Source organism: Canis aureus, chromosome 23 (assembly GCF_053574225.1).
Source record: "Canis aureus isolate CA01 chromosome 23, VMU_Caureus_v.1.0, whole genome shotgun sequence".
In the NCBI taxonomy this organism is placed as follows: Eukaryota; Metazoa; Chordata; class Mammalia; order Carnivora; family Canidae; genus Canis; species Canis aureus.
In genome coordinates this window covers 41657040-41775021 of record NC_135633.1, presented here as the reverse complement: position 1 = coordinate 41775021, position 117982 = coordinate 41657040, and the positions used below count along the sequence as shown (strand labels likewise).

The 117982-nt window shown below is 35.6% G+C and overlaps 1 long non-coding RNA gene and 3 pseudogenes across 5 annotated transcripts; 1 reads left to right on the top strand and 3 right to left on the bottom strand.

Annotated features, from left to right (window-relative positions):
* The first annotated feature begins 2884 nt into the window (after nucleotides 1-2884).
* LOC144295049 (uncharacterized) lies at nucleotides 2885-83018 on the top strand. Of its 5 annotated transcripts, XR_013362406.1 has the most exons (7): nucleotides 57001-60859; nucleotides 61705-61779; nucleotides 77900-77952; nucleotides 78619-78718; nucleotides 81041-81989; nucleotides 82115-82221; nucleotides 82878-83018. It is a non-coding gene; the product is annotated as an uncharacterized LOC144295049 (long non-coding RNA). The 5 variants fall into 5 exon arrangements; XR_013362407.1 differs by lacking the exon at nucleotides 78619-78718 and having other exon boundaries at nucleotides 57001-60793; nucleotides 61708-61779; XR_013362404.1 differs by lacking the exon at nucleotides 78619-78718 and having other exon boundaries at nucleotides 61708-61779.
* LOC144295547 (hsc70-interacting protein pseudogene) lies at nucleotides 13274-32466 on the bottom strand (annotated as a pseudogene).
* LOC144295499 (aldo-keto reductase family 1 member B1 pseudogene) lies at nucleotides 73647-74937 on the bottom strand (annotated as a pseudogene).
* LOC144295498 (E2F-associated phosphoprotein-like) lies at nucleotides 80173-80770 on the bottom strand (annotated as a pseudogene).
* Nucleotides 83019-117982: the final 34964 nt, after the last annotated feature.

The window sequence follows — 117982 nt, the reverse complement described above, 5'->3', positions numbered from 1 at the left end:
ACCTTAATCCACTGTCCTCATTTACATTGGCTTCTTATACATTTCTCCTGTTTAGGAGTAGAGTTGAATACCTGAAGAGGTCAGTCACTGAGATTAGGTACTACTAAAAAACAATGGCATTGTATAAACCCTTGCAAAATGCATCACCAGAGCTGAGGTAACATAATCATTGGTAGATATTCTTTTCTCCTCTGTTTTTCTCTCTGTACAAGAAAGAATCAATCAGATTACCCCATGGAATAAAACTGAGACAAATTTAGTTGGAGCTAGGCAGGCAGTGCACAAAAATGTAGATGTATACTTACACTTCCTTCTCTTCTAGATGTGTGTGGTTTCTCTTACTTCATTGAAAGCACAGGCCCAGCTCATATGATACCAAATTATAGGGCAGTAGACTTCCCTTTTCACCACAGCTTTTCATAACAATTTCCAATTAGTAATTCACTCGGTGTACCAGTGTTACATAATTTTTCTCTCATTGTATTATTTTTTGTTTGACAGTGAGGGGAAGTATTGGAGAGGGATTCAGAATGTATGTGTGGATGAGAATATTTTTCCATGGTTCTAAATTTCATGTTAAATGAGTTTAAGAACTTGGTAACCTCATTATGAATATATAAGTAATCTGTAGATGTTACTGGCACAGAAAATGAATAATTTTTTCACTTAAAGGAGAGAAGTTGAACTTTTTGGAATACTTCCATTATCTTAAGAATGTGCATTTCAAGAAGCCCTCAGGTCCCATAGATTACACCTAGACAATAAGGCTTCCCCACCCCTGAGGTGACACCAATACTGTTTCTGCTAAGTACAAAAGAGAAAATTGACTGTATCTTTTCCAAGGCAATTGGCAATAGGGCTGTAGTTATCTTTTTTTTTTTTTTTTCATTTTTAAAATAGCCAAAACCAAAGGAACAGCCTGACCAGTTAACCTGCCTACACAACTGCAGGGCAATGAGGATCACATGTCTTTGGGGCTGGCTCTGCCTCCCCCAACCTGTATTCAGCAAAGGTACCATCTTCTAAGCGAAATGACACTTTGACAACTGCAGTCATTATAAGACAAATGCAGTTCTCGGGAATTGGAAACACTCTACTGTCAGCTTCCTGGCTCAGGATGTTCCCAGGCTAATGATTATCTCACAGCTGCAAACCTTGGAGGATGCTGCTCTTTCGTTAAGGCTCAATGAAGATTTCTTCTCTGGGGTACCCAGACTGGATGCTGGGTGGATTTCTTCTCCACTGCCACATCAGTCTGACCAAATGAAAGAAGAAAAAAAAAGAAATGTCTGTGACTTAGACTATTTCCTCTTCTCAGGTTTTGGAAAGGTCTTCCCCTAGGTAGCCTTGGTATCTTGAATGATTTAACCCCACACCTAAAAGACCTGTGAGACAGGGTTCAGCCTTTCATGTGGACATTTGTGACAAAATGGGAGTCTCTATCCTTGCTTTTTTATTGTGATTGTAAACCACAGTACACCTGAAATCAGGAGACTTGGGTTGTACTTCCAACTCCATCACAAATTATTTACCTTCTCTGGATTTCATTTTCTCTATTTCTAAAATGAGCTCTTTAGGTTAGATGGTTTTAAGGTTTTCTCAATGTCAAATATCTTTAATCTTTACAGACTTTTTAATTTGCTTCAAGCTAACGATAGCTTGAGATGCAAACTATCACCACATTAGCTGGCATCATATTGTAAACTATCCTCCCCCCATACAGACACAGTCTATTTAAGGACAATGAGAATCAATGCTATTGAAAATCTGCAAAAACGTCAAGCACTATTATTTTTTATTTCAATCCTCATGCAAGTTTTAGAATTTTTTTTTAAAGATTTTATTTATTTATCCATGAGAGAAACAGAGAGAGAGAGAGAGGTAGAGACACAGGCAGAGGGAGAAGCAGGCTCCATGCAGAGAGCCCGATGTGGGACTTGATCCCAGGATTTCAGGATCACATCCTGGGCAGAAGGCAGAAGGTAAACTGCTGAGCCACCCAGGGATCCCCAAGTTTTAGAATTTATATCATTATATAAATTTTTTCAAGTAAAGAAACCAATAACTTGATAGATTAAAAAGCTTGAGGAATTACTTTGCTTGCAAATAGCAGTTTGAGGATTGTAAAGCTATGTTTATTGCACATTTTTATGGTGCCTTCTACTATATATCTATTTACATTATTCACTGATAAAAAGTCTTCTATTTTTTTAAAGATTATTTGTCAATAATTTATAGAATAATTTATAGAATGTGCCAGGCTATTTTCTAAATACTGAGAATATACATCCTGCCATCACAGAACTTATGTTCTAGTGGGGAGGAAAGATAATATACAATAAAAATAATGGGTAAATATCTGGCTATCATGCATTACTAGACAGTGATAAAAAACGAACAGAAGAATAAATGCTGGCAAAGGGATTGAGGTTATTGAAGTGTTAATGAAGGTGAGGATAGTGTGCCTATTTGAATGGGGTAGAATAAAAATTTTCATTATGGAGGTGATATCTGAGGAAAGGACCCACAGAGGTGAGGGAATAAGCCATGCAGATAACTTGAAGATCTAAGGTACAAGCAGAGGGAACAGTAAATATAAAGCTCCTGAAGAATTAGTGTCCTGTAATGTACAAGGAGCAATCAGTGAGGACCCAGTGAATGGAAGGTGGGAAAGACACATCAGAGAGATAATGAGGTCATGGGTGATGGTAGGAAATGGACTCTACAAGGTCTTACAGGCCATTAGAAATTCTTTGCCCTTAATTTCAAGTGAGGCATAAGCCATTGGAGGCTTCTGAGGGGAGGAATAACCTATTTAACTTACATTGTGAAAGATATTTCTGGTTGCTAGGTAAATAGAATATATAGGAATAATGGAGGAAGTGGAGAGAACAGTTAGGGTCTATTGGTCATGATGATCTAGATGAGATATGATATTGGCTTAGACTAGGCCTACAGTGGTGGCATAGAAATAGTTAGAAGTGGTAAGAGTCTGGGTATTTGAAGATAGAACCCACAGAACTTCCTGAATTGAATGAGAGGTAAGAATAAAGAGGAGAACTAAGAAGGGGCCTATAGTTTTTGATCTCAGGAACTGTAAGTTTGTAGTTATCACGTGAGATACAGAAGACTTATGGAGAAGCAAATGTGGGGGGGTACATTAGGAGTTTTGGATGCTGAATATTTGGATGTTTAAAATTAGATTTTAAGATTGGCTTATGTATTAAATACCCATGGAGACATTAGGGAGTTCATTATATGAGATCAGAGTTCAGAGGTCTGAAGTAGAGATACAAAATTTTAAATAATCAGCCTATATATGGTACTTCAGTCCTTTGAGAATGTATGATCTTTCTATGGAATCAGAGTAAATACAAACAAACAAACCCAAGAATTCCAAGAACTAACCCTGATGTATTCCAGTATTTATGGAATGAGGACTAAGGAAAAACCATCAAAAGATTATGAAAAGTATCAGCGAAAAGGTAGGTAGAAAACCAGGATCTGTAGTTTCCTAGAAGCCAAGCAGGGAAGAAAACCTTTCAAGGATGAGGAAATGATTCTGCCACACATCAGTGATAGGTACAATAATATGCCATCTGGAAATTTACTGATTGATATAGCAAAGTAAAAATCTTGGTAACGAAGATCTTGGTAGAGACCAACTCCCCCATCCCCTCAACCCAAAATTGACTGAATTGCATTTAAGAGAATATGCAAGGAAAGAAATTGAGGCTGTAAGACAAGACAACTCTTAGAATTCTTAGGAATTTTGCTCTAAAGGGAGAAAAATGTGGTAGTAATTGACATGAAGCCATTATAAGGATAATAAAGATGGTTGCTAACAGACAGCATCTGAAAATTCTTTACTTTTTTAATATAGCAAAGAAACAACAGGATCAAGGTTGATAAGCATTACAATTCAGACGATCAGTAAATACTTACCGAATGCCTTCTCTGTGTCAGGTGCTTCTCTAAGGCACTGGATACACAGCAGTGAACCTGCAGAGAAGTCTGTTTACAAAGGAAAAAGTTCTGTGCAGAGAATTGAAACAGAGTTTGCATAAAAGGAAGAGTGACCAATGGCTATTAGAGATTGCATGTTCAAAAATGCAGTTCAAGAGATCTCCAAGACTGCCTTTAAGTTAAATAATTCTCTAGAAGGACCCACCAAATTCAGAAAAGCCCTGATACGTGGGGCTGCAGTTCATTAAAGTAAAAGGATGTGAGCTAAAATCAGCCAAGGAATGATTCACATAGGGCAGAGTCAGGAGATAAGAGATGTTAAACCTACGTCATTGTCCCTCTCAGTGGAGTCATGCAGACAGCAGTTACATCTACCAGCAACAATGTGTAGCAATATTTATGGAATATTCCCAATTAGAGAAGATCACTGAAACCTTGGTGCCCAGCATTTTATTGCAAGTCAGTCACAGAAGCATGACTACTCATGGTACTCAGCCTTACTAAATTGTGACCCTACTTAACTCAGTCTCTGGCCCCTTCAGTGGGCAAGCTGAGAGCAGTGGCCTAAGGCCCCATCAAAACTAATGTTGTTAAAATAAACTGTTTGTTGTGGCCCAAGAATCCAGGAAAAGGAACTCTTACAAGCCAGAACATTCCAAGACGTTAGAGGTTGCTTTGCAGGAACAGTCCAAGGGCCAAAATTTTCCTTGGAAGGTGTTCTCTCATACTGTAGTGTAGAATTTTAATGTTTTCATGTAACTATCCATATCTTTAAATAATCTTTAAAAGGTTCTGGTATTGTCTTACTTAAACAACTCTCAGCTTCCAGAAGCTCAGCTAGAATTTCTGAATATTTTAGCAGTTTAATCTGATTTTTCCTTCTATTCTTTTGGCTAAAAACTGTTTGGTAGTTTGAAATTTATTTGATTTCAAGAAAGCTCTGGGCTGAATCAACTGTGTCCAAGTTGGTAAACAAATTATTTTTAATTACTGAGCAGCTTGAAATAATTTAACCATTTTCATTCAGAAGATGAAAAAGATGGAATACATTTTGTGACAGCTGAAAACTAGTATCATATTAGACAATCTGAGAACAAAAATAATCTTTAACAGACCTGGGAATATAGAATTTCAAACCCATTGTTTCTCATGACAGAAATAAATATTTCAAGTTGTAAAAAATAAAAGATTAAAAAAATAGACATCTACTTACAGTCCAAAAAGAGATAACTAAAATGCACAAAGTAAATAACCTTCAAGATATAAACTATAACTATTGTCACAGTGTTTTAGAGAACCCCTAAATACCTTATCACAGCAATCCACATATCCCCTCCTGCATATATTCTGAAGTTTTTGAATTTGCCATATTACTATCATCAATAACCAAGAAACAAAATGTGGTAGTTTCTCTGACACAGAACAGCTTGCAAGCACATGCTCAGAAATCAAAGGGGAGAAGGAAAGAATAATAACTGATTATTTACTCTGAAAAAAACTTTGTGTTCAAAGAGGAAATATTAGTTTATTAGTTTTATCAGTTTTGAAGTCTCTATCAGTTTGGGAGAAGAAAGGAATTGGAGGACAGAGATTGAGTTTGAGGTGCTTGATGTGGTACTTGCAACTGCTCTATATTTTCTTCTTTTTTAAAGATTTATTTATTTATTTAATTGTGATAGACATAGAGAGAGGAGAGAGAGAGAGAGAGAGAGAGAGGCAGAGACACAGGAGGAGGGAGAAGCAGGCTCCATGCCAGGAACCCAATGCGGGACTCGATCCCGGGACTCCAGGATCGCGCCCTGGGCCAAAGGCAGGTGCTAAACTGCTGAGCCACCCAGGGATCCCCTGCTGTATATTTTCAAGGGTTCTCCTTCAGAGCAGCTCATGCTTGATTTCTAAGGGCTATCCTTCATCACATCTCTAGATCACTAAAAGAAGGATAAGCATTAGTTTATCGTTTACCATCTTTTAAGTAATCCTATCCTAACTACATATTTTAGTATTATCTAATTGTTTTTTTTAATCCTATAATGATGATGTTATTATGCCCATTTTATAGAGAAAAAAAATGAGGACTGGAGACACTGGATAACTTGCCTAAAGATAGAAGGCTAGTAAGGAGCAGGAGTGAAACCTGAACCTCGTTCTATCCCTGAATTTGAAACTGTGGAGGTGTTTTATAGAGATCCAAAGGATCAGATTCATGAAGGTCATTGGTCATGAATGAGTCTGCAGAATAAACACTTAAGGTAATTTTTCATTAAAAAATAATGGAGCCAGAAAAGAAATGCTTATTGAGCATTAGAACTCCTCGGCGGTGCTGGCCTACAGAAAAGAAAATAAACCTCAAAGGACACACAGTCTAGTCAGGAAGAAAAGATTCTCCAATCCATAATTATAGTCCACTTTGATTGGTGGTGTAAACGAGTGGGTTGTGGGACATAGGAGCGAGTACTCTGTTCTATTCCGAGTTTAACAAGGATCATATGAGAGTTGTACTCAAAGCATGAATTCTTCAAGGAGGTGAACTGTGGAAGGAAATTCCAGGTGAAAATGTATAAAGTATAAAGAAAGGCACAGAAGCATGAAAGATTGCAGACTGGTTAATGAAGGAGGAATTTAATGATTTGACCATAGCATGCCATGTTCGAAGGGATTTAAGAGGCGATAAGACTGAGAACAGTTTAGGATCAGATTACCTATTTTAGGAAATCTGGAGTCTATTGCATAGTCAAAGAATAATCATTGAGAGGGGAATGTATGAATAGATATCTGTGTATTGGAGTTTTTTAAATGCTTGCTTTTTTATGCCTTAAGGATTGGAACAGTTTCTCCCTGGAGTTAGATGGCTTTTATTTAGAAAAAATATCTTGATGAGTTACTTTGAATGTGAAAGATATAACATGTTCTCTTTTTCTCCTGCCTTCCTTCACTGGGACATAGTTTGAAAAGAGACAGTAAGACAAAATGATATGTAAGCTGGACTGCATAATAATTTATAGTATAGAAAAAGAAGTGAGAGAAGAGAAAAAGCTGAGCTGCATCACAAGTGGGCAGAGAGAAAGAAACCACTGTTATGATTTTGAGCATTGAGAATGCCTGAAATATTCCTCTTTTTTTTAATTTTTATTTATTTATGATAGTCACAGAGAGAGAGAGAGAGGGAAAGAGAGAGAGAGGCAGAGACACAGGCAGAGGGAGAAGCAGGCTCCATGCACTGGGAGCCCGACGTGGGATTCGATCCCGGGTCTCCAGGATCGCGCCCTGGGTCAAAGGCAGGTGCCAAACTGCTGCGCCACCCAGGGATCCCTATTCCTCTTTTTTTTAAGATTGTATTTATTTATTCATGAGAGACAAAGAGAGAGGCAGAGACCCAGGCAGAGGGAGAAGCAGGCTCCCTGCAGGGACACCCTATATGGGACTGAGGCCCAGAACCCTGGGATCACACCCTGAGTCAAAGGCAGACACTCAACCACTGAGCCACCCAGGTGCCCCCCGAAATATTCCTAGTAACAGCAGAATCTAACATTCAGTCTTATGGGTCTCCATTGTAATTTTTACCTCAGACTTTGGTAAAAATTTATATATAAGCTTTGTGCAGATGTACTCGAGAAAAAGTATTGAAAAGGGACTATATCCCACATCACAGTGGCACATGTCAAAGAAGAAAGCAGCTGAGAGGAAAAAAATTTGATTTCTAAATGGATTTTAGAGTCCATTAGGCATATAAGGTAAAGGACAGAAGAAACTGTGAGAATAAATTTCCACACAGATTTGCAGATACCATGAGAAAATATATTGACTTCCCAATCACCCAAGGTAGGGGTTTTTAAGAAAATTTCATTTAAATACCATAGGACATTGATAAATAAGAAATAAATATGACAATTAAGTGATTCCTGCAGTATCCTGTGTAAGTGATGTGTAAGTGATGACAGTGATTTGAATTAAAGTGTTTGTGGTAGAAATGGAGAATATTAGATGGGAACAGGGTTTCACTCTTGAAAGTAAAATCAGAAGTATGTGGCAATTATTTCGAAAATTTTTAAGGTATTTCCTCCCTTCCCCCAAACAGTGGGATAGACACTAATGCCATTTACTGAGACCAGAGAAGGGTAGAGGGAAATAAGTAGGATTAAAACAAGAGATCCGTTTTGCTGCGTTGGACTTGAAATGCATTTTAGATAACTTAATGGAGTTATTGCTACCTCTCTGTTGATAATCACCTAAGAAAATAGTATATCTGAGGCACTTGGGTGGCTTAGTCGGTTAAGCGTCTGACTCTTGATTTCAGCTCAGATTATGATCTCAGGGTTGTTAGATCAAGCCTCACATCGGGCTCTGTGTTCAGTGAAGTCTGGTTGTCCCCTCCCCCTGTTTTTCCCCCTTTTCCCTCCCTCTCTCTCTCTCAAATAAATGATTAAATCCTAAGGCAGAGGCAGGGAGAATATAGTATATACGAAGAGCGTTAGTGAACATTGAATGGAGCCCTCATGTACTGCAACATTCAGAGGCCTAACAGAAAAGGAGAAGCAAGGACAAGAGACTAAAATGGAATAGCCAGTGAGAAGACTAAGTTAACCAGGATGTGATGAAAACAAAACAAGAGTATTTCAAGAATGTAGGAGTCTGCAAATATACAGATGCACTGAAACGCCAGAACACCTGCACCCCGATGTTTCTAGCAGCAATGGCCACAGTAGCCAAACCGTGGAAGGAGCCTCGGTGCCCATTGACAGATGAATGGATAAAGAAGATGTGGTCTACGTATACAATGGAATATTCCTCAGCCATTAGAAACTACAAATACCCACCATTTGCTTCGAGGTGGATGGAACTGGAGGGTATTATGCTGAGTGAAATAAGTCAATCTGAAAAGGACAAACATTATATGGTCTCATTTATTTGGGGAATATAAAAAATAGTGAAAGGGGATAAAAGGGAAAGGAGAGAAAATGAGTGAAAATATCAGTGGAGGTGACAAAACATGAGACACACCTAACTCTGGGAAACGAACAAAGGGTCATGGAAAGGGACGTGGGGGGGGACTGGGTGACAGGCACTGAGGGGTCACTGGACGGGATGAGCACAGGGTGATACGCTATATGTTAGTGAAGTTGGAGTTGAACTCCAATAAAAAATATATTTAAAAAAAGAATGTAGGAGTCTGTTTGTCCCAAATGCTGTTGACAATTTGGCTAGGAGGAGAACAGGTAAGAATTCTTTGAATCAGATGTTTAGAAGTCAATAGTAACATTGACAATAGTATTTTTAGTATAATCTGAGTAGAGTATGTGCGAGAATTTGCTGTAGAATTACAGAAAAAAAAATCAGGACTTTCAGAAGGAAATGAAATACATTGTTTAATATGAGACATACTAGAAAATGTTTGTATGTTCCTAGAACTATTCTAGAATGAAGAGATAAATTACAGAGAGTATGTAATAACAGGAACTGTGCTTTAAAAAAATGTATAGTATCCTCCAATTGTCTTGCAAAGATCTACTTACCATTGAGGCATCTGCTCTTCCCCAGACATTGAGGTTCCTGGGTACTAAAGGTTTGTAGTTGGCTCAATAATACCTTGGTTGACATTTCTTGGAAAATAAGTCAGTTCTTTTATTTCTCCTATCATTTTCTTTTTTAAATTTTTTTATTTCAGAATAGTTTTAAATTTTCAGAAAACTTGAAAAGATAGTGTTTCTCATACTTCTCCTTTGTTTCCCCTTTTATTAACATCCACTATAGTATAGTACATTTTTCCCAGTTAAGGAACAAATATTGATATATTAGCTAAAGTCTGTGCTTTATCCAGATTTACTTGGTTTTTACCTAATGTCACTTTTCTGTTCCAGAAACATCACATCTCTTTAGGCTACCCTTGGCTGTTTCAGTATCTCAGAATAACCTTGTTTTTGATAACCTTATAGATTTGAGGAATACTGGTCAGATATTTTGGAGACTGTCCCTCAATTGGGACTTTTCTGATGCTTTTCCCATTATTAGACTGGGGTTATGCATTTTTTGAATGACCACAGAGGTAAAGTGCCAATCATATTACATCATATCAAGAAAATATTCCATTACTATTGATGTTATTATTATTTTTTAATGAGAGACAGCAGGGGGTGAGGAGGAGGAGCAGAGGAAGGGGACAAGCCCACTCCATGCTGAGCATAGAGCCCAACGCAGGGCTCCATCTCGCAACCTTGAGATCATAACCTGAGTGGAAACCAAGAGTCAGATGCTTAACTGACTGAGCCACCCAGGCACCCCTGTTGTTAATCTTAATCACATGACTGAGGTGGGGTTTGGCAAGATTCTCCATTATAATGGTCCTCTTTTTCCACTTTTGTATACTGTAATCTTTGGAAAGTTTTTATGCACAGCACACACTTAACTGTTATACCTCCTCAAATCAGAGTATCTACACAAATTACTTGGAATTCTTCTGCAAGAGATTAGTCCCCTCCCCTTTATTTCTTTACTTACTTCTTTATTCAATCATTTGTTTACCTCAATATAGGTTTACTGGTATTTGTATTGTACATGGAATTATAATTCAGTACAAAACCATTTACATTGTTGCTCAAGTTGCTCCAGCTTTTAGCCATGGGGAACTCTTTCAGTTGTCCCCTGTGTCTCTTGGACAGATCCCTATTATGGGGTGTTTGTTTATGAGTACTTTCTTATTTTTGGCACTAGAAAATGCTCTAGGCACATCTTGTAAATTTCCTCTGCCAGTCCTACAATCAGCCGGAGGTTTGCAGCCCGGGTTCTCTTATATTTGACAATGGTATAATAAACCAAGATCTGGGCAGTGGTATGCTCACTGGTACTGGGATGTTCTTCTTTTAGATTCTGTCAGCTGTCAGAACAGAGAAATATATGTGTATATACTAAACCATGTATATTTAAATATATATATTTAAATTTCAAATCCCAATTATTCACTCTGGGTATATAGTGAAGTCATGATGCTTATATATTATGTCTGTTTCCTGTGACTATCCTAATATAGGATTTTGTTGTCGTTGCTGTAGATTCTTTGAGATTGTCTACATAGACAGTCAAGTCATCCATGAATACAATTTTGCATGTAATTTCTTTCTAATGTGTATACCATCTATTTCCTTATCTTGTTATATTGCACTAGCTAGAACTTTCAATGTGATGTTGAATAGAACATCACAATCCTTCTCTCGGTTCACCTAACCAGAAATTTATCAGTTTTATTGACCTTTTTAAAGAAGCAGCTTTGGTTTTTATTTTCTCTGTTTTTCTGGTTTCAATTTCATCAATTTCTACTCCATTTTTTAAATTATTTCTACTGCTTTCTTCTATAAATATAAATTGCTCTTTTATTTTACTCTGGTTTCTTAGATGAGCAAGCTGGAGTTAATAATTTTATATATTTCTTTGTTCCGAAATCAAAACAGTATAACTTAATGGTTGGCTTTTCCCCATTCCTTTATTTTTTGAAAAAAATTTATTGTTTGAGAGAGATAAAGAGAGAGAGAGAGAGCATGTGCTTGTGCACAAGTCAGGAGAGGGTCAGTGGGAGAGAGGGAAGCAGACTCCCCACTGATTGCAGGGCCTGAAACGGGGCTGGACTTGGGGCTCAATATGGGGCTCAATCCCAGTACCCTGAGACCATGACCTGAGTGGAATTCAGATACCTAACTGACTGAGACACCCACATGTCCCATCTTTATTTTTAATTTACTTTTATAGTCTTACTTTAAAAGAAGAACTTTTGTATACTACATATAGTTGGGTTTTGTACTTTGATCCATCTAACAATTTCTGTCATTTAATTGATGTGTTTAGACCACATTTACTTTGAAATAGATATTGATATAATTGGTTCAATATCAACTATGTTAGCAACTGTTTTCTATTTGTTGACAGAGGTTTGTTTCTCTGAGCATTTTATGTAATTTTACATATCTCCAAAGTGGCTGCACTAGTTTGCATTCCCATCAACAGTGCATGAGGTTTCCCCTTTCTCCATATCTTCGCCAACATCTGCTGTTTCTTGTGTTGTTAATTTTAGCCATTCTGACTCGTGTTAGGTGGTATCTCATTGTGGCTTTGATTTGTACTTCCCTGATCATGTATGATGTTGAGTATCCTTCATGTGTCTGTTAGCCATCTGGAAGTCTCCTTTAGAGAGATGTTTGTTCATGTCTTCTGCCCATTTCTCTTTTTTTTTTTTTAAGATTTTATTTATTTATTCCTGAGAGACAGAGAGAGAGAGAGAGAGAGAGAGAGAGACAGGCAGAGGGAGAAGCAGGCTCCATGGGGGGAGCCCGATGGGGACTCGATCCCATGCCTCTGGGATCACTCCCTGAGCCAAAGGCAGACACTCAACTGCTGTGCCACCCAGATGTCCCCTGTCCATTTTTTAATTGGGTTGTTTATTCTTTGCATGTTGAGTTTGATAAGTTCTTTATAGATTTTGGATACTAGCCCTTTATCAGATACTTCATATTTGCATATATCTTCTCCCATTCTGTAGACTACTTTTTAGTTTTGTTGATTGTTTCCCTTACTGTGCAGAAGCTTTTTATCTTGATGAAGTCCCAGTGGTTCATTTTTGCTTTTGTTTCTATTGCCTCTGAAGATATGTCTTATAAGAAGTTGCTGTGGCCAAGGTTAAAAAGGTAGCTGCCTGCGTTCTCCTCTAGGATATTGATGGTGTTCTGTCTCACACTTAGATCTTTCATACACTTTGAATTTGCTTTTATGTATGTTGTAAGAAAGCTGTCCAATTTCATTCTTTTTTGCATGTAGCTTCCCAGTTTTTCCAACACCACTAGACCACTAGTTGAAGACACTGTCTTTTTTTCATTGGATATTCTTTCCTGCTTTGACAAAGTTGGCCATATAGTTGTGGGTCCATTTCTGGGCTTTCTGTTCTGTTCCATTGAACTGTGTGTCTCTTTTTGTGCCAGTACCATACTTTCTTGATTACTACAGTTTTGTAATATAGCTTCAAGTCTGAAATTGTTTTTTGGGGGGAATAACACACCCTTTTAATGTTTCTAAATATTTTTAAGGTTTAAAAAGTGTTTAAAGTTTGTAATTCTTAGTAGGAAAACATTATCTGAATAAATACCCTAATGGCAAACCACTGTAGAATGTTTCAGTTGCATGTGGGGCAGAGGGGTAGGGATTCTCTTTCACAGCACCCCAGCTTTCTTCTTGAGAAGGTCAGAGGTACACTGGTTTGTATTATTGCAACATCCATTAAGTGATCGAAGTTGCTTTTCCTTCAGCAGGGGCTTTATTTGTCAGAAGGGCATTATGCTTGACCTCCAAATTTGGCTGACAATTTACTGAGGAGATTCATAACCTTTGGGTTGCTCTGATATTTTGACATATTTGCTGGGTTCTGGGCTACATCCTGAAAGGCCACCATAACTTCTGGATCCTGCATGGCTGCAAGAACCTCTGGGTCACTAAGAATTTCATTGAGCCCAGGCATTCCTGCCATTCCAGGCATCCCCCCTGCCATTCCAGGCATCCCTCCAGGAAAATTACTAGGCATTCTCCCCAGAAAGCCACCTGGGAAAGAGCCATACTGAGCTCCTGATTGTCATCTGGCTTTTTCCTCCCTCTGGGCTCTTTCATGTTTTTCCTGAGCTTTCTTAACCCTTCCTATTCTTTCTTTGATCTCTCACTCTTCACATTTTTGTTCATACTTCCTCTGATGTTCAGCAATTTTTGTGGGCCCTCGGTTGAACTTCTTTCAGCATTGCACTAGCATCTTCATCATAATCCAGTTTACAAGCAAGGGCAAGATCATGTGCTGCTTCTTTCCAATGACCCAGAAGTCTGTGTGCTTTCCCTTGCCACTTGTAAGGCTGAGCTGAATCAGGATGCAGCTATTGAAATGCTGAGCTATTTCAATAGTTCTTGTCACAGTCTCGAATGGCAGCATTTGGCTTCTGTAATTTGATGAAGACACTGGCTCTCTTGGCATACAAAATGGCTAAGCGAGGATTCAGTTTGATGGCATCTGTGAACAAGTCAATGGCTTTCTGTAGTTCACCATCATTTAGGGCATCAATGGCAGCCACTTTTTTTTGTCATTTGCCTGATCCATCATTTCCTCGGTTATCTCTACATGTTCATCTCCCATTTGTTGAGGAGCATCAGTATCTGGTTCAGTTAGACTTTCATTGTCAATTTCTAGATTACTTTCCTCACTTGATGGTTCCTCTCTTTATGTTTTCCTCCGCCTTCTTACTGTTTTTTCTTCGTTGATATGGTCTTCTGATTTAATTTTATGAGTAGCAGGTGGTATTTTACCCCCCATGCTCTCCACCCACTCCCGCAGGAAGCCATTTCCTCGGTGTGCAGAACTCTCGGATCCTGCTTACACATTTTCATGAAGGCCCAAAGCTCGCTCACTTTGCGGGGTCCGTGATCCAGAGGCGCTGGCAGGGGGCAGGGGGCAGGTGGCAGGTGGCAGGGGCAGGGGCAGGTGGCAGGCGGCGGGCGGCAGGCGCAGCTGAGCTTGCAGCCGATTCCAGGCGCGGGGACTAGCTCAGCGTGACCGTGTGGAAGGGGGCTCGAGTCTGGAATTGTGATGCCTCCAGCTTTGCTTAGCCACATTTTTAAATTTCTACTACAATGTTTTTTTATTTCTAGTATTTCCTTTTGATTCTTAGGTTTTCCACCTGCCTACTTATATTACTCAGCTTATTCATACATGTTGTTTACTTGTTCTGTTGAAGCTCTTAATATATTACTCATACTTATGTAATTCTTTTATTTCATTCCAAGCCTGTGTCATGTCTTGAGTCTGGTTCTGATGCTGGCTCTCTCTCTTCAGGCTGTTTTTCTTTTAACTTTTTGCATGTCTGTAATTTTGTTGTTGAAAGCTACTGGGGTAACTAGGCCTCTAGTGTGAGGATTTATGGTAAACTGGCTAGTAGTGGGACTTTGTTTAATGTTTGTCAAAGCCACAAGTGCCAGAGGCTTTGAATCCTTGTCTCCATGTTTGTGTCTCCCCTCTTGACTTTGGGGTTCTCTGTGAACTCCTCCTCAAAGAGTATCTTGTAGAGCTTTCAGCAGTGATCCACTATTATTACACTGCAGCTCTCTTGGAATGGTGGTTAAGTCTCAGGGAGAGGATCATTCTATTATGTTATGATTAAATATTAGTCCTCCAGCAGGCCTGTGTCTCTGGTCTGTGAGCTTCATGAGTGTTTCTTTTTATATAGCTTTCCAAACTCTTTAGGGAGTCAGGAAGGCTAGCACAGGCTAAAGTGAGACAAATGTATTTAACCCACTGTAACAGGGTTCTGGGAGTCTTTCCCCCTGGTGAGTAGGCCTTTGTTATGGAGAAGGTTCTAAACACATTTCATAAGAATTTCTCTTTTCTTCCCTTGCCAGAGCCACAAAGGGATCTTTCTCACATCTTCACCACAAGAACCTGGTGTGGATCCTAGAAGTATAGTCCATTAAAGTGCAGGGACCCCCTTTTAACTGCTGACTCTCAGACTGGTCCACAATCAACCACAAAATTACCAATCAAGTGTTCATATCAGTTTATGGCTCTAGAAGCTTCTCCCATGGGTAATAAGATCTTGGCTGGGACTCCCTGAATTCACCTGTCTCTCAGGATTTCAGCGTGGCAGTTTGTATTGCAAATTTCATTGTCTGCTGTATCCAAGAAAAATTATTGATTCTTGGTTTGTCTAGTTCTTTCTTACTATAAGGATAAGAATAACAATTTCCAAGCTCCTTATATATCAGAGCTGAAAACAGAAGTCAGTTGCTTTGTGTTTAATTTATCAATTCATACCTGTCCTGTTTTTTCTGTCATCTAGGTCTTTTCAAATGAATAACCTGAGCTTTATCTAAGACTTCAGTGCCTGAGTGATACGGCTGTTAAGTGCTACTCTTCCGTGGAGTTATTTAAATTTTACCATGGCACAGAAGCATATGTAATATGAACAACAGATTTGGTTTTAGAAGACCTGACTCTAGCCCTTGATGGCTGTGTGACTTTGGGTGTTAGGATTATTAAATGGATCAGGTAGGGTATATGCTTAATCAATGCTTGATTTTATTAGTGTTATTTAGAAATATTTCTTAAGCTTTTAAATTATGTATTGTTAGTAATAAAATTATCATTTAAAATCTAAGTACGTGATTTATTTTTTTAATGTTTTATTTATTCATTTTTGAGAGACACAGAGAGAGAGGCAAAGACACCGGCAGAGGGAGAAGCAGGTTCCACGCAGGGAGCCCGATGTGGGACTCGATCCCAGGACCCCGGGATCACGACCTGAAAAGGCAGATGCTCAACCAATGAGCCACCCAGGCACCCCAAAGTACTTGATTTCTGTACGAGAGAATTCTAGATTCTTTAGGGCAGATCAGAGAAATATTTTCCAGCTGATAGTCATATAAAAATACTTTTAAATTTTTACCAAGTAGGTTACTCCTATTCACAACGTATTTAAGAGTAGTTAAGAGTTATCAAACATTGAAAGCTTAGGGCCTACCTGGGTCTGAATCCTTTGTTCTTTTGTTTGTTTTGTTTTTATAGGTGAAATCCTAAGAAACCAGGTCTTATTTTTCATTCATTCACTAATTTGTGTGTCCATTCACTCATTGCGTATATTTATGGAGCTTGAACATGTTCCAGTCATGTGACTGGTATTGGAGATAAAGAGTAAATGACTTAAAGCTTCTCTACTCGAGGTGTTCAAATTGTGTTTGAGAACAGCTATATGAAGCAACAATTACATTAGATTGAGGAAAATTTTGTTAACAATAGGGCTAGGAAACAAAATAAATCAAATTGTGAGAGAATGCTCTAAAGTTTAGACTTGATCATGTATACCTAGCATTAAGCCAAAGGATAATTTTTTAAAAAGGGAAGTGCATGATGAGATTTTTTATACTATATTTCTGCAACTGAGCAAAGGATTCCAAATAGAAAGATACTGCAATAATATAAGTGAGAGGTTTAAAAAGCCTGCATACGATAATGTAAATAAGATGAATTTGGGAGTTCTTCAGGAAATGGAATTGATAGAGGCACGTGGGTAGTTTAGTTGGTTAAGCATCTGGCTCTTGGTTTCGGCTCAGGTCATGATCTCAGGATAAGGATCTGTCCTCAGTGCAGAGTCCACTTGTGAGTAACCTCCGCCCCCCTTCCCTTTGCCCCTCCCCCCCAGCTCATGTGCACACTCCTGCACCTGCTCTCTCTTAAATAAATATATGAATAAAATATTTAAAAATAAAAGGAAAATGGAATTGATAAATGATTTCTGAAGATAAGTGATAGAAAGGCTTGTACCAGATTTCTCCCTCCTTTAATTCACTGAATGGTTAAAACTGAAAGCAGTAACTAGGACTCAAGCATATTCTGTGAGGGCGTCAAGTATAAAGAGGACTTTTTTGGCCACTAAACGCAGTGTAGTGGAAAAAGAGAATTGATCTGAATAAACAAAATTGTATGTATAAACGGTGGAATTGTATGTGCAAACAGAAGACCAGAAAAGGGGAGCATAGTTCAATGTAGATTTTTAAAATTATATTTTGTTCAATCCCACAATGCAATGACAAATTCAATTGATTCTAATTCTGAATGGGAATTTCTGGGTTTTGAGGGTCAGATTAAAAAGAAGAATTTTTTTTAAAGTCAAAGACATCTTATGGGAGTACAGTATTCACATGAAATGTCATTGACAAAAGAAAATCTGGAAAAATTGTAAGAGTCAAAACTGGAAAAGAGAAAGATCAATAATGATTATTATAATAGCATACACTTAAACATGAACAAGGGACTTTTCTAAGGGCTTTACAAATATTACATCATTTAATCTTTGCAACAATCCTGTTAGGTAGACAGTGTTATTTTTCCCATTTGCCAGAGAGGAATGAGACACAGAGAGCTTAAGGAACTTACCCAACTTCACATAATTGATGAGTAGTACAACTGAGTTTTAAGCTCAAGCCATTTATTCTGATTATATTATACTACCTCCCAGATTATGACACTATAAAAGTTTTTTTTTTTCTTTAGTGATCTGAATCTTTAACATTAATATAAGCTTTTGGGAAAATCAAAACCTTTGAATATTTTTTAAAGTTGACAGCTTTTGTAGTCATGATGGAGAGTCAAATGTGAAGGTATTGATGACATTTTCTATTATACATTTTTAGAATTGCACAAACATACAAATATTACTTAATTCATTTTTGTTCTAATTATGATAATTTCTGAGTGCTTACTATGGATCATAAAATATTCTAAGTGCTTAATATATTAACCCATGTCACTCTCATAACCACCCTGAAAGATAATGCCATTGTTATCCTCATTTTACAGAGGCACAGAGAGGTTGTCACCCAGGTAGTAAGGAGTTGAGATTTGAATCCAGGCTGTTTGACTTCATTTCCTGATACTTCTAAGCTATTTGGCTTTCACTATAAGTTTATAGAAATTCTGGGGTGGCTAGGTCCCTCATATGGCTAAGAATCCAACTTTTGATTTCAACTTAGGTCATGATATCAGAGTTGTGAGACCCAGCCCCACGTTGGGCTCTTGTTGAGTGTGGAGCCTGCTTGGAATTCTCTCTCCCTCTGCTCCTCCCCTACTCCCCTGCTCATGCTCTCTCTCTCTCTCTCTCTCTCTCTAAAAAAAAAAAAAAAAAATCCACCCATTTTTCTGATCTTAATTATTTTTTATTGTGAGATTTATTATAACATGAATTCACTGCAGTTTTAGATGACAGGAGTTTTCTCCATCGGTTTGAGACTTGTCAGTATTATTATAATACAACAAAGGTAAAGTTATCCCAAACATCCACTAGCATTAGCAAAATTCTGTTTATTTACCACGATGAAAATGATTTGAGTTAGTGATATTTTTCTCATTACTTCATTGTACATATATAATTTCTTCATAATGTTTTTAGCTAGTCATTATTTGTTTATTTATGGGCTTGTGATACTCTTACTCTGGGAACTAGACCTTTGAGATAGAACTGGCAAGATTATAGTTCATGACGGAATTGAATATATCATTAAGTTATAGTTCTTTAGAAAATAAATGTATTGTTCTTACCACTTAACCATGATTTGACCCTAGTTAACTCAAACATTGAAACTTTGATGATTAGTGACTAAATGCTGAAGGTTTTATTTATTTATTTATTTATTTATTTATTTATTTATTTATTTATGTAATCTCTACACCCAATCTGAGGCTCAAATTCATGACCCCAAGATCAAGAGCTGCATGCTCTTCTGACTAAACCACCAAGGTGACCCAAGGCTGAAGTATTTAGACACCATGTATAGGCTTCATATATATATATATGAAATACATAAATATATTTATATATTTATATTTTTACTCATACAGATATTCACCCATATTTGACACACTTACAAATATACAATGATGTATGCATGTGTATATATTTAATATCTAATGTGCTGTAGTGTGATATATGTATTTCAAAGCTTTGATTTCTTTCTTCAAAGTTCTATGCTATAATGGCAATGTGTACATAAATGATGTGAAAAGACAGACTCTTCCCTTTCTCTATACATACCTGGTATTTAAATATTTGGTGTATTGCTAAGTACCTTTATCTTCCTAAAACAAGAAATTCTGGGAGATTACACTGCAGTGTAATATAGGCTTAAAGAAAATGAGAAAATTTTGAATAAAAATATTTATCTTCCTGAACATTCTTTTCTGAAATCAAAAAGGTGACATAAGGTAATACAACCTCTAATTGGAAAGCCTTCAACTTATATAAGTATGGTATGTCTTATCTTCAAAATGAGAAGCCAACTTCTTTTCTGGACAAGATAGAGCAAAAGGAATAGGATTTATCTAGCCCCTGTAACAACCAAGAGGAAAAACAAACAAAATATGAAGAAATAGTTTCCAAACATTGTATGGTAGGCATCAAAGGACAGGGATCTCTCTCTGAAAGAGGGAAAACCAATGAAGTGAGCCCTATCATAATTCCAACTTACTGCCTAGAAAGTGAATTCAGACATCTGTTTAGAGAGGAGAGCCGAAACAGCATATACGTCTGCCAGAGTGAAGGAAAGAGAGCCTGGAATCCATGGATAGTAAGAGATCACAGAGTGAAGTGTTCAGGAAGGAGAGAGCTGCCAAAATAGAGCACTCTAGAGATCACAAGACCCCTACATACATACCTTAAGTTTTCGGCTCACTACTTGTATCAGTGCATGTATACAAGACCAGGAATAGAAACACCCAAAAACATCAGAGAATAAAATCCCTGGAGCTCACAAAGGGCCATAAATAGTCATATTCCTACTAGCCAATGTGAAATGCATACTAATTCATCATTACCAGGCAATTAATCACCAGGGTATTTGCCTCAAAGTGGGACAAAATTAGCCCTAAGATAAATGCTGTTTTGGTTTCACTTAACAAAACATATGATTAAAACTTTAAAGGATTAAACTGTTTCCATGTAGCTTAACTATATACCACAAAAAGGCTCAATAAATGAAATTTATAAAAAGTCTAGTATTCAACTGGTAAAATTCACAGTTTATCACATATAATAAAAATAACTAGGCATGCAAAGAGACCCAGAAGATAGTAAAAAGACCCAAATCTAACTTCTTGAGATAAAAAAAATATGTCTGACTTAAAACTATTATTCTTGATGGAAATAAAAGCAGACTAAATGTTCAAAAGAATAGTGAATTTGAAGACAGTAATAAAAACTATAATTATCCCCTAAACATCATGGCGGTTAGGGGCACCAACCTTTCACAGTGAAAAATCTCTGTATGACTTTTGACTTCCTCCAAATTTAACCACTTAAATCCTACTGTTGATCAGAATTCTTACCAATAAAAAAAAAAAAAAAAAGAATTCTTACCAATAACATAGTTGACCAACATCTGTTTTATATATTATACTCTTATAATAAAGTAAGTTAGAGAAAAGACAATGCTGTTAAGAAAATTACAAGGCAAATACATTTATAGTACTGTACTGTATTTATAAAAAATAAATACATATATGAGTGGACCTGCTCAGTTCAAGCCCATGTTGTTCAAGAGTCAACTATATTTAAAATAAATATAAGGAGGGAAAGAGTCTGAAAAATAAAATAAACAACATCAGTGAATTTTGGATCAACTTCAAGCAGTATAAAATAAGTGTAATTTGAATCCAAAAGTAGGGAGGGCAATGGATTTTGAGAAGATATTTTAGGGAATACTTCTTGAATTTTTCAAAATTTGATGAAACTATAAACCCATAGAAGTGCAATGAATCCCAATAATAAGGAAAATAATATAAAGAAAAACAAACCAAGGCAGTTCATTGAGTTGATTAAACCAGCTTAATTAAATTAAGTTGATTTAACCTAAGAAACAATCTGAGAAGAGATTACACAGGATGACAAAGATAAGAATGATAGATTTCTTTATGGAGACATAAAAGGCAGAAGAGGAGTGTCATCTTTGAACTCTGAAGGAAAAAAAATCAATCTGATATTCTATATTCATCAATCATATCTTTCAAAGATGAAAGTGGAATAAAGACTTTTAAAAAACTGTTTTTGTTATGTCTCCCCAAAACTTCTCTTTTCATTAAGGTGCCTCTGAAAAACAGCCATTTCAGTTTTTCTCCTTGATTTTTAAAAATATCTTTATTGCAATGTAATGTATATACCATAAAATCCACCCATTTAAAGTGTACAATTAAATGGTTTTAGTATATTTACAGAGTTGTACAAACATCATTACAATCTAAGTTTAGAGCTTTTTCTGACCCCCTTCCAAAACCTCATTTCCCAGTCCCCTAGCCAGCCCCCTAGGCAGTCCCTAAGTGATTTCTTTCTCTATATATTTGATCACTGTGGACACGTCATATAAAAGGAATCAAAACACATGGTCTTTTGTGACTGGCTTTTTTAACTTAGCATGATGGCTTCAAGGTTAATACATGTATTATTACTTCATTCCTTTTTATTGCAAAGTAATATATCATTATATGGGTGTAACACATAATACAATGAATAAATACATATTCAATGGACATTTGGCTTATTTCCCCTCTTTAGCTATTTTGAATAATCCTGTAGGAATATCTGTGTATGAGCTTTTGGGTGGCTATATGTTGTCATTTCAGTTAAGTATATGTCTAAGAGTGGAGTTACTAGGTGCATTTGAGGAAATGCCAAAATGTTCCCAAAATGGCTATGCCACTTTACATTCCTGTGAGCAATGTATAAGGGCTCCAATTTTTCTATATCCTTGGCAACATTTTTTGTTCTTTTATCTTTTTTATTATAGCCATTCCAGTGGGTATGAAGTGGTAGTTCACTGTGGTTTAGATTTGCATTTACCTAATTGCTAATAATGTTAAACATCTTTTTATGTGCTTTTTTGACCATTTATGTATCTTCTTTGGAGAAATATATTTACAAATTCTATGCCCATTTTATAATCGTCATATTTGTCCCTTTATTATTGAGTAGTATTCTTTATATATTCTGAAACCAGTTCTTTATCATATATATAATCTACATATATTTTCTTCTATGGGTTTTTTTTTATTTTTCTTGATTGTACCATGTTGCACAAAAGTTTCAATTTGAATATAATGTGATTTGTTTGTTTTTTTATTTGTAGTTTTGATGCCATGTTTGGGAGACCATTTCCTAATCCAAGATATGGAGATTTACTCCTATATTTCCTTCTAAAAGCTTTAGCATTTCAGCTTTTAAATTTAGGCCTGTTATCCATTTTTTAACTTCTGCATAGGGGATAAGGGAGGAAAGTATACACTTCATCTTTTCCCATTTGGATGTCTAGTTATCCTAGAACCATTTGTTGAAAAGACTATACTTTCTCCATTTAATTTTTTTGACATTCCTGTAAAAATATCAATTTACCATAAATGTAAGGGTTTGTTTATGGACTGTTGATTCTATTCCATTGACTGAGCTATACATCTGTTGTTACACTAGTACAATGTCTTGATTACTATAGCTTTGTGGTAAGTTGTGAAATCGGAAAATGTAACTCTTCTAACTTAAAAAAATTAATGGGTGCTTCCATATGAATGTTAGGATCAGTTTAATAATTTATGCAAAAGAAAGTAGCTTGGATGTTGATCCAGAATAATCTATAAGTCAATTTGGAGAATATTGCCATTTTAGCAATATTAAGTCTTTCGACTGTGAATATAGGGTATCTTTCCATTTATTTATGTATTCATTAAGTTCTTTCTTATTTTTTTTTATTAAATATCTTATTTATTTATTCATGAGAGACACAGAGACAGAGACATAGGCAGAGAGAGAAGCAGGCTCTATGCAGGGAGCCTGACGTGGGACTCGATCCTGGATCTCCAGGATCAGGCCCTCGGCTGAAGGCAGATGCTAAACAGCTGAGCCACTTGGGGATCCCAATTTCTTTCTTAAAAAAAAAAGAAAAAAGATTTTACTTATTTATTTGAGAGAGAAACAGCACAAGGGGAGAGAGGGTCAGAGGGAGAAGTGGAGAACCCCATGTGGCCTGGAGATCATGACCTGACCCAAAAGCAGATGCTTAACTGAGTGAGCCTCCCAGGGACTCCTTCATTAAGTTCTTTTTATAATGTTTTATTGTTTTGGTGTACAAATACTGCACTTCTTTTGTTAAATTTATACCCAAATATGTTTGCTCTTGGAAGATTTTGCAAATGTAGTTGTTTTCTAAATTTTGTTTTGGAATGATCATTGCTAGTGTACAATGTAGGTGCAACATAGTCATTTAACAATTATATGCATTACAAAATCAATATACAATTGACGTTTGTATATTGATCCTATATCCTGCAAACTTACTTTTTTATTAATTCTAATAATTTTTAGTGATTTCTTTATGATTTCCAAATATAAGATCAGGTAATGTGTGAATAGAGATATTTTACTTTTTCCTTTCCAATCTGGATGTCTTTTTCTTCTTGACTAATTGCCCTTACACTCTTCCACACAATGTTCAATAGAAGTGTTGGGAGGATATCCTAGTCTTGTTCTTACTCTTATGATGAAGTTATTCACCATAGAGAATATCATTAGGCTGTAGGGTTTTTACACATACTCTGTGCCACTCAGAGGAAGTTCTCTTCTATTCCTACTAGTTTGTGCAGTGGTTTTATCATGAAAGGATGTTGTATTTTGTTCCATGGTGCTTTTGGTCATATCCAAGAAATCATTGTCAAATCCATTATTGTAAAGCTGTCCCCCCATAATTGCTTTGTTTCTTTCATTTATAATGTTGAGTCATTTTTTTTTTCTTGGTTAGTCTAGCTAAAGATTTGTCAATTCAGCTTATTTTTTTCAAAAAGTCATCTTTTAGTTTTATTAGTTTTTTATGGCTTTTCTAGTCTCAATATCATTTACTTCTACTCTGATGTTTATTATTGCCTTCCTTCTGCTAATATTGGGCTTTTTTTTTTCTTTTTCTAGTTTTGAGATATAATTTTTTTGTAATCTATTTATTCATGAGATACACAGAGAGAGAGAGAGAGAGGCAGAGACATAAGCAGAGGGAGAAGCAGGCTCCCTGTGGGGGAACCTGATGTGAGACTCGAGCTCAGATCCTGGGATCACACCCTGAGCCAAAGGCAGATGTGTAACTGCTGAGCCATCCAAGCATCTCTAGTTTTGACATATAAAGTTAGGTTGTTTGAAATCTTTCATTTTTCATAATGTAGGTATTTATCACTATAAACTTCCTATAAATGCTTTAGGTGCATCCCATAAGTTTTAATATGTTGTTTTTCCATTCATTCTTATTTGTCTCAAAATAGTTTGGATTACCATTTTGATTTATTCTCTCACCTACTGGTTGTTCAAGAGACTATGTGTGTGTGTGTGTTTTTAACTGGAGTATAATTGGCATATAATATTAAATTAGTCTCAGGTTTGCAACATAGTGATTTAACAATTATATGCACTACAAAATGCTCATTATGATAACTATATTACAACATTATTGACTGTATTCTTTATACTGTACTTTCCATCCCAATGACTTATTTTATCATTAGAAGTTTGTACCTCTTAATCCCCTTCACCCATTTTGCTCATCTCCCCACCCCCTTCCCTTTGGCAACCACCAGTTTGTTCTCTATAATTATGTATGTATTTCTCTCTTTGTGGTTGTTGTTGTTGTCATTTGTTTTTTAAGATTCTACATGTAGGTGAGCTCTTATGGTATTTGTCTTTGTCTGGCTTATATCACTTAGCATAATACCCTCTAGGTCTGTCTATGTTGTCACAATGTCAAAATCTTTCTTTTCTATGACTGAATAATAGTCCATGATGTATATATGTCACATCTTCTTTATTCACTCATGCATCAATAGACACTACCCATTTCCATATCTTAGCTTTTGTAAATAATGGTGCAATAAACATAGTGAATATATCATTTTTAAATTACTATTTCGGGCAGCCCAGGTGGCTCAGTGACTTAGCGCCACCTTCAGTCCCGGGTGTGGTCCTGGAAACCTGGGATGGAGTTCCACGTCAGGCTCCCTGCATGGAATGGAGCCTGCTTCTCCCTCTGCCTGTGTCTGTCCCTCCCTCTCTCTCTTTCTCTCTCTCTCTCTCTGTGTCTCTCATGAATAAATAATTTTTTTAAAAAAATAAATTAATATTTAATTTTCTTCAGGTAAATACCCAGAGGTGGAACTACTGGATCACATAGTACTTCTATTTTTAGTTTTTTAAAGAACCTCCATACTATTTCCCTCAGTGGTTGCATCAATTTATACTTTTACAAACAGTGCGTCTGGGTCCCCTTTTCTCGACTTCTTTGTTAACACTTGTTATTTTTTTAATCTTTTTGATACTAGCTATTTTAACAGGTGTGAAGTGATATCTCATTGGCACGGTTTTGATTTTCATTTCCCTAATGATTACTTATAACCTTATAAGTTATTTACAACCTTACCAGTTTGATGTCCTTTCAGGAGTTTTGTGGTTTCATGTTTTACATGGAGGTCTTTACTCCATTTGGAGTTTATTTTTGTGTATATTAGAAAGTGATTTATTTTAATTCTTTTGCATGTAGCCGTCCAGTTTTTCCAACACAGTTTATTGAAAACTATCTCTTGTATATTTATGCTTTCTTTGTTGTAGATTAATTGAACATATGTATATGGGAGTTTTTTCTGAGCTCTCAGTTCTGTTCCATTGATCATTGTGTCTGTATTTTTGTGTGTGCTGTGTGTTGTTTAATTTCCATATATTTGTGAATTTTTCCATTTTCATCCCTTTATTGATTTGCAGTTTTATGTCACATGGTCAGAAAAGATACTTGATATAATTTTAATCTTTTTAAATTTATTAAGACTAGCCTGTGGTCCAACATATGATCAATCCTCAAGAATTTTCTGTTTATACTTGAGAAGAATATATATTCTGGTGCTGTTGGAATGAATGTCTGTGGGCAGCCCGGGTGGCTCAGCGGTTTAGCGCCACCTTCAGCCCAGGGTGTGATCCTGGAGACCCAGGATTGAGTCCCAAGTCGGGCTCCCTCCATGGAGCCTGCTTCTCCCTCTGCCTGTATCTCTGCCTCTCTCTGTGTCTCTCATGAATAAATAAATAAAATTTTATTTTTTAAAAAGGAATGAATGTATATGTTTTATATGTCCTTTTTGTGTATAGTGTTATTCAAGTTCTATGTTTCCTTATTAATTTTCTGTCTAGATGACTTATCTAATGTTGAAAGTAGAAAGTCTACTACTATTATTGTATTGCTGTCTATTTTCCCTTCCAGCTCTATTAATTTTTGTTTTAATATTTAGGTGTACCAATGTTGGGTGCATATATATTTTCAATTCTCATATCCTCTTGAGGAATTGGCTCATTCATCACTATGTGATGACCTTCTATGTCTCTTGTGACTGATTTTGACTGAAAGTCTATTTTATCTGGTATATGAATAGCTACTTCTAGTCTCTTTTGGTTACTATTTACATGAGACATCTTTTTCCCATCCCTTCATTTTCAGTCCATATATGTCCTTTAGGCTAAAGTGCCTCTCTTGTGGCCAGCATATTGCTGAATATTGTTTTTTATCCATCAACCACTCTGTCTTCAGTGGAAAATTTAATCCACTTGCATTTAAAATAACTATTAATAGATAAGAAATTACTATTTCCATTTCCTCAATTGTTTTCTGACTTTTTATAGTTCTTTTGTTTCTTGCTTCCTTATTAGCCATCTTCCTTTATGATTTATTTTTTATAGTGGCACATTTTAATTCCTCTCTCTTTATCTTTTGTGTATCTACTATAGGTTGTGTGTGTGTGTGTGTGTGTGTGTGTGTTTGTCTGTTTACCATGAGGCTTACATACAAGCTTATAATAGTCTAAGTTAATAACAACTTACCTTCAATTGCACACAAAAACTCTATACTTTTTCTACTCTTCCCCACATTTTGTCAGCAAAATAATTTACATATTTTTGTATTTTGCATCAATTAACAAATGATTGTATCTATAGTTCTATTTAATACTATTCTCTTCTAACTTTTATGCCATGGATAAAATGATTTATATACCACTGTTAGAGTATTAGAGTATTCTGATTTTGACTATATATTTACCTTTACCAGTGAGTTTTATTCTTTCATAAACAATCAAATGAGGCTTTAGCCTTGCTCACATGGATTGGCATTGTTTGCAGATCTGTAACTGGGATTCCTGGGCATGGACCTGCCTCCCCACACGGCCTTCCTTCGACTTGAACTCCATTAAGTTTCACAGTTTCCAATCTGGGTCCCAAAATTCCCACAAAGACACATTTTTTTCAATGGATGGTTGCCAAAATATTGTGGCTGGGGGTATTATGAGTGGGGGACCTTTTATTCTGTCATCTTACTGACATCATTCCTCCATAATTACTTTAAATATAGCTTTCAGAGTACCCATATAAGAAGAGAACACTAGATTTGATTTTTTTTTAGTAGAGAACTGTTCTACATCTTCCCTTCAAGAAATCCAATTTAAATGCAAAAACCTTAAATATATCAAAATTAGAAGAACAGAGAAAATAAAACAGAAAAACACCAATCAAAATAAAACTGGATTTCAGATCAAAGAATATTACCAGAGATAAAGAGGGTCAGTTCACAATGATAAAGTGGTCAATTCATTAAGTGGACATACCAATCTTAAACATTTACATATCTAATAACAAAACTCTAAATCAAAAATGACAGAATTACAAGAAGAAATAGACAAATCCAGTTATACAACAGAGCATCAAGATATATAAAGTAAAAAATTATATAAATAAAAAGAGAAATAAGAATATCTACAACTCCAATTGGAAATTTCAATAGCCTTCTTTTTTTTTTTAATTTATTTATTCAAGAAAGACACAGAGAAAGAGGCAGAGACATAGGTAGAGGGAGAAGCATGCTCCATGCAGGGATCCTGATGTGGGAGTTGATCCCAGGACCCTGGGACCATGCCCTGAGCTGAAGGCAGATGCTCAACCAGTGAGCCACCCAGGTGTCCCAATAGCCTTCTTATAGTAATGAGTAGATGTAGGATATCACTAAAGATATAGATTAGTTGAGAAACATTATCAATCAAATTAACCTACTTGATATTTATAGTTTCTTTCCCCCAACAAATGCAAAATGATTATTTTTTTTCAGGTATATCCAGAGAATTTACCATTATAAATTATATCCTGGGTCATAAAATAAGAGTCAACTAACTTAAAAGATTTAGTATTGTACAAAATATATCACAGATCAAAAAGGAAATTATCTCTTTGGCCTAAGTTAGGTAAAGGTGAGTTTCTGTCCCTTGCACCCAAAAAATTCTGGAATAATAAAGTGCCACCCATGGTGTCGCTGAGCTGTGATTGGAACATAGGCTTATTATTTCTTAGGAGCTTACATCTCACTGTGACTACAGATGTTTGATAGTATTATTTAGTTTTCTTACATTGATCTTCCCATCTCAACTTCAGTTTTTTTCTTTTTGTTTTTCAAGTTTTTTAATATTTACTGCTTTTAACAATATTTTACCCACAGTTCAATGTGGGGAGAATTAGGAGAATACCTTTCTCAGTGTTGTGGTGCTAGAAGTCATATAACTATCATTTTTAACTAATCTCATAATATTCCCTCTATCTCACATCCTGAAAGAAGAAAGCAGGTATTGCATAACCTAATTGTTCCAAATTTGTAGAATAATAAACTTCATGCTTGAATGAATTGAATTAAACCTATAGATTTTCCATAGAAATGGTCAGACATACACACACAGCAACACGTAATTTTCAGAATTTCATGGATTCCAAGTCAAGAATCTCTCTTATTAGCAGAAAGGTCTCATTCTAATTCAAAATGATTTTATCATCCATTATTGTATTTTTATATTTTATTTATTTTGACAAAATATAATACCAAAACTACTAGGAATTAAGAAATACTTTAATATTTTTATTGTAATGTTTACATAACACCTACATAAATTTTCAAAATACTAAAACTCTAAGTCCACACTGTTTTGTTTATTCACCTGTTGGTCTTACAAGGTACATACATAGATTCTCTGCTGTAACCAAGTGGCTTTACCAGACATCACTGTGGTAAAATGAGCCACTGAATCACTGGTGTATACCTCTTTCAGATTCCTCTTATGTTTCTAAAATACTGAGTTACAGAATACAGAAGCCTTTCTAACCATCATGCTTCTCATTATAAAATGAAACCTGACACCTTCGTTGGGCATCATGAAAAAGAAAAGCCAGATAGGATTAGCTGAACATTGTGAACAACTGTATATGCAAATAATGATGATCACTATGTATGCCAGGCTTCAATATAAAAGAGGAAAATTACAATAAAAATAGTCTTTTCCCATTTTCATATGTTTTCAGTAAGATTTGCTCATTTGACTCACAACAGCCCTATGAAGAATGTAGAGAGTTAATATTATTATTGTTGTTATATTTAAAAAGTAACAGTGATCCAAAAGAGACAATTAGCTCCCACTGTAGTTATGCAGCTATGATTTGCTCATATAAGCCCTAGTCATAAACCCTCACATTTGAAACAAAAAGCATTTATAAATCTAAATTTTATTTGCTAGTACATAGATGGCATAAAGAATTGTTCAAAAAAAGCCCAAACAGAATTTAGAACATAGAGATCCTTAGATTATTCTTAAAATGATAAATAAAGCAAATGCTCTTGGTAGAAAAGCATATAGACACAATTTTTTTATCAAATAAACTGTCTCCGCTAAGCTATCTGTCTTTTTACTATCACTTGCAGTGAGGGAGTCTTGGCACATCTGAGAAATCATAAAATAAATCCACAAATATAAAATTTAATGAGAAATCAAATAACATAAACCAATCTCATAAAAAACGAATGAGGAAATGAAATAAAAAAACAGTCAGGAAAAAAAATTTGACTTTAGTACTCTTGATGGTTTGCCAGTTCACAGCCTCCTATAAAAAATCACTATTATTAATGGATACAGGAACAAAATATCTGGAGAATGGAAGGAGAAATTGCCACAGTTATTATTTTTGCTGAGTTGATTATATAATTTATGACAAGAAGTATATGGAAATACCAGCATCATCACGTAAAGATTGACCAGATTTTCAATTATTTTTGTATTTTTCATTACTGAAAATAAAATGCAATGTAGTAATGATACAAATTCTGACTGAAAGGATGTTTCATGTGATATACCAGAGAAGCCTCTAGATAGCAGTCAGATAGCTTGGGTGTTTATCTCAACTTTTCAGCTGATTAGTCCTGGTGTGATCTCAGCAAGGTCATTTCACCTTTCTGGCCCTGTCTTTCCTTATCTAAATGAAGAAGCTTATACTAATAAACCAAACACACCAAGTAAAAAAATTAGAAGGCAAAATATGAAAAGTTCCTTAAAGAAGTACTTCAAAGAAATATAGTACAAGTTTTGATTGTATGTGAGAGTAATGAGGTAACAATAGTGTTGAATATTTATTCAGCGAATCTTTATTGAGAAACTACCATGCTATCTGTGTTAGGGACTAGAGAATATCATCAGATAATCTGAAAAGGGAAAGATATAAAAATACATGTATATGCAATTTACAGAATATTCATTCAGTTTACAACATGGAAATAAATATTGTTATGTCATTTTAAAGTATGGCTCTGACTACATGAGCACTAGAAATTTTGTCCTCATCACAAAAGCAGTAATTATCTCTTTCCAAACTTAAAAATATTCTTAGAAGAAGTATCTGAGATACTGAGACATAGCCCTTATTAACATATTTCCAAAAAGTTATTAATGTGATTCTATATATACCCAGACAATTAAAAGTCAAATAATATTAAAAGTCTTCCAATGAATAGCAGTCATGAGCTCCAGCTAGAACTTCCTATCACCCAAGTTTTGATCTTTTGAGACAGTCACTTTTAACACATTTAATTTGTTTCTGAAATTTATTTCCACATATCTAGATAAGATTCGTGGTATTTATTGATTTATCAGTATATTATATATTGATTTTATTTCATTTTACATCAGGATTTAAGTATTTTATACTCACCTTCCCCATCCTTCTTTTTTTCCATACATTGTTGGTTTGCTTTTCTATAGCCACAAAAAATTATAAAACTTAGTGTCTCAAAAAGCACAACTTTAACATTTCACTTTTCTGTGAGTCAAAATCTGGTAGATCAGCTAGTTTCTTTGTCTGGTTCTCAAGACATCAAATCAAGATTTGGTGAGCCCGGGCTCCCATCTGGAGCCTCTTGAGGAGAAACCATTCCTAGGCTCTTTCAGGTGGTTTATACACTCAGCTTATTCAGCTGTAATCTGAGGTCATCATTTCTTTCTTGGATGTCAGCTGGAGATGTTCTTAACTTCTAAATGCTTTTCTCCGGTCCTTTCACACCGCCCCCTACATCTCAGAACCAGAAAAACAAAGGTGTGAACATTAGGAGGTGGGAGCTATCCTGGGTTACCATGGAAGCTGTCTGCCATAGGCTACCATCCAGCCTCCAGTGATTCACCATCTTCCCACATGCAAAAGATTTACACGCTCCCAAAGTTCTTTACAGGCCCGCCCCCTTAGAACATTCCTCAAAGTCTGTGATCTTGTCATATAGATCACATCCACATTCAGATGAGGTTTCTGGGTATAACCCATTAAGTACAGCTCTTAGGAGACAATACCCCTCCACTGTGGATCTGTGAAACTAAAGAAAAAATATATCTTTCTAACACACCCAATAAATGTTAGAGAAGCAGAGGATAAAAGTTATTGTTTTTCCCCCCTCTGGTCAAAAATAGAGAAATATAAGGTCGAAAAGGAGTCACAGGTCCATAGCAGTTCTGGCATCCAGCCAGCAAACTCCAGCCGTAGTTCCTTGATTAGGTTTGGAAGTCTGGGAATAATTCTTCCCGGCTTCTAGCTCTGTTTGGGCCATCGGTAGTGCCCTCTGAGCCATACTTCCTTTTTAAATGAAAGATGGTATGTGTTTGCAAGGAATTTTATCAGCCTATTCGCTTCCAGTACAATTTGGGGGCTTCAGGATCTTTCTGCACTTTGCACCCTTTCTGTCCAAGTGGCCAGTTTTTGCTGAAGTAAAGTTCTCAGAAATTCTGTACGTCTCCCACAGATGTCATTGAAGTTTACTCCATTAGACAAAAGCGATACCTACAATTTTTCTAGGTATTGTCTCTATTTTGGACTTCTGCTGGGATGGCTGAAGAACAGTGCCCCAAAGCTTGCTCAGGGTGCTATCATTTGATTGAGAGGATCTGGGAGATACACACTCAATCTTATGAAAGAGCCCTTTATGTGACAATTCTGACCTTTTTATCTTTTTTAAGGTTTTCATAAAATGCTGTGCAGTTAACATCCTGGCCTTTCCTTTAGAGCATGCTTCCCTAACAGCAAATTTCTTTGTGTTGGCATCTTTCACCATCTGGAGAAACTGAAAATTTTCAAAACTATTGACTCCTATTTCCTTTTTTGTTTAATAGTCTTCCCTCTACTTACCCTAAGCATCGAGGAGAAACCAGGTATTTCCTTCAACAACGTCCGTGGAAATCTCCTTTGCTATATAACCAAATATATCCCGATTAAATGTCCTGATTTTCATATAACTGCAGGAGATAATGTTGCTAAGCTTTCTGCTACCATATAACAAGGATTTCCCCCATACCTTAAATTTCTAATAATCTATCCCTCACTTCCTTCTGAGCCTCCCCCCCCAACACACACACACACACACACACACACACACACACTGCATTTCCTTTAAGTCTAGATTTCTACTAGAAATCTGGTCAGAGCAATTTAGGCTTTCCAGTATGCTCTCCCAAATTCTTTGGGCCTCAGTTCATCACTTGGTTCCAAAATCATTCACATTTCTAGGGCTTTGTACCATAGCACCTCACTTCTGATACCAAAATCTGTTATTTTTTTTAATCTTGGTGCATAGCAAATTATCACAAACTTAGGGACTTTAAGCAACACGCATTTATTATTTCACAATTTCCATAGGCTTCAGGTATATCTCAGCTAGGTCATCCTCTTCAAATTTCATTAAGACCGCAATCAACATATTAGTCAAAGGTGTTTTTAGCTTTTGGGCACTGATTGCTCAGAATTTTTAAACTACAAAAATTGCTGGTGCACTAATTTGTCTATATTTGAAGTACATGAATCCATGTGGAGTCACTGTTTTATGATGCTATGCTTTTGTTATTAAACCTCTTGATCTGATGACTTGAGAGTAAAGCAAATTGGTTTTGTTTTGTTTTAAGTAGGCTCCAATTCCAGCGTGGAGCCCAGTGTGGGGCATGAACTCACAACCCTGAGATGAAGACCTGTGCTGAAATCAAGAGTTGGACACTTAATCAACTGAGATACTCAGTTGCCCCAAAGCAAATGGTTCTTTAAAATTGACCTTAGAGAGCTTGTATTTAATATTATGGTTGGTAAAGTTTATCTTTTCATGAGTCATACTTCATTCTGAAAGATGTGATTCCTGTCTCATTTTTTAAAATGGGTCAGCATAATATTCTCTGGAATAACAACAAGGTAGGATAAGAATATGATGGAAACCAGGATGATAGTTCTGGCTAAAGAAGCTAAAGCTAAATGGTTGGCTTTTCTATATGACTTCAACTTTTTTATTTTTCTTTGTGATAGGAATCAAAAAGACAAATAAATGTATATTCCAAATCAATATTAGAATACAATGTGTCAGGGACAGTATTGATTTATTTATTTATTTATTTATTTTTCAGTATTGATTTTTTCTGATGAAGTTATACCATATCTAGAACCACCGATATAATTGATATGAACAGCTGCATTAGTTTTTTTTCTGCTATTATTTTCCATATCCTTTTTTTTCCACTGACCAAACAGGCAAGTTAAATATGAATATGGTAGGAATCACCCCATTTCTTAGGTTATAGGCAATAGTCTCAGGGATGTACTATTGCTTTTAGTTTACCATCTTGGCAGGGTACGCTCATATTGAATGCTTTCATACCCTTCTCACCATAGTAACAATTTCCTGCTCTTCCCATCCTGACTATAATGCTTAATGACAAGGGCAGAGTTCTGCCAGTAACTAAGTTCATTTATTCCCCACTTTCTGGGACTGGACAGATAACCTCAGGATGCATCCATGACCCATGTAAACTTCAGTTAGACTGACTTAGGTCAATTCTTCCGTTGTCACTTGACTACACTTACTCATGGTTTGTGGCATTTGGGGTCTACGAAGTTAAGCATGAAAGCAATGTCAATAATAAGTAATTCCAAGAATACCTGGCAATTTTCTTTCACCAGTGCATAACCAGTATCCCCTTGGGAAAGTTTTGGATGAAGATTAATGGCCTAATCCTGTGGCTATATACTAGGGTCCTTCCATAAAGGAACTCTGCCTCCTTCTCTATGTAACACCAGACCAGTGAACTGTCATATGCCTAAACAAAAATAAGACTATTCCTACAGTATTAGCTACATTTGATTTCTGAACAAAAGAGCTAGCTTTATCACCTTGTATATGTTAGGTACAACCATATATAGCTGCCCATTTATTTTATCTTAAGGATGCCGATCCATTAGTAGTTGTCATAAATCTGTGTGTCAGAATAACCTAGTTCCCATGGAGTCCTTGTGGCTTATTTTATTACTTGCTTCTACCTTGTCTATGGTATTTAAGCAATCACATTAAGGTCTGGTCTGTATCATTCGGCTCTATTATTCTCTTTTTTCCCATTGAAATCATATAATTCAGTTCCAATATAGCACCATTTTTACTTTCTTCCTCACTTTATTTCTGACCTACATATGAAAACCACCGGAGACCTCCTTTAGTGTTGTTGATACTCCCTGATCAATATATTTCTGAATTCTTAAATGAAGAGCATGGCCTTGCTTATTGACAGAAAGTGTGGTTTAGGAGTAGCTGAACAGATTTCTTATAATAGGTCCATTTCAATGTGCTTATTTCTGAGAGTTCTCAGACACCTTCCTCTACAGTTATGACAAGAAACTTCTGGCATTATGGCTTCATTAACTAAAGACCACCATTCCATTCCATCCAGGCTTCAGTTATCCAACCAAGTTAACTATTAATGCTAGTCCCCAGTGCTGAAGCTGCCAATTAAATACAAATCCTTGGTGGATGCTGTCCTGTCAGTGATGGGCCTAGAGGTAATGTGAAGTACTGAGCTGGGTCTTATGGAGAAAAGCTTGCTCTCACATGCAAAGTATCCATTAAAATGCTTTTTAAATATAAAAAACATTCCTTCACAGAGAGATGTTGTCTGCAATGACCAAAGACATTCAAGGAAACACTGAGGTTCAAAGTTCTTAGCCTCATTCATGAATGTACACGTGTAACAATTCTATGTCTCAAGTTCCTGCTACTCTAGTCATACATGAGTATAAGAGACTTGGTGGGATTAAGCATTTAATTGGTATTGCAGAGTCTTTAGCATTTCAATCTTTTCTTGGACATGGTCTTCATGTGAGTGAGAACAGATTCGTTTAAAGCTGCCATTGAGGCATTCCGATTTTTGACACACACTCTTAATTACATGTTAATAGTTTTTTACTTGTATTTGTACTTCTATGTGATCTCTAGGATCAATCCAGTAAGTGATGTGATTGCATAATTTTTATAATCACTAATATTGCCACTATGTTTAATTGCTACAGCCATGTGATTTCCCAAAGCCTGCCCCTTTACTTGTACTTTGTACCTTTACTTATACTTCACGCCATGTTATAAGCAGAAATAAAGATTAGACATGCCTCATTTTTTCTAGGCAAGACAATTATTCTTCTGTTACTAGAAAGTATGGACCAGTATCATCTCCAAATACGTATTCAATTAATTATTTTTTTCTGGTCACTTGCAGGACCAATTACTTAACAATTAGGATTCCATTAAGAAACAGATGGGACACTTAAAACAAAATCATTCGCGGAGGGTTTTCTTGTACATTTATAAAAGTAGCAATGTAAGGAAACCAGAAGGGATAGTAGGCTAATCAGAAGTATAGCTGTTACCACTCTTGGGCCCAAAGAGATATGGGAAGGAAGAAGTAACTGAAATTCTGATGGAGATAGTGGTTGCATTAGTTTTCTAGGGTTGACAAAAAAGCATGAACTGGATGACATAAAACAACAGAAGTATATATTTTCTCACAGTTTGGGAGGCAAGAAGTCTAAAATCAAGATGCCAGCAGAGCCATGACGTTCTGATGGCTAAAAAAGAGGATCCATCCTTGCCTCTTTCTAGATTTTGGAGTTTACTGGCAATCCTGATGTTCCTTGGCTTAAAGATACATCTCTCTAATTTTTGTCTCCATCTTCACATGCCCATCTTCTCTGTGTATCTTTCTGTCTTTATGTCACTTTACCTCTTCTTAAAGGACACTAGTCATTAGATTTAAGGTGCACTCTACTCCAGTATGACCTCATCTTAACTGATTACATCTCAAAGACCCTACATGCAAATCAGGTCACATCTGAGGTCCTGGGGATTATGTTAATTTGGGGGGCAACTCTGTTGAGCTCAGTACAATTTATATAGACATATCTTGAGAAAGGCTTTATCTTTCAATAGAGTGAAACAACTAGCTTGAATTCACCTAGTAATGAGAGCTAAGAAAATAAATATTTTGATTCCACTGATTTCTCTCCATCTAAATCTCCTGCTAGGTTCCCCACTGGCCAACACCAACTGGAATCTAAAAGCCATGGGACAAAAATACTTGGTTGGCTTAGTGGGTAAAGTATCTGACTTGATTTTTGGCTCAGGTCATGATCTCAGGGTCGTGGGATCAAGCCTGGTATCTGGTTCACAGTGGGCATGGAACCTGCTTAAGATTCTCCCTCTTCCTCTCCCTCTGTCCCTCTACACCATTTGTTTGCATGCAATGTGTGCATGTGTGCACTCTCTCATTCTCTAGGAAATAATAAATAAATAAATAAATAAATAAATAAATAAATAAATAAATAAATAAAATGGAATATTACTCAATTGCTTATCCAGAGAGCTAGGTGGAAAGAAGTAGAAAGCAAAAGTTGTAGAGCAAAAAATATTTAGCATGCCACTTACAGGATTCACAGAAATCTAAATAAGCTTACTAGGTTTTTAAACAGAGCATTATGGAAAGTAGACCAAAAATTAAATATTTGGTGGGATAGAATGATGAAAAAAGAAGGTTATAACCTAACTTTCATAAGCAAAGCAATAAAAAGCTGATGTTGATAGAATTTTTCAATATTTACTCTGGAGTTTTATTTGTTCTTTAACTTCTCAAGAGTCAGAAACTCTTGGATACATGAGAGAAATTAAAAATGTTTGAAAGAAAACTATTAAATTCAAATATTTTGAAAATCTAATCCTATGGAAGGAAAACCAGTAAGTTTATATGCTGAGCTAGATAAAGGCAATTAATTTTCTAAAAATGCTTGGGAATAGAAAAGTACCTATTACTTCACTTTAGAAATAGTAGAGGCCAGGTACTCAAACACTGGTTATGAGAATATCTGCATGAGTTCTGATCTTCCAGTCAAATAAATATGTAAATAAATTTTTTTGAGATTTTTTTGAAAATTATGATTGATGTAACTAGGAAAAAAACAAAAACAACCTTCCATTACCCAAAGTAAATAAGCATTTTTCATCCAAAAAACTCATTAAATTCATTCTGTTTTTTAAAAAAAACGAATTCTTCTTTAAAAGGAAAAATGGTAGAGGCACCTCGGTGGCTCAGTGGTTGAGCGTCTGCCTTTGGCTCAATTTGTGGTCCTGGGGTCCTGGGATGGAGTACTGTATAAGGCTTCCCAGAGCCTGCTTTTCCCTCTGCCTATGTCTCTGCCTCTCTCTGTGTGTCTCTCATGAATAAAGAAATAAAATATTTAAAAAAAGGAAAAATGACAGTACATCTAGGTTAAGATAATGTAAACACAGCATTCTCAAATGTACCATCTCTGTATGCCATACCAGAATGTTTTAGGTATACTAAACAATAAAATGCATCAGCACTGAAAACTTAGGCTAGCAGTTATTAATTCATTAGTGTCAGTAAAGAATGTTCATTAGAGGCAAGATTTAGTGGCATCTTTTTGTATACTTCAGCTTCTGATCTTGAACACTAATCACGAAAGAGGTAAACTTTGGTTTTACTCTCCTTAACTCTCTTACTCTAGCTAAAACACACGTTTCTATATCAACTAGGTGCTCTGTATAGGAATACTCTTTTCTCAAGCAGTCATTGTCCCACATCCCACCTCATGACCTTTCTACATACAATCGTACACTACCCACCTGATGAGTGGGAGAAAAAGAAAAAGAAAACAAGATATTGAAACTTGGCATTCTCTTGGGGTATCTGGATGGCTCAGTTTGTTAAGCATCTGCCTTCAGCTCTGGTCATGATCTGGGGTCCTGGGGTCCTGGGATTGAGCCCTACATCAGGCTCCCTGCTCAGCTGAGAGTCTGCTTCTCTCTCTCCCTCTGCAACACCCTCCTTGTGTTCTCTTTCCCTTGCAATCGCTCACACACACACTCTCTCTCTCAAGTAAATAAATAAAATACTAAAAAAGAAAGGAAGAAAGAAAGAAAGAGAAAGAAAGAAGAAAGAAAGAAAGAAAGAAAGAAAGAAAGAAAGAAAGAGAAAGAAAGAAAGAAAGAAAGAAAGAAAGAAAGAAAGAAAGAAAGAAAGAAAGAAAGAAAAAGAAACTTGACATTCTTGTGTAGAATCCTCTCACCTAAAGCACTGCAGCTGAAAGAGAGACAAGAAGAAAGGTAATTCCTGTAGAAGTCTGTGTGTGTGTCTATGTTCATTTTAATGTTCTGCAAATGATCAAAGAAAAGCTATGTTATGAGGGACATTGTTTTTTTGTCTTTTTTAGAAACTATGTAATATCCCCAGTTTATAAGGAAACATATCAAACAATTACAAAGGTTAGTGAAATGCATAATTACAGGTTATTTTTAATTTCCTTGTCACAAATTTCTGGATTTTCTATATTTTCTACACCATGTCTATATAATTTTTTGTAATTAATAGGAATAAAACAAATTTTAAAAATAAAGAAAAGGTCAAGAAAGGAAAAAAGGGAAAAGCAAAAGGAAAAATAAAAAGATAAGACCTCTTGTCTGAATGATGTTATCAGTTTTTGTAGCAGTGGCTGAAAAAAAACAATGAATGAAGAACAATGTTCATTGAACAGATGATGATTCTTGAGTTTCTCAGTTTGATTCTTGAGCCTTAATTTAATTTTTTTATATTCGTATCTTAATTCTGTGATGTTTTTCTCACAACATAGTAAGTGGATGTTCCCTAATACACTGGTATAGTTTCCTAGCAACACCACATGGTTATTTTAGCTTATAGTTGGGTTTTTTTCCTCTTGAGTTTTTGTTTTTGTTTATTTGGGCCAACCTATTACGAAGTACTTACCTACAATTCAGTTGTTTCTTCCATGCCTCAAGATCTAGCTCAAATATTTTAAGAAATTTTCCTGAAATTTATACTCTGTGCTTATCTCTCTTTTCCTTTAATTACTATTAAACTGATCTGGCTTTTAAATAAATATACTCTTTTTTAGTACATTATTTTTTATGTTAAACTTTATCTTTTCAATAGGCTGTGATAAAAATTAAATTTGGCATTGTATTTGCATCCAGCTGTACCATAGCTGATATATTTTTATTTCTTCAACTCTGAGGAAGAGCCAATAAAAATTTAATCTTCCTGACAAAATTATACTAGATAGATACAGAGATATATTTAAGCTAAAAAATGACAAGGAATTAATTTGCATGCTGATTATCTTAAAAGTGATCTATTTATAATATGGTTTATGTGACAAAACTAAATTTTCCATTACACACATATTTTCTTTTAAGATAGTATTTATTTATTTCTGTGTGAGAGAGAAAGAATGCTTGCACATGGGGGGTAGGGGAAAGAAAGGATGAATAAAGGGGGAGAGAGAGGGACAGGCCGACTCCAGGCTGAGCACAGAGCCCAATGTAGGACTCCATCCCAGACCCTGAGATCATGACTTGAGCTAAAACTAAGAGTCCAGTGCTAAACCAACTGAGCCACCCAGGTGCCGTTACAAAAATATTTTTATATTCTCAGTGAAAATTTTTGACTTTTGGTCATCATTAGTATTACAGGAAAGTTTGCATCATTGGGAAATTAAACATACAAATGAACAGTTTCCCTTTTCCTCTGTCGATACATCTAACTACCTAGAACAAAATTGCTAGTAATGAACACTGAATCTATGATCATGTTCATAAAGAATAAATATGTAGATTCAAATTTAATTACAACCTTTGCCTATTTGGCTAGACATTATGTTTACTGCACATGTGTAGTCACTCAGTCATAAATATTCTCTAAATTTCTCTAATATACCTGAGGATGTATTAACCAGTACTTGAGTATTTTTATATCAATAAGCATATTCTTTCAAAGATTTTTAGTATTGTTGAAACATACATTTTAAAAACAATTTTCTTTCAAGTTTCCACAATGCTTCTAAGTATCAGGTCAACAGATATTACACCTTACTAGAAGTGCTTTCTAAATGCTTATTGATTGAACATTTTTTTCCTACTTGAACTACTTAAGAGGAATTTCTCTCAGAGATGAGATACATATGAATATAAATAAGTCAAGAGTACCCACTCTTAAGGAATTTATAATCTAGATGAAGGAGACTAGTTTATACACAATCAATACAAGGTAATGAATACTATTCTGGATATATGAACTATGATCAACAGAAACACAGATAAAGAAATGTTTAACCCTGCCTCTGAAGGGAAAAGAAAGATTTAACCAATGAAATACTATTAAATTTGAAGAATTTATCCACTCATTTATTTATATATCCACACTTTTGTTGTCGTTCTTGAGAAACTTTATGTTCCAGGCACTGGCCTAGGTAATAGTGATGTAATTTTTAGCAATATATTCAACCCCAGATATATTATAACTAATACAGGATACAGAAATGATTTAAATAATTTCCTTAATGGATATATAATTGCAAACTGAAGTGTATTATATAAAGACAAAGAATGAGGGTCTGTAAAAGCATATAAGACAGTACTCAAATTTACCCTAAGGAAATGTGGCTTAAGCTTGGTGGAATTGATTAGGCAAAGTAAAGAATGAGATCAAGAAAGATCATTGCATACACAAAGATCATCTAAAAGAAAATAGAACACATGGGAAGTGATTTTTTTTTTATTTTATTTATTTATTTTTTTATTGGTGTTCAATTTACTAACATACAGAATAACACCCAGTGCCCGTCACCCATTCACTCCCACCCCCCGCCCTCCTCCCCTTCTACCACCCCTAGTTCGTTTCCCAGAGTTAGCAGTCTTTATGTTCTGTCTCCCTTTCTGATATTTCCCACACATTTCTTCTCCCTTCCCTTATTTTCCCTTTCACTATTATTTATATTCCCCAAATGAATGAGAACATATAATGTTTGTCCTTCTCTGACTGACTTACTTCACTCAGCATAATACCCTCCAGTTCCATCCACGTTGAAGCAAATGGTGGGTATTTGTCATTTCTAATAGCTGAGTAATATTCCATTGTATACATAAACCACATCTTCTTTATCCATTCATCTTTCGTTGGACACCGAGGCTCCTTCCACAGTTTGGCTATCGTGGCCATTGCTGCTAGAAACATCGGGGTGCAGGTGTCCCAGCGTTTCATTGCATTTGTATCTTTGGGGTAAATCCCCAACAGTGCAATTGCTGGGTCGTAGGGCAGGTATATTTTTAACTGTTTGAGGAACCTCCACACAGTTTTCCACAGTGGCTGCACCAGTTCACATTCCCACCAACAGTGTAAGAGGGTTCCCTTTTCTTAGCCAGCCTTATTAAAAAGAAGAGAGAGAAGACTCAAATTAATAAAATCATGAATGAGAAAGGAGAGATCACTACCAACACCAAGGAAATACAAACGATTTTAAAAACCTATTATGAACAGCTATACGCCAATAAATTAGGCAATCTAGAAGAAATGGACGCATTCCTGGAAAGCCACAAACTACCAAAACTGGAACAGGAAGAAATAGAAAACCTGAACAGGCCAATAACCAGGGAGGAAATTGAAGCAGTCATCAAAAACCTCCCAAGACACAAGAGTCCAGGGCCAGATGGCTTCCCAGGAGAATTTTATCAAACGTTTAAAGAAGAAATCATACCTATTCTCCTAAAGCTGTTTGGAAAGATAGAAAGAGATGGAGTACTTCCAAATTCGTTCTATGAAGCCAGCATCACCTTAATTCCAAAGCCAGACAAAGACCCCGCCAAAAAGGAGAATTACAGACCAATATCCCTGATGAACATGGATGCAAAAATTCTCAACAAGATACTGGCCAATAGGATCCAACAGTACATTAAGAAAATTATTCACCATGACCAAGTAGGATTTATCCCTGGGACACAAGGCTGGTTCAACACCCGTAAAACAATCAATGTGATTCATCATATCAGCAAGAGAAAAACCAAGAACCATATGATCCTCTCATTGGATGCAGAGAAAGCATTTGACAAAATACAGCATCCATTCCTGATCAAAACTCTTCAGAGTGTAGGGATAGAGGGAACATTCCTCGACATCTTAAAAGCCATCTATGAAAAGCCCACAGCAAATATCATTCTCAATGGGGAAGCACTGGGAGCCTTTCCCCTAAGATCAGGAACAAGACAGGGATGTCCACTCTCACCACTGCTATTCAACATAGTACTGGAAGTCCTAGCCTCAGCAATCAGACAACAAAAAGACATTAAAGGCATTCACATTGGCAAAGAAGAAGTCAAACTCTCCCTCTTCGCCGATGACATGATACTCTACATAGAAAACCCAAAAGTCTCCACCCCAAGATTGCTAGAACTCATACAGCAATTCGGTAGCGTGGCAGGATACAAAATCAATGCCCAGAAGTCAGTGGCATTTCTATACACTAACAATGAGACTGAAGAAAGAGAAATTAAGGAGTCAATCCCATTTACAATTGCACCCAAAAGCATAAGATACCTAGGAATAAACCTCACCAAAGATGTAAAGGATCTATACCCTCAAAACTATAGAACACTTCTGAAAGAAATTGAGGAAGACACAAAGAGATGGAAAAATATTCCATGCTCATGGATTGGCAGAATTAATATTGTGAAAATGTCAATGTTACCCAGGGCAATATACACGTTTAATGCAATCCCTATCAAAATACCATGGACTTTCTTCAGGGAAGTGATTTTTAAAACGCACAACCACAACCACCAAAAACCTTGTAGTAAAGCAGAGTATTGAAGAAGGATAAAGTAAGATGGCATGAAACCCTAGTCAGGACCACATAGGCAAGACTCCTAGGCCATGTTTAAGACTGTATACTAATGCTTAAGAGCAGTGAAAACCAATGGAAATTTTTGAATAGAATTCTACCATTCAAAGAAAAGGATTTGGTACAATGCCAGCATTAAAATAAGAGAGCATTTGGCATACTCAGAAAATGGTAACTTGTTGAGTTTAATTAATGCAAAATGGATATAGAGAGCTCTCCATGACAGCCTTAATAGCCCCTGACCTCCTTTTTCTTAGAGTACTTTTTTTTTTTTTTTTAGTGGAGAGATTGAGTGTTTGTTTATTAAAAGATTTGGACTCCATTATAATTGGCAACTATTTTTGTTTGATTTCTATTCTTGTTTTAAAGTTTTTATTTGAATTCCTATTAGTTAACACAGTATAATATTAGTTTCAGGTGTACAATATGGTGATTCAACACTTCTGTGCAACACTTGGTGCTCATCACAAGTGCGCTCCTTTATCCCCATCAAGTATTTCACCCATACACCTCCCCTCTGGTAACCATCAGTTTGTGCTCTATAGTGAAGAGCCTGTTTCTTGGTTTGCCAGTTTCTTATTTTTCCCTCCTTTGCTCATTTTCTTTGCTTCTTAAATTCCACATATGAGTGAAATCATATGGTATCTGTCTTTCTCTGACTTACTTCACCTAGCATAATACTTTCTAGCTCCATCCATGTCACTGCAAATGGCAAGATTTCATTCCTTTTTATGGCTGAGTAATATTTCATTTTATATATATATATAAAGTAATATTTCATTTTATAATCACATCTTCTTTATCCATTCATCAGTCAGTCAATGGACACCTGAGCTGTTTCCATAATTTGACTATTGTACATAATGCCACTGTGAACATCAAGGTGCATGTATCCCTTTCAGTATTTTTATATTCTTTGGGTAAATAATCTAGTAGTGCAATTGCTTGATTGTAGGGTGGTTAGTTCTATTTTTAATTTTTTAAGGAACCTCCGTACTGCTTTCCAGAGTAGCTGTACCAGTTTGCATTACCACCAGTATAAGAGGGTTCTTTTTTCTCCACATCCAATACCTGTTGCTTCCTGTGTTGTTGATTTTGACCATTCTGACTGATGTTAGGTGATATCTTACTGTAGTTTTGATTCGCATTTCCCTGAAGATCAGTGATGTTGAGCATATTTTTATGTGTATGTTGGCCATCTGGATATCCTCTTTGGAAAAATGTCTATTCATGTGTTCTGCCCATTTCTTAATTGGATTATTCATTTTTATAAGTTTTTCGTACATTTTGGATATTAATCCTTCATCAGAAAAGTTATTTGTACCTTCTCCCATTTCACAGGTTGCTTTTTAGTTTTGTTGATTATTTCCTTACCTCTGCAGAAGTTTTTATCTTGATGAAGTTCTAATACTTTATTTTTGCTTTTGTTTCCCTTGTATCCAAAGACAAATTTAGGAAGAAGTTGCTATGGCCAATGTCTAACTACTTGTGTTCTCCTCTGGGATTTTTGTGGTTTCAGGTCTCACCTTTAGGTCCTTAGTACATTTTGAATTTATTTTTGTGTTTTGTGTAAGAAAGGGGTCCAGTTTCATTCTTTTGCATATTGCCGTCCAGTTTTCCCAACACCGTTTGTTGAAGAGATTGTCTTTTTTCCATTGGTTATTCTTTATTGCTTTGTCAAGGATGAATTGATCATACAGCTGGGGGTTTATTTCTGGTTTTCTATTCTGTTCTACTGATCTACGTGCCTATTTCTGGGCCAGTACCATACTGTTTTGATCATGACAGCTTGTAATATAATTTGAAGTCTCTAATTGTGATGCTTCTCACTTTGCTTTTGTTTTTCAAGGTTGCTTTGGCTACTCAGGATCTTTTATAGTTCCCTAAAATTTTAGGAGTGTTTTCTCCCAATCCATAAGTATGAAATGTATTTCCATTTCTCCGTGTTATCTTCTAATTTCTATCATCATTGTAGAGCATTCACTTTACAAACCTGTAATTACAAATTCTTTCTCTACTCATTTGATGTATAACTATTTTTAAAGGCTTTTTGCCAATTTTTCTTAGAGACTTAGAGATGTATCCACCAAGGACCTAGGAGCTATGTCTTTCAAATGTAATCATCAGGGAAGATAGCACCCCTATTTCCCACTCTCTGTGGGAGGGCTGATAGGAGTCTAATTTGGGCAGGTGTCTTATTTTTTTTTAAGATTTATTTATTTATTTATTCATGAGAAATACACACAGAGAGAGATAGGCAGAGACACAGGCAGAACCAGGCTCCATGCACCGGGAGCCCGACATGGGACTCGATTCCGGGTCTCCAGGATTGCGCCCTGGGCCAAAGGCAGGTGCCAAACCGCTGCACCACCCAGGGATCCCCTGGGCAGATGTCTTATTCCAACTTGTAAAAATATTTCCTGTCATGAAGATAAAAGAAACTTTACTTTTCCTTTGTGCCAATTAGTAAACATAGATGGTCAATGACTCCCCACCTAACCCCAGCTCATAAAAACCAGAGTCTTTGCTTCAGTGGAATTGAGCTAAGACTAGCCTTTCTCCCCTATTGAAATGACCTTTGGTACAATTGTTACTTCCACAAAGATCTGACCATAAAACAGGAAACAGTATGCTCAGGAGTTTGCATTCCATTATTAGGCAACGTGGAACCATCAAAGGAAATTGAGGGGAGAAAAATTAGATAATTTACAAAGATGTCTTTTGGGGTAGTGTAGATGAAAACTTGAAGATTAGGTAAGATATTTTAAAAGAGCAGCAAGGATCTGATAATAGATTATATGTGAAAGATAAATTAGAGGAATTTTCAAGTCTGAAATCAAGATCTATAATTTAGCTGAATGGATAGATATTAATCCCAATTATTAATTGTCTCAGTTCATGCTTTTCTTGCTTGAAATATTCCATTCCTAACTCTCTATATGGTAGATTGCTTTAAAAGCTTCTGTATGTGTCAACTTACTTTTGTGTTTTCCTGGTAGAGCTCCCAAGTGGCAACAAGTTATTTCTTCCTATGGATTCTAGAGTACATTTGATGTCATTCTACATTGTGGAGTCTATAACCTTGTTATTTATTTGTTTGTTTGCCACATTTTACAGAGAAGAAAAAGTCTTATTCAGGGTTGAATGTCTACCATTGTACCTGTTACATAAAAGTTAAGGCTCATAGAAATGGGGAAGTAGAAATGATGAGAAAACCCCAAGTGTATATGAGTGAAGATAAAAGGAGGTAGGTTGTCAGGGTGCGTTGTGAGAGAAAGAGCACTGTTGATCATACAAAGTGGACCTAAGGTTTCTATTTAATGTACTAATATAAAGTTTCAAATTATAGAAGTTGCAGAATTTGAGCAAAATCAAACAGAAGCAGGGAAGAGGAAAAGCTAATATAACTAAGAGTTGCACTGTAACTAAGTACAGCAACAAAGCATGCCTCCAGAGAACTTCAAAAATGAGTGGATACACAGATTCCCAGGAGTACATGGAAACAACCCAACTTTTGGAGAAGCGACTATTACAGCCTGGCTTCAGAGTTGCACTAAGAAGCAAGGATATTAAAGGACTTTTAGAGAATGTCGCCTTAGGATAGGAACATTTCTTTTGTTTGGAGTCAGAAACTGGGGTAGAAAGAAGGGCTGCATGAATGGAAGCTCCAACTCCAAAGATGTACTTGAAAAGAGGTGACTTCAACTGCCTATTAAAAAGAAGAAAACCGATTTTTGTGATGGAAGTCTAAGGTTCTTAAATAAATATATCTTAAGATTTACTTGACAATCCTTCCTTACCATACCCTGGAATCCCAAATTATCACTATGTGGGATTTACCTCACTAGAAGGTACTCAATATTGTTTGTTGATTGGAATTGAATTGGTACATAGTCTGTATGTTAGTGTTTTCTATACAGAACTTTAGTCTTGGTAGTATTGTCTAGTTTAATCAACTATCAAAGTAAAATATTTCCTATGAAATTTACTAATTAAACAATTAAAGAATCTGAATATCTATATCCATTAGGAGGCAATTAACTATCATAGTATCTGGTACTTAATAGGTACCCAAAATTTTAGTTTCATTTTCCCGTGTCTTTTCTTTCCCTATCAAAAGCACATAAGGAAACAACCAACATGCTGTAATACTTTAATAAATATTGAAATGGAGGGGTGCTGAATTAATAATTCAGGCATCTGACTCTTGGTTTTAGCTCAGGTCATGGTCTCAGAGTCATGAGATCAAGCCCCATATTGGGCTACATGCTCAGCAGGGAGTCTGCTTAAGATTCTCTTTCTCCCTCTCCCTCTGACCCTCCCCCCATACGCATACACACTCTCTCTAAAATAAATAAATCTAAATAAATAAATAAATATTGAATTGGTATATGGAACTTCTGTTGATATTGTAACTGTATCAACTATAAATGATACCTAATTCAGAGATAAATATTCCTTAAGTAGGTTGAAGTTTTATAAATCTAATTAAATATATGTGAATGTTAAATGACCTCTGAAGTAATATATTTAATAAAAAATTTCTAAATGTATATTTTAAATAATAGATTTTGCAACATTTAAATTTTGTAGACATTTGTAATTAAAAATCATTAGAAATTCTGGGTGGCTGGTACCATAATTGACCTGTCAGAAGAATTGATGCCTGCTTTTCCATGAGTTAGCAGAATCATTTACTCACTCATAAAAAATAAGATGATTTTCTTTAATGACTTGAGACCATGCCTTTATTACTTTGGTGACTTTGCTTTAGTAAAAGGAATTCCATGAAATTTGTTAAGTCATTTAAAGTTGTTTATTTGCCTCTTTGATTTCCTTTTATGAAAATAAAATAGTCATGGTACACAATAAATATCTCAAGTATTTTAGTTGAAAAGATACCATAAAATAAAAGTTCTTTTCATTACCCTATAGGTGTAGGGCAATAGATAATGAAGACTAATGATGTATTTAATGATATTGTACTTATGCTGAACATGTCCACTGTTATAAATTCAGCACAGTAGGAGATATTTCAGTATGTGTATAGTGACAATTAGGATATGAGAATTTTGAAATTGAAATGGTACCTCAAAGTGACTCAATTAAATTATTCTTGTCAAAGATCCGTGTATTGTAACCTTTAGAGATTAAGTGATAAGTGCAAATTTTCAAAGCTAGTAAGGGACATATCCACACTATACCACGGGATACCATCCTACCCAACAAGCTTATTACCATCACTGAGCTCTAATTTTCTCAACTATAAAAATAGGATAAAAATACCTTAAAGTATTCTTTAAAAGGATGAAATGAGATAATGCCGTAAGTACTCAATAGATTATTGTTGTTGCCAATGCTATTATGCCACCTGTCTCAAGTTAATATTATTGCTTCCCAACCTCAACTAGGAAATATTAACAATAATAGAGTGTAATAATCTGAATTTAAGAGCAATCTATCTTAATAATGATTAAATGAAGGTAATCAAGGCATTTCTCATAAATGTATTTTTTCTAAAAGCTGCAATAAAGGCTGAGTACAATTACCTTTTGTAATATGATAAAATTGGGACACTAAGGCTGCAATTTCTTACCTCATAACAAATTAGTATGCAAGATGAAACCAAAGTTATTATCTATGCCAGAATTTCCTGAATTTTCAACACATTAGGTAGTTCTATTTGTCTAAGGAGCAGAGTAGGTGAAAATACTAAAATATTTCTTTAATATTAAAACTGATTTTACCTTTTGCTATTTTTACTTCTTTATTTCTATGTTAAATACTTTCCAGGAAGGAAGAAGAAAAATAGATGCCAAAATCAAATTTGTTCTGCCATAATGGATTAAAACTCTGAAAACCCCACAAAGGATGAGACTCATGTTTGAAAATACTCATCTCAATTGGTCAATCATACATACAACATTTAAGTTTAATAATTCTCTTTACCATCAGAAAATTATAAAATTCAAGAAGTTAAACTTTAATAGCCCTAATCTTGAAAGAAGAAAATGATTTAAGTGAAACACCAGTTACATTCTAGCTTCTTCTTTTTGGTCAGACTGACCAAGGATCTCCTCTGTCCAGACCAAGAATCAGGTCCTCAAAAAGCTCAAAATGCTACCACAGGATTAGTGGAAATCACTAGGTCCAACAGGGTGATGTTATCAGCAAGTCTAGGAAAAGCCAATGGAAATGTTGGGGGGGGGGGTATGGGTGAAATAAGATGATTTTAAAAATGAAAGTAGAATAATTGGAAAAGAAAGAAAGGAAAGAATCAAACAGATGACCTAGTACACTGAGCAACTACTCAGTCATGCCCAGAAATTGTCTTCTCTTTAGTTCTTATTAGTGGTGCATTCTCTCCTTCCAAATGCATTTAAAAACAGAAATGGAAAAAGACTGAAAAATTGTGCCATAACTAAGACCTTATTCTAAATTTAATTTCTTTCTAATTTTTAAAATTTTAATTTGAGCTCAAAGGGTTGAAAAAGTGTATTAGTTGTATGAACAAACAAAATCACTTTGAAGAAACTTCAACTTTCCTTAATTGCTTGCTAGTTTTACTTTATAAATATTGATAAATTACTCACTGAGAGTCTGGGCAGAATGGAATTGGCACACCTAAACAAAATACTGTGTACAGGGTTTGATATGGAAACTATTTGTAAAACTATAGGTGCAATTAGAAAATTTAGTAAGGTATAGCAATAACAGGGAGCTACTACTACCAACAGACTTTAGTGGGCAAGGGTGGTAGTTACCCAACAAATGATAAAAGACACTATTTTGTGGGTTACAATGACAACAAATAAGGTATTTTGTAAGTCCACAAGGGGTGGTGCTGGCACAACCAGAGAGGATAATAAGGAAATTCTATATAGTAAGAATATAGGTGTATTTTGAAGAAAATTGATTTCTATCTTTTCGCCATCTGCTACTTGTGCAAGATGGGCTCGAACAATCTGCCTATTGGCTGTTCATTCCTCCAGGGAATGATGGGGCATTAGTATAGGCCTCTGCTGTTGGCAAGTTGAGCACTCAACACTGTTAAAAATCAGATCACCCTTAATAAGATGAATTCGATGTTGTCAGCCTACTCCCTGCTATCATAGCACTTTTTAAGTGGACTTATTGAATAAGCATTGGAGTGGCTAGAAGTATTCTGACATCCACAAGATAGGTCATTTCATCTCAGCAAATCACAATGGACATTTATATCGAATGTGAATATTTTGACACTCTGACTATTTCAAGAATCACCAACATACCTCTCATAAAATCATTGTCACCAATATTTGTGGTGGTTAATTTTATGTATCAACTTAACTGGGCTAAGTAATGCCCAGATAGCCAGTAAAACATTATTTCTGGGTATGTCTGTGAGGGTGTTTCCAGAAGAGGTTAGCACTAATTCAGTAGACTGGGTAACGATATTAGCCCTCACCAATGTGGGTGGGGATCATCTAGCCTGTTGAGGGCCTGAATGGAACAAAATGCAAAAGAAGGACAAATTCCCTCTCTCAATTCTTGAGCTGAGACATCAATATTTTCCTCTTCTAAGACATTAGAACTGCTGGGCATTCTCCAGAATTTATACAAGCAAACTGCCCTGGTTCTCATGCCTTCAGACTTGAGTTGAATTATACCACTGCTTTCCTGTTCTCCAACCTGAAGATACCAGATTGTGGAACTTCTCAGTCTCCATAAATATGTGAGCCAATTCCTATAATAAACCTTCTCTTATCCATATCTATATATCTATATCTGTCTATATTCTATTGGTTCTGTTTTTCAGGAGAACAGCAACACAATATTCTAATCCTGTTCTAAATCACTAACAGGATGGCCAATCTATCAGAAACATCTGAATTCATATAGGTTAGTACTTAAGTCATGTCTTCTTCATACAAAGTAGATATAGGCATACGATTCACATAATTGCCTTGAACCCCTAAGCAGGTACAGAGGCCATCCGCATCCAGTTGGTGCTGGCATACCAGAAGTTGTAGGGAAATACCCTTGAGGCAATACATATGTGTTGAGATAGATATAAGCTGCAAGACTATATAGCATGAAAGAATGAGCCCCCTACTTAAGCAGTTTATTTGTACTTTCTGGGCTTGCTGAGCCTAAACTTATGTATACAATTTTCTAATTTCCAAGGGAATGCTACTGCATACATCCAATTTTATTATTTAGTAGATAGGATAATGCCTCATATATGATGGATGACTCAGGTCATCTAGTTTCTTGTGTCCTCTGAACAGGCTTTTAGTTATCTGGAGGGCTCAATAGCAAGCCACAAACTGATTTTCAAATGGAATATAGTTATTGGCTAAATAAAGCATAGACTTAAATGGAAAAATTGAAAGATCTGCACTGTGATTATCCTATTCTGGCTTGCTGAATGTTCCCTATAGCATTTCTTTATGCTACAGGCACTTCCAATTTCATTAGGTATGCTGAGTCATAAAGTCCGAGTGGTTGTGCACCTCACATCACAGCTTGACCTGATTCAAGGTTCTTTCTTGCTCTCATCCTACTTAAAGCTAGCAGTCTTTAGGTGACCAGGAAAATGAAGCACAACAAAGAACCCATATGATGTATATTGCTTCCAAAAACCCAGAAAGGCATACCAAAAGAAATTTTCCTCCTCCATTATATTTTGAGGTAGCAGGTTTATCAACATGACTTATTTTAAGATAAATATGCAAATATACACCAGGCCACCAAACCCATTTAAATTATACCAACATAGCTGGCTCCTAAACTTCTGTAGGCTACATCTTAGACCTTAGACATATATTTTTCTTATTAATACAATGAGGTGGTTAATATTTTCTACTCCTCAGGTTCAATTACTGTTATCAATATAATGGATTAGTATAATCTGTGAAATATCAAGGCCATCAAGATCTCTCTGGAATCTGTTATGACAGAGAAAATGAATGTTGACATGGTCTTGAAACAACGTGTAATACCTTTGCTTTTGCTGTATAAAAGGAAACTGGCTCTGATTATCTTTGTTGATAGATGGGGGAGGGGTGGCATTTTCTAGATCAATACCTGTATCCCAGATACCAGGAGGTTTATTGATTTATTTCAGTAACAAAATCTCATTTAAGAGCACATGGCAATTAGCATCACCACATGTTTAATTTTGTGAAAAATCATTCTTCAGGTGAGTGGAATCTGAATGTTGAAGGATTCCCCAGTCTACAGCTTTCAAATCTTTGAAGGTGGCACAAAATAAAATATATCCCCTTCTCCCCACTGCCACTACAGTTGTGCCAATTCTTTACTACTTTATAGGGGAGGGAACGATTCCAGATGCTTCCACTTGGCCTCCCCTATCATTCTCACTGCATAGACCAGGAAACCAGTGTGGGGGTACTGCCAATTATCCCTATAAGAATTCTGGGAATAAGAAAATAACCAAAGAATGTATTCACAGTCCCACTGAGCCAACTGTAAGATAGACTTGGTCCAGGACTCATCACTTGAACTTTATAAGCATTTACTATGTGGCATTGGGAATTTTCATCAATTCAAAACTAATATTTACTAAGCCCTGAAAATTCTAGAAATTTTAGTTAATTCCAGAATTTTATGAGTACATCGCCACTCTGGTAAATGCAGATTCTTTTGGGGAAACGTTATGTGAAGAGTCATAGTTTACAGTGATTTTCTTCAAATGAACCTATCTTCCACATCAACTGATGCCTCCAATATGTGGAATACCTTAATTTTAAGATACGGGAAGGAGGGACACCTGGGTGGCTGAGAGGTTGAGCATCTGCCTTCAGCTCAGGGCATCATACCGCTGTCCTGTGATCGAGTACCACATCAGGCTCCCTGCATGGAGCCTGCTTCTCCCTCTGCCTGTGTCTCTGCCTCTCTGTGTGTGTGTCTTTCATGAATAAGTAAATAAAATCTTAAAAAAAAATTATAGGTAGGAGAGCGAATCCCAACTATGACAAAGTGAATTAGGATTCTTCCCATAAGACCTAAAATAGTGTGTGTGTATACATATATACAGTCAATTCTCATTATTCACAGATTCCATACCTTTGAATTCATCTACTTGCTAAAATTTATCTGTAACCTCAAAGTCCATACTCATTGGCTTTCTCAGTAATTTATAAATATGTACAGAGTGAAGAAAATATTGAAATCACCTAAAGCCTGCGTTCCCAGCTGAGTTTGGATGAGGTGATTCCCTGCCTTCGTGTTTCAGCTTACAAGTAAACAAGGGTCATTCAGAGTTATTTAATGCCACACTTTCTACATTTTTATGCTTTGTGTTGGTGATTTTACTGTTTAAAATGTCCCCCAAGCATAGACCTAAGTAATGTTCTTAAGCACGATAAAGCTTAGGGAGAAAACACATGTGTTAGGGAAGTTTCATACAAATTATGTTAGAAATTTCATAGTAATTATGGTGATGTTGGCCAGGTGTCCAATGTTAATAATGAATCAATATGTATTAAATAAAGTGTCTTTAAACAAAAACACACATAAAACAAAGTTAATATATTGATCAGTTGATGAAAATGCTGTGGACAGAGGCTTTGGGGAACGTAGCCCTGTATTTCCCTTTTGGAGTAGTGGTTCAGTGCTTCAGTTTTCCCTAATTGAGTGGTTTGGTAGCTTTGTAGAATATAAATACCACACAAATAATGAGTACAGCCAGAATTGGCTGCCTGTATACATATATATCAAGAAGCTTGTTAGTTATCTGCTTATTAATTTCATTCCTAAAGACGGTATGATCAATTCATCAATATGGCAGATCTTTCTGGGTGAAACATTCTAATTACCTGTTCAATGTAGTTATTGTGGTAACTATGCCCACCTATCCCTTTGAGTTAAGTGATACATCTGGTCTCTCCATTCCCAAATCCTATTATTGTCAATGAAATCAGGAAGCCTGATACCATTGTATCAACCCCAGTGACAGCTCCGAATTACAGAGGTCAATCTCAATAGAGGTTTTGAGGAAACTAATGTCACTGGCTGTGTGCACCAGTTTTGATTACTTCAGCCTGATCAAACCTCATATTTCATTTCCCTTGGCCTAACACCCTTACAATCCACTCGTATATATCTTCCTAGACTCGTAGTGATATAAATTGGTAAGGTCCTATAAGTCTTTCAGTGTGTAATGTATCTCTTTCTATACCAGGCCTTGGGTGTCACTACCTGAACTATGTTGGCTCTAACTCTTACATGTGGAGAGTCAGTGAGGAGTGGGGCAAGCTAGATGTCCTGAGGAGTATGAGTATGCCATTGTGAAGTAACCATCCCAGATCAAATCACTGCAAGGCTATTATGAGACTTGAAAAACTGGTTCACTCAAAAACCATCTTTGTCTTTTCTTTTCTTTTTCTTTTTTGGCAGGTTAAGGAGAGAATTGTTGCTTCCCCTACCTAGGAATATTCATTGAAATTTGTGACATAAAATTCATCAGTCTTATCTGTGCTTACCAAAATATGCATTTACCATCTCTCAGGGTCTCTCTACTCCCACATCAGTTCTTTAATCTTTACTTAAGAGGCCTGATTGGGTTGATTAATTAGTGTTTCAATGCTGTAAGGCCCTGGGCTTTATCTTCTCTCATATCTATCTTGTGACTGCAAGAAATAGGAGACACCTTCAAAGCTTCCATAACAGATTTTTAAAAAAATTTCCCACTGGTTTCTTCTGATTTGGGCAGTGGAAGTCTGCAACTTATCTTTCTCCCCTCTATGCTCTCAGATTTTCAGCATTAGCTCTGGTACAGCAGTCTTTGCAATCACTGTGGTCACCAAGGTTGGTAAATGCAATAGCCACTTGATATCCCAACACCTTGCTCTCTATCTGCACTTCACCCTCTGCTACCACTAGTGGTAGATCCGTAACTGTGACACCTTCAGGAGACACAGACTTCTACTACCCCATTCTGCTTCAGCAAAATGACATTACAGACCCATTTTAAAGGTCTGTTTCTTGGGGCAACTTCCTGTATCACTTACTGTATGAGTCAGGATCTGAAGAAGTGAGGGCACAATTAAAATGGGGTAACTTGGTATAGTGAAGAAACTGTTTACAGATGCATGAGCATTAAGCAAATGTACAGTGTCCTGAGCTAACAACAGTAGGATGGACATTTTGCCACTGAGTGTGGTGAAGCAAACAGAGGGAGTAGGAACTAGAGTCCAAAAAGATATCTGTAATGGAGTCCCAGGCAACATGAGCCATGGCCTTCAATAGCTCATCTACAGTGACACCTACAGGGAAGAAAACACAAAATAAAAACCCATACTTAGGGGCACCCTGAGTGGCTCAGTGGTTTAGCACCGCCTTCAGCCCAGGACGTGATCCTGGAGACCTGGGATCGAGTCCCATGTCGGGCTTCCTGCATGGAGCCTACTTCTCCCTCTGCCGGTGCCTCTCTCCCTGTGTGTCTCTCATGAATAAATAAATAAAATCTTTAAAAAAAATACCCACACTTACAACTGCTGCCACTATTCTTTCATTAATCAGAGGAAACAATGTTAATGTCAGAAAGCAATGGGGCAAATTGATAAAATAAAAGAAGTTCAAGTTCCTGAGACACAGAGCACAGGGAAGAGTGCTAACACAATACATTCCCTTATTCAACGTAATTAAGGAAGTAATATATATCAAAAGCAGACTCTGTTGTGATGGAGACCAAAAGAAACTACACACAGCTCTTTCCCTATATTGCAATGAGGGAAACATAGAATTGATCTGTGCATAAAAGAGAAGCATATAAAAGATGATATAAATACATTAAAGGAAAAAAATGAATTAATTTTGAGTGAAAAGTAGGAAGGTTTCATAGAGTTGACTCTTTTTTTTTTTTTTTTATAGAGTTGGCTCTTAAAGGATTTATAGGACTTCTCCATGGAAAGGATTGAAGAAAAAAGGGCATTCTACGTGGAGGATCCAGCGTGGATAAAGGTGAAGAGGTGTGATTTTTTTTTTTGTATGATGGGAATGAGGGGATGTTGGATGTAGTGGAATTCAAAACTACATAAGTGGGAATTAGTGGGAATGTGATTGAAACAGGCCTACATCTTAAAAAGAATCTTTACAAATACATTAAGGATTTTTAATTTTATAGACAATGAGGAAACAATGAAGATTTCTAAGCAGCATCTGCATTTAGGAATTTTTACTTAGACTTTCTCTCTGAAATGTTACTTTTATTAAATTATAGTGCCCTCTTTCAGAATCCCAAAACTCACAGGTGGAGGCTATAAAAAAAATTCTATAAACTACTTCCTTAAGGACAACATTCTGGCAGTGGATTTGTGGATCATAATTTAGCCCAGGTTTGTTACATTTTCTGATAAATCATCACCTGAGAGATTGATCTGTGAGAAACCAAGAATCACAAAAGTCAGTCTAGTCTATTAATGTAGTCTAGAAACATTTCATTAATGCCAAAGCAAATTCAGAATCTGTCTCTTATTTAATGCATTGAAAAGAAGCCAACTTACATAGTACCACATTGTTATTGCTCCTTGCTTCATGATAAGAAAAGAGGTATTATGTCAATATATTGGCAATGGAAAACTACATGTCATATGATTGCCTTGCAAACTGTTCTCCCTTATTTTTATTTTTTTAGAGAAATATCTTACAATAAACTGACATTAATAATAAATATGAAAGTCAAGAGGTTCTACTCACATTACATCTCTAGTAAAATAATTTTTATGCCAAATACACTTCATAATATCATGTCATGAGAAAATTCTTTCATCTTTTCTTGTGGAGTCAATAGTCATTGTTTCAATTTTATAATAAAAAGACTCAATACATAATGGCTTGCATATTTTACTTAAAATCACAAAGATGAATGAATTTAAAAAAACTGTAAACATCACATTTTTCTTAAGGAGAGGCAAACAAAAAGTTAAAACAATCACAATACGTTTCCATAATGAAAACAAAGTGATAGCAAGGAAATCCTAGAACAGAAAACAAGTTCAGTGACAGATATTAGGCAAACTGTATTTATTATACTAGTAGAAAGAAAAAAACTTACATATTAATAGAAAAAGACACTATTGCATTAAAAAACAGATCAACTACATGCAACAGATGAGACATCTGAAAATAGGGATGTAGAAATGTCAAAAATAAAGGGATGGATGGGTAGGAGTACCTGGGTGGCCAATGTTGGTTAAGCATCTGACTCTTGATCTCAACTCAGGACTTGATCTCAGGATTGTGAGTTCAAGCCCCATGTTGGAGCCTACTTAAAAAAGGCTGAAGAAAGGATGGATAAAGACATATCTGAAAAATATAGATAATAAAATTAATAGGAATAAAAACTAAGGTTTAAATATTAAAAAGAATTTGAATTTACATAATACATTATTACATGATACAAATAGACAATTTATAATAACAGTCATTACTGGGAAAGAGGACATAGCTGTGTGGTAGCATAAATGGCTTAATTGTCAAATCAGATTCACATGAATCATATATCTTTCTAATACTCAATTTTCCTAATAAATGATAAGATACAGCAAACACAAGGCACAGGCAAACATTCTTCCTTGGGAGAAGTTTGATGCTGTCAGACTCAATACCCAATTAAATTCCTTCTCATTATCCTACATTCTGATTTCAGAGTTAATCTGGAGTGTTTTTTGAGAAATGTGTGTGGAGATATTGTTTTGTTTATGGTACTTCTCAATTTTATATCTCATTCTCCAGACAGCGGTGCTCCCACAATTCTGTATGTATTTAAAATTAAGCAACAGAGGCAATCCAGGCATGTTAGTTTTCTATTGCTGCCACAACAAATTACCACACAGATGTCAGTTTCAAACAATACAAATGTATTACGTTACAGTTTCTCTGGGTCAGAAGTCAGAGGGACTTACAAGGTTAAAATCAAGGTGTCAGATAGATAGATTCCTCTCTTAAGGCTCTAAGGAAGAATCTCTCCCAGGCAGAGGAAGAAACAGGCTCCCCGCAAGGAGCCCAATGTGGGACCCAATCCAGGATCCCAGGATCATGCCCTGAGCCACAGGCAGATGCTCAACCACTAAGCCACTCAAGTGTCCCAAGGTCCCCATTTCTTTGCTGGATGTCAGGCAGGGGAGTCCCTTAGCAACTAAAGGCAACTCTCCAGTCATCACACACAGCCTCCATGTTGCAGAACTCTAGCAATGATTTTTCTCACACTTACAGAATCAGCCTAACTTTCCCTTCTGTTGCATCATTTCCACCTTCTTCTGTTGCATCTCATGCCATCTACAAAAAGCTCTGTTTTTAAGGTCTCTTATGACTAGATTGGGCCCGCCTAGCTAATCCAGGATAATTGCCTGATTTTAAGTTCCATAATCTTAATTATGCATGCAGAGTCTTTTTTCTCATGTATCAATAACCAAGACAGATTCCAGACATTGAGTCATAGACATCTTCGGAGAGCCGTTATTTGACCTACCACAACAAGTATATCCACTTAAAATTATTTCATAGATAAGAACTTTGTTATCTTTTCACTAGTATTAGCATTACTATCTGAATCAGATATGATTATTAGCATGCATACAGAAGACTGGCCTGGATCATTCTTCCTTCCTGAACATCCCTGAGAGAAGAAAGAAAGGAATTTTGGCCTGCTGTTGACCTTTCTTATTTTCCCAAACTGGCATAGTACTTCAGGTGCAAAACAATATTCAATCAAAATATATAAAGCACGACTACCAGAAATTCATAGAATTAGTACCTTTAAATATGTAATAAGGGTGAGCAATTTATGCTTATTTAAAGCATCATTAGTAAAAGACTATACTTGTCTTTGAAGAGTGTATCAAACATTTATAAACATTACCAAATGTGACACAATGAAGAAAAACTCAACAAATCCTAAAAAATAGAAGTAGTAGATTCCAGTTGAATAAAAATGAAGAAAAAGGGAAGAATTACGTAAATATGAAAGAGGAGGAAAAGAAGAGATATTTGTTAATCATTTCCTATGTGCCAGGAACAGTTTTAAGTACACTTTCATCCTCTAAAACCCAGTAAGGTAGGGACTGTTATTTTTTTGTTGACGTATGATTAACATACAGTGTTGTATCAGTTCCAGGTGTACAATATAATGATTTAATAATTCTATAGTCTTGCTCATAATAAGTGTACTCTTGGTTCCCTTTATTTCACCCTCCCCCCATACTCTCCTCTGTTATTTTGCAGTTAAGGAGACCAAATACAGGGGTATTAAGTGAAATGCTCAAGTGAAATTCACAAGCGGGAAGTGGCATCAAAGTAAAGTGACTCAGAGTTTGTCTTTATTTTTTTTTAAGATTTTATTTATTTACTCATGAGAGACATAGAGAGAGGGAGAGAGAGAAAGAGAGAGGCAGAGACACAGGCAGAGGGAGAAGGAATCTCCATGCAGGGAGCCTGATGTGAGACTCGATCCTGGGACTCCAGGATCATGCCCTGAGCCGAAGGCAGGCACTAAACCACTGAGCCACCCAGGGATCCCCTCAGAATTTGTCTTTTTAACCACCACACTATGGTTAGCCTGAAAAAAAATCTAGAAATTAATAATAATATAAATTAGAATTTAAAAAATGTTTTGGTTTGAATGTTTATGCCCCTCAAATTCATATGCCGAAGCTCTAACCCCCAATGTAGCTATATTTGGAGATGAGGCCTTTAAGGAAAAAATTAAGTTTAAATGAAGTTATAAGAGTGGGTCCTGATTTAATAGAATTAGTGTCCTCATAAGAAGAGACACCAGAGAGCTCCCTTGTTCTCTTGTTCTCTCCACATGTACCACACACACCAAAGAAAAATCATAGAAGCACAAGAGATAAGGTGGCCATCTGCCACCCAAGGTGAGAGCCTTCACCAGATACCAGTCCTGCTAGTACATTGATCTTCAGTTTCCAATCTCCAGAACAGTAAGAAAATTAATTTTCGTTGTTTTGGCCGCTCAGTCTGTGGTATTTTGTTAGTAATCTAAGCAAACTAATATATACCACTACTTGGATATTTTAAAACTCTATAAATAGTTTTTGCATTATAAGAAACCAAAACCAAAAGTACAGAACATATTGAAAGTAATAAAATTAAAATATAGCTTAATAAAAATGTGTAAGATAGAACCTTCATGAAAAGATGTTCTTTTGGCCATTGAATCTATATTTCTTCTGGCGATTGCCATCATTTTCATATTTTCAGCCAAGGACTTCTGAGGAAATTGTCCTCTACCATGACCCCAGATTTGGGCCCTACTTTATTTATTTATTTATTTATTTATTTATTTATTTAGAAATGTCAGGTTTTTTTTTTTAATTTGTTTATTGGAGTTCAATTTGCCAACATATAGCATAACACCCATGCTCATCCCATCAAATGCCCCCCTCAGTGCCCGTCACCCAGTCACCCCAACCCCCCACTCACCTCCCTTTCCACTACCCCTTGTTCATTTCCCAGAGTTAGGAGTCTCTCATGCTCTGTCACCCTCACTGATATTTTCACTGTGGTTTTGATTTGTATTTTCCTGATGGCCAGTGATGCGGAACATTTTCTCATGTGCTTATTGGCCATGTCTATGTCTTCCTCTGTGAAATTTCGGTTTGTGTCCTTTGCCTATTTCATGATTGGATTGTTTGTTTCTTTGCTGTTGAGTTTAAGAAGTTCTTTATAGATCTTGGAGACTAGCCCTTTATCTGATATGTTATTTGCAAATATCTGGCCCTAGTCAATTTAAACCCATCCATGCTTTGTGTTCTCTTGGCCACAGCAGTTGTTTCAAGGATGTATATATGACCCAGTCAAGAAACCTAAAACCAAGAAGACTTTGGCTGAAACTCATGAGGTAAAAGCACACATTATTTCCTACAGGACTTGAGTGAAGTGGATATAGAGTTGGTGTGACATCTGCCACCACTGACAGAATAAGAAAGTCCACATAAAGAAGTGAGCCAGAGAAGCAACAAAGAAAGGCTAGGTTCTCTGGGAAGATTTTGAGTTCAGTCAGAATCCTTTGATGCAACACCACCCTTGAGACTTAACAGTTACATAAGCCAAAAGACTAACTTTTTGCTTAAAACATTTGCGGTTGGATTTTCTGTCACATTAATACTAAAGAGCTCTAAATAATATAAAACTGAAGTTGTGCTCAGGGAAAATTCTATGACTTTTTGACAAACTATTATGTCATCAGACCTTTCATTCAGCCTTGGTTAAAAGTAAAGTAAAAAACAGAAGTCAGGGGTGTTAGTGAAAGGAAGAGAAATGGGGCAGTATATGTTGGAGAATGCAATTCACACAAGCAACTCCCTTTGGTAAAATGGATGAAAACCTGAGTGAAGTTGATATAGTCCCTTTGGTCTTGAAAAATAAATATATATTTTTATTCAGAAGTCTAAACGTTATGCTAATTATTATTGTTAAGTAATCATGCACAATATATACATTCTGAAGATACAACTATTATTTATGTAATTCTTCACCCACAGGCAAAAGGTAAAGGTGACCTCAAAACCATAGCTAAAATTGAATCAAATATATAAACCAAAATCAAACAAATGATTTTACATTATGAGGAAATTTTTTTTTTAAATCTGAATGAGTTCCCCAAAGCCTTGGTTTGATTGCCTTAGGGAATGTTCCATGGCAAGACATCCTAAGAGTTTTAAGAACATTAACTCAGAAATATAAAACTCTGACATAAGAAATGCTATTTCAGAGCAAGATTTTGGGTGAATATTTTAAATGTAGACTTTGTAGAAATAACAGTAAGATGAGGAAATACATTTACACTCATCATTCCCTATTTTAACTTTTGATAGGCTACAAAATAGAATAGGCCTTCACTGAGAAGTGCTAAATGTTCTTGGAATATTATCAATGTCTACAGCTCTATTCGTCAGTTATTTTGTACATTAGGCATTTGCTAATTTCAAGTGTAAAGACATATGCTTAAAATTATAACAAGATGAATAAATACTCAAAACTAGGCTCATCTGACATTATTCTTAAATTTATTTTTTAATTTGAAGACCATTTTCAAGATATCCATCTTCATGTTGTACTGTCTCTCTCTCTCTCTTTTTTTGCTTTAGGCAATCTCCATGTTAAGCAACTCTGAGCATATAAATTTAACTGAAAAAAGTTTCTTACATTCCCCAAAATTGCTGAAAATTGAAACTGCAGATTTTGATATACATTTGCAAAGAAACTCATTTTTTATTATGAGCTGAAAAAGCTTGTCTCCTGAATGCTTGAGGCCACTCAGTCAACCAGCTTGCATAATTCAAATACTTGGAAACCCACAAATAATCTAAGGCCAAACTCCCAACTGCAGAAAATAGCACAGGAAAATCCTTTTTTGCATATTTCCAATACCATATGTTGAATTGCATTTTCTCCTGGTGGAGAACATTTTAACTCTGATGAATTTGTAATTTTATCCAACTAATTAGTGTTTGTTGGGTTTTTTTTTTAACAATGCTGCCCTTTCTTTTAAGAGGAAGAAAATTTCTGCATCTTCTTGCAGTGATTATCACTTTTACTTTTATGTGTAATTGTTATGGGGGAAGGAATTTAAAGCAGGCAACTAATCAATGTTCATGAAATAGGGATTGAAAAGGGTGGTGCCAAAACTGCTTTAGCCATAGAATCAGAATCCACAAGTTGGTGAAATATTTTCTATTTGACACTTTGGTTGTGCATGGGCTCAAGTCTGTTTCAAAGTTAGTCCAACTCCGGGAGTTTGAATGTGGGGACAAATCAGGGGAGGAGTTGTTTTTCTTTTTCAACTTCTCCTCTATTCTGTCAGTCAATCTGAATTTTAATACATCCCTTGAAAACGAGTTTCTGGGGTTTCTGCTGTTGCATTTCTATTCTCTCAGCAAAGCCAGTGCAGAGTACCTGCATTGTGGAAAGGGCACAATAGACAGGGTGCATCTGCCTACTTCCTGGTTGGGTCTACTGAAAACAGCAGCTAAAACCATTGCGGTTAGTTAATGGCTCTACACCAGTTCTTCAAAATGCATTGACATCACACTGACTAGGCAACAAGCTTCCCTGAATGGTCTCCCTTTTCCTGACCTTGTCTTCTCTGGGGGGAATGATGGGCAGGGAGAAGCGGCTGCTACTCTATCCAAGGCATAATATCCTCATCCTCTGTGCCCTACCTTTCTTCATCAAAATTTGTTCTCAGGAAAAATTCATTATGAATCACTTAGGTGTATCCCTGTGTTATCTCCTTTTAAAAAAAATTTTGGAGTACAATTTGCCAACATATAGCATAACACTCACGCTCATCCGGTCAAATGTCCCCCCCCAGCCCCCAGTGCCCATCACCCAGTCAGTCCAACCCCCCACCCACCTCCCTTTCCACCACATCTTGTTCATTTCCCAGAGTTAGGAGTCTCTCATGTCCTGTCACCCTCACTGATATTTCCCACTCATTTTCTCTCCTTTCCCCTTTATTCCCTTTAACTAATTTTTATATTCCCCAAGTGAATGAGACCATATAATGTTTGTCCTTCTCCAACTGACTTACTTCACTCAGCATAATACCCTCCAGTTCCATCCACGTCGAAGCAAATGGTGGGTATTTGTCGTTTCTAATGGCTGAGGAATATTCCATTGTATACATAGACCACAGCTTCTTTATCCACTCATCTTTCGATGGACACCGAGGCTCCTTCCACAGTTTGGCTATTGTGGCCATTGGTGCTATAAACATCGGGGTGCAGGTGTCCCGGCGTTTCACTGCATCTGTATCTTTGGGGTAAATCCCCAGCAGTGCAATTGCTGGGTCATAGGGCAGGTCTATTTTTTAAGTCTTTGAGGAACCTCCACACAGTTTTCCAGAGTGGCTGCACTAGTTCACATTCCCACCAACAGTGCAGGGGGGTGCCCCATTCTCCACATCCTCTCCAACATTTGTTGTTTACTGTCTTGTTAATTTTCACCATTCTCACTGGTGTGAGGTGGTATTTCACTGTGGTTTTGATTTGTATTTCCCTGATGGCCAGTGATGCGGAGCATTTTCTCATGTGCTTGTTGGCCATGTCTATGTCTTCCTCTGTGAGATTTCAGTTTGTGTCCTTTGCCCATTTCATGATTGGAGATTGTTTGTTTATTTACTGTTGAGTTTAATAAGTTCTTTATAGATCTTGGATACCAGCCCTATATCTGATATGTCATTTGCAAATATCTTCTCCCATTCTGTAGATTGTCTTTTAGTTTTGTTGACTGTTTCTTTTGCCGTGCAAAAGCTTTTTATCTTGATGAAGTCCCAACAATTCATTTTTGCTTTTGTTTCCTTTGCCTTCATAGATGTATCTTGCAAGAAGTTGCTGTGGCCAAGTCCAAAAAGGGTGTTGCCTGTGTTCTCTAGGATTTTGATGGATTCTTGTCTTAAATTTATATCTTTCATCCATTTTGAGTTTATCTTTGTGTATGGTGTAAGAGAATGGTCTAGTTTCATTCTTCTGCATGTGGCTGTCCAATTTTCCCAGCACCATTTACTGCAGAGACTGTTCTTTTTCCAGTGGATACTCTTTCCTGATTTGTCAAATATTAATTGACCATAGAGTTGAGGGGTCATTTATGGCTTCTCTTCTGTTCCATTGGTCTATGTGTCTGTTTTTGTGCCAGTACCACACTGTTTTGATGATCACAGCTTCGTAGTACAAAACCTGAAATCTGGCATTGCAATGCCCCCAGCTATGGTTTTCTTTTTTAATATTCCTCAGGCTATTCGGGATCTTTACTGATTCCACACAAATCTTAAGATGATTTGTTCCAACTCTCTGAAGAAAGTCCAAGGTATTTTGATAGGGATTGCATTAAATGTATAAATTTCCCTGGGTAGCATTGACATTTTCACAATATTAATTCTTCCAATCCATGAGCAGGGAATATTTTTCCATCTCTTTGTGTCTTCCTCAATTTCTTTCAGAAGTGTTCTGTGGTTTATAGGGTATAGATCCTTTTCCTTTTTGGTTAGGTTTATTCCTAGGTATTTTATGCTTTTGGGTGCAATTGTAAATGGGATTGACTCCTTAATTTCTCTTTCTTCAGTCTCATTGTTAGTGTATAGAAATACCACTGACTTCTGGGCATTGATTTTGTATCCTGCCACACTGCCAAATTGCTGTATGAGTTCCAGCAATCTTGGGGTAGAGTCTTTTGGGTTTTCTATGTACAATATCATGCCATCTGCGAAGAGGGATAGTTTGGCTTCTTCTTTGCCAATTTGAATGTCTTTTATTTCTTTTTGTTGCCTGATTGCTGAGGCTAGGACTTCCAGTACTATGTTGAATAGCAGTGGTGAGAGTGGACATCTCTGTCGTGTTCCTGATCTTAGAGAAAAGGCTCCTAGTGTTTCCCCATTTAGAATGATATTTGCTGTGGGCTTTTCATAGATGGTTTTTAAGATGCTGAGGAATGTTCCCTCTATCCCTACACTTGGAAGAGTTTTGATCAGGAATGGATGCTGTATTTTGTCAAATGCTTTCTCTGCATCTATTGAGTGGATTCTATGGTTCTTGTTTTTTCTCTTGTTGATATGATCTATCACATTGATTGCTTTACGAGTGTTGAACCAGCCTTGCATCCTGGGGATAAACCCCACTTGGTCATGGTGAATAATCTTCTTAATGTACTGTTGGATCCTATTGGCCAGTATCTTGTTGAGAATTTTTGCATCTGTGTCCATCAGGGATATTGGTCTATCATTCTCCTTTTTGGTGGGGTCTTTGTCTGGTTTTGGAGTTAAGGTGATGCTGGCCTCATAGAATGAGTTTGGAAGTACTCCATCTCTTTCTATCTTTCAGAACAGCTTTAGTAGAATAGATATTGTTTCTTCTTTAAACGTTTGATAGAATACCCCTGGGAAGCCATCTGGCCCTGGACTTTTGTGTCTTGGGAGGTTTTGAAGACTGCTTCAATTTCCTCCCTGGTTATTGGCCTGTTCAGGTTTTCTATTTCTTCCTGTTCCAGTTTTGGTAGTTTGTGGTTTTCCAGAAATGCATCCATTTCTTCTAGATTGTGTAATTTATTGGCATATAGCTGCTCATAATATGTTTTTAAAATCGTTTGTATTTCCTTGGTGTTGGTGGTGATCTCTCCTTTTTCATTCATGATTATACTAATTAGAGTCTTTTCTCTTTTGTTTTTAATAAGGCTGGCTAATGATTATCTACCTTATTAATTCTTTCAAAAAAAAAACTCCTGTTTTTGTTGATCTGTTCTACAGTTCTTCTGGTCTCTAATTCATTGAGTTCTGCTCGAATCTTCATTAACTCTCTTCTGCTGGGTGTAGCCTTTATTTGCTGTTCCTTCTCCAGTTCCTTTAGGTACAAGGTTAGCTTGTGTATTTGAGTTTTTTCCAGTTTTTTGAGGGATGCTTGTATTGTGGTGTATTTCCCCCTCAGGACTGCTTCTGCTGTATCCCAAAGATTTTGAATGGTTGTATCTTAATTTTCATTAGTTTTCATGAATCTTTTTAATCCTTCTCTAATTTCCTGGTTGACCCTTTCATCTTTAAGCAGGGTGGTCTTTAACCTCCATGTGTTTGAGCTTCTTCCAAATTTCTTCTTGTGATTGAGTTCTAGTTTCAAAGCATTATGGTCTGAAAATATGCAGGGGACAATTCCAATCTTTTGGTATGATTAAGACCTGATTTGTTACCCTATTGTATGTGGTCTATTCTAGAGAAAGTTCCACATGCACTTGAGAAGAATGTGTATTCAGTTGTGTTTGGATGCAAAGTTCTGTAAATATCTGTGATATCCATCTGATCCAGTGTATCATTTAAAGTTCTTGTTTCTTTGGAGATGTTGTGCCTAGAAGACCTGTTATTTGTAGAGAGTGCCGTGTTCAAGTCTCCCAGTATAACTGTATTATTATCTAAGTATGTCTTAACTTTGGTTATTAATTGATTGATATACTTGGCAGCTCCCACATTAGGGGCATAAATATTCATGATTGTTAGGTCCTCTTGTTGGATAGATCCTTTAAGGATGATATAGTGTCCCTCTTCATCTCTTACTACAGTCTTTGAGATAAACTTTAATTGATCTGGTATGAGGATTGCTACCCCAGCTTTCTTTTGAGGACCAATTTGAATGGTAAATGGTTCTCCAACCTTTCATTTTCAGGCTGTAGGTGTCCTTAAGTCTCAAATGAGTCTCTTGTAGACAGTAAATAGATGGGTCTTGCTTTTTTATCCAATCTGAAACCTTGCACCTTTTGATGGGATCATTAAGCTCATTCACGTTCAGAGTTACTATTGAAAGATATGAATTTAGTGTCATCATAATACCCATTCAGTCCCTGTTTTTGTGGGTTATCTTTGGGTGTCCTCTTTCTTTTACAGAGTCCCCCTTAATATTTCTTGCAGAGCTGGTTTGGTGGTCACATATTCTTTCAGTTTCTGCCTATCTTGGAAGCTCTTTGTCTCTCCTTCCATTTTGAATGAGAGCCTTGCTGGATAAAGTATTCTTGGGTGCATGTTCTTCTCATTTAGGACCCTGAATATATCCTGCCAGCCATATCTGGCCTGCCAGGTCTCTGTGGAGAGGTCTGCTTTTAATCTAATATTTCTCCCCGTATAAGTTAGAGATCTCTTGTCACTTGCTGCTTTAAGGATTTTCTCTTTATCTTTTGAATTTGCAAGTTTCACTATTAGATGTCGAGGTGTTGAATGGTTTTCATTGATTTTAGGGGGAGGTCTCTCTATCTCCTGGGTCTGAATGCCTGTTTCCCTCCTTGAGTTAGGGAAGTTCTCAGCTATGTTTTGCTCGAATACACTTTCTGGACCTCTGTCCCATTTGGCACCCTCTGGAACCCCAATGAAATGTAGATTTTTTCCTTCTTAGGCTGTCATTTATTTACCTTAACCTCTCCTCGTGGTCTTTTAATTGTTTTTCTTTTCTTTCCTCAGCTCCCTTCATTGCCATCAACTTGTCCTCTATGTCACTCACTCTTTCTTCTACCTCATTAACCCTCGCTGTTAGGACCTCCTGTTTGGATTGCATCTCATTTAATTGTTTTTTAATTTTTGCAAATCAGATCTAAACTCTGCAGTCATGAAGTCTTTTGAATCCTTTATGCTTTTTTCCAGAGCCACCAGTAGCTGTATAATAGTGCTTCTGAATTGGCTTTTTGACATCGAATTGTAATCCAAATTCTGTAACTCTGTGGGAGAGAGTACTGTTTCTGATTCTTTTTTTTTGTGGTGAGTTCTTCTTTCTAGTCATTTTGCTCAGTGCAGAGTGGCTAAAAACAAGTTGTACCAGAAAAAGGAAGAAAAAAGAAGAGAAAAAAAAAAAGGAGGGGTATCCTCTGGTTCTATATATTGTAAACCCCTTGACTTCCCCTGGAGCTTTCCAGTGCTGCTGGGTCAAGAACTTGCTCTTCCCCTGTCCTTCTAACTGGTCTTCTGGGGGAGGGGCCTGCTATGCTAGTTCTCAGGTGTGTGTACCCGGGGGAGCTGCCCCGTCCCATGCCAGGTGCTCAGCTCAGTGGGAGCTGTTTACCCTAGAGGCCTCTGTTCCCTGGTGGCCCGCTCCATCCCAGGCACAGGATGACAGCAGGAGGAACAACCACACTGGCGGTGGCCAGCTCTCCAGCCCTGGAGTCAGCTCCCGCAGTAATTACCTCAGCTCCCAGTCCGCGCTGGCCTGGATGCTCATGGGGGCCGGGGAAGCTGACCTGCACAGCTGGGGGACACCTGGGGAAGGCGTCCTTGCTGTCCTGGGCCCTCCCAGCCTCTGCCTGTCCCTGGGGGATCCCAGGCTGTGTCCCCCGGCACCCTGGGATATGGGGCCTGCACTGTTGGAATTGTGTTCCGGGCCATAGCCCTCTCTGTGCGGAGCCGGTGCCTGAGCTTCTCCCGAGGCCCCACCGGGTGTGCACTCCAGCTCTTTCCTGTGCTCAGCCTGAGGGGTGGGGAGACTTCCCCTTATTGACCCTGGGAACCTGGGGGCTCCACTGCCCCTCCTGGGATCCTGCCCGAGTTCCCTGAGAACATCTTTCCCTCCGGGAAGAATCCGGTGCAGATTTTTAAAAGTTCCTGCTTCTCCGCGGCTGGGTTTTCCTGTTCTGGAGGCTCTTGCCACCTGGCCTTAGCTGGCTCTTTGCAGGGGCTCCTCCCCACTTGATTTTTTTCTTTTCTTTTTTTCCGCCTTCTTACCTTGTTAGAAGCACAAACTCTTCTCTCTGTAGCATTCCAGCTGTTCTCTCTTTAAATCTCAGGCCGAATTTGTAGGTTTTCAGGATTATTTTAAAGTTATCTAGGTAATTTGGTGGGGACAGGTGTCTTGGGGACCCTACTCTTCTGCCATCTTGCCGCGCCCCCTCTCTTATATCTAAGCTTTCGGATGGAAGGGCCTAGTCTCTTGTGAAAGGAACATCAGAAAGTGATGGGGAAATTTCCTCAGAAAAAGGCTATTCAAACTCTTCTTGGTGTCCTTGTAATCATTTCTGGGCACAAAATCTACTAAACTGGATTAAGGCTTGCAGCAGCAGGCATATCATAATATTTGCAATGACATCTATTGAGGATCAAAAATAGTATGTACACATGGTACACTACATATGCTCCACTTCATCTAATTTAATCCTCACAGTCATCCTCATTTTATAAGTGAGGAAATTTATAGGTGAATTCTTAATCCATAAATTCTATGTTTAACATTCTGTCATTTAAAAAAATGGGAACAGAGTCTAAGAAGCTTTTAGTCTAAATTGACATGGGTTTCTTACTGAAACTCAAATGTCAGTCATTTATCATTTTGATGCTGCCTTTTCTCTTATTAAATGGTCCCATTCCCCTTGCAAAAGAATGGAAGTCAATTTTGACTTTGTGTATTAAGCAAGTCAGATTATTTTCCAGCCTCCAAATTTGTTATTTTCCTCCATCAACCTGCAGTAACTTTCCTGTTTGCGTAAGGAAACCATGGCTCAAAGAATCTAAGTCACTTGCTCACATGGTTCTTCTGGTCAATGTAGCAATAAGAGCTTACCTGCTGACTCCAAAGCCTGGGCTGTAACCATGACCACCAATTAGCCTTGTGTCCCTTCCAGAAAATCTATGTGCCTTCCCAGGTTGAAATATGAGAAATTTCTAGACTCAAGAAAGAAAGAAAAAAAAAAAAAAAGAAAAAGAAAAAGAAGAAAAGGAACCGAAGGGAAGAAAGGGGAGGTACAGGGAGGGAAGGAAGAAATTCCCAGACTCTACTGGTCTTTTAAGGTTTGTTTGGTTTGGTTTTGTTTATCTGTTTTGTCCCAAATGAATTCATCTGGCTTTTTGTTTTGTTTTGTTTTTTACATGGGTTAATACATGGAACAAACCTAAACTCCAGTGAAGAAATCTGCACAAATGTCCATGCAATCATCTCTTGCCATGGTACATTGCTGTCTTTTCCCATAGCTTTTTAACAATATTTGGTAAAGATTTAATGACTATATCCTTGGCAAGAGATCCATCCAAAGTTTATTTTAAAAAATGAAATTGAATGTTGGCCTAGAAGGTAGGATAGGTTTAAAAAAGAAAGAAAGAAAGAAACTGGTAAAATGAGCTGCATAAAAGGGTATAGATAAAATCTCTCCCGGGACGTGGGTTCCTTTATAAATAAAACAAACATAATAACTTTAAAGAGCCTTGACACTGATAAATTTCTGTTTCCTCCTGGGATATCCCCAGGGTATCCACAGCCCGTTGCCCACAGCAAATACCCACATTCCTCTCAAACTCCCCGTTGCACTTGCATGCCCCAGCAGAGTTCCAGCCCACTTTTAGAAGACCACAATGTCCACATTGGGCAGATCAATGAGCTACTTTTCACAACTGCCTAAAAGTAGTACCTAACTTTGCATGTGTTCATTCACTTCTTACTTGTCTCAGAAAAAGGATTATTCTCATATTTACTTAAGTTTAATCTCTTTTTGTACTTTCTTCTTTTTTTGTTAATCTTTTTGATGAATGTTTATTGAGTATCTTTTATATGTATTATGCTGGTTTGGGTCTCAAGCTATGGCAGGTATCCTGTGTCTGGCAGAAAAGTGGTTTCTTTAGCCTGAAATATTGAATGAAAATGTTCTGTAATCTCTAAAGTACAATATTATTGTGACATCAGCAGGAACATTTTTATTCTTTTTTCTATCTTTTCTTGTTCTCTCCCTGCATTTCTTCTTTTCTCTTTCTTTCTTTTCTTTTTTATATTTCATTATAGACATTATAAAACATATACAAATGGAGACAGGATCATAAAAGCAACCTTTAGAACCATTATCACTCAACTTCAACTTCAGCACTTATCAGCTCATAGCCAATCTTTTTTTTTTTTTCTGTATCCTAGACCCAGTTCCCCATTTCCAAATTGTTTTGAAGCATATCCAGAACACCAATCACATAGTTCCATTTATGGGTAATCTGGTGTCTATCCCCAAATGAAAAAACTTAAACCATCGTTATCACTTAAAAAAAATTGCCATGTCTTGTCATGAAATATTTAGGTAGTGATCAAATTTCCCATGGTCTCTTAAACATTTTTTTCATTTGTATGCTTGAATCAGGATCCAAACAAGGTTTGCACATTGAAATGTATCCTTTATGTATCTCTTTTTACTTATAGTTTCCTTCCATCTTTTTTTTGTTCCTCCCTCCCCTTATAGTTTACTTTTGAAAAACTATAGAGTTTCCACAGTCTGGATTTTGCTGATTTTATCTACAAAGTGTATTTTATAATATGTTCTTCTATCTGCCACATTTTCCCAAAAATTGGGTTAGTTGCATATAAAGTCTTGATTTGATTTCACTTTTTCTTTTTTTCTGGCAAAATTACTGCATAGAGGATGTGTATTCCTCAGGAAGAGGCTATATTTTGTGTCTCTCCTTATGTGATGTCAGAGGCCATTGATGACCAATGACTAGATCTCTAAAAATGGCAAAATAGTATTATTCTATCTTATTTTGTATATTTATTAGCTGGAATAGGTTCATGAAGAGAAATTTTCCTATCAACAACTATTTATTTGGTTTCCAAGTGATATGCTTCACCAGTTATCAAAATAATTAGTCATATCCCTGGATACACCGATGACAACCAAGTAGCGTTGTTTTTGAAGGACAGGGAGTCAGGCTTATTGAGGTAAAATTTACATACAGTAAAGTTCACACCTTTAATCATACAGTTCCATGAATTTTGACAAATGCATATAGTTATGCAATCACCTCTGCAATGAAAATATGAAACATTTCCATCATCCAAAAAATTCCCTGTTGTAGGGCATACCTGTTATAGTCAATACCTTTCCATCCTCAGCCTTTGGCAACTACTAATTTGTTTTCCATTTACATATTTTGCCTTTTCCAGAATGTCATATAAATGGAATCATATCCTATGCAGCCTTATGTGTCTATTTTCTTTTATTTAATGCAATTCATTTGAAATTCATCCATGTTGTATATATCAGTCTGTTCTGTTTATTCCTGAATAGTATTCCATTCTATGATGTATCTGAGTTTATTCATTCACCAGGGAAGGAACTTGAATTATTTCCAATTTTCCATAAACATTCATGTGCAAGTTTTTGGATGATCACAGTTTTTCATTTCTTTTGGATAAATACCTAGGAGTGAGGTTGCTGGGAATTATGGTGAATACATGCATAACTTTAGAAGAAACTGCCAACCTATTTTCTAAAGTAGCTGTAACATTTTTTTTTTCAAGTTCACAAAAGAACTCTTTATTATTTCAGGCAAGAGGTCTGGATGAAAGGGTTACCATTCCTGGTAGCCAAAATCCAGGTGTTAGTGGCACTATTTCAACTTTGTGGATTCAACTTAGTCAGAAAAGGGTGCCAGGGTCCTACGTTCCCGAGCTGGACAAGAAGAAGGGCAAAACTGGAAGAGACTCTAACCTACTGATACTGCTGTTGAGACCCAACACCTCACGGGCCCATCAGCAGGTCACAGACCCACCACCGAGGGGCAGAGGCCACACTACACTACTTACGGGAGGAGGGACGTGGGGCACCTGGGCGGACAGGCACCAACAGCTTCAGAACTCCTCAGTTAATGGATAGTCCTTGTGGGAGGCACAGCTCACCAAGGCACAGACCCTCCAGTTCTGGTTGTAGCTGAGTAAGGTGGTCATGTCCACGGTGCTCAGCTCAAAGTCAAAGACCTGAAGGTTCTTAGCAATGCGTTCGGGTATTATGGACTTGGGAATCATGACCAAATTCCTCTGCATGGGGAACCGGATCAGAACCCGGGCTGTAGTTTTATTGTGCTTGGCTGCGATCGCTTTGATCCGGGGATGCTCCAACAGGGAAGGGTCCTCAGGCTTGCCCCAGGCCTGTCGGGGGAGCCAAGGGGACTATAGGCAGTCACCACGATGCCTTTGGCTTGGCAGTACTGGATTAACTTCTCCTGAGTGAGGTATGTGTGGCACTCGATCTGGTTAACAGCAGGCTTATATTGTAAGCCAGGTTTGTTTAAGATCTCAATTTGGAGATGGTTGAAGTTGGAGACTCCGAAGGCTTTCACCAGCCCTTCATCCACCAGCTGTTCCATGGCCTCTCACGTGTCCACAAAACTGGTGTCACTGGGAATCACATTGCCTTCCCCATCCAGTTGGAAATACTCCTTCCCGGCCTTGAAGCCTGTGGGCCAGTGAATAAGGTAGAGGTCCAGGTAGTGGAGCTTCAGGTCTCTGAGTGTCTTCTAGCAGGCCCCCTTCACCATGCTCTTCTTGTGGTGTGTGCACCACAGCTTGCTGACGATGAAGAGGTCCTCTCGCTCACCACCTGCCCCTTGAGCTTCTTCTGGATGGCCAAGCTCACTTCATTCTCATTCTGGTACACGTGAGCCCAGTCGATGTGGCGGTTCCCAAGGTCGATCGCGAGTTTCACAGCATTGGTCACTTTGCCGGGAAGGGGACTTCCAGGTGCCCAGCCCCAAGATGGGCATCTTGGCTCCGTTACAGAGCACGAGGTGGCTGGCCATGTCCGCTAAGCTCCACAGACTGCGCCCGAGGACCAAGTAGCTGTAACATTTTATATTCACACCAATAGTGTGTGAGACTCCTATCTGTTCTGCATCTTCATCATCACTATGTAATGTTAGATGTTTCTATTTTTTTCCAATTGGTATGTAAGGATATCTCATTAGGGTTTTAATTTGCATTTCTCTAATGACTGAGTGTATTGAGTATTATTTTTAATGTGCTTATTAACCATATGTGTATTGTTTTTTGTAAAATGCCTGTTTATAGACTTGGCCATTCTTTATTGTGTCTTGTTGTTCATTTTCTTTTTTAAAATAAGATTTTAATTATTTATTCATGAGAGACACAGAGAGAGAGAGAGAGAGGCAGAGACACAGGCAGAAGGAGAAGCAGGCTCCATGCAAGGAGCCTGACATGGGACTCGATCCTGGGTCTCCAGTATCACACCCCGGGCTGAAGGTGGTGCTAAACTGCTGAGCCCCGCGGGCTGTCCTGTTGTTCATTTTCTTATTGAGTTTCAGAGTTACCTATATATTCTGCAGCCTTATCAATTTGAGTTGTACAAATATTTTCTCTTTATCTGGGGCTTGCCTTTTTTACTTTCTTGGCAGTATCTTTTGATGAGTAGATTTTTCCCCTTTGATGAAGGCTAATTTTTTTTTTCTTTCATGGATAATGCTTTTGCTGTTGTATCTAATAAATCTTTATCTTAGTTAGATACACAGAGATTTTTCTCCTTTTCTTCTACGATATTTATAATTTTAAAGTTTTAAACCTAGGTTTATGATACTTCATATTTTATGGTAACTTTTAATATGGTATGTGATACATGCAGAAGAATGAAACTAGACCACTCTCTTTCACCATACACAAAGATAAACTCAAAATGGATGAAAGATCTAAATGTGAGACAAGATTCCATCAAAATCCTAGAGGAGAACACAGGCAACACCCTTTTTGAACTCAGCCACAGTAACTTCTTGCAAGATACATCCACGAAGGCAAAAGAAACAAAAGCAAAAATGAACTATTGGGACTTCATCAAGATAAGAAGCTTTTGCACAGCAAAAGAAACAGTCAACAAAACTAAAAGACAACCTACAGAATGGGAGAAGATATTTACAAATGACGTATCAGATAAAGGACTAGTATCCAAGATCTATAAAGAACTTATTAAACTCAACACCAAAGAAACAAACAATCCAATCATGAAATGGGCAAAAGACATGAACAGAAATTTCACAAAGACATAGACACGGACAACAAGCACATGAGAAAATGCTCCGCATCACTGGCCATCAGGGAAATAGAAATCAAAACCACAATGAGATACCACATCACACCAGTGAGAATGGGGAAAATTAACAAGGCAGGAAACCACAAATGTTGGAGAGGATGTGGAGAAAGGAGAACTCTCTTGCACTGTTGGTGGAAATGTGAACTGGTGCAGTCACTCTGGAAAACTGTGTGGAGGTTCCTCAAAGAGTTAAAAATAGACCTGCCCTACGACCCAGCAATTGCACTGCTGGGGATTTACCCCAAAGATTCAGATGCAATAAAACGCCAGGACACCTGCACCCTGATGTTTCTAGCAGCAATGTCCACAATAGCCAAACTGTGGAAGGAGCCTCGGTGTTCATCGAAAGATGAATGGATAAAGAAGATGTGGTCTATGTATACAATGGAATATTACTCAGCCATTAGAAATGACAAATACCCACCATTTGCTTCAATGTGGATGGAACTGGAGGGTATTATGCTGAGTGAAGTAAGTCAATCGGAGAAGGACAGTGTATGTTCTCATTCATTTGGGGAATATAAATAATAGTGAAAGGGAATATAAGGGAAGGGAGAAGAAATGTGTGGGAAATATCAGAAAGAGAGACAGAACATAAAGACTCCTAACTCTGAGAAACGAACTAGGGGTGGTGGAAGGGAAGGAGGGCAGGGGGTGGGGGTGAATGGGTGACGGGCACTGAGGGGGGCACTTGACGGGATGAGCACTGGGTGTTATTCTGTGTGTTGGTAAATTGAACACCAATAAAAAATAAATTTATTTAAAAAATAAAAAATAAAAAATAAAAAATAAAAATCCAGCTGGTCCAAAAAATATATATATATGGTATGTGATAAAGGTCAAGGTTCATTTTTTGCATATGGTTGTCCAATTTTTCCAGCACCATTTGTTGAAAGTTTAATGATACACTTGATTTTATTCTATTCCATCACCACCATGACCTTATTCCACATATTAACTTATAATTATTTTACATTTACTTTTTTATTATTATTCAATTGCTTATGAGTTACAACAAAACTCTTCAAAAATTTTATATATATTCCCTGTCACCATTTCCTCTTTTACTATTGTTTCCTAAATATAGAATAGTCAACTACCATAGATGATTTTTGAAAACAGTCACCTCTCTGATAGTACTAAGTTCCTTAAAGGTATATCATATATAGTGTACATCCCAATCTGGGAACCCTATGCAATATTTTACACAATATTCAGAAAAATGTGGTACATAAAAAATTGTGAAAGAATACATAAAAAATTACAGCTTAACATAGTTATTATCATGAAAATATAGTAAAATATAAATGTTGAGATGTCAGTTGATGGAGTCCAGAAGTATGTACACATTTTTTCATATTTGAGTTGAAAATTTCCTTTTAAATCAGTACTTTACTAGGAGAAAAATAACTTCCTGTGTGAGTATACATGAAGTAAAAGTACTATGAGCACTTATAAATAATGATCTGGTTAGGTATAGTATTTCATGTCTGTCACTTCTTGATAATAGATATTCTCATTTCTCAAAGAAAAGCTATCAAAATATTTTTTATCAATTTCTCAAAAATATTTCTTGCCCAGTTTTATTTCAAAACTAAGTTCCTACAATAAATTCTCTAGCACAGCATAAACTCAACGACTAATCAATCCTTGTTATTTTTCAGATTAAATGTGTACATGTGAAAGCAGCTCTTCTGAAAACCTCCAATGTAACAAGGTAAAATTGGATATTTTATACTCATTTTTACTTATTTTAAACAAATTTGTATGTATATTATTATCAATTTCAAAGACTTCTTACTCTTCCATATAATTAGCAACTACAATATTCCATGAAACTTGGAATGTTTTAATTGTGGTTTTCTGGCAAAACTACAAGACCAGAAGGGATCCTTATGGTATGATAACTTTTAAATAATGGTCTCTTAGTATGACTTAATATGATTTGTTACTCTACAGTAAGTACTATAAAATTCTCTGACATTTATTTAAATTAAAAAACCATTGCATTTCCCTATTCAAATATCATATATCCTCATCTCATAGGTCTTTAGATATATTGTTAACAGTTTTGTGGCAGTGTATCACTTAAATGTGATAAAGGGTATCTAATAAACCATATGAAATAAAACAAAAAAAGAAAGAAAATTTTATTCTAAGTATTTATTTTAGTGTCTGAGGATTTTTCAATCAAAATTTAGAGAGTACTGCCCCAAAATGCTTTTCGTTTGTTTCTAAAATAGATCTCCATATATGTAATTTATCTCACAATGACACAAACATAATTTCCATGAATTAAGCTCCCAACTGTATCATTTAATGACATTTAAACTAAAACACTCATTTTTATTGCTCTCATTTCATTGTCATCACACAAAATCAGAACATTGTAGAGACCAATGTACCAGACACAACAATGACATTGGGGTGATTGCAATCTCATTGGGCTGAGAAAATGGACCTAAAACATACAGCAAGAAAAGGTAATAATTCATGGTAAACCTTAAGACAGCCATCATTTCTAAAGAGGAAACTTGAGGAGATAACTCTCTTCTTAATGAATATTTCTCATTTTTAAGTTGAATTTCTGTAAATGTTGAATCCATACTATAGAAATCCCAGGAGAACTCAATTGTATCTTACCTACCCAGCTAACTACATTATTTGTCTATGGAGAATTCAACTAACCAGAGAAGGGGGTGGGGAAGAGCAAAATAATTCAAAAGAAGTACACTCACCATGAAAATTCTCTAGAGACTATAAATCCCTCAATAAATACATAACAACTTATCTGGATTTATAAGACAGCTGCCAAGTAAGATTTGTCCTTTGTGTATCTTATAATCTAAACACTCCTACAATGGAAGTAACGGAAATATATTTATCTACTAATGTAGATTAAACAGAATACCTTTCTTTTGCTTCACTTAATTTAATCTTCACATTGTCCTTTATTACTTTATTATTACTTTATTATTACACGGTGTTCCTACTTTGGAGATGAAGAAAGTGGATGATAGAGTTTAAGGGGATGAGCTAGAGAAAGAGACAGAGAGATAAAGATGCAGGGGTGGAGATGTAGATCCAGGTAAGATTAATCTAAAGGCATATTTTGGAAAGTGATAACGTGAAGAGAATACCAAATTTTTTTTCTTCTATGGCTACATGTTAATTGTATAAGCATATCTTCCAAGAAATGGAAATATTCCTTCAGTTCATAAATACAGTAATAGCCTCTACTAAGTTTAACTCATTAATTCAACTCATTAAGTTTATTCTTTTTTTTTTTTTTGACGTATACTCCCGAACATTTTAATTCTAAAGAGCTTAGTACATGAAAAGCCCCATAGTTTCCAAATGCCCATCAAAAAGGGAATGAATAATCAGTCCCATCAGAGCTGGGAAAATTCTTTCTAAATGAGGTGGAGGGATGGAGGTTGACAACCATTCTCTTCCAAAAAGATAAACATTGGGCAGCCCGGGTGGCTCAGCGGTTTAGCGCCGACTTCAGTCCAGAGCGTGATCCCAGAGACCCGGGATCGAGTCCCATGTTGGGCTCCCTGCCTGGAGCCTGCTTCTCCCTCTGCCTCTGTTTCTCTGCCTCTGTCTCTGTCTCTGTATCTCTCTCTCTTTCTCTGTGTCTTTCATGAATAAATAAAATCTTAAAAAAAAAAAAAAAGAATGACTTGCTAAAACTCTGAAAAAATGAAAGACTTCATCCTTGTCATAGGTAGCCACTTCAGGAGAACATTCATGCACATGCCCAGGTGATAGTTTATTTCCACTTGTGCCTCTGTTAGCTCTGCAGCATCTTCATAGTTAGACCTCATCATCTTATGACCTCACCTTTTCTTCCTGTTTTCTGGGATTTTGTATCCTAGAACCTCCTTTTTGTTGACAGAACAATTCATCACAAACACTGCTCTATACTGTCTTGTATGATTCATGCCTTTGGCAATCAAGACATAGGGTGGTCATGCAGGCAAGGCAATTCAAGACAGCATCACTATTCGGAACAGGCTATTGTGGTGGATGTGGTCTCTGTGTTCCAAAACCATGGTAGCCTCTTCTTTGTGCATCAACCGAGGCCTGATCTCTGTTATCTTTTTCAGGATCACATAATAACTCATCATTTGTTGAAATCCTGTGTCATTTTTTTCTTTTTCTTCTTCATTACCTGTGCTGTTTTGTCTTCATCTTCAGAATCAGAATCAAAATATATATCATCATAGTACTTTGTCAGAGATGTTCCGACATTTCTAGTTCCTGAGGAAGACTCTGTTTCCAGAAAGGATAACTTGTCCTCCATTGTTTTTATGGTAGAATTTAATTCAGCTTCCATTTCTTTTTCAAATTCGTCTTCACTAGATGATTCACTTTCTCCAGTAAGACATTCTCTGATGAGTTTTCCGTTTTGGTCAGGAGTTCCATGTAAAAGCACATCCACTTCATCTTCAGAACTGCTTCAAAGCAGGTTCCTTGTCACCAGGCTCTTCCACTGTGTAAGGGTGGTACTCATCCTGGAGCCGGCTCATAGACCTACACTCTTAGACACTGACTACAAGCATCTGCACAGCATCCAAGTTTATTTTTAATAAACTTAATCCTCCTACTACCAATTCTATTTTAATTTTATGTTTGGTGGTATTTTTTCAAGTGGGTGGGATCAATAGAAGAGAAAAAAGGAACATTATTGTGATTTGACTCACCAAAAAATGTAAGCTTTTGTGTTAAGTGACTTATGGTGAGAAAAATAATATGCACTCGAGCCAAAGGAAAATTAATTCATTCTTTTTTATTTTTAGATTCCAATGAATAAATGTAATTTCAGTAAAGAGAAGTTGAACAGTTGTGTTTAATAATTTATGGCTTGATAAGAGGTGAGAAGAGATCAAAAAAAAAAAAAAAGTCACTGAACAAAGAAGCAGAAGAAAGTATAAAGAAAGAAGTGTTGAGACCCTGAGGTTTTCATAAGGACTATGAAGGTTCTGGTATAAATTGACTATTTAAATTTATTCTGTAGACCTTAACAGTCAAGAGACCAAATAGACCATAACATTATGTACCTAATCCTGTGCAAAGTGCTAGGGAATAAAGAAATGAGATATGGTTCATACCCTACCAGGCTACCATGTTCATAAATGATGATAATGCATGACATTCAATGAGTGAACCAATAAACTAAGTTCTACAAAACAGTTATTCCACGTTCAATGCTTTAAAAGGCTAAGGACATCAGGCTCAATGTTATTATTGGATTTCTCTCATCAAGTTGGAAAAGACATACTGGAAATGTATATATATTCGTGTCTTGTTAAGGTGTCCAGGTCAATCTCCTCACTTAATAACCCATCAAGAAAACATTACTTTGTAAAACACTGAGCTATAACTTTCTGGCCTTAAAAATATCACAGGCTATGGGTAGAAATTTAGCTGTTTAAATTAGAAAATGACAGTTGTTTTGAATCAGAGATCAATACCGTGTTCTGAGGAGCTTTTTAATGTAATTTTTAAAAAGCTGTACCAGGTTACTTTTGCTTTTGCAAATGGTCATCTCTACAATCAACAGGGTGCATAAGATTTGATAACTGTTGAAACAGGAAAGCATCAGACAATGGGATACTATGCAATGTCACTGTTGTTGGAAACTCTGAAACAAGATGACAGAAGTTGTCATCCTTCTTGAGGACCAGTCTTTGAGACCTGGAGGTTTCAGGTCTTTGGAACAACTCAACTCACTCCTCTTTGACATTGGTATACACCAAATCCTATCTATTTCAACTATGAATTCCCCTCTTCAGTTAAAGTTGCTTCTTTTTCTTCCCTACTATTCTAAGAAGATTAAAAATATGTTTACTTTGTCTCTGCTGTGTGAACAGATGTACTCATTTGTATGGTGAAAAATCTTGGAACCTTTACTTCCAGACTAGAAAATACAGCTATTGTCAGGAAATCAGACATTGAGTAAATTTCCATGGAGACACAGGTAATCAGGAAATTGTATCATGTTTATAAATGGAGAGAATACTAATATGATAACTAGATTATGGAGTTATTATTACATGATAATTGTGGTATAGTATTGTGTTATACAGTAATACTCATGGAAATTTAAGTATAAACTGTCTATACTGTGCAAGAAAACAGGAGCACACCTGAATAGTGAGGTCATACCCTATACCAGCATCCTGAAAATGAAGCAGTTCTCCCAGGCAAGAACCCAAACCTGAAAGAGAAGGCCCAAGTAACAAAGAATAGCTTTGTCTTCTCTTGTATTGACCAGGAAGCTGTCAAGATATTTTGAAAAAGTTCCTGAGCAATATATATAATGTTGTCCTCCAAAAGTTGGAATTAATAAATGCAAACTTTTTTTGATCAAAATAGAGTGCCCTGGTCATGACTAAAGAGATGTTTCTTAGTCACTGCATATTTTTAGAGCATCTGCTAAAGGAATTAGCACAGCTGTCAATAATGAGAGAATTTGAGAACACGGATGATGAAAAATTATGCATGTGGAAGGGAAAAGACAAAACCTCATTGCTCTTTTCTTCCATGCTCTGAAGTAAACTTACCTATGTTTAGTGTTTGCATACAGAAAATATTTCATACATAATTTGTGTGCATGTCTCTTTTCCTCATCAGAATGTAAGTTTCTAGAAGACAGCCATGCAGAGTTCCTGGCACAGGGCCTCATACTTGGAAGACTCTCAGTAGCTGTTAATGAATGAATAAACAGTACCTGAAACTAAAGCATCTTCCTATTGATGGATGAAATTAAATCATATATTGGCAAACTAGTGATTATTTGCATTACTACCATTGAGTTAAGGTAGAAAATAAATGTTATTGGGGTATAAGATTAATAATTACTAGAGATCTGATACTATAAAGAGAACTAACTTCCTGTTCCTAACTAACCTGTTTGTTGAAACTCCTTTAAGGTAGAAGAACTTGAATAGTTTAAGATCTCATTTAGGCCTTAAACTATTCCTTCAAATGCCACTATGTATCTTACTTTTCACTGTTATGGGCCTTTTTGGAATCACATATGTACTTCTAGTCAGTACTCCCCAAACACACAAGATACCAAACACCTAAAACAAGATGCTGATCTATTGTAGACAGAAAGGGCTGAAATGTCAAGAGATGTTGGAATCCTTATTTTCACGTGGATAAGTAATTATGTAGGAGTACTGGCAACAAGAGCAATTGACAGGAGACTTGGAATGTTATTAATTTTTGAAACTCATAAAACTTTTGGGAAAAATTCTCCAAGTCTCTCTTTGTAGGAAGGAAGAAAGAGACCAGAAGTTAGCAGAGAGCTTCTAGTCATTCTTAGTTAAGGCTGAGGAGAAGGCGAAAGATATTCCTGCAAGGCAAATGTTATGTTAGGCACTCCCACACTAGCAGAAAATGAATAGATAGTTTATATCTGAATAGCACATTACAGCTTAAAAAGTGCTATAAATGGTTCAGTCAGTTAAGCATTTGACTCTTGATTTTAGTTCATGTCGTGATCTCAGGGTCATGAAATCAAGTCCCAAGTTGGGTTCCCTGGAGTTATGGAGCCTGCTTAAAGTTCTCTCTCTGCTCCTCTCCCTATATTGTCCCCCGTCTTCGCTCACGCACACACACTCTCTCTCTCTCTCTAAAAAAAAAAAGAAAAAAAAAGAAACAGATAAGTTTTATCACATTTAACCACATGTATAATCAGAAAAGTCATTATAAACCCCAATTGGTAGATGAGAAACCAATTTTAAAGAAGCTAAGTAAATAAAGCTAAGTGATTGTCTAAGTAGCAAACTGGGACTACAACCCAGCTTTTTTATCCTAAAGTCAATATATATATTAAAAACACACAAACAAAACCAAAAACAAAATACCCTTTATCTTTCATGAAAAATTTTATTGACTAGTGGAGTCTATCTAGAGTTCTGTTTTAGAAAGGATTTGAAGCCAAGCCCTGACTCATTGGAAAAGACCACTGTGGTTGATTATTAATGTGTGCCCTGGACAAAAAATAAAGAGCAGAATGTCAACCATTCCTGCACTTTTCACCCATGCTGAGGTCCCAAATAAGTATGTCTACCATGACAGTGACACTGATTATAGGATCATTGATCAATGGAAGGTAAGAATTGCTTCCAGCTGCAAGGAATTAGAGCAAATTGCAGGTGCCCCCTCCTAACCCAAGAGGCCAGCTAGGACTTCATTGACTAGATTTTACTCAAAGGCATATTCAGAGATGACCAGAGAAAGAGTAGGAAGGTAGTTATGCCCAGGAAGTGAATTGTGCCTTGGAAGACTGTGTTGTGTCTTCATTAGACAAAGCATGCTATCTGTATGTAACTGAAGTGAAGAGAAATCTTGCATCCAATTTACAGAGTTTAAAATATTTGCCTGGGATCCCTGGGTGGCTCAGCGGTTTGGCGCCTGCCTTCAACCCGGGGTGTGATCCTGGAGACCTGGGTTCGAGTCCCACTTTGGGATCCCTGCATGGAGCCTGCTTCTGCCTCTGCCTGTGTCTCTGCCTCTCTCTCCCTCTCTCTGTGTCTCTCATGAATGAATGAATGAATAAATAAATAAATAAAATATTTGCCTAAGTCCAGTAATTTTAAGAAGAGTGAAATTTAAGGAATATTATCATAGCCTTTTATATACATCACTTCCACCTAAATAAAGTACCTTTATCTTTGCCTTTCATAATAACAGGAAGATTTGCCATTTGAATAATGAGTATTCTTCCCAAACATAAGACAAGTAATTTTCCTCAGGTAAATAAGATATTTGTCTTTTTTAGGAGACCAGTTAAGTGGGCTCGATCAAGAGTGAGAAGACTGTACTTTTTATATTACTATACTTAATGTACTTACTGACATATTCTCTAAGGTAAAAAAAAAACTATATATAAAGAAGGCATTGTAGTAAAATGAGGTAATTGTTATCTAAATATGTAGGAAAAGATTTATGCTTTAAGATGCTGCATCAACTGTTAATGGTCTTTGGGCCACTTGTTCCATATTAGACTTTTGCATGCTCTTCAGTCTTTTTGTCCCTGAATGATCTTGCTGCCCATTACCTTTCTTCTGGCTGAAAAGGCAGAAGTACAGAGAGCCTTCCTCAGTGCCCAGTGCATTTCAAATCTATTCTCATTTTCAATGCCTGATTCTGTGTGAAAAGGTGTAATTTAAATTTAATTTTAGGGTAATTTTAATAGAACATTTGCATAATACAATTCTTGCTTCTCATAATTCAAGTCTGCTTACTCCAAATAGGCTTCTCCTTGGGCACACTTCGACCGTGCTCTAAATGCTAATATATTTGGCTTCCCTCAGATGAGGGTAAGGAAGCAAAAAGGAGCAAAGCCTATGGGAAGAAGGTTGAGGTGGGATTTCATGAAGCTATTAATTAATAATACTAGAGACCTTGAATTTTCACAGAATCACACATTGCTAAACAAGCACACCTGTTATCTAATCCTTCCCTTCTAGTCTCCATTGGGCAACATCAGACTCACACAACTGCCTCAGGCAATATATCTGCATTTGAAGGGGTAGATGTCATCGACAAATTTCTTGATTTGTGGTAAAAGCAAAACTGAAGTTAAAAGAGCTTCTCTCAGTCTCAGCTAGCAGAGGCCTACAACTGCCCCTACCTATTCTTAAGTCTCCTTATTTTCTCATTTCTAATGGTTGAGTGGCTGTATTTTTTTTTCTAAAACTTATTTTGCCTATATTTTAAAAATATCTCCTCTCTCTCATAAATCCTTTCTGTAAATTATTCTCAGAAGTAAAGCAGAAGAGATGCTAGCATGCTCAACAATGTTCACTTCCTATTTACTGCAAAGAAAAAAAATTTAAGAAATATAATCACATATAGTGGCTGTTATCATATCAAGGAATGACACTTCATACACTGACTTTTATATCATCACTCTTTATATTTGATATAAAGCTTCTCTTTTTTTTCATTCTGTGGGTATGTTAAGTGTGTATCATTTAAAATTCTTAGTCTTCTATTAAGATATATTTAGCTAATCAATCTTCACCTTTAGTTCATATTTCTTTTCTGTTTCCAGATATTCAGCCTACATAAATTTAAATGGGTGGTTTTAAAGAGACTTGCACCTTCAAAGTGGCAGCTAGTACAAAAAAGAGACTCTGTCACAATAATTTTTTTTTCTAAAATAGTCTTCTAACTTGATGCTCTAACTTGGGTTTCTCACCTCTCGGAAACAGTTTTCAAGGGGCTGCCAAACTCAACTTTCTAAAATAGCTATTCTGGTTCCCCAGTCCTCGCATCAAGCCTACAATGTATTACCACAGCTTTCAAGATTTTGTATGGTGAGAACTCTCCAAGATTTAACAATGGACTCATTATTACCAATATTGCAAAGCCACCTTCAACTTCCTTGCCTTAACTCGTGGTGGTCCTTATGTTAGTACATAACATAACATAGTCCCCTCCACCATTTATATTCTTTGCTTATTGGAACACACTGTTACCTTAATGTTCCAAATCCTATATGGCCTCTTCTTTAGAAGCCTTCTACAATGAAATAATCACAAATATTTCTTCCTTTATGTTTCTATAACATGTTATTTTTTCCATTTATTTAGTGTGTATATCCTTCCACCTTGTATCAAAAGTAATTGCCTCTTTCTTAACTCACCTCATTAAATTATATGTTCCTTCAGAGACAGCATTAAGGTTTATCCTGCTCTCCTCCCCACAATCCCCCATCACCAACATGCTGCATAAATAAACGCTTTATAAATCTGCATTGACTTGAATTTAATTTCTAAAACTCATTAACATAAACAAGTAATTCCAGTACTATTTAGCTTTCACTCTCCATAGCAGCTTTTATGATTATCTTTCTTTAGTTCAATGACACCTCATTTAATTTTTCCCTGACCTTTTGACCTACAGCCTAGGAATCTGGTCTCCAGTGTGTTACACTTTCACCTGATCAATTTTGTGCCTATAATAATTTAATTAAATTATTGATTATTCACTGGTCTTTTATGTCTTTATGCATTTAATAGCATAAATAGCATTCTTGTTCTGTATATGTGCTTGAGCCCTGCTTCTACAGCAAACATCCCAAGGAAAAGAAAGGAAGAGAAAGAAGAAAAATGTAATCTGAAGTGAAATGACTTTATTGTCTTCTCAAACCGTGTTTGATTTCATTGGTAATTGACTTTCAAAATGAGTCTGATCAATGTGCATTGCTCTTAGTATGCCCCTCGATTTTATGCTTATAGCCTATGTCCAAGTAGTCTTTCCCAATCAAAGGAAAAAGAAGAAGAAAGAAAAAGAAAAAGAAAAATCCAAGAAGTAGGTTGATTTAAAGAGGCTTATACAAAGTGTCAATATAGAAACAAAAGAGAAGACTCAACAGGGAAATGGTACTTGTAACACTAGGCAACTTGCCCACTGAAAAGCATTCTTAATTAGCATTATTACCCCCAAAGAAAATGGCACACTACCTTATAAGTAGGCATGCTTCCATCTAACAGATGGATCTGCACATGCGACGCCAAGAAACCACATATGAACATCAGACATGGCTCCTAACCATGTTATTTTCAGCTTATGGTATTTAAATGATTGTTGTCCTGTAATGCTGTGGTTATAGTCAAGAAGAGCAAATAACAGCAATTACAATCACAGCAACTGTCCAAGATCAAACAAAATGGAGTTCCTATTTCAACATATCTCTTGGGTTCTTATTCTGACTTTTGGTCAGTGAATGGAAAGGTATAAAGTTGTATTGCTCTGCTAACAAGTACAGAAAGTGTGTGTGTGTGTGTGTGTGTGTGTGCGTGAGTGTCTGTGTGTGTGGAGAGAGAGAGGGGAAGAGAAATATTAAATAGACTAAAGACTAAAATTATTAAATGAAATCCTCTCTTTTCGCATTCTTATTATAGCCCTCTATGAACCCTGTTGCATAGTAACCACTCAATTAAACTGTCGCTAATCCTAAAATAAAATTATTATTAAATAATTATGTTTATAACTTATAAATTCTATTTTATAAATATAGTATTAATAGATTATTTGCAAAATGTAGTATTCGACTTTTAGCCTTCTATAGAAAATAATAAGTCATGTGCAAATATTAGACACTAAATACAGGTTCACCCTTTATTCATTTATTCAACAAATACTAGATACTCCATCAGTCAGGATTGGTGAGGTTATGTTGTAGTAATAAACAGCCTGAAGATTTAATGGTATAAAACAATAAAGTACGTCTTTTATTCATACTATATGTCTATCACAGGTTCATAAGAGGACTCTGCTCACTGTGGTCACTCACTGATCCAGTATGACAGAAATTTCATTTCACTTTGTTCTTCCACAATCATAGAGTATTTTGAGCTGAATACTGGTTCTAAAAGCTTTTTCATGGAATAACACATATCATATCTGCCAAAATGTTATTGACCAAAGAGAGTCACATGTCTACTCTTGGTTTAAATGGGCAAATATATATAATCCTCTCATGTTTTGAGGCATACATGAGATAAATCAGGATATATAGTGAATAGGAATACCATATTTCATAAGCATTGAGTAAATGTAACATTTGATGCATTAAGATACAAAGTGAGAAAGATGAGCTTGAGCCCAGGGTTGATTCTATTATCTATTAACCTCCTAAAGGTTGGCAACTATTACTTTATTTTTTGTGTCCTCCCTACATGAAAAAAAATACGTGTTCAATCTATGACTGTGGATGATGATTATGATTGTCTTTACTCCTTAGAAGTAAAAACAAAATGAATGATAGCCTTTTACAATGAATTGAATAAACACTTTGGATGACTAAGGCATGAATGTTGAGCCTATGACGATTTCCTCCTGTTCACTTTATCCCACCAAGGCCCACTGTGAACAATTATGCAGGAGACAAATTGCCCTTTCAATTGCCCATGCCATGCCCCTAACCCCGCCTGTTGTCTTCATCCTTTCTGCCATTCTTGCTAATACTCTTAATATGTCCGGATGCCTACAAGAAAAAAGTCTCAGTTACCTGCCAATCTTGCCTCTGAGGATTGCTACTGGAGTCAAAAGAACTAATAGATATAAATATGTCTCATAAAGTATAAAGTGCTACATTAATTTAAGAATGACTGCTATTATAAACCCAATGACCTTAGTGAGGTCTGTGGGGATAGAAGAAAAGAAAAGGGAAACAAAACTTAGGGAAGCCCTGGTCTGATAGTTGTAAAAGGAAATATCTAGTCTGTTTTTTTCTTAATCTTTAGGTCTAATTTTAAATTTTTACTCATTTTTTCAAAGTTTGAGTTCCCATTTCCTTTTAGTAATGGTCTTTTAATAAGAGTTGCTGGTTTGTTTTAGACTAACAAATGGTCTATAAATTTATGTTGGGACTAGAACTTGGGTGGAGCAGCAAGGTGGGGCTTAGCCAGAACTGCTCATTAGGAACCTAATCTTGGCTGAAGACCTGATGATATAATGGGATGGATCACCATGGGAAGTCAAACTAACATAATTTTAAGTACAGACTTGATTACTCATTTCCAGATTTCTCATTGAGCCTCAGATCTTTTTTCAAAATGGATATAATGTCACTTACCTCATAACATTGTCATAGGCTTAAAGAAAAACAAAAAAGATAATGCAATACCATGGGAAAGTGCCAAACACAGAGCTTCTTCCTCTGTCCTTTGGTGTTCCGTATGTAGCCTTCTTTCTGCAAGGTTTTCTTCCTTAGGATATGTGGTATATTCCATCTTTATCTACAGTTTCTAACTTTATCTGAAATGTGAAAGTTATGACTATCTCAGGAAATGTTTTAGTGAGTCTATAAACAGTAATACTAAATTATAACTAAGTAGAATAAGATGTTATAACTCTCTAAGGTAATTTGAATTTTGAAAGGGGATAAAATCTTAAGGAAAAGAATCTTAATCTTATATAAGCACTGTACTCTTAGTCTTTTGACTTTCAATTTGTATGACCCTAAACTAATCACTATGGAATTACCCCCCATGCTAAGCCTCAAGTTTTTGTTTTATCTGGTTTGGTTTTTGTTGCTTTTAACTTTAACACAATGAACTAAACCTCGGTTATCTTTAAAGATATGCTCATACCAGCCCTTAACATTCTGTAGTTTTTATTGTTGAATTCTCAAGTATTAATAAAATAAAAAATAAAAATAGTATTTACTAGATGCAAAATAGTTGGGCTGTGTGCTCTAAACAGTCTTTAATTCTCAAAGAATTTCTAAGGGTCATTATTCTCCCTGCTTTAAAAATGAGGACATCGAAGCTCAGTGAGACTTAGGAGGCTTGCATCAAACTGGTTGGCTGACAAATGAATGAGCCAAACTTCAAATTCAAGCTTGCCTGACTCCAAAGTAATGAAATTTTGGAATTATAGGTGAGGTCTGGAGCCAATGACCAAGAAAGAATTCTTGAGACTTCTTTAGTGCAAAATGGTGGTTTTGTTAAAGCACAGGGACAGGACCCATGGGCAGCAAGAGCAGCTGCCTGGGTCCTGTGAGAGGTGGCTGACTATATACCGGGAGTTGGGAGGGGTGTGAGGATAACGTATTCTCCAAGGAATTTTGGAAGCAAGGTTTCCAGGACCTTGAGGAGGCTAGCTATTGTTGAGAAAAGGTCACTTAGTACCATCTAATAAAACCTGAGTCATGAGACCCTTCAGATGTATATCGGTGGGTCATGTGCTTGGAGGATGTTGCCAACATGTATCTTGGGCGGTAGAGATAAAGGAAACTTCTAAAGGAATTTTTATATGTTAAAGTAGACTTATAGGATCCTGAGGGTTGGGCTAAGATTGCCATTTGCCTTTAGCAAAATATTAACATTGAGGCAGTTGAGTCAATAGAGGAATGTCCCTTTGCCTATTTCAAGGACTCGTCAATGTGCTGCTGTTCCTCAATCAAAAGCATTTGTTTTTTCACCAGGAAGGCCTTTTTTTTTTTTTTTTTTTTTTTTTGCAACAGGAAGACCATTTTTGCCACCCATGAAACTATACCATAAAAGAGGCCACTGTTATTTAGGTTGTTTTATTGTGGTTATCTTTATAGCAACACTTGTAAGCTCCTAGAGAGAAAGGTATGCATAATTTACTTTATTTTTTTAAGTTCTAGCACCTAAGAAAATTAAGCAAGCAAGTATGTTTTCAATAAGAGTTTGCAAAGAACGGAAGACAGAAAAAGGAAGAGGAAGAGAGGGAGAAAAGAAGGAAGATAAAGGAAACATTTTATGTCTTACCCATTCTGAACTTTAGATCTTGGTTCAACAGGCTGGAATAAGAGCTATCTGAGGTATATTTATAGATAGCCATTTTCTACAGTAAATAAGATATTGTGAAAATAATTTTTTTTCAAAGGTTTTATTTATTTGAGAGAGAGAGCATGAGCACAAGCAGGGGGAGGTACAGAAGAAGAGGGAGAAGTAGATTCCCTACTGAGCAGGGAGCCCGATGTGGGGCTCAATCCCAGGACCCTGGGATCATGACCTGAGAATCATCAAGGCAGATGCTTCACTAACTGAGCCACCCAGGCACCACAATAAACTTTATTTTAGGGCATCCCGGGTGGGTCCGCAGTTTAGCTCTTTCTGGTATAGGAAGGTATCCTTAAAATGGAGATAATCCTCATACATGTAAATGTCTCTTATAAAAGAGTAACTTCTACTCATTTTTTGAAGCTTCTCTTGTGTCTGCAGTTTCTTAAAAATAGCCAGCTTAAAATAATAAATATTCCAAAGAGACAAAAATGAATTGTCTTGGGGTTTAAAAATCTATTCTCCTATACCTGTGTCTTGAACTTCTTTTGGGCATAATTCATTTCAACTCTGAGGCATATATTGACTTAAAATGTAGCAATGTTATTTATTAACTTCATCTATTTTTGTAGAAGATTTTATACAAGTAAACATATTTAGAACCACCCCCTCAAGAAACATGTTATTTTTAAGAGGACACAAATCTTCTGGGCAATTTTAAATTGATTCAAAGTAATTTACCTTTTAATAATTAAACAATATTTTGATTAAAATTAATTTTAAGTTTTGACCTAGTCTCTGAAGGAATATCACCAGAGGAACTTGATTAAAGACAACTTATTTCCTATATATCTTATATCATTAGAGAATCAATCCCTATTTTGGGCTCAAAAGGATTGAGTCAAAAACATTTAAAAACACTTATCTTAAAAAGTTATTGTAAAAGTTGTTGCCTTATAATCACCAGAAAACTACATTTTTAAATCTCTTTCTGTATAAATTATCAAAATAACACTGTGTAGGGCATTAATGCTTCAGTATTATATTATATTATATTATATTATATTATATTATATTATATATATGTTTTATATTTATGTTACATGTGTCAATTTTACGTTATTACAATACTGCAAAGTATTATTGTTGGGTATTATTGTTGTTATTTAGAGATAAAGAAATTAAGATCAAATGAGATCAAGAAGTTACCCAACATCAGCCAGTACAAGTGACAGAGCTAGAGTCTCTAGTATGAAATGAATGGTCTTCCTATTATATAAATATGACTGATGAAAGTCTACCCCAGAGAGTCACAGGATGAGAAATTAGTGTGGACAGGACTCCACAATATATGATCCAAGCAATAATATATAGATTGTGATTCATTGTCACTGTGTTTAGAGTTACAGATTCAATCATAGGATCCCTTGGTCTGTGCCCAACACAACTTAACTACCTTGAAATACTTGTTCATTTGATTTCTTGATTCCCCCCCCCCCCCATTTTCCATCTATTGAGTCTCTAAGTGTTCAAATATTGTCAGAATTATGTCTCTCAATATAACCAGCTTCCTAACTCCTTTGTAGGATGAAACTTCAAATGCCATATCTCTTTTTAGTTAACTTTTATCTCCATTCAGTTATTTCTTTCCACACAGATCCCTTCCGAAGAACACTAGTTTCCCATGTGTTTTAAACCTGGCAGTGATTTTGAGCAGGAGGAGAGATGGTACTTTCTTTTGAAAAATATATACAAATATTGTGTTTGTGTGTGTAGATTTATTTTTTTTATTTATTGTGTGTGTGTGTGTGTGTGTAGATTTAAAAATAGATTTAGATTTTTAAAATTTCCTGAAGGAAAATTGACCTTTATATTATTCCACGAAACATACAATTCCAACTAAATTTCAAGTCTGTGTTCCCCATAGTAGGAATATTGGGGAGCTTGAGAGAAAGTGTTACTCAATATGTGAAGGAAAGAAAGGGCTATTCAACAAATATATGAAAGAGAAATGGAGAACAAATATAAGAAGTAGAATAAGGAAGGAGAGAGGACTAATTTTCCACTTTTCCAAAAATATTTCTTGATCACCCATTGTGTGAGATACCAAGCGTTACCTTACAGAACACGTAAAAGCATTCAAACTATTTTCAAAAATGTATCTAATTCAAAAGTAATTAATATTTTTAGATTGAATATTTATTAATGAATATAATCTTTTAATGTGACTTTGATTAGTTTAAAATTGATATAGGGAAAAAAATAAATTTTAACAAACAATGACTTAAGTTTGCAAAAGTTGATAGTTAAAAATGAGCTCCTAGAAACTGGATTCTGGCAAACAATTCTCAGAGGTATAAGGTGCAGCTGTGCATTCATGCCTAAAATCACTACAGCAGCTAATTTTAGACTGTACTTATCAGTAATGATGGTATCTCATTGTTCTCATTTCTTTAATTCTATATTATCCATGATTCCTGCTGTGACAGTTAAATTGTTCTCAAATTTACCATAGTCAAAAAAGTTTAAAATTACACATGTGTATAATTTTGTTTCTAGAACTTTGGAAAATTGATGATGGTGATGATGGAAAGCTTACTTTTGACTTTTGACAAGTTTAGATTGGACCACAGCCAAAAAAGATTTTCAAAGCACATAATACCAGTATTTTTATGTATTCAAGGAAACAATTTTATCATATTTCATGAAGTTCTCAATATACTGAGAATAAATTAGATATTAATTCTTATGTTAATGCTGTTACTTTTATTTTATTACTGTCAGAGGCTATTTTAATGAGCATAGCAAAATAGTAACCTAAAAGACTCAAATTTCCCATCTTACCATGTTTCATCCAGTGTGGTTAGCCAATACTAGGACTAGTTCCACTCACTTTTATAAATGTTTGGCTAATTGTTTGTTTTGCCTACCAGGCTGCACACTGTGCACACTACTTGAGGATAATATATATGTTATTAGTTCTCACATTTTCACCATCCTAGTTCATTGTCTATTATATATTTGGTACCCCTAAAACATCTATTGAATAAGTTAGTGCTTCAGTGTCTTTGTTCTGTAGATAGTTCTATGATTAAATATGCCTTTAAAATCTCTAGAAAAGGGATCCCTAGGTGGCACAGCGGTTTAGCGTCTGCCTTTGGCCCAGGACGCGATCCTGGAGACCCAGAATCGAATCCCACGTCAGGCTCCCGGTGCATGGAGCCTGCTTCTCCCTCTGCCTATGTCTCTGCCTCTCTCTCTCTCTCTCTCCCTCTGAGTGACTATCATAAATAAATTAAAAATTTAAAAAAATCTCTAGAAAAATGTCAGCTGTGTCTATAGTTAGATATCTCTATAAAGTCATAATTTTACATAAAGAAAATTTGCTTTAAAAAAAAAGCTTCTATTATGTAGTTAAACTTCAGTTAATAAGACATCTTTCCCCCACCCACTAGAATTTAGAATGCATGGGAGCATGTACTTTTGTCTTTTATCTAATGCTTTATCCTCAGTACCTAGGCATGCTTAGCACATAGTAGAAGCTTAATAAATATTTGTTGAATTTATTAATGGGTAAATATCAAGAAGATTATTATCTGGCTCCCTTAGGCATGGCATCATAAGCAGGTATTACCTATAAAATTTATTATGTCCATATTTATGTATTTATTTATTTTGCATTTTTCTTTTATTTTTAATTTTTTTTAAACTTTATTTCTTTATTCATGAGAGACACAGAGAGGCAGAGACTTAGCAAGAGGGAGAAGCAGGCTCCCCATGGGGAGCCTGATGTGGGACTTAATCTCAGGACCCGAGGATCATGACCTGAGCTGAAGGCAGATGCTCAACCACTGAGCCACCCATGCATGCCAATATCCATATATATTAAGAACATGCCAAGTACTTCACTAAATCATGGAAGTACATTTTTACATCCAAAATTTCATTTCTATTTTTTAGGATCAAGTCAGTTGTATTATTAGAGTTGGCCAAGTTCAGTTATAGACACAATTCAAGAGAGGAGACTGATAGTTACAACAGAGTCAATCTTAATTTATAATGATATAAATGTTACCGAGCAATTAAAGATTCATACCAACTTCCCAGAAGATATTATCCCTAGAAAATTTTCCAACTTGAACTCATTACCATAAGAAGATTATTTTCAAGTCAATAGAATCAGAGTGATCTTGTTTGCTATAATCAAACTATGATAGATGGATGTACCTATGTCTTCTATAAAGGGAAAGAAACAGGAGAAATGAGTTAGAATTTAGGTGGGTTTAGGGAGAGAGAGAGAGAGAGAGAGAGTGAGGGCCTCTCACTCTCAGAGGAAGAGAGTGAGGGAGAATCTTAAGCAAGCTCTATAAGTGCAAGGCCTGACTCAGGGCTTGATCTCACAACACTGAGATCATGACCTGCACCAAAATCAAGAGTTGGACACTTAATCAACTGAGCCATCTAGGCACCACTAGAATTTAAATATTCTTATGTGCCATATCTTATATCTTTTAATGCTTATAATAACCCTCAAATAGGAATTATTATCTCCACTTTTTTAAGGATACTGAGATGTGGATTCAATATCAAAGCTACTTATTTCCAAAGATCCCACTCTTTCCATGATGCCTTGCTGCTTCTGTCCCATAGGAACTGGAATACTTATGTTAGCCCATTGAAATAACTTTATTCCTAAACAACATTTGAATCTTACTTTAGGATTCTTACCTCGGGTTGCCTTTTTGAAGCTATACCCAAGTTGTACTTTAAATTTTCTAAATCAGAAGATTTACATGAATTCTCATTAAGGATATATTAAAGTGAGAAATGTAGGTAGAAAATATCTATTTGACATAATCTGTTTGCTTGGGCATTTATTTTTTTTTAACTTCATAAGGTCATGTATAAGTTTTTAATTTTAAAATCTTTATTTAGAATATAGAATACTATCCTTGGCAGAGATGTCCATAAAATACATTTAGTATATGCTATGTACCAGGCATATACATTTTCTGATTCATTAAATTCTTACAATACCTACATTTTATAGATGAATTAAAAGGTTAAGTAACTTGCCCAAAATCACACAGCAAGTAGGAAATAAAGACAGGATTGTAGATGAAGTCCAATTGGTCATGTTCTTTCCTCCATCCCATGCTACCTCACAGTAAATATCTAGTTTATTTGATCTTATTTAATTGATAAGAAATAAGACATAATTAATAATATATAAATATTATATTCATTGTGATTAAATATATATAAAGTATTTACTTAATCTTCCTAATAATCCTTACAAATAGGGAGTGATTTTTTTGTTTGTTTTTCATGAAAAGAAAAGAAACTTAAGCCTGAAGAAATTAAGTTTTTGACAAAGAGACAGAGGACTAGGCTTCAATATTGGTCCATTTGACCTAAAATCTATCCTCCTTCCAAAATGTTAGTCTTAATTTGGACACAATGATATTAACCAGGAAGGTAGTACAATAATTTAGATGTAAAAGTAAAAGTGGCTAGACTACACCAGTGGGGTTAGAAAAAAAAAGAGGGGGGGAATAAAAGAACGATGATGCTTATCATGTGAGTTTTCTCAAAATGTTTTAATATGACTCAAAGTAGGGTAAGGCCACTACCCAAAGGTCTATAATGCAATTTTATTTTAAAAATGTACTTGCTAATTATTGTTCTAATCCCATTTGCCAATCCTAATTACAGCCTAAAATGAACTCCAAAGCTTGTTGCATACAATGTGCCTGTTTAAGTTCCTTACTGGATATTATTGCCTTTTTCATTCTCAAAACACAATATTTTAAATAAGCCTATAAGGGTAGTATACACATTATATCATCGACTGATAAATAGTAACAAAATCTACTATCTTACCATTTATTTCAGGTATGCTTTGGGAATGTTTCCTGAGGTAAAAATCCTTGCTCTTAATTTGATCTCTCTCATACTTACTCCAAACTTACTCTCAATTTCACAAGAGTTATGCCTGAATGTTCTGTTAAAACAATAGCAATTTTTAAGCCCGAAACAATTTATGGTGTAGTACTATTCATCATGTACCTAGTACTGTTTTAACCTCTGGAGAAACAAAAGTAAGTAAGCCATGATTGGTGCCCATGGGAAACAGTCTTTTAGAGATGCAGGTAAATAGATTCAATACAAGGAGGTGAGGTTTTTGTGGGAGTACTCAGGGGACAAAATAAAAGAGAAAGGAGGGAGAGGCCTGTTTCTTCTTATCCTTGTAATCTTTTTTCTTAAATCTAGAATTGGCTTTTGACTAGTCGTGTATTATATGTTCTAAGCTAAAATGATTTTGCATGTAGATTTGATCATATCTTCCTTGGTTTAAATTTTATTGAAGGTTTCCTCATCATATAAATTTGGAAATCTAGCCAGGATAGAAAGTTCAATATGAACTCTGGCCCCTGCCTAGCTCTCATTTCTCAATACACTAAAATATATACTAAAATTTAAGCTACATTACAAAAATATACAGTTGAACAGTGTCACAGTCTTGCCTCTGTGACTTCATACTGGGTTTTCTTTCTCTCTGAAATGTTACTCCTCATTCCTCTGGCCAAGTCCAAGTTAAATTTTCCTGTACCTCTTCTAGGTAAAATTCATCTAATTTTACCTCAGGAATCACATTTTCCAGAAATTCTTCCTGGTCCTAGAATGTGGGTTTAGTGTGCATACCCTGTGCTCCACAAATAGTGTAATTATAAGATTAACACTGAACCATTGAATTAGTGTTCTGTGCTGCATGATAAATTACCCAAACTTACCAGCTTAAAATGACATGCATTTATGTAACAGTTTGTGTGGGTCTGGATTCTGGGCACAGCTAAGCTGTGTGACTATGTAAAAATTCAATCAAGGTGTCATTAAAGGATGGGTTTTCATCAGGAGGCTCCAGGATGAAAGATCAGCTTCCAAGATCACTCAATTTGTTCATATAATTTATTCACTTAAAGCTGTACAATTTGTGGCTGCTTGCTCTTCAAAGGCAACAAGGGGAGGAAGGTTCTAGAGCAAGTCTACTAACTGAAAAAGAGTCTTATATAACATAATGGAATCACAGGTGTCACATCCTATAACTTTTGCCATATTTTATTAGTTAAAAGTAATTCACAGGTCCTACCCACACGGCAAGTGATTTATACAAGGGTGTGAACACTAAGATATGGATATCATGAGAGTCACCTTAAAGTTTGTCTACCACATTTATCATCACTGATTTATAAGCCTGTTTTCCCAATTAGGCCACAGGCAACTTAATGGCAAGGAAGCTGACTTTGTGTGGCCAGTAACTAGCATGCTATGTTTGGCATATGACACACTTTATTTTTTTTTTAATTTTTTATTTATTTATGATAGTCACACAGAGAGAGAGAGAGGCAGAGACACAGGCAGAGGGAGAAGCAGGCTCCATGCGCTGGGAGCCTGCCGTGGGATTCAATCCCGGGTCTCCAGGATCGCGCCCTGGGCCAAAGGCAGGTGCCAAACGGCTGCACCACCCAGGGATCCCATATGACACACTTTAAATTTGATTCGCTAACTGCTGCCGAAAACAAAAATATTGAGGCTATATTAACAAAAGGCAATTCCTTTTCCATAAAAATACTCAAAAACTGTAGCACCTAGAAACCAATGAATACAAAATTATAATAATAAATAGCAAAATATCAGAGATAATATTAACCTTTTAACCTCATTCCTTGGTTACCACTATAATGATGTTGTTATGTATAGGATTTTTAAAAATAGAATATTGGTGTGTTACATAAACTAGGATGGTGGCAACTTTATGCCACTTTCTTATTGACTATCTAAAAAGGAAAAAAGATGCTGTAGATTTATTATCAGATTAGCTACCTGTAGAATATTTTGTTGCCACAGCAATTTAATTAATTAACAGCTTGGTTTATATTACACAACTGCTAAAGGAGATTCACGTTTTCTGGGAACACAGAAATTTAAGTTGTACTCTGAGGCTATCCTATATGCTCCAGAGAAAGAAACAGTATTTTGCAGAATCCTTCTCTGATAATTTAGCTAATTAAAAGTTGTGTTGTGGCTTTCAAATGCTTATAGCTACACCTCAGGCAGAAATAATACCTTTTAAGAGAACAGAGAGTCTACATTCTGAACTTGCATTTACAGTATAATAAAAAAGTTCAGGTTTGCAATGTAGTTACAATGAAATGTTAGAGTAGATATAGTTAATATGAGAAAATAATTTCCTTGATTTGTTATAAAAATTGCACAATGATATCTGTGAGGTCCACTGACTTTACTTCTAGGCAGCAGAGCTGAATGCACTTTGGTTCTAGGGATTTCTTTTATAGTTCATGAGACCACCTAAAAAATATTCTCACAAAGCTGAAAACATCAAATAATTGGCTACAATTCACCATACTTTTGCTATACAGAAAGATCCACATCTTAAAAAATCAACAGAAGTGGTTGTATTGTTAAGATCCCATTAATTTTTATTAATGAACATTTATTGAATTATGTCCCGTGTTAGGCAGTACTTAGTATATACTATATATCAGGTACAAAATTAAGTGTTTTAATGTTACATTAATTTTCACAATAATCCATAAATTAGGCTGCTGTTATCATGCCCATTTGGCAGATAAGAAAATCTAGGCTTACAAACAATAAGTTAAACAACTTATTGAGGGTACTATGTCTTGTAAATGATGGAACCAGAATCTAAACGCTGGTCCTCTGACTACAGGACACATATTTCTAAGTTTTATGTAGGAATACCCTGCAACAAATGACATATCATGGAACTAATAAATTTAGTTTCATTGCTTTGGTCTGTTTTGAGGCAGTTTCCCCGACTTTTAAACTTGACTTTCTACTCTTTGTTTCTCTACTCTTCCCATTGCTTTGTAATCTCTTAACTTCAATATTAAGTCTTTAATACTTAGAATAAGTACAGTGTCTTCTGCTTTCCTTGATTAAAAAGTTTAGTCAATATGTATCCCCAGAATCTTTTAAATGAAAAGCATGAGGAGTCCTATCCAGATTTCCAACTCATCCTGGAAGACTTAGGGACCTCTGACTGTATCAGCATTTAATATTTAAATAGCCAACTACATGGACAATGAAATTATGGAACAAAGTTGAAAAAACCAGCGATAACATATGAATTATTACTTCATCTAATTTAAATCTATCTTATGACACATCTTTAATACCTTAACCCAAAGGATATTCCAGCCATCTTGACAAAAGTGATGGAAGAGGTGTTTGGAGGTAGGAACTATATGTCCCTTGAAATTCACTATCAAAGTAAATAATGCATCAAAGTAACTAGTTCATCAATAGGCAAATATGACCCTACTGACAAGGTATGATTATGAAGAATGTGAGAGTGGTATGAACAAAAGCAACAATGTGTCCTTGATTAGCCATGTGTCAGTAGTTGCTAACTCTTGATTTAGTATGCAAATGGTTAAAGTGTTTTCCAGTGTGTTCATAAAGAATTACTCTGCTCTTTGTCTACAACACAGTAACTAAAAACAAGAATAAACACATCTTTTTCATAAGCAATGATAACAATAGCATCTACTTACTGAACACTTACTATGTACTTGGACATTTTGGAAGCTGATTATAATTATCTACCTCAGTTCTTATCATCATACTGTGATATATTTCTTTATTCCAAATTTACAAATTAAACTTAGTGAATGTTGCAACATTTTTGCTTACAGCCTACCATCCTCCATTCTTCAGATCAGCAGCAGCTGCTAAGACCACAACCTACATTCCTCTAGAGACCTGATAAATCAGTATAAACCTCATTCTCAAATAATCATGGATCACTGTGGTTGTGTATTTTGACCTGTGGTTGTGTATTTTGACCTGATTGGGTTTGCTAAGCAATCAGCTCAGAGGCTGCCTTTGTTTCCCCTTCTTTTAAGACATCTCAGGTCTGGAGTAGCCTTTTAGTAGCATTTTCCAAAAATATTTAAAAACCTATACTACCATAGCCACCTTGGGGCAAGGGACAGCAAATGAAACAGACCTAAATGCCTAGGAAGCCAACAAGAAGCAGATATACCTAAAAGCCTAGGAAGAATAAGGCTAAGGAAAGAGATGGAAGAATGAAAGCTTTTAAGAGATTCTGCATATATTGGGAAACTAGAGGGTCAAATGCAGGCCTAGTGATGAATACATGCTCAGAAAAAAAGCTGAGGGGACCCTAGGCAAATTCTGCCTAGGAAAATCCAAAGGCAGAATTGTAGGCATCTTGGCTAAGCATTGAAGAAATTCCATTTGCTTTGTTTTGTCTTTCTTTTTGGCTCCAGGAGTTTAAAGAAATCTCTGTCTGGTCATTGGCTGAATACTAAGCTAATGGATTGGAGATGTCAGTGACCACACATGACAAGAAATACAGTCTTTGCAAATATATGTTGGAAAAGCCACTGAGTAAATGGATGCCTTCAGGCAACAAAAATGCAACAATGCAAACCCAGTGGGAATGTTAGAAAGAGGACCTGATTTTTAGAGTTATCACATATAACATTTAAAATGTTCCATTTTAACAGAAAAAAATCTGAGATTAGGAAAGTAGAGCCCATTAACAGGAAAAAAAAAAATTGCAGAAACCATCCTTGAGGAAGCCCAGAAATGGGACTTACTAGACCAAGATTTTAATCAACTGTCTTAAATATGTTCAAAGAACTAAAGGAGACCATTGGCAAAGAATCAAATGAAAGAGGAGAATGATTACAGAATAGATTAATCTATAAAACTAATATATAATATCAATAAATAAGTAGAAAACTTTCAAAACTAACTAAATAGACAATCTCTAGCTGAGAACTACAATACTAAAGTGAAATTTCACTACAAGAGCTCAATAGCAGTTTTGAGTAGTCAAAGAAAAGAAAAAGCAAACTTGAAGATCAATTGAAATTATTCAATTTGAGGAACAGAAAGATAAAAGAATGGAAAAAAAAATTAACAGAGCCAAAGGAACCTGTGTGATACCACCATGATTACCAACACAAGCATTTTGAATGTCTCAGGCAAGGAGCCAGAAAGAAAAGAGAAGAAATTATTTGAACAAACAATGGTTAAATACTTTTCAAATTTGATGAAATAATTAATCTACATATCAAGGAAGCTCAAATTTTTTTAATTTTTTTATTTATTTATGATAGTCACACAGAGGGAGAGAGAGGTAGAGACACAGGCAGAGGGAGAAGCAGGCTCCATGCACCGGAGCCCGACATGGGATTTGATCCCAGTTCTCCAGGATCGTGCCCTGGGCCAAAGGCAGGCACTAAACTGCTGTGCCACCCAGGGATCCCTCAAGGAAGCTCAAAAAACTAAGCAGGATAAACCAAAAGATCCACACTGAGACACACTGTGATCACACTTTCAAAAGATGATGACAAAAAGAGAATCTTCAAAGCATCAAGAGAGAAGCAGTTCATCATGTACAATGCATATTCAATAAGATTAACAGTCAGTTTCTCAGAGAGACCATGGAGGCCAGAAGGCAGTGTGTAATAAACTTCAAGATCTAAAAGACAATCAAGAATTATATATCCAACAAAACTATTCTCAAAAATGAAGGATCAACTAATAAATTCCCAGATACACAAAAGCTCAGAGAGTTTGTCACTATTATACCTGCTCTACAAGAAATGTTAAATGTAATCCTTCAAGATAAAATGAAAGAACACTAGACAGTAACTTGAAGCCATATGAAAAAATAAAGAATACGAGTAAACGTAATTATATAGTTAAATATAAAAGCTGTTTTTTTGTTTTTTGTTTTTTTTCAGTTTACAACTCCTCTTTTTTAAATACAATTTAAAAGACAGGGACACCCGAGTGGCTTAGTGGTTGAGCATCTGCCTTTGGCTCAGGGCATGTTCCTAGGGTGTTGGGATCAAGTCCCACATTGGGATTCCCATGGGGAGCCTGCTTCGCCTTCTGCCTATGTCTCTGCTTCTCTCTGTGGGTCTCTCATGAATAAATAAATAAAGTCTAAAAAATAAATAAATAAAAGACAAACGCAAAAACAATAATTATACATCCACATCAATGAGAGCACATGTACAAATGTGTAATTTGCGATAGTAACAACATAAGAAGAGACAGAATTGCATAGGAGCAGAAGTTTTATACTATTGAAGCCAAGTTACCATTAGTTTAGACTAGATTTTTATGTACTAAGGATGTTAACTTAGTTATGTAAGTAATTACATACTTACTCATAATAACCTCTAAGACAATAAATACAAATATAGAGAGAAAATAAAATGAGGAAATCAAAATGGTACATTAGAAAAGTCATTTAAATACATGAAGGATATTAATGGAAGAGTTGAGGAAATAAAATATATAAGACATAAGAAAACAAATATCAAATGGCAGAAGTAATCATTATAAATATAAATGGATTAAAATAACACTTAAATGGGTTAAAGGACAGAGGCAGAGATAGGCAGAATGGGTTTTTTAAAAATGACCTAACTATATACTGTCTACAAGAGACTCAGATAAGTTCTGAAGTTTTAAGCGGAGTAAAAATGAAGATTGGAAAGACATGCAAAACCAAAAGAGAATTGGGGCAGCTATACTGATATTAGTCAAATAGACTTTAAAAATTTTAAAATAGGGGATCCCTGGGTGGCTCAGTGGTTTACTGCCTGCCTTTGGCCCAGGGCGTGAATCTGGAGTCCTGGGATCGAGTCCCACATCAGGCTCCCTGTTTGGAGCCTGCTTCTCCCTCTGCCTGTGTCTCTGCCTCTCTCTCTCTGTGTGTGTCTCTCATGAATAAATTTTAAAAATCTTAAAAAAATAAATAAAATTAAATTTAAAAATAAATAATTACAAAAAGAAAAATCACATTACATATAAAGTGACAATTCATCAAGAATTTATAATAATTATAAAACATACACTCAAAATAGATAAATTAGACTAAATTAAAATGAAATATTTTGCACATCAAAGGGCATTATCAAGAAAGTTAAAAACAGTCCCCATAATAGGAGAAAATACTTACAAATCATGTATCTGATAATGATCTAAGATCCAGAACATATGAAAAAGCAACTCAACAACAAAGAACCAACAGCCCAATTCAAATATGAGCAAAGGACTTGAATCTCTTAAATATATATATTTTTTCCAAAGAAGATATATAGATGGCCAACAAGCAGATGAAAAGATGCTCAACATTACTATCCATTAGACAAATGCAAATCAAAACCACAATGAGATACCACTTCATATGCAGTAAGATAACACCAGTGAAAAAGGGTAAGGGGAATGGCAAATGTTACTGAGGTTATGGAAAAAATTGGAACCTTCCCTCCCACGTTGCTGGTGGAAATGAAAGATAATGCAGCCACTGTGAAAAACTGGACATTTCTCCATAAGTTAAAAAAAAAATTACCATATGTTTCAGCAACTCCACTCTGAGTATTTACCCCCCAAAATTGAAGACAGATGTTGAGACAAACATGCACATGAATCTTTATAGCAGCACAATAGCCAAATCAAGGAAATCAAATAAGTGAACTAAATGACCAACAAGTGATGAATAAATAAAACATGCTATATTCATATAATGGAGTACCATTCAGCCATAAAAACTAATTAAGTATTTCTGCATGCTACAACATGAATGAAACTTGAAAACATTAGAATAAGTGAAAGAAACTAGACACAAAAGGTCACATGTATGATTCCATTTATATGAATATCCAGAATAGGCAAATCCACAGAGACAGTAGCAGACTAGTGGTTGCCAGGGGCTGGGGTAGGAGGTAATAGAGAAGACTGCTTAATGTGCATGGTGTTTCCTTTTGGGATGATGAAAGTGTTATGAAACTAGATAATGATCATGTTTGTGCAAAATTGTAAATGTCACTAAAAGTAAACTTCTATGTTTTACCATACTCAAAAAAAAAAAAAAATTACAAGCAAGCTAGAAGAAAGAACAATATAAATCCTTTGGTAGCTTCTTGGAGAAAGATAATATGGAAATATCATTGAATCTGAATAAAAATTAAAAAACCAAGCCTTATTACTTACTAGCTGGCACCATATACTTACAGAATATTTTATGAGGATTAAGTAAGAAAGATAATATGTGAAAAGTGACCAGTGTAGAATTTGACCCATGCTTTTCATACATATTGACTGAATCTAAACATCTCCTTTGTTTAAAGTTACATATTTTGCTGCAACTCCTTTTGGGGGAATTTTTGAATAATTATCCAGTCATTTAATAGAGCATTTAATTACATGCTCTGGCCGTGGAGTGACTGACAGTATCCAAGTTCAAATTTGGCCCTTTTTTTCCTTATTCTGGAAACTCCAGAAATGTGCTTTACTTCTTTTTGCCTCCATTTCCTCATTTATAAAATGGAAACAATCATACTACTTCCCACCTGAGGAACTATAATTATAGTGGAAAAGTATGACAATTTTAAACATAATTCTAGGCTCTTAAATCAGCACTCAGTAAATGTTTATTATTAGTTTATTATTAGTATTTATATTATTGTTATTATTAGCATTTTTCCTAATGTCACATCTCATTCCTGCTTCATAAATAGAGAGGAAGAAAATAATTCAAACTTGAAGAGGTTGATTTATTATTTTTTTCAGTTAAACTATTTATTTCCTTCCTGAGTCATTACAAACAGAAAATTGTCTTTCCTTCCTATCTGGCTTCCACCCATTCTTTTTTGCTTCCTGACACCTCTGTCTTCCCCCTTTTCTCTTGTTTAGATTTACAATCTAGTGGCATAATTTGTCCAGATTTTTATTTCTCTTGTTCTTCAGGGCATTATCCATAATTGTTCCCTCTTGTGTATCAGTGACTATGCATTAACTTCATCAAGCCTGGCACAAGTTCATAAATTGCCACTTGCTTAGGAGAAAAAATGAGACATGTTGAACTTGTAGACCCTTCAGTGCTGAAACCACTCTATGGTTTTACTTAAATGTAATGAATAAAATAACTTCTGCTAAGTTCAAAAATTTCTAGGCGGGAAAAGAAAAACAAGACAATCTCACCTCAGGTTCCCAAAATAGCCTGCTTATTTCATTTCAACTATCTTGGTGTCATGTAGAACCAGACAATGAGAACAATTTATTCCAGAAAAGTACGAGTACAAAGCCTCAGGTTGTTGAAAAACAATTTCTCAATAGGCCAACAGGGAAAATAATTCAATAATGCTCAGGAACTTGCTGAAATCTGGTGCCTCACTAGACTCCTTGCTGAGAAATATATTTAGAAAGTCCTAAGAAAACAAAAGGCTTGTCAGTACATACCCAGAGATGGACTATAACAGAAATAAAAAATTTAAGTACGCCCCAGGAAAACAAGGTTATATATTCAGTGGTTGTCAGACAGATTCTTGAATTTTACTCTAAGCAATGATGAAAAAAACAAAATTGTTTACAATTGTTCTAAAAAAATAGGGGCATGTGAATAAAATACAAATGAGAAAAATGATATATCACAAATCTACTATGTATTTCCTCAGACTATCAGTAAAAGTGGTAGATAAGTTAAGAAAAATATATACCTTCAGTAACATTCAAGGAAAAAAAACAACAATGTTATATGATTTTCAATAATAATTACTGGCTATGATTTTTAAGTGATATTATGGAAAATTTCCAAATATACAAAAATAGACAAAATATCATGAACCCCCAAGCACCCATAACCCAGCTTCAGCAATTATCAACTCATGCACATTATTGTTTCATCTTTACTCTCATTATATTCTATTTCTCATATTTTATTGAACCAAATTTCAGCCTTCAAATTATTTCATTCAAAGTATTTTAAGTATCTCTAAAAGATACAGTAATCTTTTTAAAGCATAAATGCATAAATGCAATGCCATTATCTAGCCTAAAATTAACAATAATTATGTAATAGCCTCAAATAACCTATCATATTCAAATTTCCAATTGTCTCAGGACTGCTTTTTTAAAAAAATGTTTGTTTGATTCAAGAGCTCAATTAGGCCCATGTATTACAATTGGCTGATTTGTCTTTCAAATGTTAAGATCTATAGGCTTCTTAATTTATTTTTTGATGCAAAGATATAAGGAATCATGTGGTTTAAGCTGTTACAGGGATTTCAGGGTGTTTTGCTCACTCTTAATCCCAATTTACAAAATCCCTGAAACAGTAAATATTCAATAAATATTTGTTGAAAATAATTGAGTTGCAATCCTGAATAGTGTTCATGACATATAAAATGCTCACATGATAATACCCAGTGAAAAAGCAAAAGTAAATAAATCATGTTTCAAAATTCTACCCATATTAGGATGGCTATACCACCTATTACAATGTTTACCTGGTATAGAGTGGCTTCCAACTAGTTTATTATGTTATTATAAAATATCCCAGTTAATGGGAAATTTACAAATGTGTGAAGATTAAACAGCATGCTCTTTAACAACCAATGGGTCAAAGAAGAAATTAGAAGAGAAATTGAAAAAATATGTATCTTGAGACAAATGAAAATAGAAATATACCAAAATTTATGGGATATAGCAAAAGAAGTTTTAAGAGAGGTTTATAGAGATAAATCCCTGTTTAAGAAAAAAGAAAGATCTCAAATAAGTAACTTAACTTTATACATCAAAGAATTAGGAAAAGACAAACTAAGCCCAAAGTTAACAGAAGGAAGTAAAAAAACAAGGATCAGAGTGGAAATAGTCATAGAGACTAAACTAATAGAAAAGATCATTGGACCTAAGAAATTTTTTTTAAATATAGACAAACCTTTATCTAAACTTACCAATAAAAAAAGAGAAAGGAACCAAATAATTAAAAATAGAAGAGGAGTCATTGCATTGGAAACCACAAAAATATGAATAATCATTAAGGGACTAGTGTGACCAATTCTATGCTAACATATTGGACAACCTAGCAGAAATGTATAAATTTCTAGAAACATACAACCCACCAAGGCTGAATTATGAAAGAAACAGAAAATCTGAACAGACCAATTACTAATAACAGAGATTAAATCAGCAATCAAAAACCTCCCAACAAGGAAAATCAAGAATCTGAATTCTACCAAACATTTTTTTTGAAAAAAAAAAAATCAATCCTTACAAACTGTTCCAAAAATTAGAAGAGGAGAGAATACTTCCAAACTCATTTTTCAAGGTCAGGATTAACCTGATATCAAGGCCAAAGAAGGACACTATAGGAAGAGAAAATTATTGATCATTATCCCTGGTGAACATAGATGTAAAAATCCTCAACAAAATATTAGCAAACTGAATTCAACAATATAATGAAATGCTAATATGTCACAATCAAGTAGGATTTATTCCAAGGATGTAAGGATGGTTTAACATTTATAAATCAATAAATATGATGCATCATATTAGCAAAATGAACAATAAAAATCAAATGATTGTCTCAGTAGATGCAGAAAAAGCATTTGACAAAATTCAACACCCTTTCATGATAGAAACTCTCAAAAAATTTGGTATAGAGAAAACATACCTCAACATAATAAGGACCATATATGGCAAGTCTACAGCTGACATCATACTCCGTGATGAAACAATGAAAGTTTTACCTCTAAAGTCAGATACAAGGCAAGGATGCTCAATCTCTTCACTTTTATTCAACATAGTGCTGAAGTCCTAAACAGAGCAATTAGGTAAGAAAAAGAAATACAAGCCACCCAAATAAGAAAGGAAAAGTAAAACTGTCTGTATTTGCATATGAAATGGCATTATATATTTTAAAAACTCTAAAGACCACCAAAAATACTGTTAGAAATAGTCAATTATTTTAGTTTAGTTGCAAGTAACAAAATCAATATACAATATGCAAGAAACACAAAATAAGTTGTGTTTCTATATACCAATACCAATAATAAACTACTAGAAAGTGGAATTAAGAAAACAGTCCTATAATCCTATTTTGATACAAAAGTATTAAAAAGAATAAAATACTTAAGATTTTATTTTTAAGGAATTATGAGATCTGTTCACTGTAAACTATACTACATTGCTAAAAGAAATTTAAGAAGACCCAAGTAAGTGGAATGGCATTATGTGTTAATGCAGTAGAAATTGTTTTATTATTAAGAGGCCCATATTATCCAAGCAATCTATAGATTCAATGCAATCTCTATCAAACTTCCAATGGCACTTTTCTCAGAAATAGAGAAAGCAATTCTAAAATGTGTACGGAACCACAAAAGACCCCAAATAGCCAAAGCAATTTCAAGAAAAAAAGAACAAAGCTAAACACATCACCTTTCCTGATGTTAAACAATATTACAAAGCTATCATAATCAAAACAATATGGTATTGACATAAAAACAGACACATACTTCAATAGAACAGAATAGAAAGCCAAAAAGTAAGCCCATGCATACATAGTCAATTAATTTACCAGAAAGAGGTGTCAAGAATATACAAGGGGGTAAGAATAGTTTCTTCAACAAAGAGTGCTTATAAAGCTGAATTCAAAAGAATGATACTGGCCCCCTATCCTACACCATACACACAAGTCAACTCAAAATAGATTAAAGACTTGAACCTATTATCTGAAACTATTATAGCTCCTAGAAGAAAACAGGGGATAAGCTTCTGGCTTTGGTCTTGGCAATGACGCTTTTGGACTTAACACGAAAATAAATGCAACAAAAACAAAAACAAATGGGACTACATAAAACTAAAAAGCATCTGCACAGCAAAAAAAAAAAAAAAAACTATCGACAAAATTAAAGGGCAACCTAAAATATTTTCAGACCTTATATCCAATAAGATGATAATATCCAAAATAGATAAGGAGCTCATACAACTCAAAAACAAAATGAAATATGCTATGTATGACTCATTTAAAAAGAAGAAAAGAACTATGACACAAAATTGGAAGTGCTATTTTATATTTGTTTCAGTATGCTGGGATAAAAAAGACATTGAGGTAGGAGTCAGAAAAACTCAGGTCAGAAATATACTCTTGCTTCACTTATTTCTCTATTGGCTTGAAGAATAGAAGTCATGAGGCACAGTTCATCCAAAGCTTTTCTAATCCATTCAGAAGAGACCAAATGACATGAGCACTCAATATTGGGCTCTTAAAAGATGAATAGCAGTCAATTTATTTGTGTATTATGGACAAAAATAATAACAATAAAGCATAGGACTATTGTACAACTTCCTAAACATTTGCTGTTTTTCTTATGTACACAGTTTTAATATATATTGTGAGTTAGGGGCCACTTGAAAAATATTACTTTATTATTGATCTATCGTACCACTTTAATCTATTTTGATTCTATATTTTAACTAATAATTTTATTGCTCCCCCATCTGTTTGACCCATAAGAATACGATCATCTTTTAACCATTGCCATAGAACTCTGGGTGTCAAGACCCATGACTGATATTCTGGCCTTGCTGCCAAGTGTACTAATTATGTTTACTTTGCCTCCTGCAGTTTAATGCTGCTCATTTCAAGATCCCATCACTATTGACTCCAGGACTGAATTTCCTATTGATAACATGGTCTACAGAATATAACCATCATAAGGCTTTCCAACAAGCTCTATTCCCTCACTAAGGGATCTCTTATTACTGTAGTAAGAAGAATATCCTTTGATAATATAGTCACCTGTGGGTTCTCTGGCCATACATAATGAGTCAGGTGATGACTTTGTGCATTCTGTAGCTAATAAAAAGTTGCCTTCATCTACCAAGGGGCTGCTATACTCTTATAAGGGGAAGTAGATGATTCATAATCCCAGAATATTCAATGGAATCTAGAAATTGAAAGTTGTCAAGAACATACACCCAAATATCCCAGCCCACCTCAGAGTCCCTCCTATAGTCTTGTCAGGAATGTGAATTCTGCATGTATTTCATTACTCTCAAAACCAGACAGTTTGCTGGTGTAGTCTCACTTGCAGGACATGGGGCTCTCTAAATGTTGCCATAAGACTTTCTGACATTGACACTGGACCTTGAGTTCATTGGTAGTCCTAAACCTATCATTTTATTCCATCAGTACTATAATGTTGATTAACAATAACCAACTAACTCCACAATCCTTATTAATGCCCCATATCTGCCAAATGCAAGATATATTGTGTACACCAATGTGTTCTCTGTCACCCATGTGTCATCTCAATTTACTAAAGGTAAATGTCTTAATAATGATGATGTTACAGTATACCAGAAATTATTCCTACCCTACTCACCACCAGCAATGGACATTTATAGTCATAGGGCCAATATGTGATATAAATTCCAGCATTCAACACAGAGAATCTATTTATTGTCATGTCCTTTAGTAATTATCTTCTTTGGTTCCTCTCAAAACAGACTCCCAAGCGAAGATTCAAGTGCAAGGATGTATTTGAGAGAAAATCACAGCAATCTGGCTTAACAATAGGGAAGTTAGGGAAGAAAGCCAATAGAATATATAAATTATTAAGCAAGTTAACAGCATGGGCAACTAGAACTTAATTCCTCCACTGAACTCTGGGAGACAATTTAATATGTATCTCAGCCTTACCTCAACAAAGAGTCAAAGAGTCTGGAGTATTTATCCACCATATATTCTAATCCATCATTAGTTGAGGGTTTTTTCCAGTGCATTAACTTTCTGTCACTTCTGGCTTTCCTTCCAGAGGGACCATAATGCACCTGCAGGCAGACAGAAGTCCTCATCAAGGAACTGCACGTGTTACCAGTAAACAGCATTCAGAGACCAGAAGTAGGTGCACCACTATACGGGTAGAATGCCAACAGTCTATAATAGGCATAAAGCAGTTTTTGACTTTTTATTTTGAAACAATATTAGACATAAATATTTTCTAAACAGTAATAACAGATTTCACACATATTTCACTCCTATTCTCCATGTTACTATTCTACTACATTGGCTTCAGCTTTATTGACAGAAAGAGAGAATGAGCACAAACTCTGAAACTCTGAGTACAGGTTGCAGACATGCCCTCCTTTCCCTAAATATTTCATTTCTAAAGTAAGCACATGATCTTATACAATCACTGTATAATTGATGAAATACTTTTATCTAACTTACAGATCATATACAAATTTTGAAGATTGACCTACTAATTTTTAGTGCAAAAATAAAAATACAATTAAAATTGTATTTAATTATTATAACTACTTAGTCTCCTTTAAGCAGGAAGTTTCTTTTACTTTTTCTTTGCCTTTCATGCCTTTCACATTTTTGAAGAGTATAAACACTTAATTCATAGAATGTCCCCCAGTTTCAGTCTGTCTGTAGTTTCCTCATGATTTGATTCGTTTTATGCATCGTTAGCAGGAATATCAACCACAGACATGATGCTGTGTCCTCACCACAACATATCAAGAAGTACATGTTATCTATCTGTTCCACGACTGGTGATCCTAACCTTGAACATGTGGTTAAGGTGGTATCTGTCAGTTTTCACATTATAACAATGCTATTTTCCTTTTTAAAATTAATATGAAAAAAATAAAATTAAATTAATATGTATGCTGTTGTGAGATGCTTTTGAAATGGTATGAATATCTTGCTTCTCATCAAGCTTGTCCCCTCAAATTTCAGCAGGGACTTTCTATTATTACAGTAGTGGTTGCCAAATGATGACTTTCTTTTTAAGATTTGATTGATAGAGAGAGAAAGAGAGTATGAGGAGGGGCAGAGGAAGAAGGAGAGAGATAATCCCAAGCAGACTCTGCTATGAGCAAGGAGTCCAGTGAAGGGCTCCATTTCACAACTCTGAGATCATAACCTGAGCCAAAATCAAGAGTCTGATGCCCAACTGACCGAGCCACCCAGGCACCCAAAATGGTGACTTTTTAAATGCCATAATTCCTTCTGCAATTAGTAATTGGCATTCTACTGGGGGGGGGGGGGAGTCCTTTCTCTACATTTAATTCATTTATATAAGTGTGGACTTATGGATTCTAATTTTATTCTATGATGTATGACTCATTAATATAATTTTTAATTTTGAAACTTAAAATTGATCCAGACTTGATAAGCCCATTCAAATGAGCTTCTATGCCTTTTGACATGCACCATATTTGTTGTTGTTTTTAATACTTCCTTAACTTCTGGTAGAGCAAATTATTCCAGGTTTATTGTGGACTCTTCCATGCCCAGCCCAGGAATTAGCCATGTTCCCAAAGAGCTGGCATGGCTTGTAGTAGAAAATAGAAATTAGAATTTAAAATCTGAGCTCTGAAAAAATAAAAATAAAAAATAAAATAAATAAAATAAAATCTGGACTCTGTGTATCTCTATCTATCTATCTATCTATCTATCTATCTATCTATCTATCTATCATCTATCTAATCATTCTGTCTGTCCATCAATCTAGGGATAAATTCATGCTGATCAATCAAATTTCAATAAACGTCACAACAACATTCCCATATTTGTGATCCCCTTTTCTGACAAAAATCTGGTTGCTACTATCCAAAAATATTTTCTCAATCTTAGGATATGTATTTAATCAGAGAATTGCTAACCCATACCACAATGAAGAAAGAAACCTATTAATAAATGTGTTATTGTTTGTAGTCTGAGTCATCTTTAGCTTAATGGTATATAATCAAAATATTGGTTTAGAGTTAGTTGGGTCAAGCAAGTCTTTCCTTCAGTCTTTACAAGTGTGCTTAATTTATACATTTGAAATACAATATGATTCATTTGTTTCTGTTTGTAATCCCCTGTTGATTTAATTTCTTTAAAAAAAAAAAAACTTGCTTCTTATAGTCAAAACTGTACATAAAGTTTCACTAGAGAAGCCCACTCCAGCCCACTCCTTTTCCTGTTCCTCTAGCCTTATGCCTCTTTTCTGGAAAACCAATCTGATTAGTTTACTTTTCTGTTTATTTTTGCACAAATGAGCAGATATGTATATATTTCCTTATTCTCACTTTATTTCTTTTTCAAATAACAATTTATTCTGAAAATTACTGTTTATCAGTCAGCACCTTTTCTTTTGTCCAATTTCCACTGTGATTTATTAAACTGGGTTTTTTAGCAGTTTATCTGCCAATTTCAAAACATTAGGAATTTGGGATTTATTTTCTAGTTATCTTCTTAGTCATTGATTTCTAGCTTAATGACATAATAGAGAATATATATTCTGCAGGATTTTAATACCCTAAGATTTGCAAAGACTTTGCTTTGTTATAAAACATATGTAGTCAATTTTGGAAATGTTCTGTGTATAATCATAAATAATGTGAACTCTACAGTTGTTAGGTACAATATTTCATAAATGCAAGTTAAACTTAATTTATCGTTGTTCATATCTTTTATATATATGTATATACACATACACACACATACTGATTGCTTAATTGTTCTATCAGTTAAAGAGGAAGTGTGTTAAATTCACTGATTGTGAATTTTTCAAAAAAAGAGAGACTGTATTATACATACTTGGAATTGACATATCTTCTAGCAAATCAAAGACTTCATTATTATGAAATGTCTTTTGCAAAGTCTATCAATGCTTTTATATTGAAGTCTTGTATTAATCTAGATAAATGAGCTTTTTGGGGTGTTATTATTTGGATATTATATATTTTATCATCATTTTATTTTTCAACCTCTGAGCTTTATGTGTAAAATTTACATAATTAGGTTTTTATTTTTATCTAATATAAAGTAGTAACCTCTTTTTAAAATTATAGCATTTATTCTATTTACATTTGACACAATTACTGATGCATTTCATTTATCTCTCCCATTTTACTCAGTGCTATCTCCTTGTCCTGTGCTCTCTGTTTGTCTTCCTTTAGGAAATTTTTTCACTATCATTTTTTTTCTATTAGCTTAAAAAAATTATTCTTGTTGCTCTAGGAAAAAGGTCAGTAAACTTTTAAATAGTGTATTTTAGACTTTGCCAACCAACATAAAGTCTCTGTCATACTCTTCTTTGTTTCTAATATTTCTAATAATGATTTAAAGTGTAAAATTTATTTGTAGGCCATACATTTAAAAGCCATGGGCTGGATTTAACTCCTGTTTCCTAAATTAAAACATGCTTCACTTGTCAAGGCTTAATCTTAATTGGTACTTTCACCCTACACTCAGACAATTCCATTTATCCTGCTCTGAATTATAAGCCATCCTTGTCCTTTGTTTTGATTCTGCATATATTTTGAACTTGCTCCAAACATTTATTCAGTCAATAATCATTTAGATTTAGTGACGTATTTAACTATTTTTATTGCTCTTGATAACTTCCTGCATTTTTGATATTCAATTTGGGGTCATTTTTCTTCCTGCTAAAGCAAACTCTTTACTGCAGTGACACCGGTGATAATTCTCTCCATTCCTGTTTATCTGATACTATCTCTCTTCATTCTTCAGAAACAAGGTTTCTGGGTATAGAATTCTGAATTAGTAGTTACTGTCCTTAGACTGTTTAAAGAGATCATTCTAATGTCTTATGGCTTCCCTTTTTTTATTGAGAGGCTGCCAATGTAATTGATGCCCTTGTGAAAGTAACCTTTTTTTTTTCCTAAGGCTTCTTTTAAGATTTTATCTCTTACATAAATTAAGTCAGTTACATTATAATGTGCTTGTGTGGTTTTACTTTATATTGTATGTTTAACTTTTTATTTTGAGATAATTGAGATTCACAGTTATTAGAAATAATGTCAAGAGATTCCATGTACCTTTCTCCCAGTTTCTCCCAATGTAATATCTTACAGAACTATGGAACAATTTCAAAATCAAGAAATTCACATTAATACAATCCACTCTTCTTATTTAGATTTTACTAATTTTGTATGGACTAATTTGCATACATGGATATGTGTATATATTTAATTTTATCACGTCACCACCACCACAGTGAAAATACAGAACAGTTTCATGATCACAAGAATCTCTCATGCTACCCTTTTATAATTGGACTTATTTCTTCCCACCCTCACCCCTCCACCTCTAATCCCCAACATATAGTAATAATTAATCTGCTATCAACTGGCACAGCCCCTCTGGAAAGTAGTATGGAGGTTCCTCAAAAAGTTAAAAATAGAATTACCTTATGATCCAGCAGTTGTACTATGAGGTATTTATCCAAAAGATACAAAATTACTCATTTGAAGGGATACATGCACCTCAATGTTTATAGCAGCATTATCAACAAAAGCCAAACTATGGAAAGAGTCCTAGTGTCCATTGACTAATGAATGGAATAAAGAAGATGTGGTATATGTATACAATGGAATATCACTCAGCTGAATGAAATACCATTTGTAGTGACATCAATGGAACTAGAGTGTATTATTCTAAGCAAAATAAGTCAGTAAAAGAAAAAATATCATATGATTTCAGTCATATATGTAAATTAGGAAACAATACAGATGAACATGTGGGAAGGGGAGAAAAAGAGAGAGGGAAGCAAACTTTAATAGAATCTTAGTGATAGAGATGAAACAGCATTGATGGAGGGAGGTGAGTGGAAGATGGGCTAAATGGGTGGTGGGTATTAAGGAAGGCACTTGTTATGATGAGCCCTGGGTTTTATATGTAAGTGATAAATCACTAAATTCCACTCCTGAAATCAATGCTACACTGTATGTTAGCTAACTAGAATTTAAATAAAAATTTGGGGAAAAATTAATCTGATACTTATTTCTATAATTTTGACATTTTTAAGAATGTTACATAGATAGAATTATACAGTATGTAACTTTTATGGTTTGCTTAATTCATTCAGGACAGTTCTATGAATATTCATCCAAGTTGTTGTGTGTATCAACATTTTATTCAGTTTTATTACTGTTATTCTATAATATGTATGTACCCATTCCCTTATTGAGGGACATTTGGATAGTTTCCAGTTTGGGACTTTACAAATAAAGCTGCTATGAACATTCTTGTATGGGTTTTTATGTGAACATAAGTTTTTATTTCTCTGGGATAAATGTGCAAGAGTATTAATTGCTGAATTGTGTAAGAACTGTATATTTAGCTTTTTAAGAAACTGTCAAATTATTTTTCCGGAGTGACTATCCATTTTATTTTCCTGCCAGCAGTGTATGAGTGATCTAGTTTCTCCACATTGTCATCAGCATTTGAGGTTGTCATTATTTTTATTTTAGCCATACTGGTAAGCATGTAGTGATATCTCATTGTGGTTTTAATTTGCATTTCCTTAATGGTTAATAATATTGAACATCTTTTAATGTGCCTCTTGGTCACTTCTTTCCTCTTCAGTAATGTCTGTTCATATCCCCTGCTTATTTTTTTATTTGGTTATTAGATTTTTTTCTGTTCAGTTTTGAGAATTTTAATATATTTTAGATACTTGTCTTTTGTCAGATATATTGTTTGCAAATATTTCCTCCCTGTTTGTAACTTGTTTTTTAATACCCTTAACTGGGTCTTTTGCAAAGTAAAATTTC